General features: G+C 46.5%; 2 protein-coding genes across 11 annotated transcripts; one reads left to right on the plus strand and one right to left on the minus strand.

The window, feature by feature from the left end:
* Window positions 1-844: 844 nt before the first annotated feature.
* Window positions 845-40,441, minus strand: LOC144158712 (uncharacterized). Of its 4 annotated transcripts, none has more exons than XM_077689784.1 (7): window positions 40,164-40,439; window positions 35,763-35,912; window positions 35,634-35,696; window positions 24,595-24,729; window positions 24,475-24,537; window positions 21,565-21,682; window positions 845-2,992 (listed from the first exon to the last, which is right to left on the minus strand). In XM_077689784.1, the coding sequence occupies exons 2-7, from the start codon at window positions 35,845-35,847 to the stop codon at window positions 1,954-1,956; spliced, it is 1,503 nt and encodes a 500-aa protein (XP_077545910.1). In that variant the 5' UTR covers window positions 35,848-35,912; window positions 40,164-40,439; the 3' UTR covers window positions 845-1,953. The 4 variants fall into 4 exon arrangements, with proteins under 4 accessions (XP_077545910.1, XP_077545912.1, XP_077545911.1 ...); XM_077689786.1 differs by lacking the exon at window positions 845-2,992 and adding an exon at window positions 12,328-14,290 and having other exon boundaries at window positions 40,164-40,441; XM_077689785.1 differs by lacking the exon at window positions 845-2,992 and adding an exon at window positions 12,331-14,305 and having other exon boundaries at window positions 40,164-40,440.
* Window positions 40,442-40,794: 353 nt separating this feature from the next.
* Window positions 40,795-61,631, plus strand: LOC144158714 (uncharacterized). 7 transcript variants are annotated; one of them, XM_077689793.1, is made up of 6 exons: window positions 40,795-41,159; window positions 42,935-43,099; window positions 50,480-50,626; window positions 50,691-50,753; window positions 56,823-56,934; window positions 60,622-61,631. In XM_077689793.1, exons 3-6 carry the CDS (start codon window positions 50,548-50,550, stop codon window positions 61,280-61,282), a joined length of 915 nt encoding a protein of 304 aa, XP_077545919.1. In that variant the 5' UTR covers window positions 40,795-41,159; window positions 42,935-43,099; window positions 50,480-50,547; the 3' UTR covers window positions 61,283-61,631. The 7 variants fall into 7 exon arrangements, with proteins under 7 accessions (XP_077545919.1, XP_077545918.1, XP_077545922.1 ...); XM_077689792.1 differs by lacking the exon at window positions 42,935-43,099 and adding an exon at window positions 46,319-46,470; XM_077689794.1 differs by lacking the exon at window positions 40,795-41,159 and adding an exon at window positions 42,776-42,872.
* Window positions 61,632-122,328: the final 60,697 nt, after the last annotated feature.

The raw sequence follows: 122,328 nt of genomic DNA on the forward strand, positions 1-122,328 counted from the left end.
AAAAATGATAAAGGACGCGATGGTCATGGAGAGCGCATTCGTTGCAGGTTGGTAAACTTGGGACCAAGGTGCTGTCGTTGTTCAGGCATGTGTGCGGAGAGGGAGGAACCAACGAAACCAGCGAGTAATCGGCGACGAGATGCCGTCACTCTCGCTCATCGGCCAGTTATGCATTCACGATTACATCATAACACAGAAACCCGGCTGTACAATGGGACGGAAGGGGGAGTGATATGACGTTATTGGAAGAGGTGACAACTGACGCGGGAAGCCAGTGCAATGGTACTCAACGAGGCAACAGCTAGAGAAACAGTAGTGTAAGTAATCGGGCTTGTCTCAGTCAGCCTCGACCAACATTAGCTGCTTAAGCAATGCAAGAGTCGTGAACGCATAATACGGGAGCGATAGGGTGGATTCAATAATAATTCCGTCATCGGACTTGCCTTCTGCCTGCCTTCCAGCTCAGCGCCGTAGCCACGGCTTCCGTGTGTGGATTCTCCGAGTGTGACCCATGCCACAAGCTACACAAGGGCTATGAGGTGCCCGTAATAGGGGATACTATTATCCTCACCACCTAGGAATCATTATGCGCCAAAATATCAGCACACAAAATTTCTGCTTTTGGCCTCTTAGAACAGCACTGCCTGCCCCTAAAAATGGAAGCTGCCCCTTGGGCTCAGCAGCACAACACCCACACCTTAGCTACAAAGCCACCGCCGTGGGTACAGCTCTTCAGCTGTTGTGGGGTGTGATAAAAGTTAATGGCCACTTCAGTTAATGCACTGTTCTCATCTGCAGCTGGCCAAACATTTTTCCATGTATTAAAATGATTCACAAAAAAATTTTTCAGGGTGAATATTCATGCACTTTGAAAGCAAAAATCACAATTTGCACACTGCGCAGTAATGATCGTTACAAAGTGCACATCACAGGTCAAACAGAATACCTCATCACTCTATATGCCTGTAGGACCAGGATAATTTTAAGGAAACACTTTTTTTGGTCTTAATCATTACACTTTTTACCAGCACACAACTTTTGTATGATTAATTAGGCTTCTTCTAGTCAATTTTTTCTGACAGACGCTCTAGAAAGCTGTTAACATATATCCACCCGTTCCTGGATAACAAGGTATGATTTATTAGGCTGTTTTAGTTACAAGGACTGCATACAGAAGACATCTTGTGAGTTTGTGAACAATCGCTCTTAGTCATTTTTTACGAGCACAACATTTCTCATTGATAAGACTGACAAAACAGTTATTGTGGAGTTTAGTCACAACAGATTTTTAGTTCTCGAAAGTGTTTCCGAGAGATACTGTACACATGGGTCCCCTTGTCACTGTTCTCCGTCACCCAAGTTTAAAATATGGTGGCAAGTGAAGCTTTTTCAATGTATACAGTGCACGGACTTCACCAGTGTGCAATCTGTTCATCAGAGTGTGATACGTGTACCACTGGCTCTCGAATATTTTTCATGACTGCGCAATCGTAGTTATTCAAGCATTCTTCCGGGAAACTTTTTAAAACATTATGAACTGGGCTTTTTCTAGGTATGCATACTCTCATGTTTGACAAGAGACCGTTTGTGAGCAAAGCTTTTATGACAGGTGCTGCACTCGTAAGGCCTCTCGTCACAATGCAGTACTTCATGATCAACAAAGTCAAATTTTCTGATAAAGCGCTTCTCACAGATGCCACACACGTAGGGCCTCTCCCCAGAGTGCAATCTTTCATGAGTAAACAGGCCGGATTTACAAGTGAAGCTCTTTGGACACATGTAGGGCCTCTCACCAGAGTGCAAGCTTTCATGAGTGACCAAAAGGCCCTTCCCAGCAAAACTTTCTTGACAGGTACTACAAACATAAGGCTTCTTGCCTGAGTGAAGTCTTTGATGAGTAACCAGGTGGCATTTTTGAGTAAAGTTCTTCTGACAAATGCTACACATGTAGGGCTATTTGCCAGAGTGCAATCTTTCATGAATAACGAAGGTAGATTTATGGGCAAAGCTCTTCGAACAGATGGGACACACGTAGGGCCTTTCACCAGAGTGCAAGCTTTTGTGAGTGACCAGTGTACGTTTCTGAGCAAAGCTTTTCTGACAGATACTACAAACGTAAGGCTTCTCCCCAGAATGCACTCTTTCATGAGTAACCAGATGGCCTCTTTGAGTAAAGCTCTTCTGACAGGTGCTACACGTGTAGGGCCTCTCACCAGAGTGCAGTCTTTCATGAGCAACCAGGTCTCTCTTCCTAAAGAAGCCCTTCTCACAGATGCGACAGACACAGGGCCTCTCACCAGAGTGTACCAATTCATGAGCAACCATATGATATTTTCTAGTAAAGCTTTTATGACAGATGCGACACACATAGGGTTTTTTGCCAGAGTGCACTCTGTCATGAGAAACAAGGTCTGCTTTCCTAAGGAAGCTTTTCTGACAGATGCGACACACATAGGACCTCTCACCAGAGTGTACCAATTCATGAGCAACACAATAACGTTTTTGAGTAAAGCTTTTCTGACAGATGCGACACACATAGGGTCTTTCACCAGAGTGAAATCTTTCATGAGCAACCAGGTCACAATTCTTACAGAAGCCCTTCTGACAGATGGGGCAAACGTATGGCCTCTCACTAGAGTGTACTCTTTCATGAGTATTCAGGGTACCTTTCTCAGAAAAGCTTTTCTGACATATTCGACACACGAAAGGCCTCTCACCAGAGTGCAATCTTTCATGAGCAACCAGATGAGATTTTTGGGTGAAGCGCTTCTGACAAATTCCACACACATGGCACCTCTCGCCATTGTGCACTTTCACATGCATGTCCAGGCTGCGTTTGTGCCGGTAAGATTTTTGGCAAACTGTGCAGCTGTAGGGTGTCTGAATGGTGGAGACTTTCCAATGTGTGGCCCGGTGGTTGCTTTCTTGGCAGGACAGGCAGGAATATAGCTTCCCTCCAAATTGGATTTTCTTACTGTCAGTGGAAAAACTCCTAAAAAGGTAAAATGAGACAGCAAATTAGAAAATTTTCACAGGAATATAGCAACAAGCTAAATGCAAACTGCTGGACCTAACAAACCAGTTTAGTGCCCAAAAATGCATTGTTGATGCGAATATTCTCACAGTAAGCACAGCCGAATACAAAGGTGCATAAAAACGGAGCAATTTATATAAAGACTTAAAGATGCACTAGCAATTCCAGCAGTAGGGCCTTCATGCATCAATCAGACGTGAATTTTTTAAATTTTTGCCAAGCAATGTAAGCTCCAATAAAAGCGGCCGCGCAGTCAAAATGAACGTTTCATTAATTCGAAACATTTCGTGTTCTGTAGTGCTCCCAGCGCTTGTCCAGAAGCAAACGATGCCTTATTCACCAAAAAATTAATCAATTTAAGTAAAAATCTTGATTCTGCCACCAAATCGTATTTCCGCGACGTCTGCAATGACATCACAAGAGCAGGTCTTCAAGCTAAACCTAGTGTGCTGCGGAGCCTTGTTTACTGTTAGTCATCTAGATGGGGCTACCATACGGCGGAGGCCATTTTCTGTCTACGCTTTACTTTTGACTGTATTTGTACCTGGCTCGTTTTCGTTGAGGAAGGAAATAACCGTTTCGTGGTACAGAGTGTTCACTCGAGAAATATGGTCCTGTCAATCGGCCAACGTCGTCTGAGACAAGCCCAAAGTGCTGCAGTGCTGTGCACAATGCGCACAGTACCAACAGCGGCCCGCATCGCTACTTTCAAGTTTACGTGTGCTTTTGTAACTTCCACTGTTTATCCCATCATTATTAGTGCTCTAAACAATATGCCCTAAATGTAAGGGTAAAAAGCTCGTTTGTTTACCAAGCTTATCAGCCCTGCTTAATTTGTGTTCGCTTTTGCTGTCCCCAGCGAATCGCAGAGCTGTCACATGACATCATAGGTTCTGTTGCGGGAAATGAGCTGGAGTTGCATGGCCATTCCCTTTTTTTAAATTACGTAGCTTATTTGAGTGAAGTTCATGCTAAAAATGGTGTCAGTATGATTTTAACGAGGAAATATTTCGAATGAACCAAACGTGTTTTATTTGCATGGCCCCTTTAAGCCATATAATAAACACATGCCTGAAAATGCAAATAGTAATTTTAAATATTAACAAATACAGTTCCCCAAAACATGGCAGAATGAATATATCGTATCTGGAGTTCCCCAAAACTGTGTTTTACTACCACATAAAATGCAGCAAAATCTTTTTTTCAACTAAAAGTAATTGCAGTACTAAGAGTGAGTTGCACACCTAAGAGTAACAGGCGCATGCCTTTCTACAAGAAATCTCCAATAACATGCCTAATAACTCTATTGCGAAGCAATTTACCTGTTTATACTCTCAAAGTTTGTCTCGAATTTTCAGCATAAAATGCAGGCTACAAAAACCAAAAGGCACTGTTCAATCAGTTGGTTGATTGGTGACTGTAAAGCAGTACTTTTAAAAGTCTTTCTCGCTTGACAATGAGGTACAAACTTGTGATATAAGTCTGGAAATGTAGAACTGCTGTAGGCTACTTGGTGTATCGGGATCACAGTCACCACAGAGAACACGACATCATCACTTTGAGTTGACAAAATATAGCTCACCAGTTATCATGTGTAGGAGCACAGCATACCATTAAAAAGTTTTAGCCAAAATTGAACACACCCGGAACTAAAAAAAATGACCTCATATCTGAATGCTCCCTTGCACATCTCGTCTAAAGACAATAACCATCTGTCGCCCTTGAAATGTAATCTGCTCCACTCTATCCCCATCACTCTGCACTGTTACCCTCAAGGTTATAGCAATCACAATTTTCGCAATGAAATTCAATTTTAATGCGCTTAGACTGCTCCTCACTGCATAATAGACAAACGTCCTCACTGCATAATAGACAAACGTGCAAATTGCTGCTTTTTTTACTTATCATGGCTTATTTCATTCGTAATAACTAGTAAAACACGGATTATTTAATAAAAGAATGTTGCTCGTCAGCTATAAACCTCTGACTCGCGGAAAGCTTGCCTGATGTTTTCTTGGTGCTGTATGAAAATGACTCATGCCCGCGGCACCGGAAAAAATTTTCACATTCGTTGCCCATGAAAGACTATCATCTTTAGTTGCAGGGAACATAAGCTTTCTGCTACACTGTGAGAACACATAAGCAACATTTTCTGTAGGTTGTTTGGGTGGCAGAGAACGCTGGTGTCACTGCCAATAAAAATTCGTGAATCAGACATGATCCCGATTGCTGCGTCATCATGACTGATCGGTCCCCCTTAGGGAGCAACGTCACAATTGTGGCTCAGTATGTTGACATCGCAGGCAGATGGGGTTCGGTAAATTGGCCATGAACTTCTTATGGCTGCTGTGGTTAGTGGCTAATCCACCTGAATGGATGTGGTAGTCCTAAATTCAGCTTTACAGTAAGTGACATTATAGTGCCTAAGCATATGCCAAGCAACATTATACTTACTGAACCAGACCGACTCACTGTAGAGCTGCCAGTAGCAAGATTCCATTTCCTCGTGGGTACAAGTCTCCCAGTTCCTAAACACATCCAGTGTCACCCACTTGTTCCCTTCTGACACTTGTGTTTCCCACAACTGCTAACACAGCCTGGTGTTCAGTCTCAGTAGCATAATTCTTTATTCGGTGAGTGCCCCGCTTTCCAAAAAAAGGCGTTACAGCAGGGGGGTGACAGACTGGAATAAAACAATTCTTCGCTCATACAGCACAATTGCTTGTCTTGCAGCCGGTTCCAATCTCTAATGGTCATCGCAAAAAGGAATTGTAAAACATGGTTGTTCTTGCACGATACTCTTTCACTTTGTGTCGGTGGTCATGTCGACTGGATATGTAAGTGGGTACAATGAAATAGTTATGACGGTCAATTCCAGTCTGCCCACGAAAGACAGAAAAGAAAAACTTTAAATGCAGTTTTTGCTGCCCAAAGAAAGCAATTCCCAACCCAATTGAGCTTTCATAGCAGTGCAGCTGTCTCTCCGCTTGTACCGCCCTAAAACAAACCGCGCAGCTCTGTTCTGTATTTTTTCGAGCATATCAATCAAGTTCACCTGCATCGGGTCCCACACAGGGCATGCGTATTCCAAAATCGGTCTAATACATGTGAGGTAGGCTGTATTTTTTAATGTTTGGGGTGCCCATCTTAGGTTGTTCTGAATAAAGTTTAGAGCCCTTGCCGCTTTACCAACAACGTAATGAACATTGGCATTCCATGAGCAATCATGCGACAAAACAATGCCAAGATATTTGCATGTTGGTTCGGTAGTAACAGTATGTGTATCTATGGTGTACGCCGTTACTATTGGTTTCTTTTTGAAGTCGAAGGCCCAAGTGCTGCACTGGTTCGAGCATTTCTAAAGCTGTTTCTCTTCCTGAACCATATACAACACTCCCATAGTCCAACCGCGAGCCTACCAGGCTGGTAAACACGCGGAGCAGAAGTTCTTTGTCAGCACCATACGAGTGCTGCGACAAGACCTTGAGAATATTCATTGTTTTAAGACATTTTTGTTTTGAGCTGTTTCATATGAGGGATAAAGGAAAGTTTTTCATCAAGAATTATACCGAGGAACTTGTGTTCTTTTTTGACTGGAATCGAGACACCATTCAGTTTGATGTCTGCATCTGGCCTGATCCCACGCCTTTTGGAAAACACAACACAAGTGCTCTTGACTGGGTTCAGCTTAAAACCGTTCTGATCAGCCCAGCCTGCTAGTTTGTTGACACCAAGCTGAACTTGGCGTTTGCAGATTGACATATTGCACGATTTAAAAGATATTTGCACATCATCTACATATAATGTACAGGAAATGGTTCGTGGCAATGTCTTTCGAAGTGAGTTCATCTTGACAATGAACAATGTGCAGCTCAAAACGCCGCCTTGAGGTACGCCGTTTTCCTGCATGAAAACATTTGAAAGGGCAGTGCCAACTCTCACACGAAAGGTTCGCTGCGCCAGGTAGCTATAAAGAGGAGGAGACATATTTCCAGAGACACCGAAGGCTTTTAGGTCGCAAAGTATACCGTATCGCCAAGCGGTATCGTAGGCTTTCTCAAGATCAAGAAAGACCGTACCACAAAACTGTTTATGGACAAACGCATCCTTGATATACGACTCAAGGGCGACGCGTTGGTCGTTTGTGGATCGCCCCACCCTGAAGCCGGCCTGGCAGCTCTCGAGACCATTGAACTCTAAGAAGTACACGAGTCTCCTGTTGATCATCTTCTCCAGAAGCTTTCCCAGGCAGCTTGTGAGGGCGATGGGTAGATAACTGGCGGGAGAAGAAGGGTCCTTACCCTCCTTCAGGAACGCCACTACAATAGCCTCCCTCTAAGATTTTGGGATGTGCCCCGAAAGCCATATGTTGTATAGGTGTAGGAGTGTTTCAAGAGTGTCTGGGTGTAGGTGTTGTATCATGGTGTATGTAATCTTATCTGCGCCTGGAGCTGAAGGTTTACATGTGCTCAGGGCAGCTCTGAACTCATAGAGTGTAAATTCAGAATTGTAACCAGATTTTGACCTGTTATTGTCATCTAGGGACTTCTTTTCACAAGTATTTTTATGTTTCAGGAAAGTGTTTGTGTAGTGTGCAGAGCTGGAAACGTGTTGGAAGTGTTGTGCAAGTCATAGCCTGGTCTTCGAGTGTGTCGCCTGTTGTACTGACCAGGGGCAGGCTATGTGTATGTTGTCCTTTAAAGGAGCCATGAAGAGAAAATGCAAGTTGGTTTTATTCGAAAGATTTCGTGTTTTATAGTGCCCCCAGCGCTTGTCCGGATACAAACGGTGCTTTATTCACTGAGAAACTAAAGAATTTAGGTTAAAATTTTGATTTTCCCGCTCAATCGTGCGTTTTCGTGGTCCCAAATGACATCACAGGAACCGACCGCTCTGCAGCCTAGAGTACCTTCATTCACGCATCTGCCGTACAAGGTAGAGACACGTATACGCTGGCGCCGCCATTTTCGGTTGCTCGCTTGCCGCCGAAGCAAGTCATTGTGTCAAAACCGCGCTAAAATTATCGCCGCAACGCGGTTTACTGAAGAAGTTTGAATCATATTGTCTGTTTCGCGTTGCTAGGTCTCGTGGGAAACGAAAAGAATAACGCGTTGAGCCCGTTGGCCCAATTGCGGCGGCACGGGACCGTTCAAAGTTTGCCTCCACCCTGTACAGCGGTGTTGGTTTGTTCCTGCGTTTCTTTACGTTCTGTAACCTAGATGGAGCCACCATAACCTGGCAAGCGTTTGGTTTGTTTTTGCCCGCATTTAAACCTGGCTTGTTTTTGTTCTGGGAGAAAATATTCGTTCCCTGAAACAGTGCTCACTCGACAAATGGGGTCACGTAAGACAGCGTTGCTTGCGTCAATCGGCCAGTGTCGTCTGAGACAACCCCAAGCCCCGTAGTGCTGTGCAGCTAAACCAAGCATGCTGTGCGCGTACGAACAGCAGAACGCATCAGTACTTCTATGTTTACATGTGCTTTCGTAACTTCCACTGTTTGTCCCATCATTCTTATTGCTTTGTAAAGAAAATCGCTCGTTCGTCTAGTTTGTAAGCTCTACCTAATTTGCATCTGCTTCTGCCAGCCTTCGCCAATCGCAGAGCTTAGCTCATGTGACATCATAGGTTCTGTTGCGGGAAATGAGCTGGTGGGTCGCATGACCATTCCCGTTTTTCCTAATTATGTAGCTTATTTGAGCGAAGTTTACGTTAAGTGGTGTGAGTATGATTCTAACGAGACAATCTTTTGAATGAACCAAACTTGCGTTTTCTCTACATGGCTCCTTTAAGTTTGCGTATTTTTGTCCATACCTTGTGTGCGTCTGTGTATGAGTTAATGGATGTAAGGAAGGTGCGCCAACTCTCTCGTTTGGCCTCACGGCGCACACGTTTTCCTAACGCCTTGGCCCATTTGAACAACAAAAGATTACACAACGTGGGGTACCGACGGAGGATACCCCACGCCTTGTTCTGGGCCTCTCGCGCCCGCCTACAGTCCTCATTCCACCACGGCCTCCGCTGGTTGCGCGGGGCACCAGAGGCGTAGGGAATGGACTTTTCGGCGGCATCGAGGATGTGCGCCCTGAGGAGTTGGGCAGCTTCTTCAACATGTAGGTGTCCAATGGATGTGTGGTGTAGTTTGGATGTTTCTGTAAATGTACTCCAGTTCGCTCTATCTTCATTGAACCTGTTATGGGAAAGTGAACTGTTCGGGCCTTTGCCTATGTATGTTAATGCGGTTGGGAAGTGGTCACTACCATATGGGTTAGTGCCAAAATCCCATTCAAGAGGTGGAAAGAGTACTGCCAAGCCAATAGCCAAGTCGAGGTGTGAATAAGTGTTGTGCCTTAGATTATGGTATGTAGGCTTGTTTTTATTGAATAGGCATGCTCCCGATGATGTTAGATATTTGTCGATAAGGCGACCTCGGGCATCTGTGCGAGCTGAGTCCTAAAGAGAGTTATGTGCATTGAGGTCGCCTAAAAGAATGAAAGGTGCAAGTAGCTGATCTACAAGGCCCTCGAAATCCGAGCTCGAGAGCTGGAAATCAGGAGGGATGTAAACTGAGGATAGTGTTATTAGCGTATTGAAAATTATGGTACGAATGGCAACAGCCTCAAGGACGGTCTGTAACTGGATAGAATGACACGCCAAGGACTTTCGGCAATGATGGCCACACCCCCGGAAGATGTACCACCATCATCCCTGTCCTTCCTAAATACCAGGTAACTATTCAAAAAGTTTGTATGCTTGGAATTTGAATGTGTTTCTTGTATACACGACACTTGGCTGATTGGAGTGCAGTATCTCGTACACATCGTCAAAATCGTTTTCGTCAAGATCGTTCAAGATCTCGTACACATCCTTTAAGGCCTCTACAGTTCCATGGAATTATGTTTTCTCTTCCAATTATTTAGTTTGAGAGCTACTGGAGTGTGTATGTTTATGTGTCGTCTTTCAGGGCTGTGACTCGCCTTTTTGGGCTTGTGAGGAGGCTTTGGAATCGGGACACATTCCTTGCGGTGCACCACAGAAAAGAACGGTCCGCAATCCGTTTCGTCCTCTGATGTCCTTGGAGTGCCTGGGTGATCAGGCTCCTTGGACCGCGCACCCTTGGGGGCCCGTTTTTCCTTGCCCGTAACCGCCGAGGGTTTCAGGAACACCTCAGATGGCACATGCGGTGCGGTGAAGGTGGGAGCTGCCGCTGGTTCCTCCATCTCCATCTCCTCCGCGCCCTCACCTGTAGTTTGGGATGCTGGAGCGGACGTGGAGGATGCAGCATCACTTCCACCAGACGTGGTTGCAACCACAGCCGCTGCTGGCTCAGCGAGTGATGCGGAGGCAGGTCGGGCCACCAGAGGCAACCCGGTAGGGGGCGGGGACAGGATCAAGTCCGACTCGCGGTACTAGGTCCCCGCCGAAACCAGACGCCGCCCCCCCCCCCCGCGAGCTGCGTCGACGTACCTCCCCAGAGGGACTGAGGCAAACCTCTTGCGCGCCTCTGGGAAGGAAGGTGATGTTTTCGTTGACTTTCAAGGCAATGATCTGGTTTTCTTGTTTGAACTTTTCACAGCTCCTAGAATAGCCAGCATGTGGTCCCTCACAGTTCGCACAGGTGAAGTTCTCGGATTTACAATTGTCAGTTAGATGATCATGTGCTGCACATTTTGCGCACGTCAATTTACCACGACAAGAGGTTGTGCCATGCCCAAACCGCTGACACTTGAAACAGCGACGTGGGTTCGGCACGTAGGGTCGGATTGGACATCTCAAGAAACCTGCGTTGACCGACTCAGGAAGGGTTGAGCGGTCAAGGGTCAAGATTATGTGCTTGGTTGGAATTATTTCATCATTTCGGCGTATGGTGATTCGCCTCACTGCTGTCACGCCCTGATCTCAGAGGCCCTCGAGCAGATCTGCTTCAGTCTCATTCATTAGATCCCGATCAGAGATCACGCCCTGGCAGCTATTGAGGCTATGATGGGGTGTGATCTTGATGTCAACATCTACCATGCGTGTTTGCTTGAGGAGGTTAGAGGATTGTTGTTTGTTTCCTACTTCTATCAAAACTCTCATTGTGAGTTTCTTAGCCTTGTACGACTTTCCGATAAGGCTTTCAAGAAACTTGGAGATTAGAAACACAGACTGGGAGGTGACGGGGTTTGTCTTGTCAAGAGATTCCATGATCAAAAACCGCGAGAAATTATCATGCTTTGGGAGAGCGATTGATTGCAAAGAGAAAATAAAACTTCGGTGCGGCCCCTTGTCGGGGGCCAATCACATTTGGGGGGGGGGGGGTTTAGAAAATGCCATATATCATAGTATAAAAGCAGGAGACGGGGGTACTTTCTTCTTTGACTTTACCCTGATGGTCAAAGAGGTCCCGGAGCTCCCTGCCTGGTAAACAGACAGGGAGCCCATCCGCCGGAGCTTGACCTGGGCTCCGACGGCCACCGTTTGAGGTTTCTACCCTTCACCTTAAAACCCATTACCACGGTCGGTTACAGCGTGAGTGTGGGGGCTCAAGGTCCGCGGTGTCGCCACCACCGTCACCAAGATTACTCAAGGTGCCCCGTGCGGGGCCTCTCGCTCATCGGCCAGTTACGCATTCACGATTACATCATAACACAGAAACCCGGCTGTACAATGGGACGGAGGGGGGAGCGATACGACGTTATTGGAAGAAGTGACAACTGACGCGGGAAGCCAGTGCAATGGTACTCGACTTGGCAACAGCTAGAAGAACAGTAGTGTACGTAACCGGGCTTGTCTCAGTCAGCCTCGAACAACATTAGCTGCTTAAGCAATGCAGAAGTCGTGAACGCATAATATGGGAGAGATAGGGTGGATTCAATAATAATTCCGTCATCAGACTTGCCTTCTGCCTGCCTTCCAGCTCAGCGCCGTAGCCACGGCTTCCATGTGTGAATTCTCCGAGTGTGACCCATGCCACAAGCTACACAAGGGCTATGAGGTGCCCGTAATAGAGGACACTATTATCCTGACCACCTAGGAATCATTATGCGCCAAAATCTCGGCACACAGAATTTTTGCTTTTTGCCTCTTAGAACAGCACTAGCGGCCCCTAAGAGTAGAAGCTGCCCCTTGGGCTCAGCAGTACAACACCCACACCGTAACTACAAAACCACCGTCGTGGGTACAGCTCTTCAGCTGTTGGGGGGTGTGATAAAAGTTAGTGGCCACTTCAGTTAATACACTGTTCTCATCTGCAGCTGGCCAATCATTTTTCATGTATTAAAGTTATTCACAAGAAAATTTTTCAGGGTGAATATTCATGCACTTTGAAAGCAAAAATCACAATTTGCACACTGCGCAGTAATGATCGTTACAAAGTGCACATCACAGGTCAACCAGAATACCTCATCACTCTATATGCCTGTAGGACAAGGATAATTTTAAGGAAACACTTTTTTTCGGTTTTAATAATTACACTTTTTACCAGCGCACAACTTTTTCACGATTATTTAGGCTTCTTCTAGTCAATTTTTCCTGACAGATGCTCCAGAAAGCTGTTAACATATAACCACCCATTCCTGGATAACAAGGTATGATTTATTGGGCTGTGTTATTTACAAGGACAGCATACAGAAGACATCTTGTAAGTTTGTGAACCGTCACGCTTAGTCATTTTTTATGAGCACAACTTTTGTCATTGACAACACTGACAAAACAGTTATTGTGGAGTGCAGTCACTCACAACAGATGTTTAGTTCTCGAAAGTGTTTCCGAGAGACACTCTACACATGGGCCCGGCCCCGTCACTGTTCTCCGTCACCCAAGTTTAAAATATGCTTGCAAGTGAAGCTTTTTCAATGTATACAGTGCACGGACTTCACCAGTGTGCAATCTGTTCATCAGTGTGATACGTGTACCACTGGCAATTGCTCTCCAATATTTTTCATGACTGCACAATCGTAGTGAGTTATTGAAGCATTCTTCAGGCAACTTTTTAAAACATTATGAACTGTGCTTTTTGCAGGTATGCATACTCTTACGTTTGACAAGAGACAGTTTGTGAGCAAAGCTTTTATGACAGGTGCTGCACTCGTAAGGCCTCTGTCACAATGCAGTACTTCACGATCAACCAAGTCAAATTTTCTGATAAAGCTCTTCTGACAGATGCCAAACATGTAGAGCCTCTCCCCAGAGTGCAATGTTTCGTGAGTAAACAGGCCGGATTTACAAGTGAAGCTCTTTGGACACATGTAGGGCCTCTCACCAGAGTGCAAGCTTTCATGAGTGCAAGCCAGAAGGCCCTTCCGAGCAAAACTTTCTTGCCTGGTACTACAAACATAAGGCTTCTTGCCTGAGTGAAGCCTTTGATGAGTAACCAGGTGGCATATTTGAATAAAGCACTTCTGACAAATGCTACACAGTAGGACTATTTGCTAGATGCAATCGTTCATGAATAACCAAGCTAGATTTACGAGCAAAGCTCTTCGAACAGATCCGACACACGTAGGGCCTTTCACCAGAGTGCAAGCTTTTGTGAGTGACCAGTTGGCGTTTCTGAGCAAAGCTCTTCGGACAGATACTACAAACGTAAGGCTTCTCGCCAGAATGCACTCTTTCATGAGTAACCAGATGGCCTCTTTGAGTAAAGCTCTTCTGACAGGTGCTACACATGTAGGGCCTCTCACCAGAGTGCACTCTTTCATGATCAACCACGTCTTTCTTCCTAAAGAAGCCCTTCTCACAGATGCTACACACATAGGGTCTTTTGCCAGAGTGCACTCTTTCATGAGCAAGTAAATTATAATTTTTAGTAAAGCTTTTCTGACAGATGCGACACACATAGGGTCTCTTGCCAGAGTGCACACTTTCATGAGAAACGAGGCCTGCCTTCCTAAGGAAGCTTTTCTGACAGATGCGACACACATAGGGCCTCTCACCAGAGTGTACCAATTCATGAGCTACCAAATTATTTTTTTGAGTAAAGCTTTTCTGACAGATGCGACACACATAGGGCCTTTCACCAGAGTGAAATCTTTCATGAGCAACCAGATGAGATTTTTGAGTGAAGCTCTTTTGACAGATTCCACACACATGGCACCTCTCGCCATTGTGCACTTTCACATGCCTGTCCAGGCTGCGTTTCTGCCGGTAAGATTTTTGGCAAACTGTGCAAATGTAGGGCGTCTGAATGGTGGACACTTTCCATTGTGTGGCCCGGTGGTTGCTTTCTTGACAGGACAGGCAGGAATATAGCTTCCCTCCAAATTGAATTTTCTTACTGTCCGTGGAAAAACTAAAAGGGTAAAATGAGACACCAACTTAGAAAAATTTCACAGGAATATGGCAACAAGCTAAATGCAAACTGCTGGATCTAACAAACCTGTTTTGTGCCCAAAAATGCATTGTTCATGTGAATATTCTCACAGTAAGCACAGCAGAATACAAAGGTGCATAAAAATGGAGCAATTTATATGAAGACTTAAAGATTGACTCGCAAGTCCAGCAGCAGGGCCTACATGATCAATCACACCTGAAGTTTTCAGATTTTCGCCAAGCAAAGGAAGCTCCAAATAAAGCGGCCATGCAGTCCAGTTTCTTTTATTCGAAGCATTTCGTGTTCTGTAGTGCCCCCAGCACTTGTCCAGAAGCAAACGATGCCTTATTCACCGAAAAATTAATCAATTTAAGTTAAAAATCTTGATTCTACCACCCAATTTAATTTAAAAATCTTGATTCTGCCACCAAATCGTATTTCTGCGACGTCTGCAATGACATCACAGGAGCAGGTCTTCAAGCTAAACCTAGTGTGCTGCGGAGCCTCGTTTACTGCTAGTCATCCTAGATGGTGCCACCATACGGTGGTGGCCATTTTCTGCCTACGCTTTACTTTTCACTGTATTTGTACCTGGCTTGTTTTTTGTTGAGGAAGAAAATATCCGTTTCGTGAAACAGTGTTGACTCGACAAATATGGTCCTGTCAATTACGCCAATCGGCCAGCGTCGTCTGAGACAATCCCAAAGTGCTGCAGTGCTGTGCATAGTGCGCACAGTACCAACAGCAGCACGCATCGCTACTTTCATGTTTACATGTGCTTTTGTAACTTCCACTGTTTATCCCATGATTATTAGTGTTATGAAAAAATATGCCCTGAATGTAAGCGCAAAAAGCTTGTTTGTTTGCCAAGCTTATCAGCCCTGCCTAATTTGTGTTTGCTTTTGCCGGCCCCAGCCAATCGCAGAGCTGTCACATTACATCATAGGTTCTGTTACGGGGAATGAGCTAGAGAGTTGCACGGCCATTCCCTTTTTTTCTCTAATTATGTACCTTATTTGAGTGAAGTTCATGCTATAAGTGGTGTCAGTATGATTTTAACGAGGAAATATTTCCAATGAACCAAACGTGTTTTGTCTGCATGGCCCCTTTAAGCCATTATAATAAACACATGCCTGAAAATGCAAGTAATATTAAATTTATATATTAACAAATACAGTTCCCCAAATATACGGCAGAATGAATATATAGTATCAGGAGTTCCCCAAAACTGTGTTTTACTACCACATAAAATGCCACAAAACCTCTTTTTCAACTTGTAATTGCAGTACTAAGAGTGAGTTGCAACCTAAGATGTGCATACCTTTCTACAAGAAATCTTCAATAACATGCCTAATAACTCTATTGCAAAGCAATTTACTTGTTTATACTCTCAAACTTTCTCTCGAAGTTTCAGCATAAAATGCAGGCTACAAGAACCAAAAGGCACTGTTCAATCGGTTGATTGTTGACTGTAAAACTGTACTTTCAAAAGTCTTTCTCGCTTCACAATGAGGTACACACTTGTAATAAGAGTGTCTGGAAATGATAAACTGCTGCCGGCTACTTGGTGTAGCGGGATCACAGTCACCACAGAGAACACGACATCATCACTCTGAGTTGACAAAATATAGCTCACCAGTTATCATGTGTAGGAGCACGGCGTACCATGAAAAAAGTTTTAGCCAAAATTGAACACACCCGGAACTAAAATATTGGCCTGATATCTGAATGCTCCCTTGCACATCTCGTCTAAAGACGATATCCATCTGTCGCCCTTGAAATGTAACCTGCTCCCCTCTCTCCCCATCACTCTGCACTCTTACCCTCCAGGTTATAGCAAGCACAATTTTCTCAATGAAATTCAATTTTAATATGCTTTGACTGCTCCCCACTGCATAAAAGAAAAAGGTGCGAATTGCTGCTTTTTTACTTATCATGGCTTATTTCATTTGTAAAAACTAGTAAAACATGCATTATTTAATAAAAGAATGTTGCTTGCGTCAGCTATATACCTACACCTCGCGGAAAGCTTGCCTGATGTTTTCTTGGTGCTGTATGAAAATGACTCATGCCCGTGGCACCAAAAAAAATTTTCACATTCGTCGCCCATGAAAGGCTATCATCTTTCAGAGTTGCAGGGAACATAAGCTTTCTGCTGCACTGTGAGAACACATAAGCAACATTTTCTGTGGGTGGTGTGTAGGTGAGAGAGAATGTTGATGTCACTGCCAACAAAACTCGTGAATCAGACATGATCCCGACGGCTGCGTCGTCATGAGTGACTGGTCCCCCTTATGGAGCAACGTTACAATTGTGGGTCAGTATGTTGACATCGCAGGCAGATGGGGTTCGGTGAATTCTTCTTATGGCTGCTGTGGTTAGTGGCTAATCCACCTGAATGGATTTGTTAGTCCTAAATTCAGCTTTACAGTATGTGACATTATAGTGCCTAACCATATGCCAAGCAACATAATACTCACTGAACCAGACAAACTCACTGTACAGCTGCCAGTAGCAAGATTCCATTTCCTTGTGGGTACAAGTCTGCCACTTCCTAAACACGTCCAGTGTCACCCACTTGTTCCCTTCTGACACTTCTGCTTCCCACAACCGCTAAAACAGCCTGGTGTTCAGTCTCAGTAGCATAATAGGCAGAGCCGCAGGTTTTGCGTTGAATGGCTTAGGTTTCAGCCCCAGCAGTAAAATTTTTGCAACCGCCTTTATTTCTCACAGTGAAATGTTGAATTTCATACATAATTATAAGCATTCTTTTTATAAAGAAAAGGGTTTTATAAAGAAGACTGTCAATAATAATTGGCAGTGGTTCTACTATAGTAGTCGACAGGGGGTGGTTGGTTAGGGTTGAACAATTAATCCAAAAGAAATTTTAACATAAAACATACCAAGAAATGCCTTTCAAAGGCAGTAATCAAACCATTCACCCCATACTGCATGAAAAAATTGACAGCCAAGTGTATGAAAATCTATCCAACGGTCTTGCCTTGAAAACATCTGTGATTTAAGGAATCGAAATGACCCAGAGTGCAAATGGAAGCCTCAGAGGAAGATGTGTGGGAAATAACAACCACGCCAGCATGATAAGCAGCCCAAAAATGAAATACAGGAGGTGGTTCGAGCAATATCGGCAGTGCCAAAAGCTAAATCCAAGGAAGAAGGACCAACTGCACTGTAGGCTCCAGTGTTCAGATCAGCAAAGAAAAAACAGCTTCGTGAAGGAGTGCCTTCGAAAGGTCACAGATTTTAAATCAAAGCAAAATCCCACGGTTGACAAGTTTCACGTGGTGGAGGTATCTTGGTATGCTAATCGGTGTTCAGCTCAGGCAAAATATGCAACAGATAGTAGGTCCCAAACAGCTCTGAGATTCAAAGTGAGTTAGAGTAATGACTTGGGCTAGTTGGAGCATGACCACAATGATTCAGAACAATGCAACTGAACAGGATAAGAAAAGACAACCCAAAGCACCAAGTTTTCTTTCTTGTCCTGTCTATAGCACTGTTTAGAATTGTCAATATTCAAAGATTAGGTGGCAGGCTTTAAGCATAACAGCAAAATGAATGGACAATTTGGAGTATGGCAGACAATTGCCAATACTTGCAAAATTTCTTTGGCCTAGTCTTTAGAGTGATGTCTTGAAATAGGGGAGGTTGTGCGAACCATGCTGGAAGAGCTTCGATAAGTGGAGAATCGGTTGCGACCATTCAGATAATGGGCCTCCTATTGAGGGACATTTCCCCGAGTAGTTATAAGCTAAGTGGGATCGACAAAACAGCCTGGTAAAATCCAAAAGTAGTCGGGTCTGAAGAAATGCTTGAAGCAAACCTCATGTGGATGGAGTGTATGTATAAATTCAACAAAGAAAAAAAACTGACAACATGCTCAATATCGCTGCACAGGGGAGTGGGAAGAGGTTGAAGATGACGTGCAATGCCAAAAAAGCAGGTTAAAAACACAAAGACAACTTCAAGTTGAACAAGCACTAGAATTAGAACGAAAATTATGCAATACATAATTGACAGCTGTTTCAGGTCACCTCAGTAACTCCTTCCATAGGTTTTGCCAAATAGGGAAGAACTTTCGTGGATATGTAGAGCTATTGATGTGTTAGCTGCTATGGTGTATACAGAGTTAGGATAGCGCCTGAAAAATGCTAGAACAAAGGTGGTGTGCTGTAAGCGTACTATATGAGAATACTTTGAGGGCCAGTAACTTGTTAGCGTTGAAAATTGGGACTATAAAGTGAAAAAAGTGTGTGACGCAGTGAAAAACAACTGCTGCACTGCAAGTAAAGAGGCGGAGGACCCAAGGCGAATCAGCAGATATGATGTGGTTTTTGGTGGAAAAAATTTGCAGATGGGGACCATTGTCATGATTCAAGGAATCCCACAAAGGATTGTAAAGACAATGTGCATGGAAGTGAAGAACGACAAAAAGACAGAATTAGAATTTGCCTTTAGAGAGCAGACACACAGTGGAACAATGTGAATAAAAGTGGAAACAGTGTGGATAGGGCATGGACCCCGTGTGGTTGCAGCAAGAGGTGCAAATTACGTATCACCGCAATAGCCAGAAGAAAGAATTTAGGCATGGCAGAAGCACGCGGTGAGGATAAGTGCAAGGAGAAGGAAGGATGCAGAACCAGAAAAGGACACTTCCTTAGAGATCTCGGCAAAGCAAGCCAGGAAAATGTGGCACAACCATCAAATACGAGGCACAAGCCTTGGCAGGTGCAGGCAGGTGTCTTATCTGGCCTGACCCGCTGTGCCAAATTGTACATTGGTGGTCTCAGTGGTGACAGTCCTGTGCGTGCATTCAGCACCTACGCCCCGTAAACAAATGCTCCGACACCCAGCGCGGAGAGGCTCCCAGATCCACGCGATTCCTTTTTCTGGTACAGCGGCGGTCTCAAACCGAGGGTTGGTTTGCGCGACTACACTACCAGAAGCCTACATCCTGACGCACGGCATAGCTACTAAGCCAGCCCTACCAATGCCGGGTGCAGGAACGCCACCATCACTGTGCTACAAGATTTGATGTATGTACCTTTACGAATGTTCTGATTAGTTGTTCTTTAAAACAAGTGCAAAATAAATAAATGCACCTTCCTGGGGTACCTGAACATTAAATTTTTTTTGCAAGGGCTGGCTTGACACGTAAAAATGAAGGAAAATGCACTTTTTTTCCTCATTGATACTGCGTGTATATCCTATTTATGTAAGTGTAAGCAGACAGTTATTATTGTTTTGGCTGCCTTTGAATATTCCACCTTTCCTGAAGTGTTATAAGCCAGGCAAATTAAAAAGCTTTTGCAAATTTCCAGTCTTCCCCTAATTCCCTAGTTTACACGCATTCTGGTATAACCTTTTCATCAAGTATACTTTGTAACACTGACCAAGCTAACAGTCATGAGCAAAATATGGCAGTTAGCTGTGGTAGCACCAAAAAGTTTTTTTATGGCAGTGTGTGCACCCCCCCCAAAAAAAGAAAAAGCCTTGTGATGTGCTTTACATGTCATTGGGTCAACAGCATACCTCACAAAGTTGGCGCCGCTCACTCAAATTCACTCGTGAATGTTTTTTTTCGAAACCACACTTACTCAAACTCAGACTCAATGCTTAGCAGTACATCTGCGCTCACCCAAACTCAAACTCGCAGTGAACGAAAAACTCAGAACTCACTCAAACTCAAAATGTACTCAAAACTCACAATGTACTCAAATTCAAAATGTACTCAGAACTAAAAATGTACTCAAACTTAGTACTGAAAATGTACTCAACCTCAAAATGTACTGAAAACTCAAAATGTACTCAAACTCCAAATGTACTCAAACTGAAAATGTACTCAAAACTCAAAATGGACTTAGAACTCACTCAGAACTCAGGCATACTCAAACTCAGTTGCGCTCGAACTCACTCAAGCTGAAACTCGCGATGCCACACTAGCATAACGCTCACTCTAACTCAAACTCACGTGTGAGTTTGAGTCCAAATGAGTCTGAGTGAGTGGACTCATGAGTGATTCCGCCGACCTCTTGTCAACTGTGCCTCTGTAGTCTTTCTTGCACCCCGATCATGAGGCCATGCTCTAGAACATTTTGTTCATTTCTTGGAGGGTTGTTCATTTTCTGGTAAAACCCAATTTTACCCTATTTTTACACCTGAACGTGTTTCAGTAGAATCTGATTAAACCCGATTTTTTCCCGAATGGCCCTTTCCAAAGTACCAATCTACACACTCGTGGGCTGATGGTCCGGCGGTCTCAACGAGTCCTTGCTAGAAGCAAGCCCCACAAACACAGCTTTTGAACTCACTGAGCACTAGCACTAGTAACCCAAGGCTGGTAAATGCTGCACTAGCATTGCTGTGCCGAGCTAATGGAAGTTATGATGTCGAGAGAACTTACTCCCAGCTGAGATACGTCTAATGGTCAGAGAGGTCTCAAATGGAGGCAGACATGTTTCGCGTGCAGATGATAAAAAACGTAAATATGCCTATCAAATGATGACCAGCTTCTTCTAAAACATGTTTCATCTCTTAGAAGTTATCGATGCTTTTTACTCTCATAAAGACTGATCCTTATCCAAACAAATGCCAAATTTACGAGAATATTTGCTAGGAAACCCTGATATTCCCTTGATTACCATCTTGAAACAAACACCAATTTTAATGCGTTAAAGAAGCTCATGATGCCTGCTGATAAAAAAACTCAGTGTATTACTTAGTGCATCTGCAGATTTACCCTGAAAAAACCGCAAATTTCGGAATGGTCTTACAAAAAAACCCAATATCTGCCCTATTGTTTGGAAAATAGCACCCAATTTTTATCCCCCCATTATAAAAAAAACAATTATAAATTATAAAACCCAAAAATGAACAACCCTAAGAATAACACACTAAAGCCGCACGTAGCTATGTCGAGTACCGTAGTCAATGGCTGCAGAGTATAGACACCCACCTTTGATGTGCGGTGAATTATTGGCATGGGGGTGCTCACTTTTTTGCCTACATCACGAAAACTGTAGGTGGAACCTCATTAGTTCTTGACCATGTCGAAATACATGGCATTAGGTGGATCAACATTTATTTAGTGTAGCTTTGAGAAGCTTCCACCAGGATTATTCTTTGGTTTGTGCAACATGTCCACAGGTGTTCGGCAGACTGCTTATGCCATTTGTTATTTACTAGAAGCTCGAACTGCGCAAGCATCGCCCTAAACCCACCTTTCATTTCCAGTGGGTGGATGGCAGGAGCAAGAGCGACAACCAGGCTTCCCAGCAATGTCTGCACCAGCCTGTGTAGCATGGTGTGTCTTCAGCGGTGCACCAGGTTGCGCGTCAACTTTAAGAATGAAAAAAGCCAAAGATCAGAGCACCCAAATGCATTGAGTGTCACACAAATCCCGAGACAAAATCCACACAAGAATTTATCAAATCACCAAACAAACGTGTTTGCTCCTGCTCAGACGTCAGAATTTGTGGAGACGGGGACATTTTTAAAACCTGCAGGATCTGCCTTCCTCCATACAGCCTAAAACTGCCAAAAGCGTGAATGACTGCAGCATACATTTGATGTCTCCAAAAAAGGGTAGAAAGTAGGCACTTGAAAATATGTGAAACTGCATATCAAAGCTAATAATGAGGCATCAGAGGCATGCCTAAATAAGAATTATGTGGGTCCTTGACCAATGTTGACATCTTTAGGAGGCAAAAATACAGGTGGTGAAGCATAATTATGAAGCGAGTTTAACAAACCCTGATTAAGGGTAACAGAGTGGATCCCTAGAGAAGGCAAGGGTGGCAGGGGGTGGCAGAAAGCTAGGCGGGCGGATGAGGTCAAGAAGTTTGCAGGGATAAATTGGTCGCAGTGAGCACAGGACTGGGATCTTTGGAGATCTGTGGGAGAGGCCTTTGCCATGCAGTGGGCATATCAGGCTGATGATAACGACGATAGTAAAAAATTATGCCTTTTTAAACAAAGCCCCGATTTGACCACCTTGGTGTAGTAGCTGGCCCATCCTTCCATGATTGCCAACCGAACTCTCCACCCTTAGTCCCCAGCAGCTGTTGAGCACCTGACTATGGCAGTGGTCAGGCAACTGACAAAGCAGAGGGTGCAAAGAATCTCTGGATCCAGGCAGGCCGCCTTTGGAAGTTGAACGTGGCAACATTAAATACACGCACCCTGCCTAGTGAGGGAAGCTTAGCTGTACTATCAGAGGAGCTCTCGGACATTAAGTGGAATATTACTGGGCTGAGTGCGGTCGGAACAGGAGAAGGATGCATAGAAATAAGAAGCAGGCATATTCTGTGCTATTGGGGTCCTCACGAAAAGAACACAGGGTGGGAATTTCGATCCACAAGGAGATAGCAGGAAACCTGGAACAATTCATCAGTATAAACGAAAGGGTTGGAGTAGTTGTGATCAAGATAAACAAGCGATATAGGTTTAAGATAATACAATCCTCTATGCCAACACCTAGCTATAAGGATGAAGCCGTAGAATGCACCTACAAAGATGTCAATCTACGAAGATGTCAAGTCAGTAATGAATAAGAAAACAGTGCAGTTCACAATTGTAAAGAGAGACTTCAATGCAAAAGTAGGTGCAAACAGAATAGTAGAAAATTCAAGAGGAAATTTTGGAATAGGCACTCACAAAAGCTGAGGAGATACACTGGTTGGACTTGTGGAGAGAAATAACCTAAATCTAATGAACACATTTTTCCGCTAATGCAAGAGTAGGAAATGGACAAAAAAGTCCTAACACGATGACAAAAGGAGAATATAAGGCATACAAAAATACAACAAATAGGAAGAGAAATGAATTAAAAATGGGGAAAAAATGTATAGATATAAACAACAGAGGAGAGCGATGAAGGAAGGCAAAACATTCTCTGAACAACAAGATCTCGGAGGTCGTGCGTAAAGTGTGCACTAATGAACACATAGCCAAGAAAAATAATCCCAGCCAGAGAAAAGTAATCAAGGTGTAGTCTTTTGTCCAAGCGACACTGAGGGTACCTTGCGACGCTGGCGGAAGGTATGAATGCTGAGGATAATTACTGCATTAGATTGTGCAAAGTGTGAGTGCGTCCTGGCCGGTGTGGTTATGCTCGATGCGGCGTCATTCGTGGGGCCAGAAATGAATAGAAAAAGGGGAGCCACAGCGCCTGGGGTAGTTGTACCATCCAAGGTATGCAATGGGGTTCAAATTCGTTACGGGTGGACAGTGTCACCATGATGGCAAATAAATGTGACGAGCGACTAACAGCACCTCAATGCTTTTCAAGGACTCTGGTAATGCACACACCGTGTTCACAAAGCTGAAAATTTCATCGGCACTGAGCATAATTTTGATGCATAATGGTTTAGACAGGCAGCCTGAAGGTCGATGGCGGGCGCTCAAAGTTGCTGTCAAGTCAGTTAGCTTAAAGTTGCGATCGACTAATTCCTTGAAACTGCGAAAACAACCCGTCAACACCGCCAGATTCCATGGGAGCCTAGCTTCACCAATGCAGCGCGCAGGGCTCGCCTGCTCCCTCCGTGCTCCCAGCGCCGGGGCGGCGGCGGCTTCAGTGACATCGCAACCCCCTCCAGAAGTGTTACGAAGGAGTTTCGTGAGCAGAAAAGCATTGAGGAACTCTGATACAACATAGCAATAAATACAATGGTCAGCAGGTCGGTCAAGAATATCTACTAACAAGTGGAAGCTTCTCTTATAACAGACAAGTGACAAAACACTGTCTTTATTAACACACCATTGCCACCCCAGGGCTCTGTGAGTGTTGTAGTAGTGTACACCCAAATTTTTAAAAAAAAGCACAAATTTTATAAGTATGACCTCAACTATTATGCACTGTAATTGTTGAATTTAAATTATTCAAAACTCAGCTTCTCACCTACACTGAATCAGCAACTTTGTGCACACCAGCATACCCAATAATCCACCGTGCCTGAGGTGAGTTTACTAACAAACCTAGTTTCCCATCCCATGTGATAGAATTGGCACACTTGGTGGACTTTGACAATATGCACAAAGTACCAAGCGAAAACATTTCATCAACAATGCATGCAGCTGTTGATTACTCTGAACGAAAATGCGCGCACAGGCAAGAAACCATGAACCCCAACCTGGAAATTCCTGTTCAGTTTGGGAGGTGGTGCTGATGAGGAGCGTCAGCGCACACTGTGTACCTGCAAAAAAATTATAGTAATGCACAGACTTGCAGCTAGAGGGAACAGAAATGGTACCTCTGGTACCAGTGGCAATGGCTGCCTGGGTCTGTTGGCTGCAGGCTCCATCGGTGGACATTTCGGGAACACCACTGTCAGCACCAACAAGTGTCACACCACATGAGACCCCAATCTCAGCATTGTAAGTGTCTTCTGGAAGCAAAAAACCAACAGAAAAAATTCACCCACACAATGCCATTAACTTTACTCACCAGCACGCAGTTCAGCCTACCAGACATACCTCCTTTGTTTCAATGCAAAACCCTTGGCCCAAGCATGTATTGTTCAGTACCTTTTGTGCCAGACAAGACTGCAGGGTCTATCACACAGCATAGTTTTCTGTGCATTTCATACATGTTTTGCAGTTTCAAGTTTCTTGCAGGCACACCATTAAATTTGAGTGCAGTTGGCCTTTAGGTAGGAGGCTTTTCTTGTGCCCCTTCTGAACTCACCTGTCCCTTCCTTGTACTAGCCACAGGGTCATAAAAGGGGCATTCACACAATGCCAACAGTCAACCCATTCAGAAAAAAAAACGCTCATGATTCAAACCTGCAAAGTAAAATTTATTTGCGTAGTCTTTTATATGACTAAGCTACAGCTGATGCGGAGCCACTACGAAATAATGCATATAGGGTGTTTCAGAAAAGACTAAGCAATTTTTTAAAATTACACCATCTTCCGATGTGGGAACCCTGAGGGGATGCAAAGCCGTGCAATCTGGATCAGCTACACGCCGCTGGCGTTTCAAAGCGGCTTCTCGTTCTCGCAGCGAGGAATCCGCTGGTCGACGCTGCCGTTTATGTTTGGCATCGCGAGCTCTCCTCTGTGCAGCCTCGTCTTCGGAGGTGCTCGCGGTTCTGACAGTGCGCTGTCTGGCGCTAGTTGAAGGTGTGCCAGCCAATTCGCTGACAGAATCGTTGGCATCCATTTCCCGTCATTGGACTGCGCAGTACTGAAGAAGCAACTGAGCGGAGCGCGGACTAGGTTTATTTGCAGAGAAGAGGGAGTGGAAAGGAGGAGCAGCACGCATGCGCATGATTCGACAGCTGGTGTGGAGAGGGGAGAGGAGCAGCGCGCGTAGCGCACAGGTGGTGTGGAGAGGAGGAGGGGAGAGAGCGGTGTTATCACAGGTGGTGTGGAGAGGAGAGGTGCGGACGCCGGACGACGGAGGGTCGACTAAGAGATGCTTTGCATCTAAAAAATAGGGTTGCGGATGGAAAATTGTTTTTCTTATGAAAGTGGTCAGAGGCCGTGGCAGATACAATCAAATGATTTGCAATTGCGCTTTAGGGCAACATTTAAGTAGTACTTGTTTTTAACTTTTTAATTATTTCAGTTAGGCATGCAATTGTAATGTGCAAATTCTAGAGGACCATATGTCAACCCGATATCCAGCACTGGATTTGCAAAAATGCAACTGCCCGCAGAAGTATGGGCTAAGGACTTCTGCCCTCAGGACGTGCGCATCTGGAGCTCAAAGGCTGCAAAGCACCACAAAACCATGCCCACGTGTTTACTTCTGTTTACATCTAGCCCCTGTCTAGCACAGCTGTTTACTTCTAGCCCCTGTATGCATCCTTCGCATGCATTCCTTCTAGGGTGCATGCCCAAACAGATTCTGTGTATACAGAAAACTCGGTAGAAAAGAGGGCAGGGTGGGGTAGCAGCCAAGGTGTCGAAAAGGGAGGAGGCGGTGTTATTGGCCTCGTAGGACTAATGGGGCCACAGAATTGGAAAGAGGGTATGAAGGTGGAGAGCATGCGGCGTTAACGCTCATCACTGCGTTAAGGCAAGGCAAGGAGGCAGCCTAGAGCGCAGTGTACAAACTGTGGCGTTGCCACTCAAATGTACCCGCCCGCCAAAAGGAGTGTGAAGGCACAACATAGCAATACGCGGACGGCGCTGTGAAAAACCAAGGGGGAAAGGAGGGCGCTCTTCCAGTAACGGTTGGCACCCCTACCACGCTGGCATTTCTACAAAGCCGCAGCTTACGTCATTTCACCGATAATATGGTATCGTCGGACAGCCGATAAGACGCACGGCGGGAATGGAAACAGTTGTTAGAACAGCGTCCCCCTTTCCACTTTGTTTCCGGTGGTGGCCGCTGCATATCCCTCATATCTGGGTCTGAGGGTGTTTTCTACGCGTTCCTGTGTTCCCTTTCATATTGCTCATAATAGTACACCATCAGATGGCAAGAAAACACAGTTTTGTGAACTTGTTTTGACTGTGTCTCGGTCAATTGTGCCCTGTTTCATGAATTTGTGGAACCCAATCAAACTGAAACAGCTTCGCTTGTAATCTGACGTCATATAAATGGTTTGGACCAATTTTTCGGTTCAGTACAACAGTGGCATGCCGAATTAAGTGTGCGATACCTTCGTGCCAATCACAGAGCGTTGCGTCCCTCCTCCGCGTAAATGGGAGTGAGTGGTTTGATACTGTACAACGGCTGCTTTTTCCCTGTGCAGTGGCACCTTCCCTTGTAGGTATAAATGCCTACGCCAGGGTTGCATTGACTCGCATCATGGGAAGTTGCTAAAGCATTCTGTTTGTCTGCTGGGATTTTTAAGCGTCTTAGATGTAGTATTTCTAAATGAGCACAAATTAACTTTCTTATACCTTTATTACACGGGCGCCTTAACGGCTGTTAACGCAAAGGGCAGTTTAACCCCGTAACGGCCACGGAAACGGAACGGTGATGGCTGTGCTCACACGGCACTTTACATGTTCAGACGGTTCACTTCCGTTTGGACGATTTATCACGTGACTCTTACAATGTTACCTCGAAAACTTCTTTTTCTCGTAATTATTTTCTGCGCTGCAAGCTGTACAGTGTATTTTTTTTTACTCTTCGCAAAAGTTGTTGCTACAGTATCGGAGAAGCTCATCTAGCTGATCCAATCCGAACCAGGGCGTTGCAAATGGCCACGTTTGTTGAGGTGTCTGTTGTGGTCGTGGCGTCGCTGCCTTTGGTTGTGGTTTCAACGTGGTCTGATTTAACGTGGTAAAGCGCTTCATTCCGCGATCCATCACTTGTGCTAACCGCCGCAGCACTGTGCATTTTCTTTTTTTCTTTCGTACCGAGAGCCGCCGTCCGCGCGATCCAGCAGGTGAAGTGTTGAATGTGGTGCGTCTTTGCGACGCGTACCCGAGAACAGCCGTGGAATGGCGCTTAGCCGGCCGGTGTATGAATGCGACCGTGATCGCCCGCCTGACTTGCTTCTCCTGGTCGCAGACTACGAAACCTTGTTGTCTGCAAAAAGGACTGAACTTCGAGCTGTGCTCACCAAGAAAGCGTCGGTCAAGAAGCGGAAGGCGGCCGAGAGGCGATGTCACACCCTGGCTGCACTCGCTGTGGCGTTGTCTTCCAGGCCTAGGAGTGTGTGGACGCTTTGGAGACCGCCGCCGTGGTATGACACCACCGTGCCGACGTTGTCGGATCAAGATTTCAAGGGAAACTTCCGTGACCCGCTCCACATTTGCATACATTGTAAGCTTGTGTTCCTCGCTAGCACGGGAGGATACGAACATGCGAGCTTCTACCACTGCACAAGCGTGTCGCCATTTCCCTGTACAGACTCGCCTCGTCGGCAGAGGAAAAGACTGTGGCGCATCTTTTTGACGCGAGTCGGCTATCCGTCAACCTCATCTTCCGGGAGTTTTGCGACGTTGTCGTAGATGTGCTCGAGCCCCAAATTGTGCGATTTCCGTCTCTGAATAATGTCAGAGACTAGATGCGGCAGTTTGAAACCTGCACAGGCTTTCCACAGGGCCTCGGCGCAATGGACGGTTGCCACATCAAAGTTTCGCTGCCCAAAGAAAATGCGCAGAATTACTACAACTATAAGGGTTGAAACAGAATAATTCTGCTCGCTGTTGTTGACCAAAACTACAAGTTCTTGTTCACCAATGTAGGGTCTCCAGGGTGGAATAGCGACGCAGCAGTGTATAGGGCCTCCATACTACCGAAAGTAGTAGGACTGATATCTTCACTGTACCTAGCCAAGTCATCGATGCAATGCCGATAGGAGCAGTCCTCCTGTGACCAGGCCTTTCCCTTGCAGCGTCACCTGAAGAAGCCGTTCCCTCATCGCAGTGCAAACAACCCCACAGGGCAAACGTTCAACTACACTCTCTCCAAAGCAAGGTGTGTCGTCGAAAATGCCTTTGGGCGATTGAAGGCTACATTCAGGGTCTTGAAGGGACTTCAGTGTGAAATTGACAATGTCAATAGCATTGTGCGAGCTTGCTGCATCCTCCACAATGTCTGCGAGCACATGTGGGACCAGTGCGACACACAGTGGAGTGCTGAAGTAGCAGCCTGTGAGCTTCCACAGCCTGTTTGTGTGAGCAACGCAGCAAGCTCATCAGGTAAAAGCGTCCGACAGGCTTTGGCTAAACACATCTTGTCACTGAAGCCAAGACTACTCTGAAAAGCTTCTTCAGGCATGCACTTGTGAACAATGAACAGAACAAGGGCACGTAGGCACATTCAGCTTTATTCTATGTTGCCAGTGCTGAGGTCAGGCTGACGCTCCTGCTGGCCTGCAAAGTACTGGCGCATTATGCCCACCAGTTCTCTCTGAATAGCATTTGTCTTTTCATGGAGGCGGACTGTCTTTTTGGACAGCTTGTAATCGTTTTTTGCGAGCTTCTCGGCACAGTTTTCCTGCCGCTCCAGTAGCTCCACAACTCTGTCAATTGGGGATGCCTGCTGCCGCCTGTTTCGGGTGGGGCCTTGGTCGGCTGTGGGAGCAGGGGATGGAGCCTGGCTTGTCGATGGCTCACTGGCGGGCGTGTCTATGTTGGCCACCTCGTTGGTCCAGGCCTGGCTGGTCCAAGTGTGGCTTGATGCTTTCGCATCCCCTGGGCTGCTGGGCGCTGTTGGCAGTGGCCCCAAGGCCACAACTTCTGCACCTTCTGGCAGCCGTTCTATCATGTCCAGCTTAAGAAAAAAAAACAGGATGTTACCGAATGTTGCATCCAAGTGATTATTGTTTTTGCATGCTGAGTGCAAGTGGTACACATACAAACATACAATGGTTGATGTTTTCTCTAAATGAATTGTGGTACTCTCTAAACTCCAAAAAATAACAAGTGTTGTGGCATTGGTATTTTGGAAATGTCAACCAATGATTATGAAGCTACACAGACGGTGATGCTTATGACGAGTTACTTGTGAATTTTTAGTACTCAGGGGCCCACAAAGCCTCATGTTTGTGCGATGATGTTTTAGTAATAAACATTGCTGCCAACTGTCGCAGGCAACAAACTGGGTTGTTCAAAAACCAATTTTGGTTTGTCAGTTCATTTCCAATGTTTGCATGCAACCAAAATAAACATGTTGCACCTGAAAGCTCTCCTGCACTAGGCTTGGGTCGTTCATGGGCAGGTTCTCCAGGAAGGTTTTCAGCCTCTTATAAAATGGGCACTCTGTAGCCGCAGACCCAGTGCCAGCATTGCTTGCCTTTCTGAAATAAGAACAAAGTACAGATGAGAGTCACTCTGTTATGGCGCAAGAGATAAACACAAGTTTTTTTCACTACAAGTACAAACTACCAAGAACAATGAACCTCCTTTGTGCTGAAAGTTGAAACTGCAGGCAAAGTGGTAAACAGCACACAGAACGCTGTTGAATTATGATGTGAGCTAGATAGGCTTCAAGATCAGCTGATAGCCAAGATGGAATGTTTTTCCACTACGTTTTTCGTTTTACCACTGCGCATGCTCCCAGTGATTACACCTGTATAAATACAAGACAATGCTTCAAATAAACTACTGGGAGTGAGTGTTTAAGCCATCGTTTCTTGTGTCATTGTCTCAGTAGCGCTTTAATGTTTACCACCATTATAAACCAACTTGCCTAACATCTTGTTTTGCCACAGTTCAATTACCTCTGCTGATGCCTTACATGCACGGCATAGTGTGCTCTTACCCACACTGCTCATACACAACTGAAAAGGTGGAATTAATAGTATTAGTATAATATTCTTGTTGTGTATGCAAATTGCAGTTGCATAGAAAACAAGAAAGCAGTTAATAAAATGGATTGTTGGGCGAGTTGGTTCATGGCTTCAAGAAAATTAAATAGAGCGCAAAGGACGAGGACAAAGAAACACAGTAGACGGGACGCGCGCTCACTACCAACTAGTTTATTCCGAAAACCCTTCCCACATATAAATGTCAATACATCAGGGGCGCGCCTGCGCACAGAAGACCTAAAAAAGGCAAGCCACATGCGCGCTACCGATTACGGCACAAAAGGCGGAACTCACTCTCCCGCAAATACACCGATGTCTGGCTGACACAATCTTTGCCCCTTTTTTTAATATGGTATGCCTCCAAAAGTTCACGTGCCACCGTATCCCTGCTGCGGCCCAGTATTTTCAACTGATTAAACAGAGGCACTCATTATATTCTGCGCAGTGCGCCGGAAGATTCGCACCGGAATCCTTTGTGAGGGACAGCTCATGTTCGCGGGCCCGGTCATTGACACATCGGCCGGTTTGTCCTATGTAGGACTTGCCGCAGTCCAGTGGCAACTCATTTACTGCAGCCACTGCGCAATCCACATAACGCAGTGCGTGCTTTTTACCACAGGCAGCACCTTTTCTGGCATCCCCAGGGATGCGCGCGCACAACTTTGCCAGCTTTCGCGGCGCTGAAAAAACAACGGGTACATTGTGCCTGTTCGCCACTTTCTTAAGGTTATGTGTCACCTTGTGGATATATGGAATCACCTCGGGCCTCTCGGAGCTCTTTTGCCTTTCTTTTTCCCTCGCCGTGCCTTTTTAGTTTCTGCAGCAGGGATTCCACAGTCGCCACCAGGATGGTATTTGGATACCCTGACGACCGCAACCTCTGAATCTGTTGTTGAAAACTGGTGTGGGCGGCATGCTCGCAAGACTTTTGGAGGGCGGATTCCAGACCGAGCTTAGCAATTGCTCGTTTAACAGTCTTTGAGTGGGCCGAATTGAACGGCAGCAGTGGTTTGCGGGAGCGGGGGTTGTACGCCCAGCATACATGAGATTGCATAACAGAAAGCTTAAGATCTAAAAATTGCAAGTTCCCCTCGGCAGGCAGTTCGTGTGTAAAAGACAAACCTTGTCCCATCTCGTTGAAAGTGTCCAACACTTCTTTGCACCCATCCGTAAAGCTATTAAAACCCTCATTAAAATCGCTAAAATCCAGCTTCTTAAAAACAACTAAAAAATCATCTACATATCTAAAAACTTTAAGCACTTCGCTTCCATTAAAAGCACTGTGCAGACGTCTGTCAACAGCCGACAAAAAAATATTGCAAAGTACCGGCGCCACACATGACCCAATGCAGATACCTCGTTTCTGCACATATAACTTGCTATCGAAGGACACGACCGTGGCACCTAAATAAAACTCCAAGAGGGACATAAAGTCGTCAACGCATATTCCAGCACTATTTTGGTGACATACCCTTTCAAAATAGTGCTGGAATATGCGTTGACGACTTTATGTCCCTCTTGGAGTTTTATTTAGGTGCCACGGTCGTGTCCTTCGATAGCAAGTTATATGTGCAGAAACGAGGTATCTGCATTGGGTCATGTGTGGCGCCGGTACTTTGCAATATTTTTTTGTCGGCTGTTGACAGACGTCTGCACAGTGCTTTTAATGGAAGCGAAGTGCTTAAAGTTTTTAGATATGTAGATGATTTTTTAGTTGTTTTTAAGAAGCTGGATTTTAGCGATTTTAATGAGGGTTTTAATAGCTTTACGGATGGGTGCAAAGAAGTGTTGGACACTTTCAACGAGATGGGACAAGGTTTGTCTTTTACACACGAACTGCCTGCCGAGGGGAACTTGCAATTTTTAGATCTTAAGCTTTCTGTTATGCAATCTCATGTATGCTGGGCGTACAACCCCCGTTCCCGCAAACCACTGCTGCCGTTCAATTTGGCCCACTCAAAGACTGTTAAACGAGAAATTGCTAAGCTCGGTCTGGAATCCGCCCTCCAAAAGTCTTGCGAGCATGCCGCCCACACCAGTTTTCAACAACAGATTCAGAGGTTGCGGTCGTCAGGGTATCCAAATACCATCCTGGTGGCGACTGTGGAATCCCTGCTGCAGAAACTAAAAGGCACGGCGAGGGAAAAAGAAAGGCAAAAGAGCTCCGAGAGGCCCGAGGTGATTCCATATATCCACAAGGTGACACATAACCTTAAGAAAGTGGCGAACAGGCACAATGTACCCGTTGTTTTTTCAGCGCCGCGAAAGCTGGCAAAGTTGTGCGCGCGCATCCCTGGGGATGCCAGAAAAGGTGCTGCCTGTGGTAAAAAGCATGCACTGCGTTATGTGGATTGCGCAGTGGCTGCAGTATATGAGTTGCCACTGGACTGCGGCAAGTCCTACATAGGACAAACCGGCCGATGTGTCAATGACCGGGCCCGCGAACATGAGCTGTCCCTCACAAAGGATTCCGGTGCGAATCTTCCGGCGCACTGCGCAGAATATAATGCGTGCCTCTGTTTAATCAGTTGAAGATACTGGGCCGCAGCAGGGATACGGTGGCACGTGAACTTTTGGAGGCATACCATATTAAAAAAAGGGGCAAAGATTGTGTCAGCCAGACATCGGTGTATTTGCGGGAGAGTGAGTTCCGCCTTTTGTGCCGTAATCGGTAGCGCGCATGTGGCTTGCCTTTTTTAGGTCTTCTGTGCGCAGGCGCGCCCCTGATGTATTGACATTTATATGTGGGAAGGGTTTTCGAAATAAACTAGTTGGTAGTGAGCGCGCGTCCCGTCTACTGTGTTTCTTTGTCCTCGTCCTTTGCGCTCTTTTTAATTTTCTTGAAGCCAAGAAAGCAGTGCAGTGGTGTGTGCATTTAATGCAAACCCTACTGCTTTCATAGTGCAACTTCTAGTGATTGTTAGCTTTACTGCAATGCACGCTACAGGAGATAATGCACCGGTCAACATTTTATTTTGTGTAACTGATCGTACAGCAAACACTAGTGCTTTCATAATTCAACCTGATTGTTAGCTTTACTTTTACTTCAATGCGCACTACAGGAAAGCTAATGCGCAGGTCAACATTTTATTTCGTGTAAACTGATCGTACAGGCTTTTCGGTGCAAAATACATTTCTGTCAAACTTCGCCCGGCAAAACCTAACTTACGGCAAACGGCTACATATGACAACCTACTGTGCCATGCTGTGATCGCTATTCAAGCACTGCTGCACGAGTGTTATGAAGGAGTCGCGTTTGAGCCCATGTCAAGCAAAATTCGGCGTTGCCTACGGCATCGAGACGGATCGGTCACAGTGCAGTGCGCCATATTTTACTGCACATGCTGGACAAGGTGCTACGCGGGCTTAAAAATCTAATAAAATTGTGGTAACTTACTTGTGCGCTTGTGCCAAGTTCTCCATCTTGTGCTTCATTTGTGTTGTGGTGACTCGCACAGTCTGGCCACACTCATCGCTTGCGAGCTCACTGAACACCGCGGTCATACGCAAGTACACCGGGGCATTGTGCTTCTGAGCCCGCAGTTGGGCAAGGTGGTCCTGCCACACAATAATCAGCAGATGCGTCAGCGACGCTGTCCAGATGAAGCGCTTTTGCTGAGGGGCGCTAGCTTCCATCGGGGACACGTTGCTGGGCGTAGCCATCTTGCCTATCTGCAGCCGGAACGGAGGAAAGCCGGCAAAACGGAGACCGGCGACCTCAGTTGGTGTCGATCGCCGTTTTGTTTCCAACGGCGTTCGTACTGCCGTGTAACTCCACCTAACGGCCAGTAAGGCCAACTGCCGTTATTGTTAACGGCCATTAAGGCGCCCGTGTAACAGGGGTATTAGACAGATGTCAATTAGATGCCATAGATATCACAGAATAGAAGTCAACTAGCATAGATGCATTTGATAGTAAAAATAAATTAAAACCCTCTATTTCTGTAAACTTGGACTGGAAAATGCCCAAACAATGGTGTGCTCTTGAGTTGGCATTAGGGGTTCCTTAAATTTAGCATAAACAAAAAGACTACTTTAATGTATCTGGTCAGTCCAATTTTTGGTAAAACTAGACAATCGCATTTTATTTTAACTCAAGTTTCACTATTTACAAATCTCTCATTTGAGATAAACAGCTAACACGGGAGCGCGCAAGTTGTTGTTTTGATGCAACATATTGACCCCATAGCACTGTCTATGCTCTCCTACAGTGTTGCTGTAATACAGTTTAAAGGGGCTCACCTGTTAACATTCCTATGGGATCTGCTACTTTATGACCCACGGTCTTAAAAAACATTGGGCATGAATGCGGAAAGATTTAAAAGTACATATACATATGCACAACGGCCTAGTTTGCTTATTTTAGGCATATGTCACTTCTGTACTGAAATAAAAAATAAAACTCTAGCACGGCAGAATGCTTACGCCATCTAATGAAAACTGGATAAAATAAAATGCATTTGTTATTTTTCATTTCAGTAAAGATGCGCTTTATTTCTAAAAGAAACAAACTGGGCCGATACAAACATTTAGAAGGACTTGTAAAACTTTTCTTATTGGCGCAGAATGCTTTTTAAGCTTGTGGGTCATGAATTAGTAAGTTCCATAGGAATGTGATTAGGCGAGTACCCCTTAGGCGAAAGCCTTAGGTGTCTCATCATACGCAAAAAGTGCCATCGGCATTAACACGAATGATACCAAAATAACTTCCAAGGCAAAGAGAGAAGGAATAAATTAACACGTTTGGGTTCGTGCAGGATTTCAACCACGGTCTTTAGAGCAGGAGCGGAGTGTATTGGCACTGCACAAACCCAACCTGGTGCCAGAGAAGGAATAAGAATTAGCCTGGTGCACACACAGGAGAGTGCTGACTGTTTCCTATATGACGCAAAAGCGACATGCTTAGCGTAATTTGAATTCCATACACAAATTAAACTTATCGCAATTACAACACTATGCACAAACTGCACAGAAGTGGCTCGTAATGCATTCGGTAAGAATTGCTTTCTTTAGTTGCGTTGGCCGCTCTGTACCAGAAAGCTCTCATGAATAAAGGAATGCCACATTCTAACCTGGAAATTCCTCTTCTGTTTGGGAGCTCACACTCTTGGTTAGCCAAAGAGCACACTGCGAACCTAAAAAAAATAAATTCATTACCATAAATGCAGGCTGACTGACGCTAAGAAAAATCGAGGTGGTACTTGTGGAACTGGTGGTAATTGTCGCCTGTGTTCCTTGGCTCCAAAACACAAAGCTGCTGCAGGCTCCATCCGTGGGCATTGCCATACTGGAGCCCTGAAAAATTAATGATGATGCAAGTGGTGCCCTCGTTGTCGGCACTGTAGTGCCTTCTGAAAGAAAAAAACACAACCACCAGTCAAAATTTTAACAATCACACCATATGCTTGGGATAAGAGCTTCGCTTGGCAATTCAAACTTTGTGTCCGTTATTCATATTAAAGGGACACTAAAGTGTAGAAACAAGTTTTCCGCTACTGGACGATTGCAGTGCCATGAATGCAAATATATTACTCATGGCAACAGCAGTTGCTTATTACAGCAGAAAATGCTAAAAGCATCAAAACAGGTATCGCCCCTAAATTGACTTTCCCGCACCACGATATTTGCGACGTTTGTGATTTGTTCTACTTCTTTACTTGTCAGGCAGCATGCGTCGTAATCATGTTTCTGGGTGTGAAAAAGCAGGCTAATGCGAGAATAATATTGCCGGTGATTACTCTCTTAAAACTGACTCGCAAACTGTCAGGCCACACGTGAGTCCTCGACATTTCGCATGCTTCCGCATGCGTGCATGAACTTCCCGGCACTGATAATAGAAGACAGTGCCAAAAAAAAAATGCGCCAAATGCGCGATCAAAACTTCATTGGGCATCATCTGACGATAATTTCAAAAATATGCATTGGCCAGGGCTTTCGCCATGAAGGCCTCTTTATGTCGAACCTTGCCCCTGACCCATGAAAGCATCTGCAATAACTCAAATGCCTAGCTGCCGCAGTGCCGTCCACTAATCTCACTCATTACTCCAGTGGCTACCAGCAGGCTGTGCTGTATGTATCAAAGGCTACGCATTGATGTCTGCAAACAGCTTTGACATCGGCACGTTGTGTTCTGTTAAACCGGGCATGCCTGATCATGCTTACGAAGGATTTCTCCGCGATCAATGTGTATACATCCCGCCCCGAACAAGACCACATTCACTTCTAAGCCAGAGTTGGAGTTACGAAGCAACTGATCAATGTTGTCAGTAAGGGCGTGTGTTCATGCTTTAAAGGCCAACTGCACTCAAAATTTCGACCGCGCGAAATCACTGTTCCAGCATGGTATGACTGAAAAGACCGCGATGTACGAAGTATGACGCCTAAAATGTGCGTAATTACGCCGCAAGCGACCAGCAAAAATCTACGATTTTGAAAACGAAACTGGGCAAAACGCGGCCATACGGGTAGGCGGAAGTGACGTATCAGCCGTCAGCGCGAGCGGTGTGGACCGGGCGACGCGGCCGGCTCGGTTAGCCAGGAAGAGAGTGTGAGCACGCGCGTGCGGGGGTGTGGGAGGCGCGCGGAAAAGCGAGCGCTTGTCCCGCAAGCACTACACTATTCGTGCGCTCCGACAGCAGCACACCACGTAGGCATGACGTCGCGACGACACTCGAAAAGGAGAGAACCGTACGGTTAACGAAGCCGCTTCGGAGCCATGAAAGCCACGAGTACCGGCGCGAATTCAGTTCCCCTGATTCTCCCGCTGCGAGGCAGGCCGATCGGCCTGGACGGCTGGCATGTCACTTCTGCTAAATGGCTGTTTGCGCAACACTCCGGCAGGTGCTTTGTCGTCTGCAAGGGCGTTATTTTGAGTGCCTGAAACTGAATAACCACTATTGCACAGAGATACAGGTCGCGTCGCAGTAGTTCTCATGGTACCTACTATACTCTGTTACAACTCAAGAACGGCACCACCTCATGTAGTGTATCACTCCGCCAAAGCGCCGGACCCGTGACGTCAGTGCGCGCGCGTTTTGAAAGGGGTTTGCTATGAATGCATGATATCATCTGCCTTGTCTCACGCAGTTTGTTTGTCGTCACTGGAGTCGTATATAAGCATATTAAGTCCAAAAAATCGCGGGAACGGCTCACGCCATGTTAAAATATTCCCAGTAACGCCCTACTTGCGCCGTGCGGAGAAACATCCGGCTACGGTGATAAGGCACAGCGGCAACTTCTGGTGCCGTTCTTAAGTTGTCACCGAGTATACACATTTCGAAGGCATTTAGCCAGGGTGAAATTTGAGTGCAGTTGGCCTTTAACAAGAAACCCGCTTCGTCAAGATGCTGAAGAAGCAAATTTGAAGCAAGGAACCTGCGCTCCCATTTCCTGAGCTCGACTTTATTGCAGATGTCTGCTGAACTAACCAGAAGTAGGCAAGTTTTCAGTGTTGATGCTTTAAATCACACCCACCAGCCTTCCCACGTCACGAGAACTTCAAGGGTTATTTACGAGTCTCTATTCGCTAGCCGCGATTTTTGCGAGCCATGTGAAAATGGGAACTCAGGGTAGTAAAGCGGTAGTGTCGGCAACAGAGACAAGCGAAAAAGTTAATACACTGCCGCTTGCTTGTGGGCTTCTTCTGGCCGGCGATACGCAAAGGAAGGTGACAGCTCGTCGCTGTCACAGCCCCCGGCGGCTGTGCATTCCGCTCGTCTCGGACGCCCGCACTACCTATTTAAAGGGACACTGAAGTGAATTTGTCAAGCTCCCGTTTTTGCTTGCACTGTGTAGACTGGCTTAAATTAACACACTATTCATCGTTTATCCGGTTGACAAATCGGTAATTATTTTACAAAGTGCGAAAGAAGAAAAACTACTATGCGCGGTTTGCGGCGGCCGCACCAACTAAAGGCTGTGACGTCAGGAGGGGGGGGCACCGTGATTGGACGATGCCCAAGGTTAGCAATCAAACAAGTTTCGGTTTCGGTTCTGTAAAACAACATGCTTGACATCTGATGGCGTTGTTGGATGGGCATTCTCGATATCTCAGTTATCGCCGTACCACGCTTCTGCCATGTTGTCGGCTGTCAAATGTCTAAGATAAACCTCCCAGGGCGGCTTGGAATCGTAGAAATCACTAGACGAGGCCTACGCAGTGGATGAACGCCCTCCGCGTCACCGCAGACTCTCAAATGCTATGCGCTTTTCCCGCATATTCGGAGCTTGCCTCACTCATGTCTGTTCGTAAAAAGCTAGTTCGCACCAGGCCAAGGGTGTGCTGATTCAGGCCTGGGCCCACTGCCCGCAAGCAGTCGGTGCTTGTGGCAACAGCACGCCAACGAGAACTCGCTAGCGCGTCATTGTCAGTACGCGCGTTCTGCGATCTCGCTCGGGGAGCAGTGAACGTTACGGCCCAAAAATGGTGAACTCAGTTCAGAAAACATCGGCCGCATACGAAAAAATCAACTTACAAAAAAAAAAATACATCTACCCTCGGGGATTCGAACTTGCGACTTTCAAAACTGAAATTCCAGCGCCTCAGACCACTAGGCCACGAGCCGGCGCTGGCCGGTTTGGATATATAAGGTTTATAATGTATGACCAGTTTACACTTTTATTTATATTAAGCATTTTAAGTACTTTATGTGACTATTTGTTGTATATCACTCCTGCAGTAAGTGTCCCCCAAACTTCCACAATATCTCCCGTGTAGCAATTGCATTTCTTTGACGGAAAAGCGTTCGCAGATGTGCGGTCGTGCTGCTGACCGCTGTGCTTGTTTACCCAGCGCAAAAAGTGCTTCCTGATCCCTAGTTTTGCGCTGTACGGTAAAAGTTTCAGTTGATTTTATTTTCTTAGTACCTACATTGACTTCGCTGACTCTTCTCCCGCCTTCAATTGGCCTTAGATTTTCCTACTAGCGTAAAGTCAGCGAAGCGTCGCATGTGCAATTGTGCAGCGCTTGTGTGGAGCGACCCGGACTCTGAGTTTGACACAGTGTACAAACTAACAAAGTAAGGAAAGGCACATTCTTTCATTCACAAAGGTGTTGTGGCTTAGTTTCAATTGAGCGAGCGAATAGCGACGACCCGTCGGCGGCCGGCGGACGAAACGCTGGGCCGACTGACTCGATCGGTAGGTCGGCTGGTCGGCGAACCGTGCAGTAGCGCAGCCATTTTCCAGCTCATCTCCTGCTGACGTCACACGAAAACGCCACAGAAAATGGGCGAGCGTAAAGAGAGGAGGACAACATTTTCGAATTGATTTTTCTACTAAATAAATTCGCGTAAACGCGGCCAGAGTGGTCGAAACAATGCCTACGGACTCCGAACTACAATTTGCGCTAGTAATCCCGCAATGTTTACAAATCACTTCAGTGACCCTTTAATGCACCCACTGAGTTACGTTTTTTGCGTCGCTCACAAAAATCGCTGCATGTGGACGACACCGCCAAGAGCGCTGAATAACTTAGCGTCTAAAGGCGGCTTCAAATAACTGTAGTAGGTGTTATTTGCGCGGAAAATTTCCCGAAACCGGCACAATAGTGGTGGCAACATAGACCCAGGGGCGTCCGCAGGCACGCACGCACGGTGACGCACCTTTCCAGAAGCAGATGCGAGGCAGCAGCAGTTCAAGCCAGAGTTGGTTCAAGCAATCCCCGGTGTTTTAGGAGGCACGCACAACGTCCTTCCACGAGCGCTTAGCTACAGACATGAGCTACTTTGATACTTTTCTGAATTGCGTGTTTTCGAGCGGTCGACTTTCACGCACACATGCACATCAAACACCGTAGAACAAGGACATGCCTGTTTTGCACGAAATGTAAAAGTTCCAATCAAGTATAACGTCCAACATTTTCGTGGTGGAGTGCCGTCTTTGATCAACGGCGCTGCAGGCGTATGTCCAGTGCCGACAGACGGTTGTTTGATGATGACGATCAGAAGCCCTCCTTTGTGTGGCATAGATCAGACTTACGGTTGTCACCAACCGACTGGCCTGTATTATTCTCATTTGCCCTCCCTAAACTAACATAACGGGTTACTTCAGCAACAGAGAAAACGCATTAGTATTTCTTTCTCTACGCTCTGAGTTGTGTATTTGTATGCTGAACCCCCCTTCCCCCTCCTCTCCTCCGTGCTCCCCAAAGAGTCATTGCCACGGTTTTGCTACCTACGTCATTTGAGCTTTCTTTGAAGTTGCCTCAACCATTTAAGTTAATTTTTTTAGGGAGGGGGCTAAAGTTCACTGATCGTTGTTGTCGCGGATGGGCTGCAACGTACGACTGCAGCGCCGCTCTTCCAAACGGCTGTCCACAGCTCTGCGTAGTACGATTATCTTGACTACCTCCGTTCGGAGACGGTGCCTCTGCAAATTTCCCACATCCCAGTGTCCCAGTCTTGTAAAGCCGTTTGTGCTCGTTGTACCGTGTTGCGCGCTTGCGTGCAGTGTTGCCGCGCGGGAAGCAGCAGTTCAGAAAAGTAGCTCACGCCAGTGCACAGCCGCGCGCGGATAAAGCGTTGTGCGGGTCCGCCTGAGACGCCCGGAGATCCCGTCACGCTGCTGCTGAAGCCCCCCCCACGCTTGTTTCTGAAAAGGTGTGTATGCTTCCGCACGTCTTCAACCCTTTTCCCGCAGTTGTTTTGTAGTTGGAGTAGCAGGTGCTGATCCCTGGCGTGGTTGAGGAGTGACGACCCCGATGACGTTCGAACCCTCTTCCGCGGACTGCCCATGTCGGGTTATTTTACGCAACCCATAGTCATGAAACCTCCTGCAGTTACTATTCGGAGCCAACGTTCGATGCCACCTTAAATGTAGCGACGATAGAACACAGGGGAAACTGTGTGCAGCGATTTTGGTGAGCTACACGAAGCATAGTGACCACATGCAGTGGCTTTGGTCACCGACGCGAGAAACGTATGTCAGTGGGTGCAGTCAACAGTCAGTGTGGGCGACAGCCACTAGCGAAAAAGGCCTGTCGCATTCGCTGATAACTGCTGCTGCTGGCCGGAGGGAGAGAAGTGATTTGGTGAAAGAAAGGAAAGGGAAGTGCACTGGGGATATTATTGAGCTCAGTAGGGAGCTCACCTGCATACAACCCAGTGCGGTGGGGAGGGGAAGAGGGGATAAAAGACTTGGGAGGAGGCTAGGGGTGGAATAGAAAAGGTGTTAAAGAGAAAGACAGGAAGAAAAGAAAGAGAAGAGAGAAGAAAAAAAGAAAAGAGGGGGGGGGCATTACATAGGCGACAGCGGCACGAGTGTTCGGAGCGAGTGTTTGTTCAGTAGCCTCAGCTACAGGCGCTGGGTTAGTCCAGTGGCCTCGAGGAATGCCAGGAGGTGGCTGAACACTTGACGACGGGAGCTGGCAGGACCCGTCGGGAACAGCAGGTTCTACAGGTTGTGTCTGGGCCGTCCGAGACGCTGGAGTGCAGCCTGCAGCACTGCTCTGTGTGCTGGGGGCAGGACAGGAGCAGGTGCTCCAGCGTCTCGGGTTCAGGGCAGTCGGCACAGGCGGGGGAGGCGCGTCGTCCTTGGTGGTGCAGCAGGGCCGCCACCTCGCAACAGTTGAGACGTCCCTGGTGAGGCACCCTGGCAGTACACGCGGGGCCTGGCCAGAAACTACTCGGGGGTACGGGTGTCTGGTCAGGGCATTCGGGCCAGGATTTGGCGTGGGGTGTGAAATGCCGTCGCGGCCTAGGAGGCGGGGGTACCTGGCTGGTGGGCACCCTTGGCCAGAGCGTCGGCCGCCTCATTGGCTGGGATGCCCATGTGGGCCGGCAGCCAGTGTAGCTGCACAGTGCAGCCGCGAGAGGCCACCGCGTGCAGCTTGGCCACCAGCGACCGCTCCATGTGTCCACTGGAGCTGCCCGGTTGGTCAGCCGACTGCAGCCGCAGGAGGGCTGGCCGGGAGTCCGTAAGGACGAGGGCCTTGTGGTCTGGGCCTGCCCGCTCGAGCAGCAGGTCCGCAGCCAGGTGCAGGCCGGCCAGCTCCGCGGTGGTGGACGAGGCGGGGAAGGGCAGGCAGCACACCCAGCTGGCGCCAAGTGCCGGGGCAGTGCAGGCGGCTGCTGCGTTGCCCGTGCGGGGGAGCACCGACCCATCCGTGAAGACGTGGAGGCTGGCGTTGTTCTCCAGCAGGGCAGCCACCTCCTGGTAGATGGCCTGGTGCGGAGTGGCCCTCTTGCTGCGCACCCCAGGCAGCTTGGTGTTGATGTTTAGGGCCTCTCCTGTGCCGGGCGGTGTAGGCTCTAGAGGGGGTCGCTGCGGCACCATGATGTCCTCCTCATAGATGTGCAGCAGCATGCCCATCTGTGAGTTTGGACGGGCACGGAACCGGTGCAGCAGTGCAGCCCCGTCCGGGCTTTTTTTGCAGGCGGTCAATGTGGCGCAGGCCAGCCTGGAAGGCCCATAGCTCGATTGGCCAAGTGACTGCCTCGGTGTACGTGGCCACCACAGGAGATCGGCGTGGGAGGCCCAGGCAGAGCCGGATGGCCCGGCGTTGGTCGAGCTCAAGCGCCTTCCACCGAAGTTGCTCTAGGTGGGCGAGGGGCAGCATATACAGCACAGCCGATGACGCCATGCTGTGGAAGACTCGCTGCGCAACCTGGTGGGAGCAGCCGTTGCCTCGTGCCAACAGCCTCCGCACGCCCTGCTGCACCGCCGCAGTGCGCTGCCGCAGTGCCCGCACAGCTGGCAGCCATGACAGCCGGGAGTCAATGAGCAGCCCCAGGTATTTCACCTGGCGCTGCCATAGGAGGGGCTGGCCATTGAGGGTGATGGGTGGCGTTGCCCTGCGGGCCCCGGCACCTCTCGGGTGCACCATCATGGCCTGCATTTTGGCCTCTGGGAGTGCAGGCTACGGCTTGACAGGAAGGCAGCCACTGCTCCCAGCACCTCCTGCAGGCACGCCCTCGCGTGCTTGCCCAATCTAGTAGGCCCGTGTGTCCAGATGGCGACGTCGTCTGCGTAGACTGCTATACCGGACAGGCGCTAGTGGCGGCGACGGCCCGTCGCTGTCGCCCCCGGCGCAGTGTAGGGTGTTGCGACGATAACTGGAACACTTTGAAAATTTTTCCTGAGCAAACCGCCGCTCTGTTCGTGCACAAACTTCACACGAAGGTCGCATTTTGTGGTCTATTTTGTTTGATACCGGGAACAACGATGGTATTTACCTGTGTATTGTGAAAATAAATAAACGCTGTGTTGAAAGGTACGTCAAACGTACCCGCGGCATTTCTTAAAGATACGTCAGACGTACCCGCACAATTTCTTAAAGATACATCGGACGCACCCGCAAGATTTCTTAAAGATACTTCGGACGTATCCGTGAAACTTTTAAGTACGTCGGTGTATTCGGTTTAACTCGGCCCAAACATGCAGCGTGCGTTCAGCGTTTTCTCGCGTCGACATCGCGTCGCCAGAAATGCATGGCGATGCGAGCTGAAACCCTGAAACTCGAGCGACGCCGATGTCTACGCTCGCCAGATATCGGCGTTACGCAGCGCGAGAGAGCATCGGAAAGCGAGTGGCAGCGTCCGTCTTCGTGTGGTTTGGGGTCATTCCTTTCAGCAGAAAATAATCAATTTGTTTTTAACTTACGGTAATCGTGGCCTTGAGACAAATTGCAAGCTATTTCTGTTCGCAAGCACTCATCCATTTGTGGCTTGTTCGGCTTTCATCGGGGAGATCGGGGATCTGCGATAGCTTTGTGTGAATTAAATGAGGGAGCTCTGGTTACTAGCTCTGGTTACATCGCATCCAGTATTAGCATAATGTGGCTTGTCAGCAAGATCAGTGCGTGACGAGCAAGCGTTATCAACGCCAGAGTTCTGGCGCATTCCATTCCATTCGTAGCTCCCGTGGCTTGCGCAGGGGAGACCGGGGATGTGTGATAGCTTTTTTTGACTCAAATAAGGGAGCTGTGGTTACATCGCTTGTAGCACTAGCATTATTGTCCCCGGCTCCAAGATCGGTGCACAAGAAGTGAGCGTTACCACTGCTCAAATCTCAAATACGACCAAAAGAACGTGCAACCGACACTATTCGTGGGCAGCCTCAGTTGGTACACCGAATTCTTCAAACCTCCTCGTCTCCTCGCGTGGTCAAGCGGTTGAGAGCCGGGCTTCTGTTTCGAAAGTCCGTGGTTCGAATCCTAGCAAAGACGATATTATTATTTTTTTTTTGCGGCGAGGGTTTGATCAGTTTTTTTTTTACAGGGTACAGACAGGGTGCCAGAGTACCCTGCCTTTCAACCTACAAATGACGTTCGACTGTAACCTCAGTATCAAGGCAGCGCTGAAAGTTGTTTTGCTTACAATTTGAATTCATGAACATGCAGTCGGTACGCAGCATGAAGGTTAAATCAAGTAGCAACTAAAGCAGTTGTGCGAGGTGCGTCTTCGTTTATCATGCTAGCTTATTTTGTTCCGATTTGACCGTGATGGCTCGAGATACATTTCGCAGAATTTCAATATTTGTCTGCCTGATGGCGGCTGATTTGGCGGCTGAAAATGGCGGCTGATTTGGACGTGCGAGCAGAAAACCGGGTTTTCTGATCGTCTGCTAGCTCATTCCTGGGTGCATTTTCTGATCGGCTGCTGCACCATTCGGCTCCTTCCTACCGTAAATCCCAAACGTGCGTTTCGCTCTGCATACCCCAGGTGGTTCCATCATTCCAACGTCAACTTAGGCTGGCTCGCACGTCCAAATCAGCCGCCATTTTCCCATAGGCGAAAATCGTTTTTATTTATTTTCAAAATACACAGGCAAGAACCATCGTTGTTCCCCGTATCAAACGAAATAGACCACAAAATGCGACCTTCATGGGAAGTATGAGCGCGAACAGAGCGGCAGTTCGGTCAGGAAAAAATTTTAAAGTGTTCTAATTATCGTCGCAACACCCTGTATATTTGTTTTCCTTATCGCTGTCGCCCCCACCGCTTGATGCCTGCATTCATTGAAATACATTTCTCGCGTCGCTCACCAAACCGCTGCATGTGGTCGCTATTTAAGAGCAGAACCGGGCGTCCATGCTGATTCGCATGTGCAAAATACACGGAACTCGTAGCAAATGGAAAATTGTGAGTGACGCGCATAGTTTTCCTGGTTGAGAGGTGTTGTGTCAAGAAGCAATGATAGAAATTCAAGGAAGAACGTTGGGCTAGTCTAATGTCAAGGGCCACGGGAGGTTTCTCTTATTGTCCACAGAATCTGTAGTTACTTGGCTAACGATGCACAATGGACATGGTAGAGCAAAAGCAAAGGGCCTCATTGCCAGAAAGAAGCACCAATTTTATTTCACTTACAAATATTCTTTTAGTCTCGTCAGCCAATTGCCAGTTTTTGTCCGGCACGTCTGTAGTAAAATGTGGGAAAACTGCTGATACCGAGGACACAGGTTAGGTCCTAGTTGCAGTGGCCGCTATCAAGTTTGAAGTGGAAAGCAACAATGTTGTGTGTCGAGATTTTGCCGCACTCAAAGATCCCCAGGTGGTCAAAATAATTTGGGGTCCACCACTCCGGTGCACATTTAGGCGTAGCAGCATGGTGAACCCCTATAATCTGAATTTTTGAAAAATGGGAAATGTGCAATAACTGCTTAGCTACTATGACACACTGTTGAGGTAAAGGCGAAGAAACCGTATTTACTAAGCCAGGAAGACTTGACAGACTGCACCTAACTTGGTGGTGAGGACTAACAAAAAAGCAGCAGCGTTCGCAGTGTAAACTTCTCTTTTCTCACACCCAATTTTCCTAGGGAGGCACACACCCAAACATGGAAAAATGACCCTGCGTAGGAGTTGAAATAACACCTGCAGGATGAACCCTCCCCCTGTGAATGCACCGTTCCCAATTCATCAACCAGAGGACCGCACGGCAAACGCAGCAGTTCAATGTGCAGTTGAACAGGTGGAGTACAGCCTCATTCTTGGGACGTGAACGACGTCGGACTCTGTCGTCGCGCGAGGAGTAGCGCAGTTCCCCCAGGAAAAAGCTGTTTAAATCGCTTGTCTGACACAAAACCTTGTAGTGACTGAAGTAGCAATGCATCTAGCCATGGACTCATCTATGGCTAGACAACATCGTCTCGGAGCATATCTTTCAGTTCGAGATGAATAGCTTTATGGCTTTTCAGTGGAACTCGGTAAGGGTATTGGTAAATGAGTCGCTTGTCTTCGTCGCTGATGATGCGATGCTTGGTTGTTTATCGCGCTTTGGACGTTACTGCAAAGCAGTTGCTAAGGAAGTCGATAACGGTGCGAAGCTGTTGGTGTTGTGACATTGTCAGGTGAGGGTTTACGTCACTTTTAGCAACTTTTCTGATTCACTCTGTGTGAACAAGAGACTTCTAGGCTGTGTGGCATGTTCTCGTCGCTTACTGTGTCAAGGTATGTGACTGCTGTCCTGTGTGATAAATGCTGGTGATTCATGCTGAAGTTTGCGAGAAGTATTTCTGTCTTTCGCTTGCTAACGTCGACTAGGCCCCGGGCTGCACAGAGCTGTCAAGCAAACAGCAGTGAAATTTTTTGTTCAGTAATACATAACCGACAAGTGACAATAACGACCATGCTGGTTTGGGGAGTTGAGGTACTCTTCACTAATATGCAGCGCTGGTCTGGACAGGTTCCCCTTGTCGTCTTGCTGAGGCTCAAAAATGTAACTTAATGATCCCGTAAGTTGATCACAGCACCGTATTTCCTGGTGAGGTCCAATGTGGGTATTGGCCGGGATATAGAGCTTCAATCGAAGTATTGATCGTTTTGAGCCTTCCTGCAGCAGAACAAAAAACAGCTTGGAAAAGTCGAATCTCAAATTTGAATCCAGGTAGTGCACACTCCAGTAGGCAGCACAAGGTGGCCAGCAACTGTCCTGATTTGTGGCCCACAGCGTGGTGTCATGACTTTATGAAGCTTGGATGCGAGTGGCCAGCTGATAGCAGACTAATCATTGCCAGTATTGATGAGATCAATTACAGGGTGATTGCCATTGGTGACCGGGATGTCTTGTGGAAACAAGTTCGTTCTCTTAAAAAAAACATTCAGGTTTGGTGGTCGTCATGTGGATTTTATTGCATCGATGGATGTTCTGGAGTTTGTTGTGCAGCGGCCTCACCCTTGGAGGTTGCTGGGTTCAATTTCCTTGGCGTGGGCTCGGGAACAGTCCTTGTAGATTGAGGAAAGCCTTGACGGCTGGACGAGTACCTGCGAGGTGAAGGTGATTGCAGCGTATGAGTTGCAGGTGAAGTTGACGACAGCTCGTGGGCAGAAAGGTACTCATCGATTTCTTGGATCACTCCCCATAGCGTGGTCGAGAAGCATTTGGCGAGAACCCATGAAGTCCCATTTGGCAGCAAGGGCAGTGGCGGAACAAGGGACCTGCTTCCTTGCAATGGTAGCAGAGGGACCTATTGTCAGATGTGTGCCACACAATGCCTTTCCGTTCAAGATGTCTTGGTTAATACCATATAGCCGGGTTCAACATGCACTCAGCACTGTGTCAACCTGGGGCAGTGCTGAGGCCGGCGTGCGCAGCCCATCCGTCTGATTGTGACGTTCAACTGTACTATCCTGAATGCAATAACATCCTTGTACGTTGGAACAGGGCTTTCAACATCAGCTTGTGCCACAGGCGTTATTGCTTGTCAAACTTCATTGTGGACGATGTCGGTAAAGGCAGCGAGTGTTGGTCGGCATTCACACTGCTGTAGTATGTGCAATTCTTCACGCATGATGCTTCATGTGAGCTCCCGAAGGGTCTGTTCACCGTTGATTCCAGAAGCAGAGGCAGCCACAGTGGCTTGACACCCGTACCGCATGGTGCGCTGCTGCAGTGGCCGCACTGGAGATGTCTTCGAGATCAAAGTCTGCAGTTGTGTTTGGTGGGCTATGTACAAGGCCAGCGAAGAGGCCTTCCTTCACGCCATGCATCCGGTAGCACACCTTCTTTACTTCACTCATACCAGGGCCAGCTCACCTGAACAGGTGCGTCGTGTCCTTGAGGAACATAGAAACGCTCTCATTTGGTTTCTGACCCATGGATTATAGAGAAAGTTCGCCCTTTCCTTTTTCTTGCTCCTGGTGAGGTGGCGAACGATTGCCACCGAAACTCTAACCAGCTTGTCCATAAACACTCGTGCCTTTTGAACCACGTTCTTGCTGAATCCTCGACTGAGAAGTAAACATTTCTCGGCCTACATTCATTGGACCGCTGGTTGTGTACTGCAACGCGAATAAAATGATTGAACTACTCCTTGACATTGTCGAAGGTATCACCGAAAAACAACTTTGGTATACGTTGCAGATGAACAACCAGCGGTAAGAAGGCTCCACTGCACTGGTTGGTTTGACAAGCTGTTACGGTTGTCGTAACGAGGCGGTGTCACCAGCAGGCAAAATTCTGGCCCTCGCGGTGGCCCTCGGTTGGGAATGGAACCTGTTCCTCGGCGCTGTCGTCTGCTAGTGACTCCACGCAGCTCCGCACGTGTGGATGCGCCGCCAAGCCAAATAATCCGGTCACGTGCTGTTGACGTCACATATCTGTCCGCCTCCGCGCGCCTCCTCCTCCGTCGTGTGAATCCCGCTTAACTGGACAAACTTGAGGATGATGTGCGCCTGATTTTAACTTTAAAAAATAGAATTTCAGAAAATGGAAGAATTTAAAATACAAAGATTTCCATCACATGTCATGCTGTTTACTGATGCAAAAGCACCACATATCGCCCAGGGCGGTTCTTTGTCACTCTCAAATTGTAATCTGTTGTGGACTATACCTATTAATGGCCACTAAACACTTATGAAAAAAAAATTACAAGTGGAGTTTATCTGTGATGATTGCCTTTTTGTGATGTTATGGCAGGTTCAGGGCCATAGTTGAAGCGGCTCAAGAGTGACGAGGCAGATGACCATCAAGCGAAAAGGGAAGTCTCTATGCCAGAAAACAAAAAGATAGGAAAGGAAGCAGAAAAAAAATGGATAAAGAATTCTAGAAGTCAGGCGTAGCACGTAACCCACTCTAGCAGCAAAGAGAGTTTGAGTCCAAGCCCACGGGGAATCGCACAAGGAAAGTTTCGCAGTTTTTGCAGGGGCGACGGTGAGTAGAAGCTCCTGTCGAAGTAGACTACCGCTGGCAGTTGCTATCGTTGATGCGGCGCGGCCCCGACATCCTAGCACAGCCACAGCGCCGTGATGACGGTACCGTTGATTCGCCCAAAGACGCTGGTTGGCTGGAAACACAAGCACTGCTTGGGGTAGTGCTCCCGCAGTTCGGGTGGCTGCTGCTGGACCGCAGGATCTTAGAAGGATCGGTGTACCCGCAGTCCGGTCGACTGCCGCTGGTCCAATAGGCTACCTCGGGGTAGACGATCCGCCGGTATCTCCCGATTGCTTCTAAATCTTTCTCGAACACCGTGTCTCGTTCCTCTTTTTCTTTGCCTCCCTACTCTAACCACGAATAAATTGGATTGGACTATATACTGGCCATGGCATGCCAGTATTGCCTAAGTGCGGTGGACTTGTGGGTGCTAAGGAGTGTAGGGCTGGGAGGTGCTTTGTCAGAACGGCGCAGAAATTTGAATTTAGCATTGGATTTTGGGGGGGCCTTACACAGGGGGGAGGGGGAGCGCTTGTTCGGAATTTTAAAGTATGCGCGCACGCAGTGATAGTGTGATAGCGCCTGAAATCATGGCTAGCACAGAAGGAACAGAAAAATGCATGCATGGTGTATCCTTTGTTTTTTTATTTGAAGGAAAGGTGGCTACTAGTTTAGCGACTAGTTTACAAAAGCCATGTCTAAGGGTTAAATTGCCTGCATTCCGTCATCTGCTGTAAGTGGAGCTGAAGTGAAACTGCCAATGGGTTACTGCTTGTCCTGTTGCTATTTAGTGCCTAAATCTTTATTGGTGGCTGTTTTTTGCTTTCAGAAGACAGAATACCTACAGGAGGCATACCTCGGGCAACAGCATTGCTGCCAGAAGGCTGCGTCGTAGCAATGTATAAGGATGCAACCTCCAGCCATGATATATCCTGCAGCCGAAGCACACAAGCCACTGTTCCTACCAGCGCCATAGGTACTGGCCTCTTTAATGTAACTACTGATCTGTATGCATTACTGAACATGAAGTTTCTTTGCAGGTACACAGTGCTTTTCGACATTCCTGATCAGTGCAAGCTCCCAAACAGAGGAGGAATTTCCAGGTTAGGGTTCCCATGTTTTATTCTCGCATGAGCATTCTAGCATAAATCATTCAACGCTATTGAAAAAAGCATTGGTATTAATAGGCGCATTCTGAATCATTTTTGTAACATTTCTGCTTGCTTTGCATGTGGTGGCACCCACAACCCATGAAGATATTTTATTCGAACTTAAATTGCATGAAGTATGCCTTAGTACTGTGCTGGACACATTCTAAGAAACCTGGAAGTGGACTTGGGCAGTAAAGCTGATGCCAAGCACTGAAAACACAAGCACCTTTGAAGTGCCGGACATAAACATGATACGGCACTACTGAAGCCTAATTCACAGCAACATTCCACACAATTGCTGTGGCTCTATCAATGCAGTGCGAGGGCCCTTCTGAAAGCAAAACAGCCACCAAGGCCACAAATTTTATATAATGAAACAGGGTCTCCTGAATGAGTCCTTACAACTGGCAGCTACATTGGCAATATTTCTGAATGGTAGGTGCAGAATTTTGATTCAATAAAAGGTCATTATAGCGAAGGGCACTGCTGTTTCTATGCATATTCCGCCTTCGTCAAGGACGGGAGTGTGATTTCAGACATGATGTGTTTGGTGCATTTCGAACATTTTTAAATGCATCAAAGCTTTGTATGTTCATTAGCAATAGCCTGAGCAAAAAAGAAATTCCAACTTGAGCAGTTTGTTGTTACAAAGATTTACCTGACACTGCCTCCAAACCTTGGTGAGAAAATATTTTATTGGCTTGTTTGAGTATGAATTTCTATGCAAAAATAGATTGCCACAGAACTGCATAAAGCGCATAAAAGTACAGCTAGGAACACACCCTTTAGGTTGTCATTTTTCACTCAAAGCGGTGGATTACAAGAGGAGTAATTTGTGCAAACTAAAAAATATTATGAAAGAGGGGGCTTACATCTGAACAAAAAAGGGTTTTAAAATTTTCAAATACCGAAAATTTATTCATGCTCATCAGCAAAATGCGTTGTAATACTAAAATACTTCGTGTGGGTGCTTTTTCAGGGAAGAAAATTACTTGCCTTATACCACGGCATGCTCTTGGCGAAAGCAGTTTTCTGGGTGAAGTTCAAAAAGACATTGCAGTCATTCATAGTGTAAACCACAGTATCTGAGGTGTGCAAAACACACAAAAGGGCTGGCTAATGCCTTCTTGGCGTAATTTTTGTGTAACAAGCCTAGAAAACAAGTTTGAGCCACACAAGTGCAGGTGAATTCGTGGTATGTCTACGTTTCTGGTGTAGAGAGGAAGGCTGATGAACTTTAGCATTTCTGCTGGTGTAACTTCTTTTCATGATGCATCAGCTTCTCTATAGCCTAGTTTTTCTACTATCGTGGTCTGTGCATACTTATTTGTGTTTAAGGAAATCATTTAAATTGCTTGTTAGTGAAGAAAAGCTGATTGGGGTGGTTCTACGAGAGAACGGACGTGCATGGACCCGTGCATTGTTTTTTTCATGTATTTTTATCGGTAATGCGCAAGCCAGTGAATAGCCTGAAATGTCAATTTGTTTTCCTCTAGCATGCGCGCTCCGCAAGAAAAAAATTTCAAAGGTAGCAAAGGTGACGCAGATATCTGGTGGCTCTGCAGTTTTTTCCAGCTTTGGGGCTTTGCACTCAACAAGGGTTGATCGTTCTGAGTAAAATTTTTTCGAAAGCAAAAACTACACCAAAGTGACCAGCGGGTCAAAACAAATCTTGCGTTCTGCCCTGAACAAAAAAATAGAAAAGAATTGTGAAATCACCTCAGGTGCTAGATTTTCAATAACTTTGACGCCCCCCATCTCTGCATCTGTAATTGTGACCAACTTGTGATACGGAATGTTGACCGGATATTTGTAAACATATCTGCAAAATATTGTCTGCCTAGAAAACAAATATACCCAAAAATAGGTTGACTTTTTCTAAATACAAATAAAAATCACAACAAAAAAAATCTCGATTTTTTTCAAACTTGGGGGGAAAAGGGACTCCTCAGAGGGCAACAATACTACTGAAAGACATGTTGCATCGTTTTGTTTGTACCAAAGTTGTAAGTGCCTGAAACCATGCATTTGAGATGCGACACCGTGCCGTGTGCTCCGATTCTGCCGCTGTTTTCCTGACTTCCCACTTCGATGAAAACGTGTCTGTTCGCATTCTACAGCCAGACCAGGTATTTTTCAACCTTTTACGTGCTTTTAAAGGGAAGTCCGCGATATAATATTTTGTATTTGTGTGGATGTTCTACTGGATAAGTGCTAGCACACCTACGCTGGTGGTGAATACACGCCAAAAAGTGGACCTCTGCGGGCATAATGTTACTTTTAGCATAATCAGAGCGGGGTAATAAAAAAGCTTTCTTGGTGTGTTGCTGTCGTAACTGACCCTGTGTCGGCCACTTGTTGAAAAGGAGGCACTTGTTTAAAAATGGAGTACTTGTTTAAATAATGATAATTAAAAAACTGCGATTGATTTTGATGTTGGAAAAACACCAACATTTACCAGGACACAAATATAGCATGGAAATCCCGCTGCAAAATCTTTCTATAATGCAGCTCCAGTCACAGCGGGAGTGAACTGACAGAAAAAGCATGGCTCTTAGCGTTTTGGCACGATTAAAATGAAATAATGCATGGTAATTTCCTGGATGATGTGGCTGATATTCAAAACTATTTATTTTCTACTTAAGCCTAACAGAAAACAGGATCATAACCATGTGATCCCATGATTCACATGATCATAAAATGAAATGCTTAAAGCATTTTAGTTGCAAATTGGACGTTCACACATTCAAACAAAGCACACCAAATTTTTGTAAGGGGCATCTGAAAGGTCCCCCTTAGTTCTGTGCTATGTAGGTAACTCACAAATAAGCAGGGCTGCATTTTAGAGACTACAAAAGAAATTTGAGGCAGCTGAACCTGTTAGGTCCTTTATTACAGCCAATTCTTTACCTTGCCTAAAAATGAGTCCATGCACCAGCGGCATCTCGGTTGTGCATGTGCAGAAGCTCGCAACCTCTTCGTTAATTCAATGTCGGTATATCTGCACCGTCCGTGAAGACAGATGTCTAATATTTGTTGGAGGGCACCCAACTTGCATCTCCTGCAGAAATGCGCCCGTTGTGGAGAGACAGGGAGTTTTAGGGTGCAGCCCTTTGGCGGCCGGCTCTGGCCTGAGCCGCGTTGTCGGCGTAACCGAGTGAACGATGGCAGGTGAAAGAAAGTGAACGATGAAAGAAAGCAAAGGAGGAGAGTGTCGCGAAATTGGGAGGGGAGACGGTTCGCTGTGGTGACGCAAGCCAGCACTCTATGAAAGTGTGCGGTGGGGGAGGGGATGGGCCAGTATGCTGTGGTTGCACAAGACACTCGATGGCGTGACCCTTTGCGAGGATGGGAGGGGGGTGTGCATGTGACTGTGATGTGCGTTTGCTCAAGACACACTTCATGGTCCTTTCCTGAGACTCACTTCACGTCGTCGATGCAGAGGCTCATCATCACTGCCCTCGATAGAACCCACGAGTGAGTTCTGCCTCAGCACACTGCTTCTGGGTCTAAATATCGCATTAGGGAGTATCGTAATCGCCAGCCAATTTTTTTCACTAGTGACTATTGGGAGGTCAATGCACCCTGCATCACACCCACCTGGTACTGGGTCGGCAGTCATCACAGTTACAAACTTTTGTTAACCTGCTCTTATTTTTTCCTACAAAAACATTACACCCACAAAGGCTTGCTTTACGGTGTCTGCCACAGGTGTAGCTGTGCTAGCTTATTCAGTGAAACATCGCAAATATAAAAAATTAAAAACGTGGATTTCTCTTTAGAAGGACGTCCAAGGTTGATAAGTACCTGGTGTGGCCTCAGAGTGTGACAGACACTCTTTCATGCAAGTGTGAAGCCAGAAAAGCAGTGGCAGTAGCAGAGCACATGGTAACAAAGACGTGTGTCAAGCGTGTGATTTCAGCCACATATAAACTTTACAAACATCTGGTCAGCATCACCTTTAATTTACACAGGGGTCACAATTACAAATACAGACATAAGGGCCGCTAACGTTAGCAACAATCTAGCGTCTGACGAAATCTAGCATTAGCAACAATCTGGCGTCATAATTTTTAGTTTACAGAAGAATGCAACATTTGTTTTGACCTGTTTGTCATTTTGGTGTACTTTTTGTTTCAAACAAATTTTAGTCAGAATGATCAAACCTTGCTGTGTACAAAGCCCCAAATTTGGGAAAAGCTAGTCGCCAGAACTCGTGTGCCACCTGCACTTTTGCAAATTTTTTTCTCTTGAAGTATGCAGGCTAGAGGAAAATAGATTTTAAGCTATTCTCTGGCGTGCGCATAAATCATGAAAGAAAAAACAAGAAATGCTTGTGCTCACCCACGTTCGTTCTCTCGTGAAATCACCCTGGAGCACGTTGATGGCGCTCAAAGCGGTGTAAGCTTATGCCTGTCTTGTTTTCCTGGCTGCCTCCTTGGGCAGAACTCCAATGTCCATTGATAAGGTAGCAGTAAATCTCGTAGAATGCGGGAACCCTGTGGAATTTAGGTCTCAGTTGTATATGTGCATTCCCATTTGTCGCTGTGCATGTCACTCAATTGCAGGCGACGCGTGGTACGCGGTGAGGCAGTGTTCACAATTGCGACTAGGATGATGTGACTGTGTGTAGTGGTGTTGCTTCCCATGCTATGCACAACGTTCTTTGCGATTTCGTGAAACACTTGCACTCAACGATAAAAGGTATATTATACTGCTTCGAGAAGAACATCTGTAAAACGTGGTACTTACCTGGAACGCGGAAACAATGCAGTAAGAATTGCTGGTTGCTGGAAGAGGAGTTGAAGGTAACTAGACGAAGCGAGAAGTTTTCAACTCATTATTGGATGCATAAATGCGGACATGTACTTTCATACCAAGACATTGTTATAACAACCCGGAAAGGTTGCTTGTTTTTATGTACAAATTTTGGTTCATTTTGGAACTCCACAGCATTTACTTATACTATTGAATGTGCTCCGATTAAAGGAACAAGAGGCTGCAAGTTAGTCTGTCTCAACATTCGTGTAGATATCCTTGTAAATGGCTTGCTTGTACAATTCAACACATTTCCGCACACTGATGTGCCCCATGCAATTAGATTTCGTCAAATACGTATGTTTAACCCGCCGCAACAAGCGCATGCCAGAGAGCCAATAGTAAAGAAACCTTTGGTTTTCGCTATGCAGTGAACTCGAGCCGTGATTGGCTAATTGGTTTACAATTCCTTCATGGGATGAAGGAAATTCGTTCAAGAGCAAACAGATGCAATGTTGCAATGCAAAAGATAGTGGCGGCCTTCTCTTCAGGTACATCATTCACAAATTCAGAGCTGTTGCTAATGGGAAAATATACTACAGGTTGTGCAGATTTGCGAAGTTTACGATCTCTGCAACCCGATGTGGAATTATTACGCACTGCCATCTCACTCGGCAGCTACGACAGTTGCTTTCCTCCTGGCTGGACTTCACAATCACCTGCTAGTTCAAAAATTATGAAGTTGACACCAAATGAGAACTTATTACTCCCACAAAATGGCTGATGGGGCCAGAAATTTACCCACTCCTTGCATGAATTTCGAGCCGCCGTTTGAAAATTTTGGGAGCCCATGCGCAGTTTCAAAAAGGCAGTACATATAGAGTAATGAAGTATTCACGTATGCCTGGCATTTGGTTGCCCACTGTAGCATTAGCCAAGAGCATGTTGGCAGTAACAGCTCTAGTGTCGTGTCACAAAACATGAAAAGGCAGACTCTGACTACCGTAACCTAGTGTGCACTTCTAGTTGCAGCCGTTTTTCCTACCAAAACGACTACCGTAAATAGCAGCATAGGAGAAATTTCTACATAACAGAAGTAAGCATGTTTGCTTCCCTGTAACAAAACGTGTTTTCATTGATTAAATTATGTGTTCATTCATTGTGTTTTATATCCTATTTCCCAAATGTTGAAATAAAAGGTATATCTGAGGATTGTATAACAGTAATTGCATTTAGCTGCTCTGACCACAATTTTTTTCTCAGTACAGGATGTGGACAAAGCTGAAGCCAGTGCCTCGGGGAAATTCCCTGATTTGGGAGGTGGTGCTGACATTTTAGGAAAAGCTGGTCGTCACACCTGCTTCTACATCACAAGGTGGGTTGCAATGCTTGCAGTGTTGTTGATTGTAATATATAAACAGTGTGCAAATCCTGGGCTTAAAACATAAGCTCATTTGGCTGAGTGCAAGAGGTCTCATGCAGCAAATGTACTTGATAATGCTCCTGTACAAGTGGAAACAGGCTGCGCAACACCAGATAAATTAATAGACCTCTACCTAGTATGGGCATCAATATTATCATAGCCAAGATTGTTTACACTAAAAATGGCAAAAGGTTTTATCTGTGCATACTCTTATGCTGCAACATATTAAAGTTGGGGCAAAAGTGGTGGTTTCGGCTGTATAGTTCACATTTGAAAGAATCAAAAACTGGTAGCAATGAAACAAGGAGGAACAGCACACTGCAGTGACTTGGAACAGAAACTTTGTTCCACAGGTGTTTAGGAAGGGGAGGAGCAAGAGGGAAACAAAAAAATGGCTCCAATCCATGCTGTGAAGTGGGTTGGACTGCGAAGCAGTAAACACCCACAACTACTACCCATGCGACATCACATAAATTCACACACATGGCTCTACAAAGAGTGAATCAAGTGACGACCGAATTTTCATCAGTGGCAAAAAGAAAACAGAGAGAAGCGTCTTGCGAAGGGTGAGGAGGGTGGAACGCACGGCTATGGCGTCATCTCCTTTACTGCCTCTCCCATTCTTGTTTCATGCGTCGCCGCCCAGTACCGCCCTCCCCCACTTCAGACGCTGTTCCGTCTGCCGCTAATCTAAACCACGGGAATTCCACTATCATACATTATGTTCTTTGCACATCTCACGAGGGTTTGTGTGAACGCACGTGGTAGACCCGCCACTGTGCTCGTTGGGTGCACCATCTGTCTCCCCGTCTCCATGTGTGGGGCGTAGCTTAGTCGATAAAACGACGGGCTGTCACTCCATTACTGTATTCAGGTCCAGGTCGATTCATGCAATGTCCGTAATTTCTTTTATTGGTTCGTGGGAGTTTTTTGTTGATGCTAATGGTTGCAACAAAACCCTTGGCCGGTAGAGGTATACTGCTTTGCACTAAAACACCAAATAAGTGAAGCCATACAAGTGAGAGGATACAGAGCGAGTACTGAATTTGGTCGCTCGCATTGGCAACAAAGCTGTCATGTAGTGCCCTTTGTAAGCTTTTCTACATGAGCACCGGCATTCTTGGGTAGGAATGGCAAAGTGACTCCCTGTGCCAGTTTTGAGGTTGCTTGGTCTTTGTGCAATCATTTCAATAACACGCTGTCTGACCTAAGCCATCTTTCTAGATGCCGTCCAAATGACATTTGTGGCACCACAGGGAGGTGGCGAGGAGAGTTTTTACACGAATTCCACCTGTCAGCTTTCTGTGATCATGTGTCAGCAGAGACCAATAAGTCTGTGCTCAAAAGCAACAGATCAATGCACCATGTTCTGCCACCATTTTTATCATCTCGGAAACCTAGATACTTATATTCACCTGCCACTCACCAGTGTGCAGGCTTTGAGGTGGATGCAGTCCTTAGAGGCTTACCCACACCCATGAGAATCTCAGATACCAGAGGGCCCAACTAGGATGTCGTTATTAGGTCGTTCTGGTGACATGTCATGAATGTCACCGGAATGATGACTGTCGGAATGTCATGACTTCTCACTGTATCTGCTACAACTCCTGAGTGGCAGACCATTGTCTACTCGTCAGCCTGCCTGTTGGTTGGGTGGCGGTTCTATGTCAATGGAGGTGGTGGTTGCCCCTGGCAGAACCACCCACAGTAGTGTCACCTGGTGAGTCGTGTGTGACAGGGAATACTCCATTTGTCACCCACTCAGGATGCACGAGATAGAACGCACTCTGTGTATGGCTGCACATGGTCTGCCTGCAGTTGGAGACTAGCTCCCAGTGGATACCACATGTGCACAGAGCAGCAAAATCGATCTGAGGCTGTCTGAGGCCAACCAAAATAAAGGCTTGTTTGCTATCACTTGGTGCCTCGTGCATCAGTTGTTCGATTGGGCAGTGGTAAGTTCATGGGCACCCCAGAAAGGCCCGGAATGAAAGTCAAATCCAAGATCACCCACACCCCAAATGGTGTGGTGGTGAGGGACCCATGACTGCATTACCCAGGCTCACCAGAAAGGAATGCACTTCTTCGCTTTCCATCACACAAGCATACTGCCACGCACCTCTTTAGCTGCTGGTACTCACTGTATAGTACCGGCATTGCCCATGGGACATCGCATGGAGGCAGGTGTGGGTGGTGAGGGGGTCTGTATCACCACCTCTCTGGTTGTTGCTCCTGTGGTTGAGTGCACAGGAGACAACAGTTGTTTTTCGGCAGCCTTGTTCTATCACTCTGGTATAGCCTTAGTTAATGGTGATAGAAAACAACCAGTGCAAGAAAGACGATGAGGAAGGTTACAGACACAGACTTGCCATCTTGCATTATCTGTCTAAGAAGTGCTCTTGGCACTGTTCTCCAAGTGAGTTTTGGCAGAGGTTAATTTCAACGCAATTGTACTGAGGTATGCAAACTATCTTCAATGGTATCACCCTTCTAAACTGTGTGGCTGTTTTTTGAAACACCAAGGACTTATACTATTTACTTACACATGCTTAGCTTGTGGCTGTGGTCACTGAGTGGATAGGCCACTGTGAACCTTAGGCCTCCAAATGCCTGCACAGCGAACATGACTACCTTCTTTTGCTTGTGGCCTTCATTGGCTGCAACATCAACATACCCAACCACGTATATGGCGTCACAACTGAACAGGAACTGAGGCTCATGCTTTCTGTTATCAAATGGAAAAGCATAGGTTCCCCATAACTTCTTGTTTTCGGCTGTGTTGAATTTGAATGGAAATTTAAGCCACAGCTGTGTTCTTACTCTGGATTCTTAGTGAGGTATATTTTGTCACATACCCGTATGCCATGTTTTTTTTATTAATCCCCAAACCAGCCAATGCAGTTGTACATTTCCAGCCAGACTTATCAAAAGTTTTTGCACAGGTTATTAGCACATGTATTAACAGTCCTCAAAGTAATTAGGTGAGAAAATACTTTTTAAATGCATGGCATTAGTGTTCGCACAGTGGCAGACCAGGACTGTTTGGCTACCCTTATTTTGTGCTACAAGTTCCAAAGACTAGTTCTCTGCCCTATAACAGGCAAGCAATAGTTGCAGATGCAGTAGATATTTTAGCACTTTACTGAGGTTTTTTTTAAAGTGCAGCATAAATCTCCTTTATACTGTTACTCACAAAAGATGTGGGGATGTTTATGTTCGACTTTTCAGTTGCTATGTTGGTGAGTTTTTCTGTTTTGCACATGAATAAAAAAGCTTTTTCGTCCAACTCCTGATTATATATTAATTTTGCTGTATAGTTAAGCACCTATTATTAATCTAAAGAGGCACTTTTCGCTACTAACATGCTTGTTAGTGATAAGGTAATTAGAGCTAAGTTTATATGATCAGAATACAAATGGTAAATTTTGTGGGTGATCTATGCAGAAAGAACCAACTGCGGGGCTTTTTTAGATTGTTAGTTTGTAAATTGTCAGGCACCTTGTCCTCTCAATAGTCCCTACATAGTGACCGTGTTTGTGTGAACATTATGCAGTTTTTTATGTAAAGCAATGTCATATTGCCTTTTCCTTCACTATTCTCACACAGTTTCTGATATTGTTTCTCATTTCTCCCACTAAGGATTTTTTCCATTTACAGCAACAATATTCATTTTGTAGGGAAGCTGCATTCCTGCTTGCCCTGTGCACAACGCAACCCCCAGACCAGTTATGCAACAGTGCGTCCTACTAAGCCACCCTTCGTCTGTACTCTTTGTAAACAAGGGTTCCATAAAAAATACAGCCTGGTCGTGCACATGAGACAGCACACCGGCAAGCCTATCCACATGTGTAGCACTTGTAATAGGACCTTCACTCAGAGGTCTCACTTGGTCACGCATGAAAGATTGCACTCTGGTGAGAAGCCTTATGTGTGTAGTGTTTGTCAGAAGAGCTTTTCTCAAAAATGCCATCTGGTTGCACATGAAAAATCACACTCTGGTTTGAGGCTCTATGTGTGTAGCATCTGTCAGAAAAGTTTTACTCGAAAAAGTAACCTCAACACGCATGAAAAATTGCACTCTGGTGAAAGGCCATATGTGTGTAACATCTGTCAAAAGGCCTTTACTCAACGAGCCCACCTGGTTTTTCATGGAAAAGTTCACGCTAGAAAGAGGCCCCACATCTGTGGCATCTGTCAAAAAAGCTTCACTCAAAAGCGTCACCTGGCTGTTCATCGAAAATTGCACTCTAGTCTGAGGCCCTATGCTTGTAGCATCTGTGAGCAGAGCTTTACTTTATAAGGCAACATGGTTGCTCATGAAAGATTGCACTTCAGTGAGAGGCACTTTGTGTGTAGCACATGTAATTATAGCTTCACACAAAGGTCCAAACTTATTACTCATGAAATATTGCATTGTGGTGGTAAATAGCCCAATGTGTGCAGCACCTGTCGGAAATGCTTTGCCAAAAGAGACCTGGTTGCTGATAAAAGAGTGCACTCTGTAGAATAGCCCTAATAGTGTAGCTTGTCCTTTAACTTTACTTGAAGTGCCCACCGGGACATCTATGAAAGATTGAACTCTGGTGACAAGTTTATCAGTGTAGCAGCTTTCAGAAAAGCTTTGTTGCAATGTCCCAGCTAGTTAACTGCGGTGAGAGGCCCTACACAAGTAGACTAATCAATAAACCTTTAGAGCAAAGACAAACCTGGTTTTAAATGAAAAAAAAAGGGACTCTGGGGAAAAACACCACGTGTGTAGTTCCTTAAAAGCTTTACCGGAAAATGCGAGGTAGACAAACAAGAAAGAATGAACTCTTATGAAACCATAGATGTGACCTGGGGCCGAATTCTCTAAAAAACGGGCGTCGTTTTGAAGCGACGGTGTAGCGCCATGCAAATGCATGTGTTCTGCGGTTGGGGCCGTCGCTTTGGGGTGACCCGCAGGGGCAATCACCGCAGAAAAGCGCCGTGGCAAGGGCGCGAAGCGACAAGTGAAGCGACGGGGGGGCAGTGGGTGTCACTTCGCGCCCTTGCCACGGCGCTTTTCTGCGGTGATTGCCCCTGCGGGTCGCCCCAAAGCGACGGCCCCAACCGCAGAACACATGCATTTGCATGGCGCTACACCGTCGCTTCAAAACGACGCCTCGTCGTTTTAGAGAATTCGGCCCCTGGTTTGTTGTAAAAGATGGCAGCGGCCCTACGTCTATTGCATGTGTCGAAAGAGCTTTGCTGACAAATGTTCATTTATCAAGCATAAAAAAAATGCATAGCAGCAAAAGTTCCACTTCAAAATGTGTTAGAAATGTTGCCTAATAAGGTGCATAATTTTTGGCGTTTTTTTCTCTGAGATGCGTTTATAAATCTGATAACGAAGAAACGTGCAAATAATTTTACTTTACAATACAGATTTTGTTTTCGATAATTTTGATGTTAATTGAAATAGTTATAAAAAGTAACCAGCTGCAAACATGGTCAGTGCATTTACTGCAGTGGCCACTGACTTTTACAGCACGACAGAATAGTTCAATAACTTAAAGGGACAAACAACTTATTTTTGTCGAGTATTTATTCTCTATCCCAAATGAAAGGGCATCACTTAAAGCACCTTGACGAAACGGTTTTGCTGATAACGCCCGAGAACTTTTTAAATCGAAATTTTTAGATCTACGAGCCGTATGTGTCCCTCTCAAAAATAATGCTGGCAACCATGACATAAAGTAGCTCGGCAACATACTTTTTGTCTGTATGAGAAATGAAAAACGACATCTAAAAACTTTTCCCAAGCTAAAAAAGTTTGAATCGCAGGCAGGGGTGAGACAGCTGCGCATATTGCGCAGTTTTGATACAAAGTTGTTTTCCTGCGCCAGGCTGCTCCAAAAGTTTCAATTCCAAAAATTGCACCACACTGCTCCTAAACAGTCTGAGAGCCAAGGATTTTAACGCTGCTGTCAGTTTCGGTGGGGAAAAATACTTACTGACAGCATAATTTTCCAGCACCTCCAAGGTGATGCTGTTTGTAACGGTTTAATTGATTGCTCATTCAATAAAAAACCCGCATAAAAATGTCCCCGAGATAGTTTTTTCCAAAGTCACAATGTCGTGTGGCACATGTTATATTCTGCGAGTTTTTAAAGTTTTCCCATTAGAAACCATTGCAAAGTCCTGCAGAAAAAATACTTATGTGTAGTGGGGCGACAAACTGCTTGTGCAAGTTGATGAAGAAACGGCAAATTTCGGAGTTCCGTATCTCCGGAATGACATAACTGGGGGCCGCCATCTTGGTGTGGGGAAGATTGGAAAACATGGCCGCTGGGCGAAGCAATTGCCCGTGGCTCAGACCACCGCCTCCTTTAAAGGAGGCTATGCTTAGGCAGAGTGCTTTTCGCCGATTTCTGGCGTGGTTTTGGTTATGGGGGGTGGCTGGGTTTAGATTTAGTTTGATCCGTTGCGGGAAGTTGAGCCACTGGGAGTTCATCAAAAACAACGAGGTGACCACGAATTCACCGTGTTTCGTCCTTGAGTGAGGTGCGGTGCATGCTTGAATGAAATTTCGGACTCATTGCGGCGTTATAAAATGCTGAGTTATTGCTGCCTATGACAGCGAGCTTGCTAGCGGCGGGAATGGGACGATTGACACTGCAGAAGTGGCGGTGCAGGCTACATCGCCGCAAAATGTTCAAGCAGTGTCCGATAGCGGGACGGGCTATTATTGCAGGCTAGTAATAAAGTTTCACTAATCTGAAGTGAAATGTAATGCCAAAAGGGACGTGGCTAAATATACAAACATTACTGAAATTACGATCCTAGCGAACGTGCACCTTGGGTATTGAAATGGAAGGGCCGGCGGGCTGTCACCTCGCTTTGCGCAACTTTTGCCATGGGTCTACACTTCTGCGTAAAAGCAGAGTCTGGGATTACAACAATAATTTCGCCATTGACATGATAATAAAAGTGCTTTATGATTGCTTAGTTTTTCAATTCGATGTTTTCAACGGCACTCTACACTGTCTATGCCTAGAGTTAAGAATTAAAAATGGTTGTAGAAAAGTAGTGGAGTTCATACGTTGTGATACTCTGGTCGAAAAAACTTTATTTAAAGGCTGTTTCTGTGTTATGTACGTTCAAAGCCAATTAAAAAGTGCACTTTCCCTTCCAGTTGCCAAAAATTTGATTTTTTAGGCTCCTAAGGTGTCATAATAAATGTCGTTCTTCGGCTCCAAATCGAGGTTCTTCTGCTCCAAAATCGAGATTTCGCTGCTCCAAAAACTGCTCCCAAACCTGGTTCAGCTGTCTCACCCCTGCGCAGGCTTTCCTGTTTCTTTATGTGTTTTTAAATGCAATGGTCTATTTTGCACAAATGCGCCATCTGTTGGGATAGACAATAGGTAGAATCTGGCTTCACGTTGTGGAGGTAGGAAGTTTGATTTTCCCCAGGCGCGACGTTTTCTTTTTTTAAACTGCCGTTGGCGTATTTGGAAACTGAAATCAAATATTTTGGCAGAGAAAATGCCCCTGACTCAGGCAGAATCGCCAAAGCTCCTTCACTGGGTCTCTTTACTGAACGCTGCCATTGATTCTGGGCATGGAGGCTCAGTTAGCCACACTGAGCAACCCGGCAATGGGGGGTGGCGTGTCTTTTGAAAATTTTCAAAGTAATGTTTAGAAATACAATACAATTAATCCTTCGACAAATACTTGTGTTAAAAGGTTTTCAATATGTAAATAAACGTTTCAGCATTACAGTAGCTGCTAGGTTTGCAGGTCATGTGACAGGAACACATATTGTAGTGTCAAGTTTCGACACTACGAACCGCCACCCTTCCGATTTCAGCAAGTTTGCTGCCAAATTAAAAAGATTTTCGCCAATTTGTTTAGCAATTGCTTGTGGTTACCAGGCTATATTAAACGCTGGCTTTCATTTGAGATAGAGAACATATACGCGACAAAAATCGGTTGTCTGTCCCTTTAAGTCGCAATGGTTATGCAACTCTCAAGGCCCCAGTTAGCACTCTCCTGCCCATGGGAAAAGTAGTGATTGTCGGTAGTCTAGCAAACAATTTTTTCTGGTCAAAAAAATATGCAACATATATAAGTGTATGGTACTGAATTGTAGAAAAGTAAATGTCCTTTGCACTGATAATTATTTCAAACAGGGATTGTTATTTGAAAAAGAAAAAACAAGCTCTACAGAAAAATTTTTGGACGAACAAAAAATAATTAGAAATATCCGTATTACTCCACCAGGAAAGCAAATAAAAGAAGCATTTTGGAGCTATACTACCAGTGCAAAACGCTTGCAAATATACACCTAACTATAATTTTTTTACTTAAAAAATGTTAGCTCTAGTGGGTTAAGCTCAGGTTGGCCACACATGCAACCCAGTCAACATTGTTTTTCTGCTGCACTCTTTTTTGTTCCTAGCACAATTCACAATATCGATACTTTAGCAATTTCTGGGTCTTGCCACTTTCGCCCTATCGCTTTCGGTGTTAAAACCTAATGACAAAACATTGTTTTTGGAGTCACTGCTGCTAATGTAATTGAAAAAGTCACGTGTACAATTGTCCAAGTCGCTAGAAATGCGACCTTCTTGCGGCGCCGTAGTGCACCATGCCCGAGCACACATCACCCGAGCACCCATCACATGAACCAGTGGTGCGTTAAAAATAGCGGAGTGCAAAAAAAGTCAAATAGTGTAAGTCTCTCTACCACTCAGTAGATGGCGCCAGCTCTCGGAGCACATTTCAAAGCACCAAATTTGAACTGAAAACATCAAAATTTCAACTTCAAAGAGTTTATAGTATACTTTCAATTCGAATAGCTGTGGGCAGGAAGGTGTTAGGGGGGTGTGAATTAGTTTGTGGTTGATGCAACTTCAGAGTTGATAGTATACTTTTAATTTGAATATCCGTGGGCAGGGAGGTGCGTGGGGGGTGTGAATTAGTTTGTGGTTGATGCATTTAGCCATAGTTTTGTGAGGATGTGCACCAAATTCAGCTCTGCTGCATGGCGTCTGTGTCACCACGTAGACCTGCTGCCCCTGATATGCCAGTAAACAGGTGACAACACCTAGGTGCATAAGCACTTGCACAGAACGTGAGGAAATGTTATGTTCAGGGTCCCTTTGATCTTGAATTCACCAGCCACGAGTATATATAGTTTTCCAAATGCCGTGATTATGTATCTTTTGCAAGAGATGGCTGTGTACTTGTGCAAAAAAAAAGTCGCATATGCACAAGTGGGCTCCTCTCACCCTAATTCATTTTTTTTCATCTGGCTATGCCCTGCTTTGCAAAGATTTATACTTAGTCATTCGTGTGTGTACAATATTTGCTCACATGTGGGGTGTTGAAATGTGTGCATGCAATCGATAGCGACCATGAATGCTGAGACTGCTAAGCCATCTGTTATGGTGCCTCTAGAGTTCCAAATGGGATGACGGTGCATAGTCACCTATTGCTCATGCGGTATCGTGGCGTTTTGTCACCTGCGACCACAGGTTTCTTTAGTATGAAAATTGTGATCGTGCATGTAATACAACAAAGAGCTCGACAAATAAAAGCTGTTGGTTTTGTTATGCATGTCTCTTGGCTAATTGTATGAGTATGTTGGCGACACCAAGTTGCCACTGTGAGCATGAAGATCACAGGATCTTCGTGCTCTGGCACGCTGGCGTGATTTGCTTAGCGATGCCATTTTGTCCCAATGTCAGGCGTACTGCCTTGTTCAGCAGGTCACAAAAGACAATTCGTGGGGTGACAAGCTACTCCCTGAATGCCAATTGGGCATTTTGATACCTAATTCTGCTAATACGAATTAATTTTGGTTGCCACACAAGCGCATATATTATTCATTTGTGCTGCATGAAATCAAAAGGTAAAAACCAAACAATCGGTTGTGCTTTGTGATCCTGAATTCTTCAACTTTCCGTCTTACCGTTAGCTCATTGATCAGCTTCTTTCGTACTAGCTTGCTACTGTTACTCCTCAAATCTAGCCAGATTCGAGATCTTACCATAAGGTGTTCACTACACCTCGTTTTTCTGAGCACTTCTGCATCCTGCACGACGGCAGGGTTATAGCACAGTATGCTGTCTATTTCATGTTTATGCTTCCCATTCGGGCTCCTCCAGATCCTTTTTTAGCTCCCGTTTGCTAAAGAATGTATTCATGATGCGTAGAATATTCGGTTCCGAAAACCCTATTATGTACCCTCTGTTTTTTCTACCACCTAGACCATAGTTCTGAACCGACTTGTCCCCAGCCTGCTTTTTGCCTACTTTAGTATTGAAGTCTCCTATGACTACAGTATACTGTGTTTTTACTTTAACCATTGCCGATTCCACATCTTCATGGAAGCGTTCAACTAGCTGGCCATTGTGGCTGGCGGGAGATGAAAGATTTAATTAGGAAATGGCAAAGCATGACAATCTACACCCCATCTTACAGAATAGGGCTAGTGGAGCTTTCTAAGTTAATAAGTGTAAGACAGCTGATATACAGATGTATAATATGGAGAGGATTAAGCATGCTGTAAAGAACAAAGGTAGCCTGAAAACAGTGAAGAGGCATCTAGGCACGGGGAAAAATCAGAGGTATGCACTTAAATACAAGCAAGGCAATGTAATCACTCAGGGATAATATAGTCGTAGTTTTATAGAGATCTGTGTAGTAGCCGTGACATTTAGAATAATACTGAACGAGGAAGTAGTTCAGAGGAGGTAGGCATCCTACCAGTAAAGACAGAAGTAAAGAAGCCTTTAAAAGAAATGCAAGGGGGCAAAGCACCTCGTGAGGATCAGATAACAGCACACCTCTTGAAGGATCACAAATTGTACTAGAACAACTGGCAAACCTGTATACGCAATGCCTCTAATGACCGCGAGTGTATCGGAATCTTGAAATAATGTGAACTTCATCCTAATCCATTAGAAAGGTGATATGAAGGACTTGAAAAATTACAGGCCAATCAGCTTACTATCAGTCGTCTACAAAGTACTTACCAAGGTAATCGCTAACAGGATTTCTGTCAACTTAGATTTTAGTCAGCCTAATGAACAAGCAGGGTTTTGTAAAGGCTATTCAACAATGGACCATATTCATGTGGTCAATCACGGGATGTAGAAATGTGCGAAATATACTCAACCCCTATATATAGCCTTCAAAGATTATGAGAATGCATTTGACTCGGTCGAAACCTCAGCGATCATTTAGGCATTGCGGAATCAGTGTGTACAGGAGAATTATGTAAGAATACTAGAGGATATCATCAATGGGATCACACCTACCATCGTCCTCTGTAAGGAGAGCAATAAAATACCTCTATGGAAGAGCATCAGACAAGGAGACACGATCTCTCCAATGTTATTTACAGCATGTTGACTGGAGGTATTTCGACCATTGGATTGTGAACAGGTAGGCCTAATGGTTAATCGAAAATACCTCGGTAACCTCAGATTTTCTTATGTTGCCTTGCCAAGTAACTCGGGGGACAAATTGCAAAGCATGATTACCGCACTGGACAAGCAGAGTAGAATCGTAGGCCAGAAAATTAAGATGCAGAAAACTAAAGTAGGGCTGAATAACCCCAGAAGAGCACAATGGTTTGAGATAGGTGGCGACAGTGGAAGTGGTAGGTGATTATATCTACTTTGGCCAAATAGTGACACTATAACCATGGGGCTGAGATAATTGGAAGAATAAGGATGGGGTAGAGTGCATTCGGCAGGAATTGTAAGATAATTAATGACAGCCTAGACAGCTGCCATTCATTGTTGACTGAATAACTTTACAGAGTGAAAGCCATGGTGGACACACTAGCAACGGATAAACATGTCAGATACGTCGACGCGGCGGAGTACGCCAAAAGAGACAGCTACGCCATAGTAATTATGGACAACAAAGGGAAGGCAAGAACAGTAACCAGCGTGGACTAAGAAGGCTAAAGAAGCCGGAGGAATAGCCATTGCCTTGACCCTTGCTGATCAAGACTGCAGAACAATGATCAGTGACTCAAGACCAGCTGTTGAGAACTATGCCAAAGAAAGGATCAGCGCTAAGGCGGTCAGCATCGTGGAGATGCAAGAAGCAAAGAAATGAATTGCCAGACGTCAGGCACACACCGGAAAAGTATCGGAGAAAAACATACCACAACGAAACGGCAAATGCTCGGGCGCGAGAGCTAACGGACCGCGCCCGAGAGGAATGCCCAGAGCTGTGGTACATCAACAGAGACAGAATGATAGGATATGATGAAATCCCCAAAATGTACAGGCTGACAAGAAGAGAACTACCACAACCACACAAGAGCCTAAACAGGAGACTGTCTGTCCTGTTCAGACAGGTACAAACACGAACGCTACCGAAACCAGCACTACTACACAAGATGTAGCCGGACACGTACCCAGACGACAAATGCAAAGTGTGCCGCAACGAAACAGCCACGATAGAACACATTCTGGGGGATCGCAAGCATCCAGATGAAGCACGAAGACAAATCTTCCTACCGTCTCTCAAATGGACAACGCGGACCGCAGACCAAAAAACATGACTCAAGAGAAACACGACTCATAGCCATCCAGCGCCTGCTCGAGGGGCTATAGCCAGGGCAGGGACTCGGCGAGCCTGCAAAGGCGAGTCGAGACATTTGCGGGAGAGCCAAGAAGACAACGTAGGCCGCGTCTAAAGCGCACGCGCTTTGCTGCAGGTCAAATAAACGTTTTTCCAATCCTATCGGACCAGACCAATTAGTCATTCCACGTGTATGATTGCATTCCTGGCGAGTTTGCAGGGTTTGGCCGCTTCCAATGCCATGAACTGACTAGTCTTTTGTAAAGGCTGGGTTATGAAATGGGGTACAGTACACGACGACACAGTCTGCTATGTCAAAACTCCTGCCTGCAACCATGGCGTCGCCATCCGCGAGTTTGTCAAGCACACCACACTGCTCTGTGATATGCTTGTCGCTTGTTCTTCCTCCCCACCCTTCTGATATGAATGTTACTGAGCCTTGGAGCTCAAACACATTATGAATTTTGCAGTGGTGGTGCCTTTGTATTCATACCTTGTCTCGCTCCTTGCAGCAGAGATGGTGGCTGTTCCAGCTTAACCTCAAAGCAGTCTGCTATTACGGCCACCTTGCTGCCAAAAGTCCACAACTGCCTGTGGCATTGTCCTCGGCAGCTCCCTCCATGCTGGCTACAATATTTGTGACTTCAGTCGCCAAAGGGCACCAAGAAACCACCTTTCCACTATCCGGCTTACAGTGGAGTATGAGACCTGTAGGCAAGGTCCTGGAGAAGGAGGTTCCATTTGAGCTTTAAAAAAAAAGAAACTCCTATAATTTCGCTTAGCCATTTTGAGGTGCGTGCCTGACTGCAGCTTCGACAGTCAGGCACTTCGGTATGGATGTTTAGCTCACCAATTTCTGTAGTACACGCGCCGTGGGCGAAACGCAAAGTGGCGCGAGAGGTCGCGTGTTGCTATTACGTGGCATTCAGCGAGAACGTATGGGGTAAAGCCACAGATGTGCTTGGTGGGTGCACCGTACCTGTCACCCTGGGCTCCGCATGGGCTCGCAGCTCAGTCGGTAAGACAACGGGCTCCCGCTACATTTCTCTATTCGTTCCAGGTTCAATTGCTGGCGGTGCCAATAACTTCATTTATTTGTTCAGGGCAGTATTCTGTTCACACCAACGGTCTCGGAAGAACTCTGGGGGGGGGAGGAGTAGAGGTACAAAGATTCACTTTAAAACAAAGAATGTAGCCTTGTTCTTCATGAAAAAAAGGTATCCAAGTGAAAAGTGTCTGCATTTCGTAATTCAAAGGACATTCTGAAGGGTATAAGGATGACGAAATGCTGTAAGCAAAGGGCAATGAAGAAAAAATAAATTTAACTTTGCAGCTAAGCAAAGAACCAACTGCTGAATGTCCCGGTAAACAAGCAGAAGGTATCAGTGAATGGGGCAGCGATATATGGGCCTGTATCAAAAGAGCAGCCAATGAGGCAATGGAACTAGTCCCTGGAAGAAAATGATTTCAGCCCAGGGCGAATTATGAGGGGCTCGATTGAGGACAGGGTTGGAGAAGGCAGTGCAGTGCAAGATGTGGACGCGCCCAGAGAGATCATGGGGAAAGAGGCCAGGGGGAAACAGACAGGTGCACAAGATTGACTACGGCATGCAAGCCTGGGCTAGAGCAAGCTGATCTAAAATCGGCCCCGGCATCTCAGTCGCACCACCAACCTGTGCATTGGCGGCCCCAGCGATGATGGTCAAGCGCCTGCATTTAGCACTAACGTACCGCCAACTAACAACATTCCTGCATCCACCCTCTGACTCCTGCTGACTACTGAAAGTCCTGAAAACTGCGGCTGCCTGCTATCACTAGGGGTACCACAGACGGAGCTTCCAAGATCTCACTTCGTGGCTCACAACGCAACGACGGCGCCGCACCCACAAGTTCCAGGTGCAGTTATGCCACCACTACCGTGCCATGCTGCATAAGTGTACCACTTCGTTACAGCCACACGACTTTACGTTACGTACACGCCACATTACGTCAGTGTGCCATTTCGTAACGGCCAGCGCTAGTTCTCCAGGGACACGTAGAGACATTTAGTGAAAAGCGTTTGGTAGACATTACTTAGAAGAGTGGCTCCAATTTTGCTCTATTTTCACTGAAGGTTAGTGTGCTCATGGCTTTTGCTCATGTAGAACAAATGTATTTTTTTTCGGATTGCCAACGGCTCCCTCTCCGTCATTCCTCATAGAAAGCCAGGACAAAAGCACATCGTAACAAAAACAAGCACTAAGCGATCCTGCCAGGATACTTCTCCCAGGCCCAGTGACTTCTGTGACCTAAATTTTAAAAAGTTGTTGCCGTGTAACTTGTTAAATTTGATAAGGGAAAGGGCTGTGACTGTGATCGGAAAATTAGTACGATGAGCAAAGGGCATTCAGTGAAAATGAGGAGCTTTATAGGGAAAGGGAGCCTTAAAAGACGATTGGGCGAGTAGGTAAGTCGTGCATAGTAACAGCACAACAGTGCTGTGTTTGTGCCCTCTTTTCTTGTATCGTGTTTGCACTGTTTCTGGGGAGGATCTCAAAAAAGAAGGTGAGGATTCGATTGGCGGAGACTACTCAACAGAATTACCATGTGAACTTGGACCCTACATTGTCACCGGCGTCTATATTCTGCGTGGAGCAAGCACGTGCCCAAGGAAACTGGTGGTACACTTTTGCGATAAGTGCAACGATTTTGACGTTTCTTGCATCCTTCTGAAAGGATAGGTGTAAGGAAATGACTGAACTGGAGCAAGAGGGCCATAGCTCTAAGCTGCTGCCTGGCGGTTGTAGCGCTTGATGTCTCTGCCAAGATGCCTCCAGACAAATCAATGGATTATGACAAAATGGCAATTGCATTCCTGCTCAGTGTCTCAGTAACTACAGGAGACTTCTGAAAACAAGTTTTTATTCACAACACTCAGAGACAGCCAAGCAGTTTACACAAGTTTGGAGAAACATTTTGAGATGACAGGTCGTATGCTCTATCCTTATCCAAGTGGTTGACGGACGTGAATTTTGGCCATGCATGCCTTGGCAGAAGCCAGTCATACACACAAGCTTCTTCTGATTGTGGAGCCTTCATGGGAGTTTAAAGGGACAGACAACTCTTTTTTGTCGAGTATATGTTCTCCAGCTCATATGAAAGCCAGCATTTTATATCGTTGGGCTTTTGTTTTTATGTATAGCCTTTTATATGTCCACAAGCAATTAATAAACGAAATGGTGGAACTAATTTTAATTTGTCCCTATACTTTTCGAAATCTGAAAGGTGGCGGTTAGTAGTGTACAAGTATGACACTACATTGTAAGTGTCCTGGTCACGTTACCTGCAAACCTAGCAGCTACTGAAACTGCTGAAACGTTTATTCACGCATCAAAAACCTTTTAACGCAAGTATTTGTATAAGATTAAATTGTATAGGCATTTTCAAACACTATTTTGAAAATTTTAAAGACCCACCGACCGCCGCCGCTGGGTTGCTCTCAGTGTGGCTAACTGGACCTCCATGTCCAGAAACAACGGCAACAGTTGAGTAAACAGACCAAGTGAAGGACCTTCCTGCTTTTGCTGTACGTCATTTGATGATTCTGCCCGAGTCAGGGGGTTTCTTATGCCGAAAAAATTGTTTTCAGTTTCCAAAAACGCGAGCGGCAGCTTAAAAAAAGTACGCGCCTTGGGAGAATCGAACTGCGGACCTCCACATCATGAAGCCAGCATTATACCTCTCGTCCATCTCAACAGATGGAGCCTTCGAGCAAAATAGGGCACGTCATACTAGGCCATCAATGCATACAGCTGGTTGCTTCTAGTGATTAACAAACACATACAGGAGGAATAAAACCTGCAATTCATAATGTTTTTATCTGGGGCGAAGTTTTAAATACCGCTTTTCATCTCGCATACAGACAAAAGTATGTTGCCGCGCTACCAGTAATGTTATCTCTGCGCGCTATTGTATGTCATAATTGCCAGCATTCTTTTTGGGCGGGACGTACGGCTCGTAGATAAAAAAATTCAATTTAAGAAGTTCTGGGGCATTATCAGCAGAAACGTATCGGGTCAAAGTGTTTTATAAAAATCGGTTGTGTCCCTTTAAAATAGACCAGCATTTTTAATAGCTCTAAGACACGGGAAGTTACAGAGCCCTGTATTATGTGGGATCTCTTATATATTTGGTTATGTCTAATGATTTCAATTACCCAGCCCAGCTTACGGGAGAAAAGAATTCCTCGTGTGTTCCAAATGCAGTTCGAAAGTCCCCGAGGTCATGCTTACAGTTGGGAGGTAAGTTTGTCAGTATTTGGTTCCTGTGTTTTTAGGGCGAGCTGCACACTTACCGCGAGGTGCAGAGGGCTGTTTCAAGGTTAATAAGCGTGAATGGGGCGTCCAGTGCTGAAACTAAGTTGCAAGGAAAGACCGTTTATTGCTTACATGAATAGCCGCACAACTGCGCTAAATAATTTAGCACGCCGTTCTTAATGGCTTTGAAGATGCGTTAAAATTCGCGAACTCCTCAACCAAGGATAAAGTCTTCTGTTCGTTCAAGCCCAAGCTACAAAATGCTTGGCTGGATGAATCTTCCCACAAGGACTTCATTTGGCACAAAATGCAGCCCTGTATTCTTTTCAGAGCGTGTTTGTGCAGCACTGAATCGCCGTATTCAGTGAATACAAGCTGTATTCGAGGCCAAACCTTCCGTGTGAGCTAGGGTTCCGTCCTTCGTCATGCCGCACAAAATGCTTGATTGGAGCGGCATAATAGAAGTGGGAAACAGTTATTTCATAAAGGTGCGAACCCCTAGAAAACAAACTGTGCCATAAATGAAACAGCAGAGCATATCAGTGGCCGTAAATTCCAAATTTATCCTTTCTGGAACACTAATAAACGTTTTTGTGGGAATTGAAGTGCAAAAAATTGACGCTGCTGCCTTAAATTTAACTTCTCCAGAAGCGCTGTTAATAAAATAAACTTCATAGTCGACTCCAATGTTAACGAAATGCTTAACCAGCTTCTCTTACGGCGCGCATGAAGGGACAACGGACATGTCTACAAAATGAGATTATCTTTAGGGATGTTTAGGAATGCGGAGCATCTCGTCCCTTTCCCTTGCAACACTGATGCTTGGCCTGGTGCACGTGTTGTGGTCTGGATTTGGAAGTCCGCAGAAGGGCATTTGTCGCGCGCCTCCCAAACACCGTTACAAACAGTGCGAATTTCAATCTAACCGTCTCAGTTGTCACGGTTGCTCACTTTAGCAGCAGCCTTGTCTTCCTGCCAGGCCTTCTGTTGTTCCCCACTTACAGCATTTTGTTGTCGTCATTCTTCTTGCTTTTCTCATTTGCAACCGTGCACTGACTGCATGCTGCATTTTACAGCTTTCACAAGCAGCGAAGAAAAAGATAAGGTGTGTGACGTACGCAATGGATGGCAAAGGCAGGTTGCGAGCCGCCTTCGACTTGGCATCTCCTTAGCAAGGGGAGTGTCAGAGCAGCCATGCGGTATTTCCTTCTCTGTTCGGTTGCTCCAGAGACGGAGCTATGGGGAAAGTTTTTCGCGGCATTCCCAATCTGTTGCTTACGCAATGATATTAAATCAGAACCAAAGGCGGCACGTGTTTGCGGCCAACGGTGGTTTGCCACTTTTGGCGGGAGGCGACCCGGCATTTGCACAAAACACAAAAAAAAATCGATGTGCGTATCGCTCGAACGGAATGTTGGCTCGTCCAAGGGCCAATGGCCGACGTCTATACAGGGAGTATTCACGTGACGTCGCCGGAGCGCGAAAGTATGCTGGCACGCTGGGCCGTGGAAGGCGCCCAAGCAGCAGAAATTGCCAAGCGCAAGCATGGCAAATCATCATTGGCCAATGACTCCGAGCTTGGTAATACCTCGGCCGCCATTATTGCTGGTGCTTGGAAAAGGTGACAAGCCAACTGCTTCGGATCGGACCGCCTCGAGGCCCGGCGCTGCCCTGCCACCTCAGGTTAAACCACCACAGAAGGGCCTCCGTTTTTCAGCCTCAGGACGCGAAGGATGCTCAGAGGTGCTTTTTTATTGTTTAATGACTGCGTACACAATACCTGGCGTTTCTCGCATGAACACTTATTTGGTAGATATAGCTTTGCTTGTACGAAAGCAGGAGTAGTAAGTGGCATTCTCATATTCAGTTCATCACAGCTAGCGCCTGGGTCGTTTGAGCACATTACGAATTGAATGCAGTAAACACTTCCAATGCGCATTCAAGCATTCCTATTGGCGGTGAGATGTTTGAGTGGCGCCCCCTGGCTCTGACGTCGGCTTAGGGACTAGCGCCGCTGTCGTCTGCTACACTCCGCTTGTGAGGGGCAGCTGTGTCGGCTGTGTCTGTGCTAGAAATCGCCCGTTTTGTTGCTTTAGTGCATTAAAAAGCGTATTTCTAGTGATTCAGTTATTTTGTCAGCTTCTGACGCATCTGAATAATTTGAAGCTGTATCCCCCACAAGTTTGCAACACACGGGGAGATTGAGAACTTTCTTCAGAGCATCGGTCAGAAGATCGTGTGTATCTAGCTTATTCGCGAGAATCAGCGCTCAGAGCTCCTCGATAAGAATTCAAAATGCGTAGGCTTCGCTACAGTATTTCTGACATGCTTTTACAAAGACTCAATGTAATGCTACGTTCCAAACAGCGGGCCCATACACGCACATTGCACAGCAGAAAATAAAGCAGCTAGGCTCCTATTTCTTTCGTTGCTGCTGACTTGTATTAGATAAATGTTTGTGTTTTTTTCTCTGCCCGATGCATTAATTTTTCTGCGTCGTCACAAACGCCTCATTAGTAGGTTTGGGGATGTTTTGGAGGCTCACAAAGATCGTGTGGATATTTTCTTCAAACTGTATGGCATACATTCCCTTCTTCAGAAATTGGCTTTCGTTATGGCTGCGCACAAGAATGTGAATATCCCCAGAGTACGTTGTTTATTCACATTCAAATACAATGAGAAGGTTTGTGCTACGCCACCGCAATCGCGCCCCAAACAACGTTGTCCACAGTACTCGAAGGCGGCTTTTTTGCTCGGAATTTCTATCGTAACCATCGTTATCACAACGAACTGACTCTCAACCCGAGCAATGATGACATGATTACAGTGTTGCAGGCATGATATACTCGCTAACTAATGCAATAAATAGTATACCTGCATATATTACAAGAATAGAAACCGATGAATATTTCCAAGCAGGTCTTTATGGCTTTCCAACCCTTCCAGGCGCAAAGAACAAATCTATTCTAGTCGGGATGGCGTTCTATGAATTGAAGAAAAATACTTTTACTCTATTGTCCTGGATTGAGGACCTGGCCCACTAACCAGCTCGGTTTCATTGTTAAACAAAGTTTTCGCCTCCTCCTATTCCTCCCCGTCCTCTTGAGTGCAGTTTTCCTATAACGCATATCCGAATATCGGGAAGGTATGGCTGTGGAAAATGTATCCAAATATCCCGTCAGGTCTGAACAAACAGAATGCTATTTTATCTTTAATGTAGACGTGACTCGTTTTTCTCAATAAACCCCCTACTGGTTAGAAGCCTCGTATAAAACCAGCACGCGCCTTACACACAGTGGGTTATTTAGAACTCAACCGACAGTTTTTGCAGCCCATAGCGCATGTCGGCAAACTTTCATGCCATGACAGCATAAAGTGATGTGATACAATACTTTCGAGCGTTCGGCAAGGTCGCGAAAACTGTTTTACCTTACATATGATTACCGTACATCGTAATGCCTTCTGCCAAAGCCGATAGCCCTGAAGGCCTAGAATTTGTTTTGGTCTTCCATTTTCGCTGTTGTTAGTTACTAGCAGCTGGCTGGTCGCTTTGTTCGAAAGATTGCTTAATACAGAAGCTGACGCCTAGCTCCGACTCGTCGCGCTCCGCACAGAACCGGATTCGCAAGGAAGGGGGCGACGCCAGCAATGTTCCTTCCGTAGCGGTATCCTAAAGTATATTTTAACTCGCGCCTTGAGCTATACTGTATGCGATTTTAAGTCTATTATAAAGATGAAAAGTTACGAATGAGCAAAATCTGGTGCGGACCATCGTCAGACGTCAACCGAGCGCATAGAAACAGCAGGGAGAGCGAGCCCGAGGGAAGCAGACGACAAATGCGAGAATCCCTAAGCTGACGTCACGGAGGCGCGCTTCGCAGCGCCGCCCGTGTTCGCGCTCACCGCCAATACTAAACCCCCAAAACAGCTCAAACTCGCTTCCGCAAGCGCGCAAAAAGCACCGGCCGGTACTCATCCTCAGTCAGACACATGGCTACATAAGATTAACAGAACAGGAGCACTGAGAAGCCCTCCTCCAACGCATTGAAGCAGTTCTTGGGGGTGACTGGTAACAGCAGTACCCCCCGCCAGAAATTCGGAAGCCTTTATAAAAGGGCATATAAAGACGTTTGTCTCTCTCCCTCTCTCTCTCTCTCTCTCGCTATTCTCAAAAGCACCAGATTAGTGAATGTTTTCTCTGCACTCAGCTTCTTGCCATTGTTAACTGAAGATGCTGTATCGCAAGGATCAATAGTATCTGATCTCTTTTTTAGATCCAACGCATCTCATGCTCGCCCCTCCGTCCTTCCTGCGTCTGTTCGGCGTTGTCCGCACAGCTGCGCCTCTCCTCCTCTCCTCTCTCCGATAGCGAACACTCTCTCCCAAACAGCTGCGGGTTGGCGCAGCGCGCTCTCACTCCGTTGCTAGGCGCCGGTGGGCGGCGCTGCGCATGTGCAGTACTCTCTCTCTCCGCGCTCTCCTCTCCTGCGGGCGCTGTGAATATAAAGCGGCATGCCGCCCTCCGACGGTCTCAGTCGACGGTCGTCCGCGTTACGCTTGCACTCTCTCGCAGTACTCGACGATTGCTTGATGCAATCGTCGAGCCCCTAACTGTGCACTTTACGGACCACAAGGCACTCATTCTCGTCTGCAATAAAGACCGTGCCTGAGCATACGTGTACTGCATGTGCATTGCATGGTTAAAATGGAAAATTACGCTCACCTCCCCTTCGCGTGAGAATCCCTGCTATAAGCGTAATCAATACGATGGAAAACGCCAATGGAACCCCCCATGAGATGCGTTGCATCACACCAGGGTTCCCGCGAGGGGAGGTGGGCGTAATTTTTTCACACATATTGCCGCGAACCATACATTGGGTTTGTTTATTTGTGTTTTGCTTTTACCGCCCGGTTGCGCCGGTCTGTGCTATCTCTGCGCCAAGGGAAGCGCGTGTTCCATTCTTTCTTTCTGTGCCGCATGTGTTATCTGTGGTGATAGGGAGAGCATTCCGATCTAACGTGAACAGCCCAGAATAATCTTCTTGAATCTACTATGTTCTCGATGCGAATCGACGTTTCGAGAACCACGCGCGCCAAAAGATAAAAAGCCTGCAGTGCGGACGCCGGGGCATTCGATTCGACGACACTCGCCTGTGCAAGTCACTCTGTTGACCGCTGCTTCGCCGCCTCTGTATTCTTTTGAGTTGTTAGGGGAGCACAAGTTCGCTCCAATAAACGTGTTTCTCATTCAAGACAACTGCATCGTCCTTGTCTTCGTGACATCTGGTGGAGGTGCTGGGTACGCACCCTTTATGCCCACTACAACCTCGAAAAGCCGCCAAGCCAGTCCAACAAGAGCCAGCCCCCGCCTGCAAGATTTACCACCCGAGTTTGGTTTGATGCCAGAAGGGCCCAAGAAAAGGAACGCTGCAACCAACACCATGGTGCAAGAAACAACGTCGCCAATCGTCCTGCAGCAGCCCCGGGAACCGCCATCGTTCCGGGGAGCCCCCGCTGAAGACCCCGAAGAATGGTTGGAGAAGCTGGAGCGCGTCCGCATCTTCAACAGGTGGGACGACGAAGAAACTTTCCGGCATGTCTTCTTTTACTTAGAAGATGCTGCTCGAACTTGGTTCTAGAACCATGAGAGTTCTTTGACCGACTGGACTCACTTCAAAAGGGAGTTCCTGAAGACATTCACTACCGTTGTGAGAAAAGGGCGAGCTGCGCTTTTGCTTGAAACTCGGACACAACACCCCAACGAAGGGGTCGTGATCTTCGTTGAGGAGATGAAGCAATTATTTCGCCGCGCGGACCCCGAAATGACAGAAGAAAAGAAGTTACGCTTCTTGATGCGCGGTGTGAAGGAGGAGCTGTTTGCTGGACTTGTCCGCAACCCGCCCAAAACCATCGCTGAATTCGTGACCGAAGCCAGCACGATTGAGAAGGCTCTCGAAATGCGTGCTAAGCAGTATGACCGGAACTTTGTTGGCGCGGCCAGTGCGAACTACATCGACAACATGCGGATTCCGGCTGATAGCCTACGCGAGACGATCCGCGCAGTAGGGAGAGAGGAGCTGCGGAAACTTTTCCCGACGACGCCGCAACCCCAAGTCGCTTGCCTAACTGACGTGATCCGGGAAGAAGTTCAAAACGCTTTGGGAACTTCTGTGGCATCCGAAGTGCACTGCGAGCCTCAAGCTATGACGTACTCCGCGGCTGTTCACCGACCCCGCCCTGCTCCAACACGTCGTCAAGAGGCACGTCGTCAAGAGGCCCCGCCCTACCGCCGCCCACTGTCGCCCGCCCGACCCCCGGTAGCACAAACCAAGACGCCGAGGAAGACTGACGTATGGCGAACACCGGATAATCGTCCTCTGTGCTACCACTGCGGAGAGGCCGACCACATCTACCGTCGCTGCCCATACAAGAGACTCGGACTACGTGGTTTCTCCGTTGACGCACAACGCCCCCGACCCGGCCAGCACCCATCTGAGATTGAAGAATACCTGTCGAACACCAGCCGTGGACCAGCCCCTTTCAACCGTTCGCCGTCGCCCTACCCGTAGAAGTCGCCGGACCGCCGTAGCAGTGCTGACTTCGCACGTGGAAGGTCTCCCAATCCACGCGGGGGAAACTAAAGGCGGCAACTTCTGGAGGTGAAGTTGCTCTACGGCGAAAAACTGGAAACCCTCCAACGACGCAAGGACTCGCTGAAGACAGTGATTCACGACATGCCCTCATCCCGACGACCCGACCTAACCCTGACGAGACTCCCGAACACGACGACAGCTACACGGCGCGACGCGTACCCGACCTGACCGAGACGTCCGTTGAGAAGACGACGACAACGACGATGCACAGTGCCCGACCATCAACACGTACAAGCAGAGATACGACGCCCCGACGAACCCGGAACTCGAGGAAGACTGCATCTGACGTCAAGGTGTCCATCGACGGCTTTGACGTACTCGCCCTCGTAGACACGGGAGCTGACTATTCGGTAATGAGCGGACCATTTGCGTTTAAACTGAAGAAAGTTATGACCAGATGGGACGGTCCGCACATACGCACAGCAGGAGGCCACCTCGTGACGCCAAGTGGAACGTGCACATCGCGCGTCACCATAGACGGCACAACGTACCCTGCGGCGTTCGTCGTTCTGCCTAACTGCTCCCTCGACGTGATTCTCGGAATGGACTTTTTGACGGACAACGGCGCAATAATTGATCTGCAGACCAAGTCGATAACATTTTCCTCCGATCACTCCTTGACGCCGCAGCCGAACCCCGATCACCGTGCTGCTGTCAGGATCGCCGACGATCACATCACCCTGCCACCCCGCGCAAGCTTGATGATCGCCGTCTACTGTGAGGATGCTGCTTCTGACATCGACGCTATCGTAGAGAGTGATCGAAGGTTGCTTCTCGACCGCGGTGTCTCCGTCGCAAGAGGCATTGCGCACTTTAAGCAACGCCAATCTCACGTTTTGGTCACTAATTTCACCGAAGAGTACCAGCATTTAAACAAGGGAGCTGCAATTGCATTCCTCGAAGAAACGCAAGAAGCAAGTGATGTGATCGCAGTCGCCGACTTTGAACGCACACCCGTAGAAACCTTCAAGTTCCAGCAGCCATTCGACGTGAATCCGGCGCTACCGCAAGAACAACGGAAAAAATTATTGGCTTTGCTGCGTCGCTATAGCGAATGTTTTTCGTCGAGCGCAAAACTACGTCAGACCCCTCTAGCGAAGCACCGAATAATAACCGAAGATGGAGCCCGACCTACCCGACAGTCACCGTACCGCGTCTCTTCACACGAACGGGAAGCCATCCGGACTCAAGTCGACAACATGCTGAGCGATGACATTATACAGCCATCGAAAAGCCCCTGGGCTGCGCCCGTCGTACTCGTAAAGAAAAAAGACGGCACATTAAGATTTTGCGTTGACTACCGGCGACTGAACAAAATCACGAAAAAGGACGTGTACCCCCTCCCCCGAATCGACGACGCCCTCGACCACCTCTGCCACGCGAAGTACTTCTCGTCGAATGACCTGAAGACCGGCTACTGGCAAATTGAAGTGGACGAGAGAGACCGAGAGAAGACTGCATTTATAACCCCAGATGGCCTATACGAGTTCAAGGTGATGCCGTTTGGGCTGTGCACAGCACCAGCGACGTTTCAAAGAGTTATGGACACTGTGCTAGCTGGCCTTAAGTGGCACACCTGCCTCGTATACCTCGACGACGTAGTGGTATTCGCCCGGCCTTTCGACGACCACCTTGCAAGGTTGGAGTCCGTACTCGAGGCCATTCGTACGTCGGGGTTGACGCTGAAGCCTGAAAAGTGCCGTTTCGCATACGGGGAACTGAAGTTCTTGGGCCACGTCGTCAACGCCGCGGGAGTCCTACCTGAACCGGCAAAAACTTCAGCCATTGCGAACTTACCAAGGCCGAAAGACAAAAAGGGCGTGCGAAGATTTCTCGGGCTGTGCGCATACTACCGGCGCTTCGTCGCAAACTTCGCACGCATTGCAGAGCCACTCACGCGCTTGACGAAAGATAGAACCCCTTTCAGCTGGGAAAACGACCAAGAAAAAGCATTCGGCGAGCTGCAAAAACGCCTGCAAAGCCCGCCCGTGCTCGCTCATTTCGACGAAAATGCCGAAACGGAAATGCACACGGACGCCAGTGATATAGGCTTGGGTGCCGTCCTTGTCCAAAAGCAAAGCGGCTGCGAAAGGGTAATCGCCTATGCCAGCCGTGGTCTGTCGAAGGAGGAAAAAAACTATTCTGCCTCTGAGAAAGAGTGCCTGGCTATTATATGGGCGATTTCAAAATTTCGCCCATACGTGTATGGAAGGCCATTCAAGGTTGTAACAGACCACCATGCGCTGTGTTGGCTCGCCAATTTGAAGGACCCCTCTGGCCGTCTTGGGCGGTGGAGCTTGCGCCTGCAGGAGTTCGACGTTACAGTCGTTAATAAATCCGGCAGGAAACACTCCGACGCCGACTGCCTGTACCGCGCCCCCGTCGACCCACCACAACAAGACTCTGATGAAGACAGCGCGTTCTTCGGGATCGTGACGGAGAGCGACCTAGCCGCCCAGCAGCGTGCCGACCCCGACTTACGCGTCATAATCGAGTACCTCGAGGGATGCAACGTTGCCGTTCCTAGGACCTTCAAACGCAGCTTACCAGCATTCAGCCTGAGAAACTCCGTCCTTGTGAAGAAGAATTTCAGCCCCGGAACAAGAGCGAATTACCTTCTCGTCATCCCCGCGGACCTTCGTGACGAAATTTTGGAAGCGTGCCACGACGACCCGTCTTCCGGTCAGCTGGGCACAGCCCGCACTATTGGAAAAATCAAGGCGAGGTACTACTGGCCCGGCCTTACCTCTGACGTCAGCCACTACGTCCGGAGCTGCCGTGACTGCCAGCGACGAAAAACGCCGCCGACAAGACCCGCCGGACTTCTGCAACCGATCGCCGTCCCATCGAGACCATTTCAACAGATTGGAATGGACCTTTTAGGCCTAGTTCCCTACGTCACGATCACAGAACAAGTGGATTGTCGTAGCTACAGACTACATGACGCGCTACGCAGAGACCGTCGCTCTTCCGAGGGGGACTGCACAAGAAGTGGCGAAGTTCTTTATAAGCCAAGTTGTGCTGCGACATGGAGCCCCGGAAGTCCTAATCACAGACCGCGGAACGGCATTTACTGCGGAGCCGATGCAAGGAGTATTACGCTACAGCAACACGGATCACCGAAGAACGACGGCGTACCACCCCCAAACGAACGGACTAACAGAACGTCTGAACAAGACAATCGCAGATATGCTGTCAATGTACGTTGACGTTGAACATAAGACTTGGGACGAAGTGCTCCCGTATGTCACGTTTGCGTACAACACGGCTATCCAGGAGACGACACAGCTGACGCCGTTCGAGCTTGTCTACGGTAGAAGGCCGACTACGATGCTCGACGCCATGCTTCCGCACATAGAAGACGACGACCTCAACGCCGACGTCCACGGATATCTTCAACGTGCGGAGGAGGCTTGCCAGCTCGCTCGAGTTCGTATAACGGACCAGCAGCTGGTGGATGCGGGCCGCTACAACCTCCGACGCCGAGACGCCGAGTACCAACCAGGGGATCGTGTGTGGGTTTGGACACCCATCCGACGACGCGGACTCAGTGAGAAGCTCCTGCGACGGTATTTCGGACCCTGCCAGATTCTACGACGTGTTGGCCAACTTACCTACGAAGTGATCCCCGATGGTGACTCCGGCACATCACGACGACGCACGCGGCCTGAAGTCGTCCACGTGGTTCGCTTAAAACCTTTCTACGGACGATGACGAACTTTTATTTTCATTTGTTCGGACTGTCGCTTATGTTAGCATCGGGTCGATGCACTCTTAGAGGGGGGGTAATGCCGCGAACCATACATTGGGTTTGTTTATTTCTGTTTTGCTTTTACCGCCCGGCTGCGCCGGTCTGTGTTATCTCTGCGCCAAGGGAAGCGCGTGTTCCATTCTTTCTTTCTGTGCCGCATGTGTTATCTGTGGTGATAGGGAGAGCATTCCTATCTAACGTGAACAGCCCAGAATAATCTTCTTGGATCTACTATGTTCTCGATGCGAATCGACGTTTCGAGAACCACGCGCGCCAAAAGATAAAAAGCCTGCAGTGCGGACGCTGGGGCATTCGATTCGACGACACCCGCCTGTGCAAGTCACTTTGTTGACCGCTGCTTCGCCGCCTCTGTATTCTTTTGAGTTGTTAGGGGAGCACAAGTTCGCTCCAATAAACGTGTTTCTCATTCAAGACAACTGCATCGTCCTTGTCTTCGTGACAATATCTTTCTTCGTTTTTATCGCAAGCCGCACAGCTGAAGCCTGGTTCAGTTCACTGAAGTTCCACTTCAGCGATTCTATATTTTCTTGCCTTCTTCAAGTTCGTTAAAAAATTACCACTGCAGTGATTACTTGAAGAACAGTGTTGTGAAAGGATAGCTAACTGAAATATTTATCATAGAACTTTATCGAAAGCGTACCTTGTAACAGCAAATAGACAGAGTTGGCATTAGTTTGTCGTAAAAAAACTGCGCAGAAGACGAAAATTTTTAATGAAAAAAGGACGGAATGAGCGCCTTTTCTTCTAAGTATACGTTTCTTACATGAATACAGCTCACCTAACAAAACCCTATTTCGTGAACGATACAAATGGCTGAACAAGTTTCTGTGGGGGTTCAGGTAGCTATAACTTAAATAATTCTAGTTGGGTTGTAGCTGCATTCTTTGCTGGTCATGGCTAACACAGACAAGGATGTAAAGCACAAAGTTATTGAAGCGCACCATCAAGACAGCTGGGAATTCGGTGCACCGGTCATATACGGTGGGCGGTAAAAGAAAGGAGAGTGCCAGAAGGCACACATTTTCGGCGGTTCCTTTGGACGGTATTTTTCTAATCAGCCGGCTTTTGCACTACAAGGGTCATTCAATGCTTTGTAGTGCTCTGACATTATTCTAGTGATCTTTACATAGCGCCTCAAAGTAGGAGAACACGGTCCGTATATTTGCAGCGACGTGCTGCGGTGATTTCAGCTTGTCGATGGAGGATCCGCCGCCCTTGGCAGCTAGGTGTGTTTTATACCTGTGTCGTTGCCTTCTCTTCAGCGCGCGCTTCTTTCGTTTTTTCAGCTACTTCCTGGCTCATGTCGCTCTAATGCAAACTTTTTTTATCCACCAGCGTTTCTCTCGTGCGTTACTAGGTGGATCGCAGCGCTAAAAAAGGCCTCGATAGCAGAAGAACTTAGCCGAACAGAAATCGCCCAGGATGAGGGCATTACTAGCCAAGCTTCGAGGAAGCCCACCGGAGCGCTGCAAGTGAGAACAAGGACGCCGATGGAAGAAGACGAAAATCTTCGTCCTCGATTTGAAAGCCCAGAAGAATGAACTCATTGCGCGAAGTGTAATGTCTTCGTTCTTTTCTTCTAGTCATGGCGGCCACGTTTGAATTCACTGGCACCCCTGTCTCCACCCTTTTCTGTCGATTACGAAATGAGCACGAAGCATTGTCTGAAGAAAGTGTTGGTTCTTTATTATATTCTTTGTTTTTAAAGAAAAATGCCTGCCAGCAGAATCCTTCGACAGGTCTTCTTCAGCTCGGGGAGCTGGAGGTCTATACTGTAGCTCTATACTGTAAATACTGTATACTGTATTTGAGGCACCCGTGACACTGCCGTGTGTATACTTGTACTTCTCACTGTTACACAAATCTCACCGTGAAAGTTCATAACTGCCACGTTATATGGCTCGTTTGGAGCGTCTAAGGCATATCGCCAATTATGCAGTCAATGTATTGTGCTGCATGGCTCAGTTTTTAACAACCACGATTTCACCGTATGTGAAGTTCTAGGAGTGTTTATGTAAGCATAACAAAGAACGCTTTGGTGAATTACCAAAGCAACATGTTCTGTGATCATACGTACAACAGTGTTAGTTCAGCAGCTTATGAGTAGCACTAGACAGGGTGATGTACACACACAGTTTTTTTCTAGGTGATATTGGACTTGCGAACATTCTTACGCGGCAACGGAACTGTTCTTGTGTAATCTCAAGACATGGATTTTCTGTCTGCCACGGGTGCTCTGTTCGACATTCTACGTATGTGCGGCCGGATATTGCGATGTTCAAAAGCCACCTGTGATCACTGCAGAGCCGATGCACGCAATTAAGGACAATGTAGCAATCCCAGAATCAAATGGTTCAAGCACCGATGTTTTTACTTTATATAATAAAAAATACACCACATTTTTGTGGTTAGTTAAAAACTGCATGATGAATGTCGGTTTTGCGCCCCCTAACGTGGTTTCGCAGTACCGCCAAAGCAGCGACCACAGCGGTCTGGATAGAACCCGCGCCCTTGGGATCAGCACCACAACGCCTTAGCCACTGAGCAACTATGTTGGCTCCTTCTCAGTGGAGCTGTTGTGAAATTTAATCCACGAGGTTGAAATAAAGGGAAAACAACATAAGCGCACGGATACACATTCATGCGCTTGCTGTATGTTCACAAACAGCCTCTTCGTGAAGATTCGCAAAAAATCACAAGTAGGACCCGTCACATAAAACCCTGGAATGCAGCATCGCAGCCTATTGTGGCCCTTTCAAAATCCAAGAAAGCTCACCTAACTCAAATAAATGCTGAGAACTGCGTTTGTTCTTCACCAAAGGAGTACATATAGGGGAAATGGACGCGACTTTCTATTACATTATGCCCGCTGTACTGTGCTTGAACTGCCAATGTGTAATTCTAGCTGCGCAAACCACAGCTGGCCATCACATAGTTCGCAACTAATGCAACTAAACAAGTGCATTGCATGCGCCCACTAGTCACATCTACACTCAACCGTGAGCGAATAAAGTTTGTTACTTCCACTACCAATCAAAACTTGCCACTCCCAGGCTGATAACTTACTTTGCCGTAAGCCCGTTGCTAAGGAGCCCTGGTGGGAAAACGCAAACAAAAAAAGAAACATTCCTGATCGTGAGCCTCGTGGGTGCATGATATGACCACGGCCAGTGCCTGCAGTGCATATAGTTTATGGCAGAAAGCAAAGCAGCAACAACAACCACTTCGTGGTGCTGTCAAAAGAAGGAAGTTGGTAGAGTTGATTGCCGTTTGGCAAATTTTACGTTTACACCTATTAGAGCCGACGTGATGTCTTTAAGTGACTTGCTACTCGTTCTGGTAGCCAGCGTCATTCTTACGGGCAAGGTAAAGTTGCTTCGCACGAGTAACGTCGAAGATGTCGCGGAAGAATAACGCTGTTGCGCACTGTGGGGGTTGTGCCGCTGCGAAATGTGTAAGTTTAAGCACTCCATTGGTGACCACGCAAAACGACTGGACTGGTGTTGACGTGATGTTTCAAACCTTAGTAGAACATCTTTACTCAATCCGTTTCAAACAATACCTTTCATGACATTTTTTCTCAGATGGAGAATGCATTTCCCACAAGGGTGTGGGCTTACATACATCTGAAGAACTCGGGTTACCTCCTACTGTTTACAGCCAGTTTTGATCAATGACAGCGAACTTTGGCAGGAAGGTGTCGACATTCAATGTGACACGCAAAGTATGAAAGAGTTGTGCGTTTACATAACATTCGTAACGTATGTACAATAGAACCCTCTAAATCATTCCATTGTGTAGTGGGTTCCCCAGAACTGTACCAGCAGGGTATTCTCATCTGGACCGCTTTACTAGGGTACGTGTGACGACATTTGCAATTCCATTAGCAAATAACTAAACATCGTTTTATTCTAAGGCAATTCCCTCGTTACTTTGGTACTTCCATATTTATTCACGAGTAAGACTGGAGAGTATTGCACTTACAAAATTGCTACGCCATTAAAGCGATGCTGTATAAGGCTGGGGTTCTGGTGTGCGGGAGCAATCAAACCCCGCGGCAAAGCCAACTTTATCGCAAATGCTCGGCAAGATGCAGCTGTAACTGTAAATTTATCAACAGATTTATTCACCAAGAAGGCTCTATCATTACACCAGGTTTTATTTACTCATAATTGGCTAGTTTACTGTGAAATATAAACGTTAATAAGTTCCCGTCTGTTGCCAAACCATGGATATGTGCAGAAGGAGTATGATTAGAAAAAAAATGTCAATAGCTGCTGTTTTACCAAAGCTTTCCGTAAAACAATTATAATACAATTTTCTGCTTTTGGTGCCAATATTATGCCAATCATCATTCACTTGTCATAATAAGTAAGTCCACAATAAATTAGTTATCACATTTGTTCAGAATTCTCGAAACAACTTCGGTGTTCTTCTGCATTTCCGAAGTGGAATGCCTTATGATATTTTGCAAAGAAAATGTCACCAAGAGCACGGCTCGGCGACACATCCGTACACACCAACAGTGGCGTTCCTGGCTAACCTTGCACCCGGGGCCCCAGCAAATCTGTCACCCATTCTCAAACAAAATGTCAGCAATAATCAGAACAAATCAGCACAATTGCCACTATTTTATTTGATATTACAATAATTACCTTTATTTTATTTCTGTTATTTTATTTATTTTATTTCCTTTATTTTCTAAATTAGGTTTACCCACTTATTTTGTTTTGTTAAAATAAAAAGTGTTGAAATAACAACAAAAGACGAATCTATTTTTGCATAGAAATGAACAAAAACTTTGCATGTTTTATTTAAAGCGAGGGCTTTGGAATACACAATACATAATACGAGCAGTCGATACAGTTAACCACGATGCAGAACTTATGGGGGTATTTTGGCAATAATGAAGGAAGACTGATGCTAAAGTAAGCAAGATTTGCTTCTTTTAATGTTTTTTTTTTCATGAATACTCGTTTTTTTTTCTCTGAAGGATACTGGCTTGTAGATTACCTGAATATTTACCCGTACAGAAAAGCCGTTTGTTTTGGTTTTTAGAGCGCTAATTATTGCATTAAACCAATTTGAACTACGGTTCATTAAAATGATCTTTTCTGGAATATACAAGAACTGCTTTAAACGTGTACCAGTTTTCGTCAACCAAACAATTTTCAAAAATTTTCATACATTGATTTATGAATCGGGTTGAGCAGCAAAAGTGGCTTTTCCATAGTCGCAAATTGTTTTTGGTTTGTTGGAAGAATGATGAGAAGGCACATTCAGCGGGACAAGTGCAATACAAACAATACAGAGATCGCTAAAGTCAGGCATGTGGGGTAATATTTGAAACAATGTCTGGGACACTTAGTATTAGGTGGAACATACAGATGAAGATGTTGTCCTGTTTAGCTGGGTAGTCGCTTGTGTTAAGTAAAAGCAGTCGCATAATAGAGAGTTTTAGCATAGCGTTACCGTTTTTACGTTACCGTGTTTGCGGGAGTCGACTGCGCAGCGCGAGAGTTACCGCGAATGGTAACTTACCGGCACAGGCTTCACCGTCGCCAGCGGCTTCCGGTAACACGGTAAACGGTAACGCAAACAGGGTAACGATATGCTAAAAGTGCCTAATGATCGGAAAGTAGAGGATTCCGATAGAGTTGTCACAGTCCTAGAGGATTTCCAGGTAATGTGGGGGTCATTAAAATTGGCAAAAACAAACATGGCACGATTAGGAAATTTTGTAATAAAATACATATCGTGCGTCGAGTAGGTCATTAGAAAATCCCGCGTTAGCGGATGGTGTAAAATGGCAGAAAAAAATATTCTTCTGATAGCCTGCAGTTATGGGAAAGAAAACAAGATCGAGCTTCGTAAAAATATTCATTGAGAGACAGTTAAAATACGAACGTGTGGATCGGTCACCGACGTCGATGATCGAAGCGATGACTCGATGACTCGCTGGCTCGTTAGCCGACGCCACATAGCCGACGACGGTCTACTCCAAGTAAACACTTTATTTACATTACGTATTTACAACTCATGGCTCGTGATCGTAAACAAGAGGTCGGGCAAAGCCCGCTTCGAGCGGGGCTCGCCGCTCTCCACCTCCAGTCTCTCCTCTCGTTCAATCCCCTGAAAACACCAAACTGTCGGTTTTACCAACAAAACCCCGCCCACAAAAGGGACGTTGAGGATGGCTCATTGATTAGCTCATACTCGGCCACTGCTTGGCCATCAGGACAAACAAAGCTAGGTGGATTCAAAATAGTCACGTGACCCAACTCTCTCACTCTCATACAGAAACCCAAAGGTATTCCGCAAAACACAAATATAACATAAATGAAAACCAACCAACTAAAAGCAGACCCAACTCCGGTAATCGGCTCTCGGCCGACACATCTCAAAGTATTGTCATACCGTGCACGCCTATGTTTGTGCTCCGCGCCGCCAGGATTCCTTTCCTTTGTTAACACGTGGAGCGCCTAACAAAGCCTGGTCGTCCTCCCTATTGACGGATCCAGCCGCCGAGTCGCCAGGCTCAGACGTGTGACGAACTGAAACTTCGCCCAGTAACTCTGAGCAGTGAAACTGTCCCAGACTGAACGTCTGGTGACTTCTTTCTATGTCTGACCCAATGTTTGACCCCTTGGCCGACCTTCAGCTCCCGTCCGCTTCGGGGATTCTCGTGGCGGTAATCCTTATTCGAAAGCTCACATCGCTTTCAGCCATTATGGAGTTACCGACGCGTTTAAGCCCCGTTTACATTGACCCGACGAGGGCACGTTGAGTCGAAATAAACAGGTTTTTTGGACTCGACACCCCCATGTATAAGCCGGTGGGGTGGGTCAGAGAGCCGTCGCGGCGAGTCCAGTCAACTCGGAGGCAGGGGGTGGGTTAGCTCGCTCGTCGGGCTGAGTCGGCGGGCCGCGGGGAGCAGAATACCGTATTTGCGCGGTTCTAACGCGCCCCCAATTGTAACGCGCGGGTAACTTCGCGCAGGAAAATTCGAAAAAAAAAAAAATGTGACACTGACGGTACTGCGCAGATGGAAAACCACGTACCTGGAAGAGGGAGATTTTATTTGGCATGCAGCTCTGGAAGCCAAAAATTAAATCTTGCTTCACAAGGTTGCTTATCCAGCTGCTGCTGGAAATCAGTTATAGCGGGGAACACTGAAGTTGCTTGCGATTTCAGGTGCCTTGATCTTCATAATTCTAAGCGTTAGGGGCTAAGCAGAAGCACAAAAAAAATGTGCAACAGCTGACCAGGGTATGCGGCATGCCATTGAGGAATCAGTGCGCCGAAATTCACTCACGTGGTGTTGACGGATTGTTTTTATTGGATTGAGTTGTATTTTGCGGGTACTTCGTGTCCGTTGCGCATGACAATGCTGCTGGTCGCTTTAAAGCCTATTTCGGTTTTGAGCCCGATTGTAACGCGCACACAAATATTAAGCTACCTTTTAGCAAAAGAGGGTGCACGTTAGAATCTTGAAAATACGGTAGCCCCTTTTCCGTGAACCCCGCCGCTCCCCTCACCTCGATTCTTTGGGCGGGGTTCATATAAACTCGGACGCGTCGAGGTAAGCTGAACCCGCCACTCAACTGCGCGGCGAATAACAAAAGCCTCCGCGGTTTCTCCTTACTCTCCTCGCGCCTAACTGAGCTCGGCCGGCGGGGAACAAACACAATACAGGTAAAGAATTGCTAACCCCAGCGAAAGATCACTAACTGCGGGGCGGTTTTAATTATTAAGTGAGGGGCCCGAACTTAACAGAGACATTCAAAGATTTTAGCAACATCATTTAGAACGCCACCTGAATGTCTCTTCTCTCTTTTTAAGTTAGGGCAACGCGTACAATTATTTTAACTGTTCTGACGTAATAAGATGTTCTTTGGCATCGTGAAAACTGAAGCGTGGCTGTTTTGTTTTGCCTTCACTTCAGTTATTAGCAAACAAAAATATTTGGTGGTAATGGTTGGTCTTCGTTGGAGTGGAAACTTGCGGAACACTAGTGGAGCATTACTATTGCTTTTACGTTATCAAAACAGTTTCGTTTCACTGAACTGTAGTCGTATAGGGGGATATTAGGGCGAACTGAACTGTAGTCGTATAGGGGGATATTAGGGCGAATATAAAAAATTTTTGGGAATTAGGGGTAATGCAGCGTCAGGCCTTGTAGCCTAAATACATTCGGTGCAGATTTAAAATCTTTCAGACGCCTGCTACAGCGCAAACAACGCTTTATCGGATTCGAAATTAAGGGTTCTTAAGCGCGGTAAGCAGAATTTCTGGATGGCTCATTCAAGGGACCGCGTTGTCCTGCCGATATCATGTGCAGCGCCACGTGGGGGCGCTGCACACGAGCTAACATTGTAACACTTGGATGCGTTTTCAAAGTGGATAGAAGTCTTTCCTGTGTCTTCCACATCTGCAGAAGCTACCATTTCTGCCTTGAGAATTGCATTCGCTCAGCATGGCCTGCCTGACGTCATAGTTTCCGACAATGGTCCTGCCTTCGCCAGTGCCCAGTACCTTGAGTTCTTAACTCGAAATGGAATACGCCGCATGCACGTACCGCCGTATCACCGTGCCTCAAACGGTGCAGCTGAACGAGTTGTGCAAACTTTAAAGAACAAACTCAAGAAGTCTGGTTTTCCAAACGCAGATCTCCAGGTTCCTATTCCACTACAGGACCACACCACATGAAGTCACAGGTCGGCCACCGTGTGAGCTTTTGACGGGAAGAAGGTTCAAGACTCCCTTGGATGTCCTGAGGCCAAGCCTGCAGGCATCTGTACTTCTAAAACAACTCAAGCAGAAGTTGTACGCCGACAGAGGGTCCCTGCAGGCAGGCACTGCAGCCAGGTGATGTCGTGTATGCGTGAAACTTCCGCAGGGATACACCTTGGGTGCCAGCCAGTGTTGTGGACGTCACACCGTCATCAGACCTTGTCCGTTTTGAAGATGGCACCTTGGGAAACCGATACAGCGACCACTTACGCCTTGTGCAGACAGAAAAATCGGACATCACCTTCGACAACGCCGTGCAGACCGCCCTGGCAATGGAAGCAGCAAAAAGGGACGCAGGCGAGATAGCCCAAGATAACATTGTAACATATTAGCCCATGTGCAGTGCCCCCACGCAGCGCTGATAGTTTTGTGTTCAGCCGTGCAAGCCTGGCACAGCGGCGAGGGGCCGGTTTGTGAAAATAAACACAGTTCGGTTCGTTCTGGGCAAACGGCTCAGCATGTTCTCATGTTTTTCGCGGGCCTGATGACTTCTGTTCGCGGTAGTCACTTCCTACCCCTCGGCCATCCGTTCTTCTACACATCTAACACATACAGTGTTGAAATTCTTACGTCTGTGTAACTCGAGACGTATGTTTTTTTTCTGATTCCAGATGCCAGACCTCTTTCCAGTAGCGATCTGCACACGCACGGGCCCCCGGTCCGCCATTCTTGGCAGTAGCCTCGGGCGAAATAAACAAAAGGGCGCCCCCTCAGCTTGCTGCTTTTAGGGAGCGTGGTTATGCTTCCTAGGGCTACACGTGTTTATTTCCTCTTTTCGGGCAGTTCGCAGAGTTCGTACGTGCACACCAAAAGGCTTTCAAAGGAAAGGGGCAAAAATGTTTGAGGCTGACCACGCTTCGAGAACTTTGCTACCAGTGAGGGAGAAACGAAAATGAAAAAAAAAAGTGAAGAACTGCAGATTAGTCACACGAGCCTGCACCTGCTACTGTGACATTCATGTGAAAGGCACGGGTGTCGTTGGGTGCGGGAGGGATTGCAGGACCAGAATAGCATATTTTGTGCACGCGTGTTCCCCGAAATCCAAACATTTCTTGGGGCGTGCCTTAGTGCCAGTTTAGGTTCGCCGTGGTGGCTGCTAAAAGACCGGTACTGGAAAAAGGTCCATTGCAATTGAGAAACGAAATTTTCGACTTCCCCTCAACCGGAGGTCGAAATAGGGTTTACTCTCCCTCTCTCTCTCGAGAACGCTTTCCTGAGAAAACGGGGAGAGGGGTGTCTCCGCGTGCAGGTAAAGCACCGACGCTACAGTCCACAAGTTTCCCCGTATACATCTTTTTCAGGTCTCACGGAGGGCAGAGGACAGCACCCCAGAAATTATTGGAAACGTGTGTGCCTCCCTTTCTTTGATGCCAGGGGGCGCACTCCTTCGTCGTGCCTTCATGCGCAATGGAATGCAGACACGCCAGCAGACCGTGCCTGTCGTGAAGCTCTGTGCTTCAAGTGAATTCTGGTGACAATGAAAGCCCTGCTGGGGTGGGTGCTTTTAAGATGAAGGCCAGAAGCTAAACGCCAGTCACGCATCTGTACTATCACCCCCCCCCCCCCCCCCCGGAAGAAACAAACTTGCTCACCACACCCTCCAGTGGCATCGCGGTAACTCTCCACGCCGCGCACATTATGGGACATTCCCCCACGCATTTTTGAATGCCATAATTCTCCTTGTCTTCGCCCATTATACTGAAAATGGGGGAGAGTTTGAATAGGCAGCGGCAGTTTAGTGGCTGTCGTCTTCCAGTTTTCGACGTCCACTAAAGACACTGGAGAGGCACGAGTGGCAACCCCCCCCCCCCCCTACCGAGGCGGCTGGTACCCGGGGCCCAGGGCCCCCCTCGGCCCCCCCCCCCTAGCGACGCTACTGCACACCAATCTACACATTAGATTCCCAACAGCCTTTCTCCTTTACATCCAAACCTTCAGTCATCGCTGCCGGTTCGGTGTTATGTATATACCAAACAGTTTTGTCCAAAACATGAGGCTCATCACCAAAACCAGGCGTCAGTTTTGTGTGACTACCCGGGCGAGGAAATTTTGCAAGTGTTGCTGACCAGGCGCAGTCATGACAAAAATGTTGCGGTGGCCGTGATAATAGGTTTAGCCTTGGTCATTTTGTGAAAGTGCTGGCATCATTCCTTTGCCTAGCCTTTTCTATTTTATATCCAACTGGGCCGCGTGATTCTGGCGTTAACGATAAAAAGCTGTGGAGCAGCCACGGGATGTACTAGAGCTACCCCTGCCTTCGTTAATTTTTTTAAAGCGGAGGTGGTCTAAGTCGAGCCTTGTCGTCTACGTGGCGGTGTCCTGCAGGGGCAGATTCTGGAACCCACCGCGACAAGGCGCCCAGGTCTCACTGGGATGTCAGTCAACCAATCAGCGCGTGCGCCGGAGGAGCAGAGGGTATCTCGCCGGCGTCTGTCTTTCCGCCCCATGCAATCGGCACGACGCGAAAGGCAGCGCCGTGCGGAGAAAGGGTAGCCCCGAAGAACTCCAAATCCCGAGTTTCAAAAGCGGGAAACCCGAGGCAAGAGTTTTAATTGAGTCGTATCAAAAAATGTTCTTTGTGGCAAAGCTAGCTTTCTCGTAGATGCTCTGCACATCTCAATATATTGCAACTTAAAAAATGACCGAAATTACTAGATGGGATGACGCTATCACCACAACGAGTTTCTGCTGTTTCTTTCGTGCACTTCTTTGTCGGAGGCCAGCTCCGCCAGTCATCCTTCTTCACAGAGGGGAGGGGCGGTGAATCTTTTTTTTATTTACTTCTATATTTGTGCTCTTACCGAGAAGCTATTAGTCTCTAATTAGTCGGAAAATTTTGTTTCGTAAATAAGAAATCCAGCAGGAACCAGCACCTCTCACCTAAGACAACAAAACAAGCATCGCAACCGCATTATAGATGATAAGGCGCCTATGAGCAATGGGACCCCTCAATGAGATCGTGGTGAAGATTATGTTTGCAGATTATGTTTCAAGGCCACGTATGACTAGTGTCACAAAGTAGAGCAGTTCGATTTTGCCCAAGACCATGAGCGCATGCGTCAGGCTAGGCAGGACACTGCCTTTGCGGCCCGAGAAACCAAGTGCAAGGGGCAAGTCCGCCGAGACGACGAGAAACATTTCCTACCCTACCCCATCAGCATGTGTAGTGCTTTTCAACACTTTCACTGGACATCCACTTTCGCAGGGGGGGGGGGGGGGATGGCGAACATATTTTAACTGATATGATGGTATCACGTGCTCGCATCAACATCTCATCACCTGTTACTTTCATATGACAGTTATGTACGTATTTCCGCACTTCCCAGACAACACCAAACATCCTAAGGACATGCCAAAGAAGGACCTAAATCCCATGTCCCAAACAGCGCAGCCTATGGGCGTGCCTGGGACTTCCGCTCAGGGAGAGTCCTAAAAATATCCAAGATTGGCTGCGATTGGGTTGTATGCGGAAACGCGTGCGTGTTTTCATGTTGATTCGGTTAGCGCAATGTTTTATTTTTGTGTATGGAAGAATAAAACGCATAGGCGCCCATAATGCGCGTAACTAAAATTGTTATTTTATTTTTATTACATCTCAATACATTTTTAAAGCTTGATTGTTATTCTACACCATTATAGACGTCTGTGTATTTTTACGAAACTGTGATTCAGCCGATTCAGCCATCACCGTTTTATAAACATGGCCGCCCGCGGATGGCAACGTTGCGCCGTGCTGCTGGAACGTCATTTCACAAGGTAACTATTGCAAGTCGTTTATATATTTATCGCTGAGTGTTTAAACCGTTCCGATGCCTTTGTTGTGGCTGCTCAGTGCGGAAACGGTCGAAAACCTTCTCCCGGGGTGGCGGGAAAAGTGCAACGTTTGCTGCACTGTTTTCCGTCGCTGAACTTGTTTTGTACCTCTAGCTGTTAATTATTTTACAAGGCTTTGTAATGGAACTAGTGTAGTAGGGGCATCACTGCAACCGAGTAAAAAAAAAGAACGCCGCAGATGCCGGAAAGCCGAGCAAGGACAACTCTAGACAACGAGACATTATTGGGCCCCAATAGTGACTCTAACTAAAGCTTTTAGCGTAACTTACTTCTTGGCTCTAGGCCTCAATTACCAGTCCCGCGGTACCCGGAACTCACTCATTTCTCGCTTGTGTTTAGAAGAAACCCTGTCTCACATTTTGTCAATACGTAGGACAGTCCAGTGACGGTCCGCGGTACTAACTGTTCTTTCCAGAAATGGTATATCGGCATAGCGCAGGCATTATGCGTTATAATTCACGCGTTTAACATATTTCGCTGAGTAGCATGTCAGTGTGTGATGTGCTCAATATACTCATCTCGCGTGATTGCCTTCCCTTGTGTGTGCTAATGACTGTGCTGCAGTCTAAATGTGGCTTGCTGCCGCAACTTTGCGGCCGTTTGTAGATGGGCATGTTAGCGACTACACAACCTCCACAGAAGAGAATTCCGGCAAACTATATGACGCATGGCAACGCGATCTAGGACACGATTTAAATAGTCTTTTTTCCGCACTCGTTTCCCCTCACCTATTTGAGAACCGTTTTAAAGAATTGGTCACTGTGGGGGTAGTTATGCATCATAGTTAAAGGGCTGCGAAGACTGTCTTCACTGTGCAGTTACTCTTAAGGAGCCTTATAAATTGGTCATGAGGAGTGAAAACAACCTTTCCCTCATTTTGTTTGTAATCTTCCTCAAATAGCGCGATATGCTCTGAATATAGGTATTGCAGTCAGTCTTGACCTCCCCAGCAGCTTTTTCTTTTTTGCCAGTTTCCTGTAGTCTCTTGTCGAAAAGCAGAGGTTCAGAGATCCAGTGAACAGTTTTTACAGGCAGCTATAAACCTGCTGGAAATAACCGGAAAACTGCGACTCCCGTGTCCAGTCATCCTTGTTATTCTTACTCTGTTATATTTCATTGTGCTTTGCACCATTGGATCCCAGGGATGGCTAATGTAATGGCGCATTTGACAAACTTTTAATCGTAAATGGCTGCAGTAGCTTGCGTGTGTGTGATGTGTAGTGCCAACAAGCGTGATTGTTTGTAAGAGCAAGTTGAAAATCTAAAACCTGCATTTTATTGAGTGAAAATTTAGGCAAACTGTTTCATTTCCATCTGAAGCAGGTGAAATGTTTGAGCTATCACGGAATGTAAAGGTCATGTCGATTAAACAGAACTAAAGTGATCATTCACACACTCAAATAGCAAAATTTCTATCACGCATCAAATTTCTGCTTAAAAGAACCCGCAAGCTCCTCAAGGTTTCGGGTGGCAGCAGGATGCCGGAGTGTTGTGAGAGTTCTGGCCGCAAGGTTTATTTTGACTAGCGCAATCACAACAGCCTGTATCAGGACGGGAATCGGGAGAGATCAGCGAAGCTCGGTACGTATAAAATTAACATGTACCGGTAAGCATTCCGTTTTACCCATGGTGTGAAATCACTGCATTAACATTGTGTTTGTTGTTGCTGTGCCTGCTACATATTCTTAGCATTTTGAAGTAAAGCCTCGCTAAGCGTGCCTTGTATATCTGTACACTGGTAATTCTTGAGTTGTGCTTCCTTACTGGCAGTGTTTAAGCTATAGCCCATGTCACAACTGTCCCTCGAATTCAATACAAATTGTTTTCTAAATTATGTGCAGGCAGCTTCACGGACCATGTAAAGCTTCCCCAGCCACATGGAACTCCAAAGGATTAGAAGACAGCAATACGGTTCTGATGTGCTGCGGAAAGGGCTGCGGCGCACTTGAAAACCTTTGGAGCTGCAATGCAGTTACTGCCGAGGAATGATATGAAAGTCGTTTAACCTCCTTTTCTTGATTGTTCATGTATAGTTTACTGACGCTGATATAAACCATGTTTATTTCTGTGTGGAAAGCTACTACGTGGTGAAAAAAACTACGGAATTCAGCGCATCATCCCAGATGGAGGTGCATGGCGCCAATACTCCCTCGGGTGTGCTTGTCCGTTTTGGACGTCTGTATGGTCACTCCTTTGCGTCAGCTCGCATCACATACGTGGATAATGTGCCATTACAAAGTGAAGCGTGTCTAGTTTTGAGTGATATCAATATTATTTATCTTATTGCATGAGAGACAAATTCAAATTTCAAACTCGAGGAATCTTATTTTGCTTCACTTGCCTCTATATTTTCGAAGAGTTGTAGAAAACAATTCAACAGAAATTGGAGAGTTTGCTGTGCATTCATAAGATATACCAATTGATGGCTCCATGACGGCAATAAATTGGTTTCGAAATTTCTTCATCATATAAGAAGGGATATTCATTACCTGATATTTACATGACTCAGGGCAGACCAGTGATCGTTTTTGTATACGTTCGCTATAGACTGATTTTTTGCCGTCAAAATTTGGCTGCATTTATTCGGAATTTTTAATTGCGAAGGTTAAAATATCGAATATACATCCATTCACGGTCCCACATTTTCAACGCTAACTCATCACGTATATTTCCACATTTAAACCTCAGTACGTATAACGGTAACAAAATGCAGCCAAATTTTAAAGCTAGGAAAATATGCGTACAGCCAACATGTGCAAACTGTTATTTTTCTGCTATAAGCCATGTAATCTTACCTGTTATTCAATTTTCTTCTGTTAGCTTTTATTTGTTGTATAGCAGACAGATGAAAACCTATTTGGCTGAAAACAGTTTGCTGTCATCATGTGGGCAATTGGCATGTCTTCTAAGCACACGGCAAATTTTCTCCCCTTAGATTGAATAGTTTTACATAATTCTTTTCGAATGCAGATATACGTGATCCAGAACTTGATTTTACAAGTTTAAAATTATGAGCTTCGCTTTCACTTGCAATAGGTTTTAAAAAATAGTATTTTATATCCCTCAGAACTAATCAGCTGGCCTTTCTAATGATTTCTATGTGTGTGGTACGCAGTGATGCCCCCATAGTAACCCGGTACTGTTCAAACGTGGCTGCACAGCCCGAGGGAGTGTGACTGCATCATTAAAGGGGCCATGCAGACAAAATAGAAGTTTGTTTTATTCGAAAGATTTAGGGTTTTATAGTGCCCTTAGCGCTTGTCCGGCAGCAAATGATGCTTTATTCACCAAGAAATCAATCAATGTAAGTGAAAATTTTGATTCTCCCGCCAAATCGGGTATTTTGTGATGTCTGCGATGACAAAATGCGGGGGCTTCAAGCGAAATTCAAGTGCGCCGTCCCGTATGCAGCGGACTGCGGAGCTTTGTTTACCATCAGTCCTCCTAGATGTCGCCACCATACTGCCCTGCACCGCACTTCACCGTTGATTTGTTTTTGACTGCATTTGCACCTGGCTTGGTTTTTATTACTGTAGGTACTAATTGTTTCGTGAAACATGGGGTACCTAGACAATTTGTGTCACGTAACACAATGTCGCTTACACAGATCGGCCAGTGTCGTCTGAGAACCTTAAAAGAGTACTAACAAAATTTAAAAGCTGAGATAACTATGTAATATGCTTCCTTTTTATCAGGTGATATCTCCCAGCAAGTTTCAACAGCAACCGTTTGGCGTAACATATTTTAAATCCATGTTAATCTTCGCCCGCACGAGAAAGCCCAGAGTGGGCCGACGTGACACCATCTGCTACTTGCCCCAAACTGCCAACGTCGGGGCTCCCGAGACGAAGCCGACGCGCTGGCTGTGGTTGGCGCGCGCTGCTCCCGCGTGTGTACACGTCATGGTTTTGGGACTGACGTCATGCTTCCCGGGCGTGGGGGGACGGTAAAGACCTCGGCCGGTCTGGGCACGCGCGTGCGCTCACGCGCTCGCGTCCAGCGCGGCAGCGTAACGGCAAGAATGGTAACGTCACGTGATACCTCCTGTCATGGTGGCCGTCGGCGTTCTTTTTGTCGAAATCGAAACTGACACGAATAAACGACGCCGTAAATGAATGTATACGCTGCGCTAGACCGTCTAATGTGTCATTCTATGATTAGTGGGCTGGTAGGCACGCATAGCAGCGAAAAAACACAAGAAAATTTTCAGTCAGTACTCTTTTAAAGCGCCGGCCGGACTTCTGTGCTGCTGTAAAAAGCATAGTGTACGCAGTACCAACAGTACACGCTGGTTCTTCTTTCGTAACTTCCATAGTTTCACCCCGCCGCTCTTACTGCTATAAAATGAATATGCACTACAATTAGGCGAAAATACCTCATTCTGCAAGCTTATAGCCCTGCCTAACTTGCGCTTGCTTTTGCTGGCCTCAGCCAATCGCACGGCTGTGCGTATGGTGTCGTATGTTCTAGTGCGGGAAATGAGCTAGTGAGTCGCATAACCATTCCCTTTTTTCCTAATTATGTAGCTTATTGAGCGACGTTCACGTTTAAACTTGTTTCAGTATTTTTCTACCGAGGAAGTCTTTCTAATGAACCAAACTTGTGTTTGGTCTGCATGGTCCTTTTGGTGGTTTTCAGTAACTTTCTGTGCACTAATATTCTTTTCCTGTGTCGTGAAACATGTTTCACTTTTGTATATTTCAGAAAGTAAAGCACTTTCAGACCTCAGTCTTTATGATATAAGTGGCTTAGAAATTAGGCTGCCCCTATTTGTAAATGAAGTTTTCAGTTGCATGGCGCATTTCTGATGTAAAAGAGAAGAGGCGATTCTTATCTTTCGGTACATACCTTGTGCTACCTTTTGAAATTTTTCGTGTGAAATTTCACTTCTGCTTCAGCTAGTGGAATTTATTGTCGGAAACAGAATCATAAGTTATGCATGAAGCTATAAAGAACTTTTATTTGTGGCATAATAAGTGTATGGTGAACCTTTAGAGTGCTGCTTGATTTTGCCACTGGAGACAGCTATGTATGAAATTCGTCCAATAAAATTGTTTCGCAAGGTTTTTCGCAGAGTTCTAATTGTGCACCTGAGAGGAGGAAAAGCTGTATTGCAGTGGAATGTTGAGCTATAACAACATACATTATTCAAATATGTCTTGAAAAGGACCTAGGAGCACCTTTCTGGAACACCCAAAAAATTTCCTTTCTTTGTTCTGCGTGGGATGTTAGACATACCAGCGAAGTACTAGTCTGGGACATCCCAGAGAGGTCTTTTTGTATCACTTTGGATGTTTTTGGAATTTGATTGGGATATCCCTGGGAGTTCCAAAACTCACAGGTGGGACGTCCCGAGAACTTTCCTAGGATGTATGTGCGTTGTCTGGGTTACTTTAGTCCCACATTTGCTTTTTTAATACATGATCCTGAACCACTGAGGAACTGCAGAAAAAAACGAAAACAGTTACTGAAACATCTTAATGTTTTCTCATACGTGGTTGCCAGATAAACATGTTAACACGGCACGGTAAACCACGACTTTTTGTCCGATTAAGAAAATATTTAAGGGGATAAGAAACAATTGCTGCCTCGAATTCTGGCACTTGGTTCTATACTTACGACAAATGTACTAGCGTGATGGCCTAATTAACGTTACGGGAAATGTTTTTGTTGGCACGGGTTATTTATGCCTTAAACATGTAGACAAGGTCGAACGAAGGACGTAATGGGCATTCATCTTCGTCTTTGTTGCTCTTTTGAATAGAATATGAAGGCATAGCGTACTAAAATTGAGTTGGTTTGAAGCTATACGTTCACATTTTGCAATGGTATGGAATTACATCGAACAACAAGGACAGACAACACGAGCACCTGTTTCGTTTGAATTTTGTTGTCCTTTGGTGCTGTCCCTATTTACGGGAGCTCAGCCCGCCAATTTCTTCGTACCAGATTTGTAGTTGTCTGTTCATGAAATTTCCCTATACAAGGATGCTGAAGCATCATTTCTTCTCTATGTCAAACATCACAGAACACCTAAATTCTCAATGAGTGATGCTCGACAGACAGGCACCGATGTTTCTTCTATACGGCACATATCGTTGCCGCGAGCAATAGTTTAATTGCAACTTTTATTTGCCATTGCATCGTCATCTGCCTACAAAGTACTGCCATATCCTGTAGGGTGTCGTCCCAATGTCTTTCAAATATGCGCGCAACGTGCTGCCATACGTGCTCTTCACTTCCCCATCAACTCGGGTCACGTTTTTTGTGGAGGCCGGGGCGACCCTGCTGGTGATACAAGCACACGCCACCACGAAGCTTTCGTTCCTTAACCAGACCACACCAGCACTCCGGTAGGCTACTTCAAGCGTCTCTCGTATCTGAAATAAAAAAAACCCGTCAGGTCCGTTTGCTGCGTGCACATTTTTTTTCTTTTCACAGAGAAGACAAAACAGCAGAGCCTTGATATAACGAAGCTAGCTAGGGTGGAATTCTGAGCTTGTGCGTTTCTAAAATGTTCATTTCGTGTCCGTTTCAGTCGGGTCGAAGGTGGGCTCGTGCGGCCTCTGACCAATGACGCGCACCGTTTCGCCTTGTTGTTATACGTCACACTTATCTTCTTCTTTCAGGCAATTAGAGCTCGCTCGAAAGAGGCACTTTGAAAGGAGGACATGAAATGAACAAAACTAAGGATTCCACACGGGGACTGGCAAAATATTTCTTTAAATCAGAAGCTTCGCAAGACCGAGAAAGTATTGGGCCTCTATGTCGAAATGCAGGGGGAATCCGAACTGCTTCGTTAATGAGAAAAATTGGTTAACTCGGGTTTTGTGAAATCACGGTTACTAAGTAAATCGCGCATTAGAAAAAAGTGACTGCAATTGGGAAGTTTAATGTGCCAGTATAGGTTAGAGCAAATATACAAGGATGGTTTTTATCACGGATACGTTTTGCCGACACTGCAGCATAGTTTTATGCCTTGCAAATTGGTATGACTCGGCTACTAATCTACCAGGAAAAAAGATAGGAAGAGGTGTTACGTAATGATGTAACTAAACCTCTTCACTCTATTTCGCTGAGTTTCGTTCATGACTGTACTCAGATTTGCGGAAAGACTACTGAAAACCGGAAATTTTTACAGTTCGTAACTTTCAGAATACCTTCAATTTGGATACGAAACTTATATTGCGTTGACTTCTGTGCAGGCTGTACTGCTTCTCTTACTGCAGGGCTGACGGCTGGCCTAGCTGTTATAGGAGGTATTTTCGTTATAATCCAAACCCTCCACAAGATTCCCCTTGCGTTACAGTTTCGTTCAGCGTCGGGGCGTTACTGAAAAGTTTAGGTAATCTACTTGTTGCCAGGGGCATCGCTTGATGTACAGCGTGGTAAAACACATCGAAAAAAAAATTAGGGCGGACTGGTTAGAAACATTACTGCGTGTTTTATTGAACTCGTGTGATTGAAAAAAATACCACTATAGATGGTTATGTTCCTGCCCCAATCAAGTTGTATCTTTCAGATAGCCTCGAGATAATACGGCTGCCGTATTACATCACCAGAGTGTTGCTTGTTTTCTTTACACAGACTTCAGCGTTCCGTAGTATAATTCATGATGCCAGTTTCTGCCCGTCATTTATTACCGTTACGAAATTTCTATAACGGATGCGCAGTGGCGCGCTAGACGCATGCATCCAGAAGGAAAAATACCGAAAAAAAAAACAATTCAGCATATACGCTTACTGCGTGAAGCTTTCACGCAGCAAGCGTATATGCTGAATTGTTTTTTTTTCGGTATTTTCAAGCATCGGACGTCGGTCATCGGAGCGAGTCGAGATGGTCCACTTGGCTCGAGCATCAAAAGAACTTCATTATTTCGTCTTCATCATTCACCAAGAAGATGGAGAGGCGAAATCTAACTGTGGTTATTCGTAACATTGGGCAAGTAACTAGGACTTTAATTTTTTTACTTTTTTGGTGGCGCTTACCGATGTGAAATGATAGAACATTTTCTTTGTTTCGTGCAAATAACCCCAAATAAATGGACTGCGATAAATGCTCCGTTCAAGCCTTTTTTTTACATGGGGCATGCACTCAGCCCTACCGTGGCAGTACAACACATACAAGCTAGCTAGGCAACAAGAATAAATGGGCATCTTTAAACAATTTTCGCTCGCCACTTAACCCTATCGCTAAAGCTTTGCATAGAGGCTTTAATTTATTGCTTATTTTTTTAAAAAACAGCACAGACGGTACCAGTTCTTTGGCATTTTAGGAACCTAATAAAAGAAGTTTTCACCTATTGAACAAAGTTGGATGGGAAATTCTTTTCCGTGAAGCGATATATGCAAAAACGAAAAAAAAAGCTTATCTTTAGCAAGTAGACGAAAACAGGTTCTTTTGGTATAAAAAACCAAAAAATATGATTGCCAGCGTTTTCACAAACAAAACGTAGGCCCCGAAATACCAGCTACCTCCGTGGCAGGAGCGCGGCAAACCTAGCCGTAATGCAAATGATTTTTTTTAAAGATGCAACACAGATGGAAGCCCAAAGATACCCACCTCTTGGCACCGAAAGCCGAATGCCAGCCCGCACCGTTTCCAAGGACATTTGCACGCCACCACCGGCACATCCATGGGTATCCTGCCATGCTGCCTATTGATCCTTCGCTCGAAGGTGCACGTTGCGCGGTCTCCTAGAGACGTGGACTGCGGGGATGCCTGGCAAATATGGTCCCGCAAAGGGACATCAGACCAGTTCGGAGCGGCCCCTACAATGCGACAACAGGCTAAGAGGATGGTGACCAGCAGTAGCGTGGTCGCTAAAACCCTGGTAGCGGAGCTCATGCCTGCGAACAGTGTTATCGGAAGGAGCTTCTGCGAGAACTTTGAGCGAGCTCTTTAGTAGGCCAGTGGAGAACGGATGTCAAGGAGACGGCGGAAGCCGGAAGAAGCAAGAAGGAAAGCGCGGCGTACAACTCGTGTGCGGATAGGCGGGCCCGTTTTGCTACAATATCTTATTCAATTAGAGCGTCCACCAGAAAGAACTGACTGCCAAGTCTCCCGGAGATGTTGTGCTGCTTGAAAATGCTCGCTTCGTTAATTGGGGGCTTCCTACTCGACGTGGCTATCCAATCCGCATTGTACCACAGCTGTCAATTACTCTATCACAGAAATTTTCACAAATCAACCCGCCGTGGTTGCTCAGTCGTTGTCCTGCTGAGCCCAAGGATGCTGTGGGTTCGATGCTGGTCGTGATGGCTGCTTTTCATATGGAGGCGAAAAGCGAAAGCGTCAATCGTGTGTCGAGATTCCGGCGCACGTTAAAGATCCACAGGTCGTCTAAATTAATCCGGAGCCCTTCACTACGGCGCGCCTTAAAGCCCACGTGTGGCTTTGGAGCGCTATAAACCCCGTAATCCATGAAACCATTTAATCAATGAATCCCTGAGCGTATTTTATTGATAGATACTGCAATCCCATATTACACGGATTTTAGCGGGGTGGTTACAGACGTATTTTACAATGTTGCACTCTAGAATACATACAGCAAAACAAAGAAAAACAAATACAACAGCAAGACATGAATAATCAGGTCAAATTTGCTGCAAATAGCAGTAAGGATGGCTCCAAGACTTGGTTATTACTTACTTCATTCTTCTGAGTTACGTTACGCGGGAAAAAGGAATACTTGAAGCAGTTATTTCGCTACCCAGACGAAAGCAAACCGGTCGTGAAAAGTTAATCGCCTATGGAAGCCGTGGTCTGTCGAAGGGGGAGAAAAACTACTCTGCCTCCGAAAAAGAGTGCCTGGCTATAATATGGGCCATTTCAAAATTTCGCCCATACGTGTATGGTAGACCGTTCAAGGTTGTGACACACCACCATCCACTGTGTTGACTCGCCAATTTGAAGGACCCCTCTGGCCGTCTTGGGCGGTGGAGTTTGCGCCTGCAAGACTTCGACGTTCCAATCATCTACACATCCGGCAAGAAACACTCGAACCCGACTGCTTGTCCCGCGCCCCCGTCGACCCACCACCACAAGACTCCGGTGAAGACAGCGCGTTCTTCGGAGTCGTTATGGAGAGCGACCTAGCCGCCCAGCAGCATGGCGGCCCCGACTTGCGCGTCATGATCGACTACCTCGAAGGACGCTACGTGGCCATGTCTCGGGCGTTCAAGCGAAACTTACCAGCATTCAGCCGCAAAAACTCCGTCCTCGTGAAGAAGAATTTCAGCCCCGGAACGAGAACGAACTATCTACTTGTCATCCCCGCTGACCTTCGTGACGAAATTTTGGAAGCGTGCCACGACGACCCGTCTTCCGGACATCTCAGCGCAGCTCGCACTATTGCAAAAATTAAGGCAAAGTAATTCTGGCCCCGCCTTACATCCGACGTCACCCACATACGACGTCACCCACTACGTTCGGAGTTGCCGTGACTGCCAGCGACGAACGCCGCCGACAAGACCCGCCGGACTTCTGCAACCGATCGCCGTCCCGTCGAGGCCCTTTAAACAGATTGGAATGGACCTTCTAGGCCCGTTCCCTACGTCACGATCAGAGAACAAGTGCATTGTCGTAGCGACAGACTACGTGGCGCGCTACGCAGAGACCGCCGCTCTCCCGAGGGGCACTGCACAAGAAGTCCCCAATTTCTTTATAAACCAAGTTGTGCTGCGACATGGAGCCCCTGAAGTCCTAATCACGGGCCGCGGAACTGCTTTCACTGCGGAGCTTACGCAAGGAATCTTACGCTACAGCAACACGGATCACCGACGAACGACGGCGTACCACCCCCAAACGAACGGACTAAAGGAAGGTCTGAACAAGGCGATTGCGGATATGCTGTCCATGTACGTCGACGTTGAACATTAGACTTGCGACGAAATCCTCCCGTATGTCACGTTTGCGTACAATACAACGACGCAGGAAACTACGCTGATGGCACCATTCGAGCTTGTCTACGGAAAACGGCCGACTACGATGCTCGTCGACGCCATGCTTCCGCACGTAGAAGACGACGACCTCAACGCCGACGTCCAGGTATACCTTCAACGTGCGGAGGAGGCCCGCCAGCTCGCTCGAGTTCGTATAACGGACCAGCAGCTGGTGGATGCCGGACGCTATAATCTTCGACGCCGACACGCCGAGTACCACCCTGGGGATCGTGTGTGGGTTTGGACTCCCATCCGAAGACGCGGACTCAGTAGTGAGAAGCTTCTGCGACATTATTTCGGACCCTACCGAATTCTACAACGTGTTGGCCAACTTACCTACGAGGTGATCCCCGATGGTGATTCCGGAAAATCACGACGACGCACGCGGCCCGAAATCGTCCACGTGGTTCGCTTAAAACATTTTTACGCACGATGACGGACATTTATTTTTTTTTGTTCGGACTGTCGCTTATGTTAGCATCGGGTAGATGCACTGTTAGAGGGGAGTAATGCCGCGAACCATGCATTGGGTTTGTTTATTTAAGTTTTTCTTTTACCGCCCGGCTGCGCCGGTCTGTGTTATCTCTGTGCCAAGGGAAGCGCGTGTTCCATTCTTTCTTTTTTTGCCGCATGTGTTATCTCTTCTGACAGGGAGAGCATTGCGATCTAACGTGAACAGTCTAGAATAATCTTCTTGGATCTACAATGTTCTAGATGTGAATCGATGGTTCGAGAACCACGCGCGCCGAAAGATAAAAAGCCTGCAGAGCAGACGCCGGGATATTCGATTCACCGACGCTCGCCGACCCACGTCACTTTGTTGACTGCTTCTTCGCCGCCTGTGTACTTTTGAGATGTTAGGGGAGCACAAACGTGATTTTCCTTCAAGACGACTGCCTCATCTTTGGCTCCATGACAATATGAATAATCAGGTCAAATTTTCTGCAAATAGCAGTAAGGACGGCTCCAAGACTTAGTTACTTCATTCCTCTGAGTTACGGTACGCGCGAAAAAGGAATACTTGAAGCAGTTATTTCGCTACCGAAAAGGGGTTATTATCACTTGATGCCTTTGGCGGGTGTCGTAACCAGATGAAAATGAACTGATATCGGAAACATCAAGCATCTAATGCCCTTTAATTAACTAGTAAAAAAACTTTAGTCGCATTAAACCATTTCTTTCGTTAAGTGAAAGATTCATTGACGTGATATAAGAGTTCAGTTATAGAGGTGAGTCTAAATCTTTACAGAGAAAGCGAACTGCCTTTTTCTGCGCATTTTTCAATTTAGTTATGTTGGCTTTAGTAAAGGTGTCCCAAACGATAACCCCACATTTATTAACCCATGAAGATGCAACACACGCTTGGATTAAATTAAGGCATTGTAACACGACACGGCTCAAATGCAACGAGTGCCCCCGAACCGCCGATTACTTTGAGTTCCACGTTTTGCAACGTTAAAAATGAGAAAAATGCGAGTATTGCCGAAACATGCAATGCGACGTTCTCCTTATTATTACTGTCGTCGTAACGAAGCGTATGTGATATTCGTCCCCGCGGAAGTCGATATAGGCTTACCTTAGCCACGAAAACAAGGAGGCTATGACATACAAGATGGCGCTTTTACCCCACACTCAACCTCACTGCTACTGTAGGCCGTAACCACCGTATTTGTGAGCCAACTGCACCAACAATAGGTTTCGGAGAACTCATGGTCAACTTGTAAAGGAGAGGCGACGGACATCTCCCCTCTTGGCCTAGCGTACTCTTTAAAACAAAACCCTGGCACTCAATTCCACACCTTCAATGCCGTTGCGCATGCAAATGAACAATCGGATTTCCAACCAGTGCAGCGCATTTTTAGCCTCTTTTTCTGACTCTGCCTGCGTTCCATTTGGTTGTATTTAAAAAGGTTTCTGGTCGGCGTTCCGCGCCCCCTCCTAAAGAAATAATATTTCATTGGCCACATTCTAATCGAAGACATGTATGCATGATTGTGAGTACCGTGACCATCCGGAGCTGTAAACTAAAATGCATTCTCAATTTAACTCTTGCGCAAGGAATATGCCACAGTACACGCATGTTATCTGTGACTCCTTAGGTTGATATTAGAGCGTATCATGTCTTCATCATCCGTTCTTGCACAAATTTAACAAGAACCACAAATAAATTGGTGTAACAGAGAACATCTGACACCGCGTTGTCTGTTGATAGGCCAGCCCAAGAAAGGTATATAGTAGCAGAATTAAATTGGGTTACAACTGCCTAAAGAACAACAAAAATGCTTTAGGTAATGGTGTTGTAGTAATCTCTAATATTTTTTTTTGACCCACAAAAAAACGTAACATTTTGGCATGTCGGTAAAACCTTAACGGCCGCTGCGTGATCAGTGGGGAGACAGGACCGAAATTTCGCTGCAAAACCGTCAGCAAAGAAAAAAAGTGGAAAGAAAAGCTACGAGTAATCTCGCGCCAAATTGTACCGTCGTGCGCGTAGTATCCGGTGGTTTGGTCGGAGCCAGACGTATCCGTTCTTGCTGGCGTCAGAAAAACCGGGAGGAAACGACGGCACTGCCGGCATGTTCGGTGTCCTTGTTGAAGATAGCGATAGAGGGTGCTAATAGGAGCTAGGCTCCGCCAATATATTTCGCTCATCCTCCGTAAAGAAGAAAAAAATGTTCAGTGGAGCGGAAAAGAAGGCAGAAGCGTGCGTGGCACGGCCAGCTACCTCAGTCCGAGGAGACGACAAACAGCGGTGACACTGAAGATTGCCAAGAGCCGGTTCAACAAAACAATCACTAACGACAAAGATGGCAAAAACGCGAAGTTTTTGAGGGGCGGACTTTGATCGTTGGCTCCTTGGACTTTGGTAGTTGCGGTTTAGCCATTTATCACTTCACCCACGATCATCATCATTGACCCCTTCGTGTAACAACAAACACAGTTCAGCCATCTTTCACTTCACCATTTTCATCATCGTCATCATCCCCTTTGTGTAATGAGAAAGCTGGTCCAACCAAATTTCAATTCACCGACGATCATCATCATCGTAAGAGAAAGTCGGCTTTCCTGCAGTGCGTTTTGGAGCGGATGGTAGATACCAGTGAGCCAAAGAAAATTTCGCATTATTAACAGAATAATTTAATAACAAAGATCAGCTGTTCGGTTTATTCGCAATCGCTACCGCCAGTCTGACTCCCCTACAGAACGAATGTATAATAGCAAAATTCCAACTTTAGAATCCCGAAGGAAACTAGCAAGATTTGAAGTTCTTTTTCATCTATCAAGACAACTTACTATCATATACCTTTCGCATGCCCTCACTCTGTTATCTTCGCGTCCTACTAGAGGATACCATTCTTGCAACTTCAGACCTATCTTTGTACGCACTAACACCTTTAGGTAGTCTTTTTTCCCTCTCACAATACCAGACAGGAACGAACTGCCGCACCATATTTTTGAGTGTGAAAATGTACTAAAAGCTCTCGAAAATTACTTTGAAGTGTGATTTATGTTATTTGGGAATATTTTGTGTACCTGTCTGTTTTTTTTTTCACTACACCTGTACGACGATGTAATTAGCCATATTATTATCGTTGTAACACCTCCCACTCCAGCTTGGGCCATTTTTTATGGCTTGCAGTGTTTTATAAATAAAAACATTATTTTGCACGCACATTACAACCGTACCGACCGGCGGTTGAGGCAAATTATTGCATCCCTTAATTCGGGAGGCGATTCAACAAATAATGCGACAGCATTATGGTGTGCCCAGAGAGAGAGAAAAGATATTTTAGTGAGCTTTATTTGGCTCAGGGGCAATTGTGGCCGCTGGCTTGCAGAGGTGGGCGGAATCACTTATGAGTTCACTCACTCAGACTCATTTGGACTCAAACTCACAAGTGAGTTTGAGTTTGAGTGAGCGCGGGGCTAGTCTGAAATGGTGAGTTTGAGCTTGAGTGAGTTTGAGCCCGACTGAGTTTGAGTACACCTGAGACTCAGTGAGTTCTGAGTCTATTTTGAGTTTTGAGTACATTTTGAGTCTGAGTACATTTTGAGTTTTGAGTGCCTTTTGAGTTTGAGTATATTTTAAGTACTGAGTACATTTTGAGTTTGAGTATATTTTGAGTTTTGAGTACACTTGAGTTTAAGTACATTTTGAGTTTGAGTACATTTTGAGTTCTGAGTACATTTTGAGTTTGAGTACATTTTCAGTTTTGAGTACATTTTGAGTGCTGAGTACATTTTGAGTTTGAGTACATTTTCAGTTTTGAGCACATTTTGAGTTTTCAGTACATTTTGAGTTTTGAGTACATTAAGCACATTTTGAGTTCTGAGTACGTATGTTTTGAGTCCATTTTGAGTTCTGAGTACATATGAGTAGCCTAGGAGGCCGATATGGTTGGCGGTCAAGTTTCATGTGCCGCTTTGGGCTCGCAATTCAGGTTAGCTGCGAGTACGGCAGCATTCGCGAAGCGCATGATCGGTTTGTGGGGAGGGGGGGTCTGATTTAGCGGCTGGCCGTGTGAATAAAATCGACTGGTGAGGTCATAAAACAGGGTTATCGCACCTTTTACTCTTGATGGATCCTCTAAAAAGGTGGGAGAGGGTGGTAGGAAAACACATGGCGGCGCTTTCTTGCTCGTTGTTCGCCTGCTTCTGTTAACGGTTTGATTTGCTAGGGTCAAAAAGGAAGAGGTGAGCACCGGGCGGAAGGGGTGAGGGCTCTTCTCTCCGATGTTTTAAATGCGTTGTCAACTGGACTGCGCGACGCCCGGTTAGATAGAATAATGGCAGCACTATGAGATATATTGTGTAAAAACTCGAACAGATGTAGCTATTGCGTGTAAGGTATTAAGGTAAATTTCCCAATTAACGGAATAACCGACGTAAATTTAAAAAATGCTTTGTTGTGTATAGAAATCAGAAAGTCATAATAAGTCATAAATTGCGTTAAAAGTCAAAATGATGCCACGAGGGCGTGTGGGGACTCATATTCAATGTCTAGATGTGGGGAGTCACGTTGGACAAAAATGCGTTATGGTTTTATTATGACCTAGTCATGTCTAGTAATAGATTGGGTTAAAATTCAAATTGATAGTGCTGTGGCGTATGAAATGAAAGGTCTCGATGAGGGAAATCACTTCGGACAAATGCAGAAATGCTTCCTGATAATTATCGTATGACATAGTCAAAGTCATAAATTGGGTAAAAATTCAAAATGATGCCACTAGGGTGTCCGGGCCATCAAATTGAAGGTTGCGATGAGGGAAAACACATGGGACAAAAATGCGGTATTGGTATATCATGAAATAGTCATGGTTAGTCATTGTTTGGGTTAACATTCATTATGATGCCACTAGGATGGGTTGGGTATCTAATTAATGGTCTCGATGAGGGGAATCACGTAGGACAATTACAAAAATGCTCACTCTTATACTCATTAGATAGTCATGGCGAGTCTTATATTGGGCTAAAATTCGAAGTGACCACGCTCGGGCGTGCCCCAAATTTGCGATCTTGATGAGGGGAATCACGTTGGACAAATAAGAAAAGGCTCCGTGGTTCTAATCATGAGATAGTCATGGTGAGTCATAGATTCGGTTAAAATTCAAGGTGAGGCCGCTAAAGCAAATGGGGTATCAAATTCAACGTTTGAAAGAGGGAAATCACGTGGGGCATATAAATAAAGCGTCCTGCTTACAGTCATGAGGGTGATGCTTAGATTGATTGTATAGGGTTTAACGCACCGACGCAACGCAGGCGATGAGGCGCGCCGTAGTGGAGGGCTCTGTATTAATTTTGACCACCTAGGGATCTTTAACGTGCGCCTAAATGTCGTACACACGGGCGTTTTTGCTTTTCGCCTCCATCAGAAAAGCGGCCACCGCTGCCGGGAATCGAACCCGAGACCTCGTGCGCAGCAGCGCAACGCCTTAGCCACTGAGCCACCGCGGCGGGTAGGGTCATGGTTAGTCAGATTTGATTAAAATTCGAAATGATCCTGCTAGTGTTTGTGGGGCATCAAACCAAATGTCTTGTTGAGGAGAATCACGTGGGACAAATATAAAAATGTTATCTGGGTATAGTTATGAGATAGTCGTGGTGAGTCATAGATTGAGTGAAAATTTAGAGTGACGCCATTAGGCCTTGTTGGGTATCAAGTTAAAGGTTTCGTTGAGGGAAATCGCGTGGAATGAATAAAGAAATGCGTCCTACTTATCATCATTATACAGTCATGGCTAGTCACTGATGGGGTTAAAATTAACACTGATGCCGATAGGGCGTGTAGGGTATCAAAATATTATCTTGATGAAGGAAGGTGGATCGGATGCAACCATCGTAGATCATGGAACTGAATAATGACCAGTTAGGTAGAAAAGTCTTATTCAGTGCCCAATAGATATAATTGTACTCGTAATTGTTGGCACGCTATCTTGAAAGCGTGGTTGGTTCGACACATTGCAGCACTCAGCATCCATCAACAAGCCTTCGTTCCCATGAAACAGTTTAAGAACTATTGGGCTGATATGCCTCCTACGTATACACTAAGAAGTGGGTTGGCGCATTCAGCGAATGTCTTCGATCGCGCGCGCGGTAGTGCAAATTTCCAAGCATGGCTGGCTGCTGTCGGTGCGCGAACATGTTGACATTTAATACGTGCTCCCGTACCTATTACTGAGTTGGTTGTTCAACGAGGCCATGCAATACTCCTTTAACTGTGCGGATCGTAGACGTACATGCGGTAAAAGTAACATATTTGCTGCCTCATGACACTATTTCCTGCTACCAAACAGGGCATCCTTTTTGATACACCAAGTTTTCACGGCTGTTTTCTTTCTTAGAAGAACTTTAGTGTGTCGGCGGTGGGTGGGAACCGCAAACAGCTATTTCCTTACACGGCCGGGCGTTCTCGGCCACCGCGACGCTTTTATTTCGCTTTCGGCTCAACTTTTTCGCATGCTCGAGCTGCAGCATAGGTGTCCGTATAATTTTTGTCGGCTTCTCGTCGAGGAGATGAACACAACATACCTCCAGAGAAGAAAAACTTGCGATAAGGTTTCAGCATGAGGGTGAAAAAACCGTTCTTCCAGAAGCAGCGTACGACCTTACGTATTCTGGCAAATTTGCTCGATGCGAAGTCTTTCCGATTTAGCACGGCGACCAATTCACGGCGGCACTCAAGGGGCGCAGGAAATGTTTGCAGCGAATAGATTCCGCACAGGCAGACACTTCTTTTGTCGTGGTGCACGTCACACGTTTGTTACACGAGCCCTTTGCCCTCACGCTGATTGTTGGTGCAGCCGACAATGGCGTAATCACGCCCAGACGAGTAGCTCCTGCACATTGCCAAGTAAAGGCATTCACGGCAACCTGCTCCCAATTAGGAAAGTAAATATCAATTGGGGATGAAAAGTCGGGCGTCCTGCCTCCAATGTTAAACGTAGCCTCACAGGCAACCCCCGTCAGGACAAAGCGCTTGTGGGGTGGCCCGCCGCCTTAGCGGGTTGGGGTCAGAATGGGCAAATCTGACAGTTCTTGGACGCTTTGAACGTTCTCTTTAAACCCCTGTTGAACTTGTCGCTGCTGACGTACCGAATAAATGACACCGATTTTCGATGCCGCCTGGACGTCTGATATCCACCCGCGGCACGCAGGAGCAGCGTGGGACGGCGACGTCGCCTGGTCGCCCCGGAGTCCCCAAGAAATGCCCGGCAGGTGGTGCCTCGATCATTAGAAAATGACCGACACGGCAACATTCAGGTTTATACAAGTCTTAGAAGCGGGTCTACATTGAGCAGTGGTTGGCTGCGGATGTTGACCCATCCCGACAAAAAAAAAGTTCCCCCGATTTGCATTTCCATCTTGCCCCTATCGCTGTTCACCAGCGCCGATTTGGTGGCTACACGGGCTTTTTTCAAGACATTGCGAGCCGCAGGGTGTCTACCAAGCCACGTTTTAAAGATGGCCTGGTCAATTGACGCAAGCCCGATTGATCCCTCTGAAGCACCAGATAAGGGTTTGTGAATATTATGAGAGCCTTGGGTACTGGGTGAAGTAGGACGTTTATTCTACGACACCGCCGTCTCCGAACACCGGACCAAGAACCAACGATGATGATGGTCAGTCAAGAAGAAGACGAAGTGTTCCTCGAAGTGTTTGATGATGGGGATAATGTGGAAGTGAAATAAATTAATTTTCATGCTTCGGAGCTTCGCGCTTACAATATTGGCGTCCTACAAAGCTGAACTCGTCATTACTTAGTAGCATTACCTACCTACAGTAGCATGACTTTACCTACGCGCGAATACCGACAGGGACAACAATAATTGTACAGCCCCGATGAGCCTACGACACAACTTCGAATGTTAACTTATGAAGTGAGTGCACATAATGATCTTACGATGCGGTCATTTTTTTGTTTTTATTTTCTCCCCCAAACCCTTCCCTCTGGCACCACAATTCCTTTTGTGCTACCATTCTATAATCTGCGATGAATTTGCGCAGTTTACTTACTAGTACTGAGCAGCAGGATGCCCTTTTTATTGGCCCCTCCGTCTTCCGACTACTATGGTTGAAGGCGAAGTTTTCTGGTGATGGATTTCTTTGGTTGGCCAATCCCACACTGCGAGTATGGGCTACTCTGGTGGTGCGCACCAGTCTTGCAGAATACCCGCTGCAACTGTCAGGTGTGCACTTCGTAAGCCATAGGTTACGTTAGGGGTGTACGGGGCGCTTCGGTACTGCTGCTTGGCGTTGGCTTCTACCCCGTCCACATGGAGAATCGGATAGATACGGGCTGCGGGTATACTTGGCAAATATGGTCCCGCAAAGGGACATGAAACCAGTTCGGAGCAGCCCCTACAATGCGACATATCACCCGTGAGCCGAGCCACCATCGCACGCTAGAACCCGGTAGGGCCACTCATTGCTACCGCAAAGACGGTGGCAAGGGGTGCACGTAGAAAATGCCTGTCATAGTGTCAAATGTTTTTACTTGGCCCTCTACACCAACAGAAATCTGAGATACCTTTTATTATATATTCTCTACTTTATATTCTCACTTGAATAATCCTCACCTTAGTACTGGCGCTCTTTGGCCTTGATGCCCTTGCGCCAAGAAAACCTAACATCATCATCACCCCTACAATGCGACAACAGGCTAAGAGGATGGCGACCAGCACTAGCGTGGTCGCTAAAAACCTGGTAGCGGAGCTCATGCCTTCGAACAGTGTTATCGGACGGAGCTTCTGCAAGAACCTTCAGTGAGCTTGTTAGTAGGACAGTGGAGAACGGATGTCGAGGAGACGGCGGAAGCCGGAAGAAGGAGGAAGGAAAGCGGAGGCGTTCAACTCGTGTGCGGATAGGCGGGCCCGTTTTGATACAATATCATATTCAATTAGAGCGTCCACCAGAAAGAACCGACTGCCAAGTCTCCCGGAGATGTGCTGCTTGAAAATGCTCGCTTCGTCAATTGGGGGCTTCCTACTCGACGTGGCTATCCAATCCGTATTGTATTACAGCTGTCAATTCCTCTTATCACAAATTTTCATAAATCAACCCGCCGTGGTGGCTCAGTCGTTGTCCTGCTGAGCCCAAGCATGGTGTGGGTTCGATCCTGGTCGCGGTGGCTGCTTTTCTTATGGAGGCGAAAGCGAAAGCGTCAATCGTGTGTTGAGATTCCGGCGCACGTTAAAGATCCCCAGGTCGTCTAAATTAATCCGGAGCCCTCCACTACGGCGCGCCTTAAAGCCCACGTGTGGCTTTGGAGCGCTATAAACCCCGTAATCCATGAAACCATTTAATCAATGAATCCCTGGGCGTATTTTATTGATAGATTCTGCAATCCCAATTACACGGATTTTAGCGGGGTGGTTACAGACGTATTTTACAATGTTGCACTCTAGAATACATACAGCAAAACAAAGAAAAACAAATACAACAGCAAGATGTGAATAATCAGGTAAAATTTGCTGCAAATATCAGTAAGGATGGCTCGAAGACTTGGTTATTACTTACTTCATTCTTCTGAGTTACGTTACGCGGGAAAAAGGAATACTTGAAGCAGTTATTTCGCTACCCAGATGAAAGCAAACCGGTCGTGAAAAGTTAATCGCCTATGGAAGCCGTGGTCTGTCGAAGGGGGAGAAAAACTACTCTGCCTCCGAAAAAGAGTGCCTGGCTATCATATGGGCCATTTCAAAATTTCGCCCATACGTGTATGGTAGACCGTTCAAGGTTGTGACACACCACCATGCACTGGGTTGACTCGCCAATTTGAAGGACCCCTCTGGCCGTCTTGGGCGGTGGAGTTAGCGCCTGCAAGACTTCGACGTTCTAATCGTCTACACATCCGGCAAGAAACACTCGAACCCGACTGCTTGTCCCGCGCCCCCGTCGACCCACCACCACAAGACACCGGTGAAGACAGCGCGTTCTTCGGAGTCGTTATGGAGAGCGACCTAGCCGCCCAGCAGCGTGCCGACCCCGACTTGCGCGTCATGATCGAATACCTCGAAGGACGCAACGTGGCCGTGTCTCGGGCGTTCAAGCGAAACTTACCAGCATTCAGCCGCAAAAACTCCGTCCTCGTGAAGAAGAATTTCAGCCCCGGAACGAGAACGAACTATCTACTTGTCATCCCCGCTGACCTTCGTGACGAAATTTTGGAAGCGTGCCACGACGACCCGTCTTCCGGACATCTCAGCGCAGCTCGCACTATTGCAAAAATTAAGGCGAAGTAATTCTGGCCCCGCCTTACATCCGACGTCACCCACATACGACGTCACCCACTACGTTCGGAGTAGCCGTGACTGCCAGCGACGAACGCCGCCGACAAGACCCGCCGGACTTCTGCAACCGATCGCCGTCCCGTCGAGGCCCTTTAAACAGATTGGAATGGACCTTCTAGGCCCGTTCCCTACGTCACGATCAGAGAACAAGTGCATTGTCGTAGCGACAGACTACGTGACGCGCTACGCAGAGACCACCGCTCTCCCGATGGGCACTGCACAAGAAGTCCCCAATTTCTTTATAAACCAAGTTGTGCTGCGACATGGAGCCCGTGAAGTCCTAATCACGGGCCGCGGAACTGCTTTCACTGCGGAGCTTATGCAAGGAATCTTACGCTACAGCACCACGGATCACCGACGAACGACGGCGTACCACCCCCAAACGAACGGACTAAAGGAACGTCTGAACAAGGCGATTGCGGATATGCTGTCCATGTACGTCGACGTTGAACATTAGACTTGGGACGAAATTCTCCCGTATGTCACGTTTGCGTACAATACAGCGACGCAGGAAACCAAGCTGATGACACCATTCGAGCTTGTCTACGGAAAACGGCCGACTACGATGCTCGTCGACGCCATGCTTCCGCACGTAGAAGACGACGACCTCAACGCCGACGTCCAGGGATACCTTCAACGTGCGGAGGAGACCCGCCAGCTCGCTCGAGTTCGTATAACGTACCAGCAGCTGGTGGATGCCGGACGCTATAATCTTCGACGCCGACACGCCGAGTACCACCCTGGGGATCGTGTGTGTGTTTGGACTCCCATCCCAAGACGCGGACTCAGTGAGAAGCTTCTCTGACATTATTTCCGGCCCTACCGAATTCTACAACGTTTTGGCCAACTTACCTACGAGGTGATCCCCGATGGTGATTCCGGAACATCACGACGACGCACGCGGCCCGAAGTCGTCCACGTGGTTCGCTCAAAACCTTTTTACGCACGATGGCGGACATTTATTTTTTTTCTTCGGACTGTCGCTTATGTTAGCATCGGGTTGATGCACTCTTAGAGGGGGGTAATGCCGCGAATCATGCATTGGGTTTGCTTATTTATGTTTTGCTTTTACCGCCCGACCCGCCGCGGTGGCTCAGTGGCTTAGGCGTTGCGCTGCTGAGCACGAGGTCGCGGGTTCGATTCCCGCCGCGGCGGCCGCTTTTCTGATGGAGGGTAAAAGCAAAAACGCCCGTGTGTACGAGATTTCGGCGCGCGTTGAAGATCCCCAGGTGGTCGAAATTAATCCGGAGCCCTCCACTACAGCGCGCCTCATCGCCTGCGTTGCGTCGGCGCCTTAAACCCTGCAATCAATCAATCAATCAATCAATCAATCAATCAATCAATCAATCAATCAATCTTTTACCGCCCGGCTGCGCCGGTCTGTGTTATCTCTGGGCCAAGGGAAGCGCGTGTTCCATTCTTTCTTTCTTTGACGCATGTGTTATCTCTTCTGACAGGGAGAGCATTGCGATCTAACGTGAACAGTCTAGAATAATCTTCTTGGATCTACAATGTTCTAGATGTGAATCGATGGTTCGAGAACCCCGCGCGCCAAAAGATAAAAAGCCTGCAGAGCAGACGCCGGGATATTCGATTCACCGACGCTCGCCGACCCACGTCACTTTGTTGACTGCTTCTTCGCCGCCTGTGTACTTTTGAGATGTTAGGGGAGCACAAACGTGATTTTCCTTCAAGACGACTGCCTCATCGTTGGCTCCACGACAATATGAATAATCAGGTCAAATTTTCTGCTAATAGCAGTAAGGACGGCTCCAAGACTTGGTTATTAGTTCATTCCTCTGAGTTACGGTACGCGCGAAAAAGGAATACTTGAAGCAGTTATTTCGCTACCGAAAAGGGGTTATTATCACTTGATGCCTTTGGCGGGTGCCGTAACCAGATGAAAATGAACTGATATCGGAAACATAAAGCATCTGATGCCCTTTAATTAACTAGTAAAAAAAATTCAGTCGCATAAAACCATTTCCTTCGGTAAGTGAAAGATTCATTGACATGATGTAAGAGTTCAGTTAAAGAGGTGAGTCTAAATCTTTACAGATAAAGCGAACTGCCTTTTTCTGCGCATTTTTCAGTTTAGTTATGTTAGCTTTAGTAAAGGTGTCCCAAACGATAACCCCACATTTATTAACCTATGAAGATGCAACACACGCTTGGATTAAATTAAGGCATTGTAACACGGCTCAAATGCAAAAAGTGGCCCCAAACTGCCGATTACTATGAGTTCCACGTTTTGCAACGTTAAAAATGAGAAAAATGCGAGTATTGCCGAAACATGCAACGCGACGTTCTCCTTATTATTACTATCGTCGCAACGAAGCGTATGTGATATTCGTCCCCGCGGAAGGCGATATAGGCTTACCTTAGCCACGAAAACAAGGAGGCTATGACATACAAGATGGCGCTCTTACCCCACACTCAACCTCACTGCTAATGTAGGCCGTAACCACCGTATTTGTGAGCCAAACTCGTGGTCAACTTGTAAAGGAGAGGCGACGGACATCTCCCCTCTTGGCCTAGCGTACTCTTTAAAACAAAACCCTGGCATGCAATTCCACACCTTCAATGCCGTTGCGCAAGCAAATAAACCATCGGATTTCAAACCAGTGCAGCGCATTTTTAGCCTCTTTTTCTGAGTCTGACTGCGTTCCATTTGGTTGTATTTAAAAAGGTTTCTTGTCGGCGTTCCGCGCCCCCTCTTAAAGAAATAATGTTTCATTGGCCACATCCTAATCGGAGACATGTACGCATGATTGTGAGTACCGTGACCATCTGGAGCTGTAAACTAAAATGCATTCTCAATTTAACTCTTGCGCAAGGAATATGCCACAGTACACGCATGTTATCTGTGACTCCTAGCTTAGGTTGATATTAGAGCGTATCATGTGTTCATCATCCGTTCTTGCACAAATTGTAGCAAGAACCACAAATAAATCGGCGTAACAGACAACATCTGACACCGCGTTGTCTGTTGATAGGCCAGCCCAAGAAAGGTATATAGTAGCAGAAATAAATTAGGTTACAACTGCTTAAAGACCAACAAAAATGCTTTAGGTGGTGTTGTTGTAGTAATCCCTAATATTTTTTTTTCGACCCACAAAAAAAACGTAACATTTTGGCATGTTGGTAAAACCTTAACGGCCGCTGCGTGATCAGTGGGGAGACAGGACCGAAATTTCGCTGCAAAACCGTCAGCAAAGAAAAAAAGTGTAAAGAAAGGCTACGAGTAATCTCGCGCCAAATTGTACCTTCGTGCGCGTAGTATCCGGTGGTTTGGTCGGAAGCCAGACGTATCCGTTCTTGCTGGCGTCAGAAAAACCGGGTAGAAACGACGGCACTGCCGGCGTGTTCGGTGTCCTTGTTGAAGATAGCGATAGGGCGTGCTAATAGGAGCTAGGCTCCGCCAATATATTTCGCTCATCCTCCGTAAAGAAGAAAAAAATGTTCAGTGGAACGGAAAAGAAGGCAGAAGCGTGCGTGGCACGGCCAGCTACCTCAGTCCGAGGAGACGACAAACAGCGGTGACACTGAAGATTGCCAAGAGCCGGTTCAACAAAACAATCACTAACGACAAAGATGGCAAAAACGCGAAGTTTTTGAGGGGCGGACTTTGATCGTTGGCTCCTTGGACTTTGATAGTTGCGGTTTAGCCATTTATCACTTCACCCACGATCATCA

Source organism: Haemaphysalis longicornis, unplaced genomic scaffold (assembly GCF_048455015.1).
Source record: "Haemaphysalis longicornis isolate Haplotype H1 unplaced genomic scaffold, Haemaphysalis longicornis Haplotype H1 scaffold_10, whole genome shotgun sequence".
Taxonomy (NCBI): domain Eukaryota; kingdom Metazoa; phylum Arthropoda; class Arachnida; order Ixodida; family Ixodidae; genus Haemaphysalis; species Haemaphysalis longicornis.

Excerpts from the sequence above, each read along its gene's own strand:
- LOC144158712 (XM_077689784.1), bottom strand. The coding sequence starts at position 35,847 with ATGGCAATGCCCACGGATGGAGCCTGCAGCAGCTTTGTGTTTTGGAGC. Across the intron at positions 35,697-35,762 it reads AATTACCACCAGTTCCACAA|GTTCGCAGTGTGCTCTTTGG; the intron begins GTACCACCTCGA and ends TATTTTTTTTAG. Across the intron at positions 24,538-24,594 it reads CATTGCCACTGGTACCAGAG|GTACACAGTGTGCGCTGACG; the intron begins GTACCATTTCTG and ends ATTTTTTTGCAG.
- LOC144158714 (XM_077689793.1), top strand. The coding sequence starts at position 50,548 with ATGTATAAGGATGCAACCTCCAGCCATGATATATCCTGCAGCCGAAGC. Across the intron at positions 50,627-50,690 it reads TGTTCCTACCAGCGCCATAG|GTACACAGTGCTTTTCGACA; the intron begins GTACTGGCCTCT and ends GTTTCTTTGCAG. Across the intron at positions 50,754-56,822 it reads AACAGAGGAGGAATTTCCAG|TACAGGATGTGGACAAAGCT; the intron begins GTTAGGGTTCCC and ends TTTTTTTCTCAG.